The sequence below is a fragment of the Dermochelys coriacea genome, chromosome 8 (genome assembly GCF_009764565.3).
Source record: "Dermochelys coriacea isolate rDerCor1 chromosome 8, rDerCor1.pri.v4, whole genome shotgun sequence".
In the NCBI taxonomy this organism is placed as follows: Eukaryota; Metazoa; Chordata; order Testudines; family Dermochelyidae; genus Dermochelys; species Dermochelys coriacea.
Window position 1 is genome coordinate 73458883 of NC_050075.1, and position 125245 is coordinate 73584127.

General features: G+C 41.5%; 3 protein-coding genes and 1 long non-coding RNA gene across 11 annotated transcripts; 1 reads left to right on the forward strand and 3 right to left on the reverse strand.

The window, feature by feature from the left end:
- Positions 1-17572: 17572 nt before the first annotated feature.
- RWDD3 (RWD domain containing 3) lies at positions 17573-34056 on the reverse strand. Of its 2 annotated transcripts, none has more exons than XM_038413528.2 (4): positions 33874-34056; positions 25349-25836; positions 18128-18243; positions 17573-18030 (listed from the first exon to the last, which is right to left on the reverse strand). In XM_038413528.2, the coding sequence occupies exons 1-4, from the start codon at positions 33956-33958 to the stop codon at positions 17916-17918; spliced, it is 804 nt and encodes a 267-aa protein (XP_038269456.1). In that variant the 5' UTR covers positions 33959-34056; the 3' UTR covers positions 17573-17915. The 2 variants fall into 2 exon arrangements, with proteins under 2 accessions (XP_038269456.1, XP_038269455.1); XM_038413527.2 differs by lacking the exon at positions 33874-34056 and adding an exon at positions 28828-29561.
- LOC119860170 lies at positions 33947-37661 on the forward strand. The gene is made up of 3 exons (XR_005294452.2): positions 33947-34075; positions 35712-35793; positions 35885-37661. It is a non-coding gene; the product is annotated as an uncharacterized LOC119860170 (long non-coding RNA).
- A 4782-nt stretch (positions 37662-42443) lies between these two features.
- On the reverse strand, positions 42444-51125 carry LOC119859833 (holocytochrome c-type synthase). Of its 4 annotated transcripts, none has more exons than XM_038412566.2 (7): positions 51019-51125; positions 49541-49702; positions 47490-47641; positions 46671-46819; positions 45348-45467; positions 43640-43726; positions 42444-43396 (listed from the first exon to the last, which is right to left on the reverse strand). In XM_038412566.2, exons 1-7 carry the CDS (start codon positions 51086-51088, stop codon positions 43198-43200), a joined length of 939 nt encoding a protein of 312 aa, XP_038268494.1. In that variant the 5' UTR covers positions 51089-51125; the 3' UTR covers positions 42444-43197. The 4 variants fall into 4 exon arrangements, with proteins under 4 accessions (XP_038268494.1, XP_038268496.1, XP_038268497.1 ...); XM_038412568.2 differs by having other exon boundaries at positions 50577-51073; XM_038412569.2 differs by lacking the exon at positions 51019-51125 and adding an exon at positions 50294-50531.
- Positions 51126-63574: 12449 nt separating this feature from the next.
- LOC119859834 (TLC domain-containing protein 4-B-like) lies at positions 63575-121387 on the reverse strand. Of its 4 annotated transcripts, XM_043490529.1 has the most exons (8): positions 118167-118551; positions 105914-106079; positions 92971-93060; positions 86980-87038; positions 85663-85757; positions 78134-78207; positions 68787-68871; positions 63575-67517 (listed from the first exon to the last, which is right to left on the reverse strand). In XM_043490529.1, the coding sequence occupies exons 2-8, from the start codon at positions 106066-106068 to the stop codon at positions 67401-67403; spliced, it is 675 nt and encodes a 224-aa protein (XP_043346464.1). In that variant the 5' UTR covers positions 106069-106079; positions 118167-118551; the 3' UTR covers positions 63575-67400. The 4 variants fall into 4 exon arrangements, with proteins under 4 accessions (XP_043346464.1, XP_038268498.1, XP_038268499.1 ...); XM_038412570.2 differs by lacking the exon at positions 118167-118551 and adding an exon at positions 120866-121387 and having other exon boundaries at positions 63575-68871; XM_038412571.2 differs by having other exon boundaries at positions 63575-68871; positions 118167-118488.
- Positions 121388-125245: the final 3858 nt, after the last annotated feature.

The window sequence follows — 125245 nt, forward strand, 5'->3', positions numbered from 1 at the left end:
CAGGCTAGGGCCTGAGCTGAACCTTGTCTTTAAAGAACACAGCGTAGGGCAAGTCTGAAGTCAGGGCCCTGAACTCAGAAACCCTCCTGGCTGAGGTTTTCACCACCAGGAACATGACCTTGTAGGAGCGGTAGAGCAGGGAGCACATTACTAAAGGCTCAAATGGTGGCCCCATGAGCCTAGAGAGGACCAAGTTGAAATCCACACCTCTGGAAGACTGAATTTGCAACATCCAGGTGAAGGGACCACTCATGGCTGCTGAGGTGGTCTGCCAGTTCATTCTGAATCCTGGGGAGGTACAATGCCTGCAGGTGGATTGAATGTTCTACACAGAAGTCCCAGAGAATGAGGGCTTCCTGGCAAAGGGGAGAGGAGTGTGCAACCCTGTTTGTTGATATAGAACATTGCAGCTGTATTGTCTGTCATGACTGATACACATTGTCCGGTTAGAAATGGGTGGAATGACTGACACACTAGGCGCACTGCTCTGAGCTCTGATGTGGAGGCTCAGATCTTCTTGCAACCAGAGGCCTTGAGTCCTGCAGTCCCCTAGGTGAGGTCCCCAGCCCAAGTCTGACGCGTCCATCACCAACGACAGGGATGGCTGTGGGCAGGGCCGGCTCTACCTTTTTGGCCGCCCCAAGTGGCGAAGGAAAACGCTGCCAAAGAGGGAAGTGGAGGAGCTGCCGCAGGCATAGCACCAAAAAGGGAAGCGGAGGAGCTGCTGCCGGCGTGCCACCGAAAGCCGCTGCAGTGCAGCCCTTTCCCGTTTGCCGCCCCAGGCACCTGCTTGCTAGGCTGGTGCCTAGAGCCGGCCCTGGCTGTGGGACAGCAAAGGGGACCCCTGAGAAAAACCTTCTGGGCATCAGTCCACCACCGGAGCAAATCGAAGATAGGGCGAGGCATGGTCACAATCAATAGACTGACGCTAGCCATGACTGGAGTGGCTGAAGCCTGAGCCTGGCATGTCGTACCACGTACGTACAGGACGCCATGTGCCAGAGAAGCTTCAAGCAGTTTCTCACGGTAGTGGTGGGAAACTGCATGACTCTTTGGATCACGTCGTTGAGTGCTTGAAACCTTGCCTGTGGGAGGAATGTCGTGGCTTGGGTCGAGTCCAATACTGCCCCTATGAACTCTATCCTCTGGATAGGGGACAGAGTGGATTTTGCTTCATTTAGGAGCAAACCCAGGTTCTCAAAGGTGGTTCTGATAAATGCGACTTGAGTTTCCACTTGTGTCTTGGAGCAGCCTTTGATCAGCCAGTCGTTGAGGCACGGAAACACCTGCACCTGATGTCTTCGCAGAAAGGCGGCAACGACTGCCATGCACTCGGTGAATACCCAAGGTGCTGCTGACAGGCCGAACAGAAGGACAGTAAATTGGTAGTGGGAACCATTGACCACAAACCTGAGGAACTTCCTGTGGTTCTGAGCGATCGTGATGTGGAAATACGCATCCTTCAAGTCGAGGCAGCATACCAGTCTGCTGGATCTAGTGAAGGGATGACGGAGGCCAGGGAGACCATGCACAACTTGAGTTTCTTCATGAACTTGTTTAGCTCACACAGGTCTGGGATAGGCCTCAGGCTGCCTTTGGCTCTTGGTATTAGGAAATACCGGAAACAGAAGCCCTCATCCCTGGGTTCCGGAGGAACCTCCTCCACGGTCCCTAGGGATAGGAGTGACTATCTCCTAAATGAGAAGTTGCTCGTGAGAAGGGTCCCTGAAGAGGAATGGGGAAGTGGGGTGGAAGGTGGAAGGGCACAGAATTGGATGGAGTATCCCCTCTGTACCGTGCGAAGCACCCAGTGGTCTGAGGTGATACAGGGCCATGCACGGTAGAAAGGGGATAGTCGGGAGAAAAAGGTAAGGCGGGTTACATCCAGTCCGTGATCTGGTGCGCCATCCTCGACCACACATTCAAAAGGCTGGTTTAGGGCCAGAGGGTGATTTGGGCTGGCCAGAGCCCTGACTCGAGGATGGGTGTTGCCTTCTCTTGCCACTCCTATTCCTCCTCCGAGAACCATCCTGTCAGTTCTCCTGCTGGAATTTCTGAGAAGGTTGTGGGCAGAAGTGTCTCTGCTGTGTGGAGGGGGTATGCAGGCCCAAGGAATTGAGGGTGACTCGCGAGTCTTTCAGGCTGTGCAGCCTCTTGTCTGTCTTTTCAGAAAAAAGAGTCTCACCTTCAAATGGGAGGTCCTGAATAGTTTGCTGGACCTTGTAGGGTAACCCCAAAACTTGGAGTTAAGCACCCCATCTCATAGCTACTCCAGTTGCCATAACTCTGGTGGCGGCATCTGCAGCATCTAATGCAGCCTGTAGGGGAGCACAGGGAACTAGCTTCCCTTCCTCCACCAAGGCCGTGAACTCAGTCCAGGAGTCTGAAGGGACAAGCTCCATAAACTCTGCCATCAACGCACAGGTATTGTACGAGTACCTACTCACAATGACCTGTTGGTTCGTGATGCGGAGCTGTAAACCCCCTGTCAAGCAGACCTTTTTCCCCACAAGGTTTAGGCGTTTAGCATTCCTGTTCTTTGGGGAGGGTCCTTGGAGGGTCCCGTCTCTCACGCTGGTTAGCCACATCGACCACCAGCAAGTAAGGGGGTGGGTAGGAGTATAAATGCTCAAACCTTCTGGAGGGCACGAAATACCGCTGCTCATTGAGCCTGCAGTGGGTGGCAAGGAAGCCGACGTCTGCCACAGGGTCTTAGTGGTGTCCACAATGGTCTTTATAAGTGTAAGGGCAACACGTGAAGACCCGGAGAGTGCTAGGATGTCAACCATGGGATCAGCCTCCTCTACCACCTCCTTGGCCTTGATGCCCAAACCCTGGGTGGCCCTATACAGCAACTGCTGAAGTACTCTGTTGTCTTCTAACACATGGGGTGATGGCTGTCCCTGCCAATGCTTCGTCCGGCGACAAAGAGGAGGAAGCGTTTACTGGGAGTGGAAGCTCCCTGCCATCGACCCCTGAGAGGTCACCAGACTCTCAGGGTAGCGTCGGTGGTAGTGGTAACTGCAACGGTGCCGGGGCAGCAGACAGCGAGGTACGCGTTGGTGCCATCATCAGTATGATGGGAGGGAGCTGCATCGGTACACTCACAGTAGCCAAGGGAAGTGGAGGGCCCAATGCTGACATCGAGATTGTTGTCAGCAACGGTGCAAGAATAGGAGACGGGTGTGATGACAGTGCCAAGGATGGTGCTGAGGTCGGAGCCGAGCATGGTGCCGGAGTCAGAGGCGTCAGGATCATAGGTGCCGAAGGCAGGTGCGCAGCGGATGGGGGAATGAAAGTGGCGGATGCCACAGAAGACGTCACTGAGCAAGGACCCTGGGTTCCTCCCTGTCCTTGCTGAAAGGCTCAGGGGGTCCAGGAGGGCCACTGAGGTGGGTTCTGCCAGTGAGGAGGCCATGCCTGGGGTTCTCTCCTGGACCTCAATCTGCGACTTCTGCTCCTTCCAGAGTGATAGGAATCGGACTCTGACTCCGAGATCTCTGACACAGAAGACCACAGAAGAGCCAATCCTTGGTGTCTCGAACGTCGAGAGCTCGGGGAGCAGGTAGGCTCTCTGTCCAAGTGAGTAGGTGCCAAGGGACATGGTGAGGGGGAGCGCCTCAACATCAGAGCCAGCTTCCCCTTCGACTGCACCGGAGGATGAGGCAGGTCTGCTGGCATTGGCGGTTCCTCCCCCCCTCAGCTGGCGAGAACAGCGCCGTAAGATGGAGGAGGTCCCGAGCAGCGTGGTACGCTTCCGGACTCGACTGCCTCACTTGGGCAGGAGTTGACACAGCCCCGGCAGGGGATCCAGAGGAGTGGCCTGCCTGGGGTCTCACTTCTCTTGGCTTAGCCAGAGGTGAACGGCTGTCTGTTTTTTCTTCTATTGAGGCATCAGCGAGTGGGAACGGTGCCTACTATCGGACGGGCCCCACGAAGAGCCATGTCAGTGCCGAGCGTCTCAGGAGGAGTCCTTTCTCAGCACCAAACTCGACAATGGTGCCAGGGCACTCCACATCAAAGATGACGCATTGGGGGTTGTGTCCCCTGAGCCTAAGTCAGAGTGGGGCAGTAGAGCTGCCTCCCTGAGGATCACCGCGGCAGATCTTACAACGATCTTTCTGATGGGTCTCCCCAAGGCATTGTAAACAGGACGAGTGCGGGTCACTCTTCGGCATGCGCTTTGCACAGGCCACACAGTTCTTAAAGCCCGAGGACCATGGCATACTACAGTTCTGGGGAGCCGGAGAGGGGGGGAAACCCCAACAACTGTATACTAAAAACTCTAACAAACTAACTACATACAACTCGATAAAGGCTGAAATTGCTAAGAGCTAGGGAAGTTCCAACCACCATCACTGGCAGTAAGAAGGAACTGAGGAGGTGGAGGGTTAGCAGGGCTCTATATTAGGTGCCATGGAGACGTGACTCCGGAGGGCGCTCAGGCCGACCTGATGGATGCTCGTTGGCCAGGGGAAATCTTCCAGCCAACCTGCATGTACGTGCACACACACCTGACTGGAATGGACATGAACAAGCACTCGAAGAAGAACTTATGCTATAAAATATATCACATATATATATCTTCTCTGCCAACTGCATAAAAATCAATTTAAAAACTTGTTTATAATTCAGTGGAATTGTCTATAAAGTTTCATTCTGAATGCTAAGATGTCCTTAAATACTTAAACCATCATTCAAAGATTTAGGGAAGAAGCTGAGTGAGTGCACATACATTACACCGTTGTAAAAGCTGGACTTTTCTGTTATGTGTAGATGAAAACGAGAATTAGTTTAACAACAAAGCTAATTTCCTAGCACTAAAAAAATTATACAATTTTAATGTTTAATGTGTTCTTAATTATATAAAACTCTGCAAAGAATAACATCCTTTAAATTTACTATGCAAATGCTCTAAAATTTATGACAGATTGCTACTTCAAATACAAGTATTAAATCTCTATTAGATTTGTTGCAGAAATGCACTATTCTGCATCACTAAGATCTTAATTTTCTAAGTAGCAATAGCATTTGTTAGATGCAAATTAGGATTACCTTAATTAAAACTCTATTCCCAGCATCTCAGAAGATTTAGTCCAAGTCTTTATATAGGGCAGGTTCATTATCTGTCTCCTGTTAATAAAAATATGACCTAGTTTGGTTACATTTTAGAATTTAATGTTGATTACTGTTTTGTTAATAGAAATAAAATACTAGAGACTTTAAAGACAAGCTAAAAGCAATTTTGCCAGTCTAATTAAAATACTATTTAATAGCCTCATAAGGAACTTTAGGTTTATACATAATTATATAATTAGTTAATTTTTTAGAAATGTTAAAAATATACTACATAAGGCACCAGACACCTAAATCATTGATACTCATCACGTTTGAGATATGTAAGAACATAAGAATGGCCATAATGGGTCAGACGAAAGGTCCATCTAGCCCAGTGGCCAACATTCAGAGGGAATGATCAGAACTGGTAATCATCAAATGATCCATCCCGTCACCCATTCCCAGCTCTGGAAACAGAGGCTAGGAACACCATCCCTGTCCATCCTGGTTGGACGTATCCTCCATGAATGTATATAGTTCTTTTTTTAACCCTGTTATAGTGTTGGCCTTCACAACATCAGTATTCAGTGATCTAAAAATACAGCTCCAAGAGATTCAAACTAAGGCTCCTACTCCCCCATGTGTTCAACTTTAAGCATGTGAGTATTATTACCACTGAATTCAGTCAGACTACTTACATGTACAAAAGTAAGTACACACATATGAGTCTTTGCAGGAACAGGGGCTAAACAAATCATAAAATTCCAAATGCAATTTAATTAGTTTGCAAAGAAACTATAGGAAGTAGTTGTTTTAAAGGAGAAGTGATACATCTGAATATTCTGATAAGCATTAGAGCCTAGCAAATACAAGATAATATCAGAATAGATTAAACCGTGTGCTTTCAGAAATTGCAACTCAATCACTCTAGATTAAATTCTCCACTGAGTAAAAAGAAGGTGCTTTGGGGAAGTCCAGTGTGTGTGCAATCCTCCCAATGCTTTGCTAAGACCATATTGCAGCACCCAAAGGCGTGGATGGAACTGAAGGGCTTTGGCCAATGGAATGATAAGGTCATAGATCCATTGGCCTCCCAAGATCCACAGAAATGCTGCCTCCAACCTTTCCCCAACCCAGAGTACAGATATCCCCCAAAGAGCTGTGTAGCAAAAGGCAGAGACACAGCATACTATCCTCTTCATCCATACAGCAAAATTGGACCGGGGCCTCTGATCCTCTAGAAATGGAAAGGTCAGGCTTTGCCTTTTAAGGACCTGTGCATAAGAATACAAGAATGGCCATACTGGGTCAGCCAAAGGTCCATCCATCCCAGTATCCTGTCTACCGACAGTGGCCAGTGCCAGGTGCCCCAGAGGGAGTGAACCTAAAAGGTAATGATCAAGTGATCTCTCTCCTGCCAATTAATTAATTGGTATTCTATGAATTATTCTGTCAACACTACATTTTTCTATGCAAATAAGTAATTGAGACAGGACTGAAGAATCCTGCTGTTTTCAAGAGACAAAATGTTTGTGGCACTTCACTAAAAGTTATTTGCCAATTCTATTGCTGAAAAGCTGCAAGTACTATGGATGAATAATGACACATATATATCACCAGAATACTCACAGCAAGTGGAAATTTCCAATTTAATTAAAAACAATGGATATTTTTTTCCAATTGATCTCATGTGATGGAAAAGGCATCTGTCCAGACAGCAAGGGATTCAAACACTTTCAGGGCTGCAGCTAGGATTTACTGTGGCTGGGAGACTATGAGAGGCGATCCAGGAAAAAGCAATGGAGGCTACTGACATTTGAAAAGGAGTAGACAAAAATAACATGTAATGATGTGTGCAGAGTCTATCAGCTGCTGGTAAAGCTCCTTATGGGAAAAAAGAAGGGTCTTATGATTTAAAGCACAAGATTCAATAACATACCAGATATTAGCATTTGGCTCCAGAGCTACCACGTTTTGTGCTGCTGTATGTGTGACATTTTATGCAAATTAATAATAATTTTCATATTTGCATATAAACATGAATTTCAGCTTATGGTCAGTGCACCTTGCCCCAACCAGTGATGATGGTAAGACACAGATGAGGCAGTGAGAGGTGCGTGGGTGCTGGGGCAGACATTGGGGGCTACTAGAAGGTGTTTGGAATTGCTGGAGTGGATAGGTGGGTGCTGGAGTGTCTTGGGCTGCTTGGGTCTGAGAGTGCTGGAGGTGTTGGGTTCCTGAGTTGTATGGAGGACTGGGTGCTGTCAGGGGATGGGTAGGTGGGTGGGTGCTGGAGGAAGCTGGCCCTGCAGTGTGGGCAGTGTGAGATGTAGAGGACTAAAGAACCTGGGGCCTGACTTGGAGAGTCTGGGACTGGTATTGAGCCTCCACACTTTCTGTCCCTACTGCCACTGCTGCTCTTTCTCTGCTCAGACCCAGCTAGTGGAGAAGCCAGAAAGGAGGCAGACAGGATGCCTGAAGTTGAGTTCCACAGTTGCATCTAGTGCCCTCAGGAGAAAATTCAGTTCATGCTCGCAGCTGGATGTGTGACAATCCAGCTGAGCTGGATGTGTGACAATGCAGCTGAGCTGCAGGAATGTGACAGGGTTGCCAAAATCATGACTGCCACATAAAATGCATGATCCTGCAAACTACTCCCAGTGGGCATATCCTGACACCCACACAAAGCCACATTGCAGTCCTTGTTCTCCAAATTTTCTTCCTTCAAACATATTCTTCTCTATTTGGTGATCTCTTTTCCTCAGTCTTTTCAGTATCAGTTTCTCTGCCAATTTACTCTTCTTTTCTATTTTAGTCTTTCCATTCATTCATCTCTCCTTGTGTTTATTCCCCTTTCCCTCCTGATCCATGATTAGGACCCCTAGCTTCTACTGTAAAACAAATAAATAATCCCCTTCTCCTTGCGCTCCTCTCCACTTTATTCTCTGTTGGCTCTCCCATTCTGTCTAACTCACCATCTCCCTAGTAACCAGGTTCCTCTTTTGCTTCCTCTCCTCCTATCCCTCCCTTCAGCACTTCCTTCTTTCCTCTCCCTACTTTCAGGGTTATAATGGGCAACAGAATTTTCCCTCAGCCTCTTCCACCATTGCATGACTGAGGTGAGTTCTACCCATCCCCAATCATCACCTGCAATATCCAACAACTCTTCTCCCTTCTGAATGGCTGCAGATTGTAGCTGCTGCTCAGGCTCAGGATGATTCAGGGGAGGGAAAGATAAAGATCTCTCTGATAACACTGCTCAGAGTCATAATCATAGAGTTTAAGGCCAGAAGAGACCACTAGAACAGGGATACTCAGACTTCAGTTTTCCTCCCCCCCCCCCCCCCGCTGCTGGTGATGGCTTATCTTAAGTGATCACTCTCCTTACAGTATGTATGATAAACCCATTGTTTCATGTTCTCTGTGTGTGTATATAAATCTCTCCTCTGTTTTTTCCACCAAATGCATCCGATGAAGTGAGCTGTAGCTCACGAAAGCTTATGCTCTAATAAATTTGTTAGTCTCTAAGGTGCCACAAGTCCTCCTTTTCTTTTTGCGAATACAGACTAACATGGCTGCTACTCTGAAATCAGACTTCAGTGGTTCAGGAGCCAAATTCTAAGCTCACTAGATGTTCGTTCTTCTACTAACCTGCACTTTCCAGCAATTACTCATTCCTCAGACATTTAAAATAGGCCTTTTCAATTGTGCTTTCACCTCCCTGGGTCTCTGCGAGAATCTAAGCATATGCAGATCACAGCTCCCTTTTTTAGCTCTCATTTTCCAAGCTGAAGAAAATGCACAACCAAGCCAAAAGTTAAAAACAGACTTCCCCAGCAAAAATCAACCTCCCAATAATCTTTAATAATCTAAATCCCAGGTCTTGAGCCTGAGACAAGGGGCTCTAAAATGCCATTAAGATCAGAGAACACATAAGAAGCAAGGATTTTTTCTCCTTTCAGTTATCAACTTTTCCTCCCCTAAGAGAAGGCAGATTGGGCAGAGGAAACGGACACTATTCCAGCAGGTCTTTCTACACCGATTTTCATAAACTGAGAATCTGGAGCTTCATGTTCCTGCCATTTCACTGTGTTGTCCATTTATAGCTTTTTCCAATCACTTTCTTGCATTTTGCAACCATATTTCATAATAAAAGAACAATGTGTTGTGATGCAAAATTCTGTGTACAGCACTATAGTTTTTTAAATCCCTCCACTCCTCATAAGCCTTTACACAACAAACATAATATAAAGGAACCACAGGGGTACACTGCGGTCCAAATAACCACATATAGTGTGCCAGTCCTGGCTTTCGAAACACAGAACACAGTGAGGCCGCTCACAAGCTACAGGAGCCTGGTTCTTTTATAGTGCCTTTGATTAGGATAACTCCCTACATGTTTATATTATGTTTGTTGCGTAAAGAGTAAAAGACACAAAAGTTCCTCAGAATCCCTGACTCTGGGCTATACCTGTTTGAGGCTGAGGGGAAACCCTGCTTGTAGCTATTTGAGAAACTCCTTGCTGTGCTCTTTTGACTACATTTATATATTTATAAACACATAGCCTTGATTGATCAAAACCATTTTGATTTCATTGGAAATGGTGATATCAAGATGCTCTTTTGCTTTCATTCATTATGTTTAGGTTGTAGGAAGGCTGGTGTCTTGCATATATTTGAACTGCAAACCATAGACTGTTTGGCCTCACCTGGCCACATCTGATCAGATTTACTACACAGGCTAAAAAACAATGAATGAATAAGCATGCTTGCCTTTTGCTTCTTACAAACCTGTCTGAAATAGCTAGTGAAGTGGGTTTGGAGCTCTCAGTCTAGTCACTAGTGTATACCTATCCATATTACAAAACTGTTCTTGGCTCAGACAGGCCTAATACTAGATTGCACAGATAGTGCAGGTGAGATGCATCTGCCTAAAATATTGAAAAAGAAGAAAAGAAATAGCCAACCCAATAATTCTGGAGTTAGTTCCCTGCACTGCCATAAAATATCCAGCTTGCTGGCCTCCTACTTCCCAGACTGGTGAGTCTGTGGAGGCAGCGATGACAGGTTTATTTTAAGAAGTTAAAAGGGGCCTGTATGAAATCATCAGTCACTGACTTAGAGAAGCTATTGCTAACCAGGTTTATCTCTGAATATAGCTGCTAAAACATCCTCTGGTTTCATCTTCAACCCAGTCCGAGTTCAGAAGGACAGAACATACACCAGAAGCCAATATAGCCATAGTGTCAGAGGGAACAACTCAATTGAATTACACAGCTCTCAGTTTGACCCCATGTATGTCTTGAATTGAAACAAGCAATTGAGCTACGAAAAGATTTAACGTCACCTGAATCCTAAAATAAAAGGTATTTTAAAAGCGTGCAAAGACTGTCCAGCTGGGCAGACATCTAAAGAAACAGAATGTTTCCGTGACATTCTGTACCTTGCGGGAGCGTCCTGTAACCCCCATATTCCTCATTTTTATATAATCGTGAACTTACATATAAAGCATGACTTGTAAGGTATCGGGGAAAGGTTATGATCGGCTGAAAGTCATTTCTCTATCCATATATGTGTATCATTAATGCATATGAAGTTATGAGAATTGTGTTGTGTGATTGTCACTAAAACATGCTATAAGTTGGGGGATCAGCCAGATATTAGCTCCCCAGAGGCAACAGCAAGGAAAGTAACCAATATCTGCTCAGGGTGTCAAACAACCCATCAACAGCCATTGTCCAGCAAGGGAACTACAATTCAATGACTCACCTGCATGAGGCCACACCATGGGAATTGCTCAACCTTGCCTGGAGACTTGGCAATGGCCCCAGAGATGCCTGGACTTGTGCTCCCCAAGCACATGGGACTCAGGGTATAAAACAAAACACAGTGGCCACATGCTGGGCCTTTCTCCTTCACCCACCTATGCTGCAAGCAACAAGGACACCCTGAAGACTCCTACTGAGGGGACTGGCCCATATTTCAAGGGTGAAATCTGTGCACTATGAACTGCAATGTCCAGTGGGGTGAGAAAAGCTGCTTAATCTAGATGTTGCCCAGTCTAATAGGGTTGAGAGTTTAGACAGTGTGCTTATATTTTATTTTATTTTGGTAACTAACTCTGACTTTTTGCCTATCACTTATAATCACTTAAAATCTATCTTTTGTAGTCCATACATTTGTTTTACTGTTTATCTTTACCAGTGAGTTTGCCTGAAGTGAATAGTAAATGTGCTCAGGTTTTACAAAGGCTGCTATAAGTCCACTTTCCATTAATGAAGTGGTGAACTAACTATTACATTTGCATTGCTCATCTTGAGCACTGCAAGACAGTATATTCCTGGGGTACAGTGCTGGGGGGTATGGCTCTGGTGCCTTTCTCTGTGTGATTCATGAGTGGCTCTGGGAGCATTCATGCAATCTAGCTGAGTGTGGTTCTCCACAAGCAGTTGTACTGAGTGATAACAGCCTGGAGGGGCTTGCTGCTTGTCACTAGCAACGCATTGTGAGAGACAGCCCAGGCTGGAGAGAGTTAAGGGGGCACAGCAGTCCCACAGTCCAAGGAAGCACCCCGGGGATCCTGTCACAGTTTCTTATTGCTCAGTCCCCACAAAGCACATCACTAATGGGCAACTTTATGTGACTGGATCCACCCCTGCTCCACTCAATGTGCAGAACCACACAGACAGCTAAGGAACTTGGAGAGGGGGGATGTGTCCAGATTAAGTGCAAGGTCGGAGATGCATAACTGAGTTCCATTGTATTGTATTTCACTGTTCCTGCTCCAAAAGTTATCTGATCATGTCAATTATGAGGAGAAGGTTTGGGTTTTTTAATATTTTATAACATTTCCTTATAATTATTGTAGCTGGCCAGTGCACCAAAACCGTAGGGTGCCAGTAGTGTGCCTGGTGTGCCGCAACTCAGGCAAGCATTTTAGGTGTCTGAGCAGCTAGGCCTCGTAGGTGCTAACCCTGGTGGGTCCAGTAATCATTCAGACATGGCTGAGTGAGTGTATTTTAGTAGGGCTGGCAGGAAAAGAAGTAAGCCTCTTTACCTAGCATATCTTCAAAAACAGAGTTCAAAGTAAGTAACAGTTCCTGTTTGAGTCCTTGGGCAGTACAATTGAGAGTTAAAGGCCTCTTCATACCAAGTGTCTTAAAAATAAGGGCTTGCAAATTTCCAGCCCAGGCTCAGCTAGCGTCTCGCACTGGGGCCCCTCTGCACCAGCCCCCTGCCCAGCCCCGACTGCTCCACCATCTCCCACACAGACCTGCACCCAACTGTATCACCTGGCAGTTACAACCTGTTCCACATGCAGCTCTATCCACAGTTCCAGGGGCTTCTCTACAGCTCTCTGCTACCATGCAGCTCCCACTCCAAGAGCCAGGCCACTTCCTGGTTGAGTACTTTTCCCTTTATCTGGCCTGGGGAAGGGGGAATGCAAAGGAGGGGAGCTGGTGGGAGTTGTAGTCCCCTGCTTTGCAGTTCCATCACATAGCTCTTTTTTAATTTGGTTCAGGGTTGAAAAACCCACACACAAGAGCTCAAAGAGGAGGAGGGAGGGGACCAACTAAACCTCAATTCTGAATTATTTAACTTGACTAGTAAAATAGCTAACTCTCAGCTTTGTTTCTATAGATATTGCACCAGGAGCCTGAGCTCTTATTTGCTAAACTTGGCCTTTTTTTTTTTTTAATAACGTGAACTGCTTGATTCAGATGGCTATAGATAGTATATGCTTTTTACATACTGCCATGTGCAGTCCCATAATTTTCAGGAGTTTGCACTCTGTTCAGCTACTGACACTACACAAAGATAATAGATGATCAACATAATCATGGAGTATCACAATTCTTCATGCTATAGTGAAGAACACTAGCTGAGAGAGGTCTATACAATTTACATATAAGGCAACACCTTAATATAATAATTAGCAGGTTACGTGTTTATATACTAATTTCCATTACCAGCTATAATTGGAGCTAGCCAAACTACAACCTCCATACCACTCCCAGCCTTATCGAAGGTGGCTCATAGACCAAAGAGTGTGAGAGTAGCTTACCCAATATTTGCACTCCCTGAAGCTTTATAGCAACAGCAGCACATGAAGAAGACAACAGACCAACACAGATAAGGAAAAGCAGAGAAAGAATGAATGTTTAAAAAAAATCAGAGCAAGGAGAAAACACAGAAAAAATAAAAGTTGAAAAAAACAAGAAATGAGAAAAGTAAAATCCCAAACATTTTGCTAAAACATAGGTGTGTATTTGCAGAATTTACTTATTTTTCACAAAGATAAAAGTGTTTCAAGACTCCGTGATATTCCTTCTGCTCCTCCCAATTCCCACTGTCCTCTTCTTTTTTTTGCATTTCTCCTTTCTCTTTGGAAGTCACTGCTATTTGGCACCTCAGTGTGTGCTTCTTGGGCCAAAAGGTTTCCCTACTTTTTCCATAAACAAACATAGAGCACATATAAACAAGTCATCATTAATAGATAACTCCAGCCTTTTCAGAAAATAATAACCTTTAAAAATACTATTTGCCTGAATAAAAGATACCCTCATACTCTTCAAACTAAATGACTGATTGATGGGTAACAAATAGCATTTGCTTTGATAGAATCAGGCTGCCATCTAGTTTGTTGTTCTTGTTCTTCTGTCTAAACAGTAGCATACACACGATCCATTGTCTACAGCCAAGCTCTACGATATAACCGCATTTGCTCCAACCCCTCAGACAGAGACAAACACCTACAAGATCTCTATCATGCATTCTTACAACTACAGTACCTACCTGCTGAAGTGAAGAAACAGATTGACGGAGCCAGAAGAGTACCCAGAAGTCACCTACTACAGGACAGGCCCAACAAAGAAAATAACAGAACGCCAATAGCCCTCACCTTCAGCCCCCAACTAAAACCTCTCCAACACATCATCAAGGATCTACAACCTATCCTGAAGGACGACCCATCACTCTCACAGATCTTGGGAGACAGGCCAGTCCTTGCTTACAGACAGACCTCCAACCTGAAGCAAATACTAACCAGCAACCACACACCACACAACAGAACCACTAACCCAGGAACCTATCCTTGCAACAAAGCCCGTTGCCAACTCTGTCCACATATCTATTCAGGGGACACCATCATAGGGCCTAATCACATCAGCCACACTATCAGAGGCTCGTTCACCTGCGCATCTACCAATGTGATATATGCCATCACGTGCCAGCAATGCCCCTCTGCCATGTACATTGGTCAAACTGGAGAGTCTCTACGTAAAAGAATAAATGGACACCAATCAGACGTCAAGAATTATAACATTCAAAAACCAGTCGGAGAACACTTCAATCTCTCCGGTCACATGATTACAGACCTGAGAGTGGCTATCCTTCAACAAAAAAAACCTTCAAAAACAGACTCCAACGAGAGACTGCTGAATTGGAATTAATTTGCAAACTGGATGCAATTAATTTAGGCTTGAATAGAGACCAGGAGTGGAGGGGTCATTACATAAAGTAAAACTATTTCCCCATGTTATTTCTCCCCCATCCCACCCCCCCACTGTTCCTCAGACATTCCTGTTAACTGCTGGAAATGGCGCACCTTGATTATCACCACAAAAGGTTTTCCTCCTTCCCCCCCTCCTTCCTGCTGGTAATAACTCATCTTAAGTGACCACTCTCCTTACAGTGTGTATGATAAAACCCATTGTTTCATGTTCTCTGTGTGTGTATATAAATCTCCCCACTGTATTTTCCACCGAATGCATCCGATGAAGTGAGCTGTAGCTCATGAAAGCTTAAGCTCAAATAAATTTGTTAGTCTCTAAGGAGCCACAAGTACTCCTTTTCTTTTTTGCGAATACAGACTAACACGGCTGCTACTCTGAAACCTGATCAGATTTGTAATTCTTTAAAGCTTGTCAAACCAAGCAGAAAACCTGTAGTCATTTCTTAGCTGAATGGATTTGTTGATTTGGCCAATTTAAATAAAATGACGATCAAATTAAAGAGAGTACAGAAGGCTAGTGCATAAAATGCCTTTGCTGACTCCTGAAACTAACAGATAATCAAGCTTCTTGGAAAAACTAATCAACCATTTTTGGCAAGAGGATGAAAACAGGTACCAGAAGGGAAGTGCAACTTTCCCGTGTCCCATTTGTGCTACAGCTTTTCATACTGGCTGGGAGTACCCTCTTGGAGGAACAATACAACTTCTTATTGTTATCAGAGTTCAAGGTGCAATCCAAACCAGTGAGGGGTTTAGTCACTGACTGCCCTGTAACCCTGGGTGCCTCAAATGCTTTCTTACTGTAACTCTCTGCCCGGGACATTCTCTGCCCGGGACAGTCAGCAACACTCATGCAGGACACACACTGAGTGCCAGCATATAACTACAGGTTTCAGAGTAGCAGCCGTGTTAGTCTGTATTCGCAAAAAGAAAAGGAGTACTTGTGGCACCTTAGAGACTAACAAATTTATTAGAGCATAAGCTTTCGTGAGCTACAGCTCACTTCATCGGATGCATCCGATTAGATGCTCTAATAAGTTTGTTAGTCTCTAAGGTGCCACAAGTACTCCTTTTCTTTTTACTTAGGGAGTGAATACAACACATTCCCAGTCCCAAATTTTCCCAGAACTGCATGCTCTGTAATGTCCAGCCCTCTCCTGAAACAGTTCAGAAAATAATAAGGTTTATTTGTTCCTTTAAAGACACAAAAGCACATCACAACTTGTTGACTTAACTGGGATAAATACACCCTTCCATTTAAACAGCACTGGATGGGTTTAGCAGGGGTTGCCAACCTATGGCATGCATGCCAAAGACGGCACATGAGCCGATTTTTACTGACATGCTGCTGCCTGCCAAGTCCCAGCCACCAGCCCCCTCAGCCTGCTGCCGAACCCAGGCCAGGACCCTGGCAGGCAGCAGCATGCCATTAAAAATCCTGCCAGCCCCGGCCCGCTCTTCTCCCCCCCCACCCCGTCGTGAAGATCTTGGTCCTGTCAGCTGCTGCTGCAAGGCAGGCAAGCTCCCACCCGCTTCTTCCCCCAGGGTGCTGGGTTCCTGCCCTTCCTCCTCTCCCTCCCTGACGCTGATCAGCTGATGGCGCTTGCCAGCTAGAGGGAGAAGCAGAGTCCAGAGGGAGAAGCAGAGTCCCAACACCCTGGGAGGAGGCAGAGAAGAGGTGGGGAGGAGGTGGGGCCGTGGGGGTGGGGTTGGAATCAGGGCATATTCCCTCCAGCCCCCTGCCATGAGCTGCTCAGGACAGGAGACTAGGAGCACCCTCACAAATCCAGCCCACACCCCCAGCCCTCTGCCCTGACCCCTGCACCTCCCCACACACCCTCCCAGCCCCCGCCCTGACCTCTGAACCTCCATACACACTCCCAGCCCTCTGCCCTCACCCTGCAACCATCCACACACAAACCCCCAGCCCTCTGCCCTGACCCCTGCACCCCCACAAACCTCAGCCTCTGCCCTGACCCCTGTACCCCCCACACCAGCCCTGACTCCAGCACCCCCGCACACATATACCCAGCCCCCCCACAGCTCTTGCCCTAACTCCTGCACCCCCTCACATGCCCCCAGCCCTGACTCCTGCACCCTCCTCCCACACCCCCAGCCCCCTGCCTTGACTACTGTACTCCCTGCACACATACCCAGCCCCCCCCCCACATCCCACGTCCTGACTCTTGCACTCCCTACATTCCCACTCCCATCCCTCCCACCAAATGGGAGCTGCCCAGGTAAGCACTCCACCCCCCAACCTCCTGCCCCAACCCTGAGCCCCCTCCCTCATTCTAGCTCCTAGCCAGACCCTACACCCCAACCCCCAGCCCTGTACTCAGTGAACTCAGTGCAATATTATTGCTGATTTTTTTTAAGTTACTGAATAGCAAAATGACAGGTTTCAGAGTAGCAGCCGTGTTAGTCTGTATTCGCAAAAAGGAAAAGGAGTACTTGTGGCACCTTAGAGACTAACAAATTTATTTGAGCATAAGCTTTCATGAGCTACAGCTCACTTCATCGGATGCATTAGGTGGAAAATACAGTGGGGAGATTTATATACACACACAGAGAAACAATGGGTTCTATATACACACTCTAAGGAAAGCGATCACTTAAGATGAGCACCACTGTTCCTCAGACATTCTTGTTTAACTGCTGGAAATGGCCCACCTTGATTATCCCCATAAAAGATTTTCCTCTTCCCCCCACCCCCGTCCTGCTGGAATAGCTCATCTTAAGTGATCACAACCCATTGTTCATGTTCTCTGTGTGTGTGTATATAAATCTCCCCACTGTATTTTTTCACCGAATGCATCCGATGAAGTGCGCTGTAGCTCACGAAAGCTTATGCCAAATAAATTTTGTTAGTCTCTAAGGTGCCACAAGTACTCCTTTTCTTTTTGTGAATAGCAAAAGTAATAGATTTTTTCTAGCTGTGCAAGTTAAAGAACCAGCTTCATAAGGATATATTTGAAAATAGAAGAATGAAACCAAATATCTTGACAAATATACTTTAATTACAGGACAATTGGAGATGATACAATTCTAACTGAATCTCAGAGAAAAGGAATGCTGACTTTTCTCCACCATCCTTCATATTTCACCTAACAGTTCAGCTGTTAACTCAGCATTTCCTGTCAAAGTCAACGCACAGTCAAAAACATGATCTTTTCATAACATGTAAATTGCCTTGTGTGTCTTGCAAGTAGATGTCTTTTTCTTTGGCATTTTGCTGCGGAAAAGCTTTAAAGATGTTCCCCAAAAAAACATTTCTTTTTATCGTCTCACTTTTTACATCAACTGCTGTTATAGTCAAAGATTCCAATGTTTTCTTACAAATTTACTTTAACAAAGCAGGCACAAATTCAGAGAAAAGCTCAGTAAGTCCTGCAGCTTCAAATTCCTTTTGTAGCTCATCCAAAGTTGAATATTCTTTGACTTCAAATGCCTGAAACCTACATTGTACAAAAAAACACATGAATATGCCTAGATTTGTCACAATGTAATTATCAAGTCGGTTGCTTTTCTATCTGCAATAATACTAAATTATACCTTTTATGCTCTGTCTGTACTTTTGTTTCACACAGTACACTAATCATTTTCTCTTTGCATTTCTTTCCACTTGAGTCCACATCTACCTTAGAGGTTTTCTGAAGAATCAAGTATTCCTAAATGACAAAAAAAAAATCAGAGTATAAAATGTCAGCTATAACATCTTGGTGATATACTTTAAGATCTAAACTGCATGCACAGAGGCTATTTCGGAACATTCCAAACAAACTTGGAAAGTGCTCATCCCAGGTATACAGAGCCTGATCGGATTTGACAGGATTACTCTCAGTGCATAAAATTAAGCACATTCTTAAGTGCTCTGGTGGACTGGCGCTTCACAAGGGAAAACATCGTTCTAGCACAGGGGTTCTCAAACGGGTCAAAAGTTAATTACATGGGGGGTCATTCGCTGTCAGCCTCCAACCCAAACCCCACTTTGCTTCCAGCATTTATAATGGTGTTAAATATGTTTAAAGGTGTTTTTAATTTACAGGGAGGGGTAGCACTCAGAGGCTTGCTATGTGAAAGGGGTCGCCAGTACAAAAATGTGAGAACCACTGTTCTAGTAGGGCCAAAGAGATTAGACCCCAAAAGCATTCAGTATAAATTCACAGAGTTCTGAGTGACAGAAACACTTCTGTTATTAATCTTTCACCACAGGTTTTCTGAGTTGGACTAATATAAAAAAAAACAATTATTAAATGCTTGGAACTGCTTCAGAAATGGCAATATGCCTACGCTCAAGTGAGCTACAGTTCAGTATAGACTTCGTCTCTTTTAGCATATGGATCAAAAAAAGGAGAGTATGCACACTGTAGCGATAACACATACAGAATCTGAAATTATTTGGTTTTGATGGGCGCAGATCAGACAACTTAACTGGGGGAGGGGGAAGAAGGCACCAAGCTGACAGAAGGAGAGGTTACTCATCTTGTAGTAACTTGAATTCTTCTGTTCTCCCTACATGGAGTGCACTTCAATTCCTTCAGGTTGCACATGCACTCAGAACCAGAGATTTTTCTCTAGCGGTGTCTGTGTCATCCACTCACATGCCTTCACTCTCCTCGTGCTCCATATCAAGGCAATAAAGGGGACCGCTGCCATTTTAGTTCCTTCTTTACTGCTTGTTCCCAGTAGGGGGAAGCCAGGTAGCAGGAAAGGAGGGTGGGTAGTGCACTATACATAGGGACAACACATCTCAGAGAACTCAAGTCACCACAAGGTAGGAATCCCCTCCTTTTTTGAATGATTGTCTCTATGTGTAGTGCAATTCAAGTGATTCCCAAACAGGAGCTTTATGAAGACTCCAGGCATTGACCTCCTATGATACAACAGACTGCAGAGGCATCAGAAGCAGCTGCTTGCACCAGTGCATAGTGTTTAGTAAAACCATGAACAGAACTCCAAGCTGCTGCTCTGCAGATGTCAGTAATAGAAACATCTCTAAGGGAAGCTAACAATACTGCATTAGCTCTATTCGGGTGAGTTTTTACACTGCCCCAAGAGAGACGTTCATCTCATAGCAGAAAAGGATGCACCCTGAAATCCATTTTGACAGCCTCAGGGAGGAAATGGCCTCTCCTTTCATACAGTTCATGAATGAGACAAACAGTTTTGAGGACTTTTGGGAAAGTCTTATTCTGTGCAGGCAGAAGGCAAGCGCCCGATGCATGTCCAGTGAGTGCCAACTGCTTCTTCTCCTTTACTAGAGAAGAGTTGAGGGTAAAACTCAGGTAGACTGATACTTTGGTTGATGTGAAAGTCTGACACCACCTTCAGGACAAACTTAGGATGCAGCTCTCAGAAAGCTTGTCCTTATGCAACACTGTACAGGTAGGGTAAGTCATGAGCACTCCGAGCTCCCTGACTTTTCTGGCCAGCATGATATTAACTAAAATCCTACCTTCATAGAAAGATGTAACAGAGAGCAGGATCCCATGTCTCAAATGGAGACTTAGTGAGGGTTGATAAAATAAGGTTCAAGTCCCAGGATGGTACCAATTTTGATACAGGGGGAAGTCTTAACCCTTCAGGACCGGGGCAGTGACTGGGTGGGAAAATACAGAGTAGACCGTCTATTGAAAAATGAAACAAGCTGATGGCAACAGGTGTACTTGGAGGAAGCACCAAATATTGTAAGGACAAGAGGTAGCCCGGTATGTCTGGGGTCTTAGCCTGTAAGGGGAAACTCCTTGTTGTTTACACAACAACATAAACATATTCCACTTCACTTTATAACATCTCCTGGTAGAGTACTTTCTACTGCTACTCAGGATGTCCTGGACTTCAGATGAAAGGGCCCTCTCTAACTCCCAACAGCTTCCAAATACTATGTCCTCAGATGAAGCATGACCGGTTGAGAAGGCTAGTCCATCCTTTGTCCTGATGAGCTGGGGAAGACAGAGAGAAGGTCAGGCCGATAGTTTCAGAAGCACCGGGTACAAGACTTGTCAGGCTCAAGCTGCCACTATAAGGATGACTTACGTTTTATCTGGGCAACAATCGAGGTAAGAGGGGAATCAGGGGGAATGTGTACCACAAGACTCCCAAACATTGTATAAGAAACACGTCACCCAGAGAGCCCAGGCTACAACCACCTCTGGAACAGAACTCCTTGCACTTATGGTTCAGATGGAACACAAACAGGTCCATGGACAGAAGACCCCACACCTGGAACACCACCTACAGAGTTATCATGAAGCTCCCGCTCATGTTCCGTGGAGAAAGGTCTACTCAGAGAATCTGCCAGGTGTTACGGATCACAGGGAGGTGGACAGCCGTTAGGGTAATCTGCATGGGAATACAGTCCCAAAGGGCAATGGCCACTGTGCAGAGCTGTGAGGAGTGTGCTCATTGATATAACAGCCTGCCATAATGTTATCTGCTAGTACTTGGACTGACTATCTGCAGATCCAAGAAAGGAATTATTTGCAGGCCAATCTGACTGCTGTTAGCTCCAACACACTGAAATGAAGAATAGACCCCTGAGGGGACCACGTTCTTTAGGCAACCTGACCCTCTGGAAGTGCACCCCCAACCTAAATGGGATGCAGCTGTGGTGATAGGCCTTGTTGGGAACAGTAGGTTGAATGTTACCCCCATTACGCATATCCTTGCTCTGTCCTCCCATGAAGTAAGGGAAGCTAAGACCCTGTGGGAATCATATCAAGCAAGTCAAGACTGTACTTGTCTGGAGTGTAAAAAAACCACAGCCAGCCTTGTAAACATCTGAGATGAAGCCTCATGAATGGGGTCACATAAATGCTCATGGCCATATGACCCACCAGCGTCATGCAGGATCGGACAGATGTTCTGGAGCTCAAAAGATTTGTACGAGTCTGATGATGGAGAGGAAGTTGTCATCTGGCAAGTATGCTGTAATAGCACCCAACCTTGCCCTGATAAATTCTATCGACTGTAAGGGTTCCAGGTTGGACTTTTCCAGGGTCACTCTGACGTCCAGCATTCTGGTTGCATCCCACGTTTCCTGGTAAGATTGCACTTTAGCTGTCAGTCATCTAGGTAAGAGTAAACAATTTCCTGTTGCCAGTGAAAGTGAACTTCTACCACCAATAATACCTTAGTAAACATGCACACTGCTGTCAAAAGCCCAAAGGGGAGGACCCTGGAGGGACAGTCCTGTTGTCTGGCCAAAAATCTTAGGAATTTCCTGTGTGCCAGCTGAATACCTATATAAAAAGTAGGCATCTTTGAGACTGAGGGCCGTGAATCAATTGTCTAGATCTAGTGATGACAGGGTCACCCTCCTGAACTTTACATAGTGTATAAACTTGTTCAGTTCCCTGAGGTTCAGAATGAGTCTCCATCCCCTGTTTTCTTGTGGACAAGAAAGTATCTTGAGTAGAATCCCTTTCCCCTTGCTGCTGGAGGTGCTAGTTCTATTGCCTCCAGTTCAAAGAGCCATTTTCCCTCATGCAGAAGAATCCTCTTGTGAGAGGGGTTCCTGAAGAGGGTGGGGAGGGGGGATGAGGTTGGGCAGGGAAGAGAACTGGATGATGTACCTTGAGGAGATGACCTCTAGCACTCATTTATCCATTGTGATTTCTGTAGTAGGAAATTCAGCCTCCAGAGGAGGGGAAAAAGCAGAGAGGTTGTGTAGATCTGGAGGGACAGTTGGTGTGCAGCTCTCAAAGGTCCCAAGGATAGCAGAGGCTGGGACATGAACAGTGGTTGACTTTTGGCACCCTATGTGTCTGAAGCTCCTCTGGATTACCGAGGAGAAGAGCCATGACAAGCATCTCATCACCACTGCAGTCGCAATGTATCTTGCCAGTATGTCAGCCACATAGGGCACTCTGAAGTACCAATCTCGTTACCAGCCTACCTTTATCAATTAGGGCATGGAACTGGTTTTTAATATCCTGAGGAATCTCAACAGCGAAGCTGGTAAAGACGGTGAAATCATATCTGGTCATTAGAGTTTGGCAGTTGGAAATTCAGAATTGTAGGCAGGCTGAGGAATACTCCCTTCTCCAAAAGAGGTCAGGCCTCTTAGTTTCTTTCTCATGCAGATTAGACCTAGATTGTTTCTGTCTAGTATTCTTGGTGATCACTAACACTATCAAGAGTTGGGATGGATGAAAGAATAAGTATTCTAACCCAGTGGTTCTCAAAGCCAGTCCGCCGCTTGTTCAGGGAAAGCCCCTGGAGGGCTGAACCGGTTTGTTTACCTGCTGTGTCCGCAGGTTCGGCCGATCATGGCTCCCACTTTCCCTGAACAAGCGGCGGACCGGCTTTGAGAACCACTGTTCTAACCCATTCATTGGTACAAAATACCTTTTTTCAGACTGCTTGGACACTGATGCACTTATGGCAGCTGTATGTCTGAGGGCCTTGGCAGGTTCGAGGATGGCCTTATTTATAGGAAGAGCCACTCTGTATGGACGCAAACTACGTAAAATGTCCAGCAGTTTGTGTGATGCTTCCTGGACCTCTTCAAGAGGAATCTGAAGTGACTGCCGTTCTGTTAATTAAGTCCTGAAAGGCTTTGGAATAGTCACAGTGCAGCGGGGAAGTTAGAATCACCACGTCATCAGAGCGAGAAGAGGACAAAGTCACAGAAAGATTCTCTCCCCTGACTCCTCTTCCTCATGCTGCTGGAGATGTGGCTCTTAAAGAGGTTGATAATGTTCCTATTCTACTCTGGAAGCCCTAGAGTCCCTCAAGTCTTCATTATCACAGGGTTGATATATTCGACAGAGATCTTGCGAGTCTTCCAGGACAATACTGCCATTGTGGGATCTAACTGCTCAGAACCAGCTCCCAGGGTATTGGGTACCAGTGGCTGTAGGGAGGTTATCCTCTAGAATTAGAATAGTAGGATGTGCTGGACACTCCTGATACTGTCTGGGCTGAATCCTCTCAAGGAGCCTCTCTGGGGCAGGGTGTCTATCATAGTCCTCTTCCAACTCCAAAGTTTCTGATCCTGGATCCAGTAGGGGAGCCTTCAGTACCAGAGGAGGCAGAGATGGCCTGCCTCTATTCGCTAACAGTACCAAAGACAGTCTGGCTCAACCCTTGCATGAGGGCAGGGATGGAAAAGTGTACTGAACTGATCATAGGTATACACTGTAGTCCTGGTTCCAGCCATTAAAGCCTAGAGAGGGTGCAATGACACTGGTTCCAGGAGCAGTAGAAGATCTTCTAGATCCAGGAGGCAAACTGGAGTTCATAGAGATGTCTCCACTTCTCAGATTTCCAAAGAGGATGCCCTATCCAACAGTAACAACAAGGGTTTTGGTGCTGAAGAAGCAGCCCTCATACCAGTGAATGCTGCTCTTTTACCCTTAGAAGAAGTCTCACTCTGGAGCACAAAGCACCCAATAACTTGGTATGGGTCAGGGACTTCTGCCTCTTTTTAGAGGACTTGGATGGGGAATCTTCCCTCTTGTCCTTATGAGAGCATTTATGTCTCCCTTCCACACCCCACCATACCCCCGTCTGCCCTAGCCCTGCTCTCCAGAGTTTCTCGGAGCCAGGGAAGTGAGGGTGGGGAAGCAGAGGTCTTGGAATCACTCAGAATTGAAGAAGAAGAGGGGCCACTCCTGCCTTCTTCAGGCAGTAATACAGGTGGTCTCTCCACTAAGAGGTTACTCCCACCTTCATGGCTTGCTCCATCAGGAACTTGCAGCACCAATACTTCCTGGACTGTTTAGTCCTACTCAGGAACCATCTGCAGATACTGCACCTGGAAGGGATATGCTCTTCCCCAGGAAGTACAGACAAGTGTTGGGATAGTCTGTGACTGGTAATGATTTGTAGCACATATCGTAGCTCCTAAAGCTGAGGATCCTTGGCATACTTCCCACAACTGTTGGAAGGTGGGCGCAGGGCAGATATAGAAAATGGCTCCTTACCTCAAAGGTGTATTCCCAAGGGAACCAACCCTTAGAACTATCTCCTAATGAACTAAATTAAGAAAATTAGCTAAGAAGAATTTTAAAAGTATTTTGAACAGGAAAAGGCTGAAGTAGTCAGCACAAACACTGAAGCTCCATCCTAAAGCAAAGTGGTAAAAAGGAACTAAGATGGTGGTGGTCTGGCAACCCCCTTTATTCCTTTGGTGAAGAGCACAACGAGAGCTGTGGTGCATGCACAAACCACATGGACGCTGCTAGAGAAACATCCCCAGCCCTCAGCGCATACACAACCTGAAGGAACAAAAGTGTACTACACATAGGGGCAATCAATCAAAGAAATAATAGTTCCATTCTATTGAGTGTACGTCTATATTTTAAGGGGTTGTTTACTTTTCGCAGATATCATGAACTCATATAGTCATTTTATATCATATTCCTCCACACATCCTTACCAATGGGAAAAAACAACTAAGATTTCATCAAACACAGTATTTTTAGTAATTTTCCAGTCATTTTAAGATATCCCCCACTTCTGCTCCTGCAAGTACAAAACTCTTATTCACCTTAGAGATGCTTTTTGTTTGTTTTTTAAAAAACACAGAATTTATAATCCAAGACTTTTCAGATTAGTGATAATGAAAGATGAGGTAAAGACAGCCACTGAAAGAAAACTGGACTTGCAGGAATAAAGAAATGACTGGGCCTACGTATGCCCCTAATGATCAGTCAACCTGCTTCCAAAATTGGTAATGTTAGAAAAACAAACACAAGGTATTCTATTCAGACACACAGCTCTCAGCAGTAAATCAACAGGACTAGTCAACATTCAATGTTTTTTCACCTTAATGCCGGTTCTGTCTCCTTGCAGAAGAATCAGTATCATCTTGCCCATAAACATCAGTCTTCCAGTCAGCCTTAGATCTGAAGTCCATTTTTCCACAGTTTTGACATATTTTGCCTTAGCTCTCATGTGATCTAAATGCAAAAGGATAGTCCATATACCATCCTCTGTATTTATGCATCTTGACAAAGTACTTTTTTCATTGCAAACTGAAGTTTCTGATTGCCCAATGATGTGCTTAATATTCTGTTGTATCCAGAGGACCAACTCATGTACCATGGGTTCAGAAAGATGTCTCTTGGCTTGCTCAAGTAACCTTTCTTTCACATCCTTACACTGTGCCCTTGTAAGTTGTTCTGAATTAATGGAGATATTCGGCAGGCTTGAGGGATAACTGACCGGCAAGTGAAATGACAGCTTTAACAGTATATCTGAATCCAAAAGTCCTTTCACGCTGGTTTGAATTCTTAATGTGATTCCATCTGTCTCTGGAAGACATCCAAAAATAATCATAAACTGCATATAAATTACAAACTTCAGTAGCACTTAAGTTAATACATTATTTTCTTTCTTAAAAAATGCAATTCAAGTGACTGATACTCTTCATAGAAAATTTCTGAAGCCTCTTACAACTAGCGACTTAAGCTGTAAGTCTCTTGCGTACATGGAATCCTGAATGAAATATTTGCATTCCATTCTAGTAGGAAAGTTATTAACATATTCTAAAAAAAAGAGAGTCACAACTTTTTGCTCCTTTTAAGTCTTGACAAGTCAATAACACAAAGGATTTTCTCACAAGTAAAAATTTGTATGAGGGGAGCAACAATGAGGGCAACTGAAATAAAGATTTTTTTTCAAAAGCAGTCAGCATTGTCTTAACTCTGCTCCTACCAAAGCTGATAAGAGTTTTACCATCAAATTCAGTGGGAGTGAGCATAGGCCAATGGTGAGTACTTTTGAAGATTCCACCCTTAAAGAACAGTTCTACACTAAAAATAACATTCTGGGGTTCCATGTTCTCACTGACTTCCAGACCAAATTTTCTCAATTTACAAGTTAAAAGGTATTTTTTCCAAACTCTTTCTTGGATTCAAGTCAAGCTTGGTTTGTGGCTCATCATGAGTAATAAAGGTTCTGAAGGCCAAATTCTATCCACAATTATACTTATACAGCCTTCAGTGTAGTTGGACAGTTAGGCACCCGAACAACTTTAACTCTGCTCTGTAGTGACACTATAAGAAAACAATATTGAATAGATCTTCAAAAATCAATTTAATCTCAGCTGGACTGACAAACACTAAACACCTCCATCAAATTCATATGGTTGTTGGTTGATGTCACTACAGGGAAGAGTTAAGTTTGTTTGAGTTTCCTAATTGTGTGTTTCCATATCTTAATTCGTTTAGATTTCTTTGAAGTTGAACCTTAGCTCTGAATTTTCAATGTTTACAACACTTGGTTAGGGAGAATGAGAACAACAACATTTCTGTAGTGCATTTTACCCTAAATTACTTGTATGCATTCTCAATCTTAACTCCCTCAAAATAGTTTTTTGTTGGTTTGGTGGGTGGGTTTGGTTTGGTTTGGTGTGGTGCTTTTTTTTGGCCTGGAAATATTTTAGAGTAAAAATCATACTTGAAGTGTTATAAAGGGACATTTTCTAGTAAGTAACGTACAGACCATGCTCCATGCTAGAGTTGGGATAAAATGACTCTAGACAGCATTACAGTTTGATTCCCACATAAGTATAAAACTGACTGTCACATAAATCACATAAACAAAGGCAGTGAAATTGCATATACAATTATTTCTATTAAAACCCTTTTTTGATTAAGATATGGTTCAAGGAAATAAAACAAAACTTCATTACATAAAAGAGGGGACAAGACCTAAACTGGCTACACAGCAATAAGAGAAAAGAGGGTATTAAATAAAAGAAGCTCTTCTTCAGATTGTCTCTGCTTCAACCTTTTGATGTATTCCAAACACTTCACCCCATTTCTTTAAAGAGTTGCTAAAATGTCAAGTTGTTTTTAAAACGAGGGCAAGAGGAGACAGATTTGAAAGGCAGAGTAAAGCTGACTTAAGTTTCAGATGAGTTCTTTTGAAGTGACTTGTCTTCTCAGTGCCCTTGTTTTACTTTCCCTTACATGATAGGCAGTTGAAGAATGTCTAATTGTCATTGCTGACACTGCCAACCAATCTCAGTGCCCTCTATAACATAACAGTTGAGCCCTGTTTAATAAGTGAAACAGCCTGAAAATGATCTGGACACTCTCTTAAGAGATCAGCCAGAGTTTTGTTTCCAAAGCCCTATCCTGGTCCATATGCAGAACCCTCTGTAAGACTGTAGTAGAAAAGAAAAGAAAAGAAAAGAAAAGAAAAGAAAAGAAAAGAAAAGAAAAGAAAAGAAAAGAAAAAAGAAGCAAGCCCTTCATACCGAATGATCAAACACTAACATTACATTCAGAAAGGTCTCCAAACACTCTCAGTCATCCTCACTCTGAATAAAAACACAGGACCAAATCCACCAGTGGCACCAGCAGATGCAAATCCATTGAATTCAGTTGAATTGTACCGTCTTATGCTGATAGTTTGTTTGGCACCTGAGTACTAATACCAGGATTTTCAAAAGTGCCTGTGGGCATTAAGGGTCAGATTTTTAAAGGCATTTAGGCACCTAACTCCCATTTAACAGCCCAATCCTCATTCGCTTTCAAAAGGACTCCTTTGAAAATCCCAGCCTTTACAGTTTTTTAGAAGGCAAATTTAGTGTTCATGCAAAGTGCAGTGTTGAGGACAGATTAAAGTCTCCAGACCTACACCTAAAGACTAGACGACATACCGGCTCCCCTCTTCAGTGGCGCAGCCCGCGGCCAAGCAGTTGTTTGCCCACAACACTTCCAATGGACCTCACCCTGACCTAGAAAAGATGCTTCTCAGGGTAAGAGATGAGTTCATATTCATCCCCATTCAGTCCTTGGCCTCTCTGCTGAAAATTGCCCATTATAATTGTTATATTATTATTATTTGTTTTTATTTGAGAGTTTGTGTATAGTTCACATTTGTTTGTTCTCTCTCTCTGTTATACATATAATTTCATAAAAGTTAATAGGGAAAAATATTATTGTTTTGTAGTAGCGCTAGGCTCTGTACATACATATACACCACAACAAACCGGCACTGAAGAGTTTATAGTCTAAATACTATAATGTGTAATTACAATCTAAGTAACTATGATGGTAGTTTTGTATAACATGGACACCTGGACACTCAGAACTATAATGAGACCATCATTTTGTCTTACACACATCACTAAATAGCAATCAATGGTAATTACTTGGTCATTACCACCTTAGTCAGACTCAAACTGGAAAAGGGTCTATATTCCATTTCCAATCTTTGAGTCACACACCCTCCCCCTCTGCTTTCTGACTGAAACAATTTATATATATTCATAACAAAGCATAAGAATTCACCATTAAGGTCCAAACTCTCTGGGCTGACATGGAGGGGAGGAATCCTCACACACCACAGTTCTGCTATGGAGTCTCTATACAGCCTTCTCATTGGGGAGACAGGAAGATCCATCTAGCAGCAGATTCTCCAGCTTTACCACTGGCCTCCCCGTGCCCCCAACATCTTGTGTACTGCCACACAGGGACCTGGCACATACTTTAGCTTTCTACTGCACATGGGATAACCTGCACATCCTTCTCACTCTAGCCTCTGTCAGCAAAACAGGTGCATTGCCAGCAAAAGTGAAGGCTGTATTTGCCCCTAACAGTACTAAGCATTTTTATATTCCTCTCCTTGCACCATCTTACTTAACAGTGTTGCCAGTGAATTTTAAAATTCAGACACTAAAATCAATTGGAGAAAAATTCATTTCCTGTTTAATTCCTGCAACAGAAAAATGTTGCCTTTCTGGTAATCCTACCATGTTTTTTTCACTAATTTGTGGTCCCAGATCTCACTGACTCAGAAGTAACTGATAGGGAGACAGACAAGCCAATCTTACCCCACTGGGAAGAATCTCATGCTGCAGCGATCACATCCTTAAACCTACAACAATCTCACACCTTTCACTGTGGGAAACACATTGCTGTGATGGTGAACTAATCTGAAAGCAGCAGCATAGCAGCAAATCTAGAGGTGCATCATTCTGAGCCATCATGAAAAAGAGCAATAAAACCAGCCACACTCATTTACTCTGGAGGCACTTACTTTTAAACAGGGGACTGGTGCAAAATCTTTGTGGTCTTCGAATTTAAAAAAAAAATCTAAGTATATTTACAGTTGATTTAAGCATGATATACACTTTTATACACTCAGGTTGTAGACTACTTGCAGCACAAAGACAGCAAATGATCAGCACCCTTCACAAATGGATTCTACAGAAACTGTTCCTATGCTCGCACAAACTACAGCACCTGAGTTGACTTCATATCAAAATGTGATAGCTGAAATAAAGAGCAGCATATTACCATTCTGATGACATTTAATGTGCTAATAAAACTGAGCCCAGTACAATTTTTTTCAAACATGTCCTCCTTCCCCTTCCCACTTACCCCAGCATGCTTATCAGTAAATTGAGCTTGGCATACTTCAAATTTTTTTTTATGTTCCATGTCAGCCAGAGAGATACCCACCTCCTCTGCCAAAACACACTGTATGCAACACATACATTCCATTTTTAACTCAGAAACTACCTACAAAAGTACAAGCTTTGAATATGTACATATATTTTTTGCAAGATTACCAAACAAACTAGAAAGAAGACAGTGGATTAACTAGTAAATTATGGAATTTTATCTGTAATACTAATCCTTCCAAGAGGCATGTAAAGTAAGAGAGACATACTGTAATTAGCTCATTTAAATTAATCAACACATCATTTTTAATAAAAAACATCTTTTGCATCTTGAGCACATCATTGTTAAACCTTGAAAAGCTAAAGGTTTTAGTCTACCAAGAGATGTGCAAGAGCTTCTCCTTACATCCCTCAAAACCATCAGTCCCTAAAGGCCCCTTTTCTGTGAGTCAACCCAGGAATAACCTAAATTTCTCAGAGATCACACCATTTAACACAGAAACCTTAATGTAAAGTATCTCTATGCACTGTTTATTAATGACAAGTTGTATTATCAGAGAAATTAAGCATAAGCAAATAGCATAATATAAATAATACATAAGCTGTAAGACCTTAGTTTGCACAAACTCAGGGATTCTGCATCTCTAATCCAAAAGAGCTGGAAATTCCCTACAAAATCAATCAATTACAAAACAATGTCCACACCCAAAGTGTTTTTCAGATTCCAGTGCAGAATGCTAGAGATCAGTCTGAGAAATGAGAGACCAATGGATCGTAAAGAGAGCTTGGTTAAAAGCCATGCAAAGTCATATAACATTGAGGTAATTTAAATCTAGGAAGGCTTTTGAGCCTTTTACATTGATTCACTTATGAACGTCTGAGACTATTCTCTCTATATATGAAAAAAGGCACAACTCTAACAGAATCCAAGAAATACATGAGTGTGCAATATTTGGGAAAGATTGTATTTTAATATAATAACCCACTAAATTAGTTAACTATAGTCTGGATGCTACAGTTTAAAATCATGCTTGGAATCATTTTTCTGAAAAATCCAATTTTTGTTTAGTAAAAATTAAACTTCAACTGTTTCAGTTAAAATGTTTTAGCCAAGATGTTTTAAAACCATGACTTTTAATTCTAGTCTAGGAAACTTTAATGTGTGTCATGTCAAGGGTACCCAGTCACAATACAATTCTATTTTGTAGTGTAGACAGATCACTAAAAGTGCCCCTGAATCATGTTTATTCCTTTGGCTGTCTAAGAGTTTGTGTACAAAGTACCACTGAAGTAACTCAATCAGTTTAAATTACACCTTTTATTTTGGTGCAAGTTTGTGTGTGGACATACATTTCATAATAAAACTGTCTTACTTTGATTTAGTTTAAGTCAATACCCTACTGATTTAAGTTAACTGAAAGAAAAGTGACATGGTAAGTGAGGTAATATCTTTTAATGGACCAACTTCTGTTGGTGGAAGATACAAGCTTTCAAGCTACATGGAGCTCTTCTTTAAGAGCATCCACACACAAACTTGCACCAAAATAATAAAGACATGAATTAAAACCAATTAAGTTATTTCAGTCCCAGTATGCTTGTAGATAAACTCTAAGGCTTGATCATGGTTTGGGGATAAAGCTACGGTCTTCTTTAAACAGGGTCCTGCAGCTCTGATTGTAACTGTAGGGTAGCCCCTTTATATCACTCCAGCAGCATAAAGGGATCTTCACGTGGGTAAAAATGGCCCCCTCAGAATATCCTATGTGCAGGGGCCACCCCGGCTGCTCTAACAGAACTAGTGTAATGGCTCTACATTTACCATGCTCCCAAGCCTCCAGCATAGGAGGCCTGACCAGAGTGTACCACACTATGGCTATTCTCTGCTTCCCCAGGGCCCATAGGGAGCTCTGGGAGGCAGAGCATAAATTACAGAAGACCTGAGGATGGTCTAACTTACACCAAGCAGACCCCATGCAGTTCAAAAATATGGGGAACACAAACATGCACAAAGCCACCTGTGATCACTGCACCAAGTGTAGGGCAGGAGTGACTGAGATTCAGGCCCCATGTGCTTAGTGATAGCTACCACCTATTAAACATTATACAATGCTATGTGGCCTCCAAGCCTTGTTACTTATCTCAAGTATAACTGCTTATCAGGTTAGTTTGCTACTGGCAGGTAGCAAATTCTGATTGATGTCATTAGCCTATTGTTATTTACTGAATGCAGGTGAAATGCTGGCAACTAGAGAAGATAGCAAATTGTGACAGGAGAGTGACACCCATTAGGATTTGCCCTGTGCCAGATACGCAAACAGTAAATATACATGGTAGGAAATTGACAGGCAAAAAACCTTTCTGAATTTGCTACCACTAATAAAAGGCATGAGATTACATGAGTACTTACAGTAGCATTTTTTGTGATGGGAAAACATGCAAAAATAGGTTAAGATGTCAGAATTTGCTATGAGAAGCAAATTCTGACAGTGATGCATTTTATAATGCTACAGTCCAGAGAAGCTAAATGTTTCTCCAACATATTGAAAGCATATTTTATGGGCATTCATATTGTTTAGTAGCCTAATAGTGAACTTCAGCAAAGCACACAGAGGAGTCTAGGGTTCTTCAGCGGTGGCTGGCAGCAGAAAAGAATGCTTAGCTCAGCTCACAAGCAGATGCTAGGAGACAGGTACGATGCAAGGGGTAGTGCTTGCTGTGAGGGTACATCATGGAAAGGTTTTTAATTTTCATAGATATTAGAAACCTCTTAGATCATCCAGTCTATTGCCTTGACAGCACAAACCTGGAAAGAAAGTCCAATATTAAACTGACAGTACACCTGATAAAAAAGGAACAAGCCTGGGAAAATCATTAAGGGTATGGAACAGCTTCCATTTGAGAAGAAATTAAAAAGATTGAGACTGTTCATCTTATAAAAGAGACAGCTAAGGGGGGATACGAGAGAGGTCTATAAAATCATGAATGGTATGTATGGATAAAGTAAATGAAAGTGGTTTTATGACTTCACATTATACAGGAACCAGGAGTCACTCAATGAAATGAACAGCAGCAGGTTTAAAATGCAGAAGTGCTTCTTCACACACAATACACAGTCAACCTGTGGAACAATTTCCAGGGGATGTTGTGAAGGCCAAAAGTATAAGCGAGTTTAAAAAAGAATTAGAAAAGTTGATGGAGGACAGGTCCATGGCAATTACCAATGGCCAGCAACACCACCCTGCTCTGTGCCCTAACCCTCTGCCTGCCTGAAGCTGGGAACAGATGGATCACTCTGTAACTGTCCTGTTCATTCTCTCTGAAGCATCTGGCACCAGCCACTGGCAGAAGAGAGGATACTGGGGTAGATGGACCACCCCCGACCCTATGATCCACAGAACAGCAGGGAGTTAAAGGAACAAGATACCCGTTTTCCAGGGGAAAAGACAGCCGAGGTATCCCTTAGACTTGGCTGACAATGCTTTCCACAGACCAGCGCAACATCCTGCACAGGATGGGACCCCTGAATTCAGGACAGACTTGGCAAAAGTCTGCCTAGCACTGGGTGGGAAAGGGGAGCTATGCCAATGCTGGCCGGATTAGACACCCCCACCTTTGCCCCATCTCACCTTCACTGACCCGCTCAGCCCCTACAACTGAGAGGAAATCTCCACGGACACTCAAGCCGCTAAGGGGCCACGTCAGTAGGCAGGAAAGGAAAGAGCGGGGAGGGGGGCAGTGGGGGACTTGCTACGAAGCGCTGCCTAGCGGTCCGGGCTCCTGGCTGCTCGGCCTCGGCAAAGTGGCATGTCTGCGGGGAGGGGACCGTGGCTGCGAAACAAGCGCTGCCGTGCGGCCTGACCCAGCCTCGCCCCACGGGACCCGCGCAGGCCGGGGCTCCGAGCTCCCCGAGCAGGTCTGCCCCCGACAGTCCCTGACCCCGCCAGCACCGCGCACTCGTCCCGCTGGCAGTAAATAGCCGTCAGAGCCGACAGCTCCTCCAGGGCCAGCGCCGACATGGCGACCACCGGCCCCTGCCCGAGCGCGCCGCTGCCCCTCCGGGCGGCCTGCGCAGCCTCTTCCCCTTCCGCCGACGCTAGAACCTGCCTCCGCCCCTCCTATCGCAGCCGCCGCAGGTCAGTGAGCCCGCCGGCGGAGCGAGCCGCCTCCCTCGTCTCCTTCCCAGCGCGGCTCTCGGGGCAATGGCCCCGCTCCGCCAGAGGGATTCCAAGGCAACGGCTCGCTGGCCGCAGAGCGCCTTTGAGGGGCCTAGCTTGTGTTCAGCTCTGCCACCTCCTTGCTGGTGGCCTTGGACAAAACTCCTGGCACCTCTGTGGGCCTACTCCTCGATAAATGGGGATAAAACATTTATCAGCCTCACAGGAGCGTTGTGAGGCTCAAGCAGTGAACACGCTGGCAAAGTGCTTTGAGACAGGCCAGGGAAAGCACCATTTGGTACTAAACAGTAATAATAAAAATAAACAGTCAAAGCAGGGATTATAGTGTTTCTCTTGTAGCAAATCCTATGGTTAAATTTCTAGTGAGGGGAAGGAGTCTGCAGGGCACCTAGCACTTTTGCCTCAGAGATCAAGGAGGTTTTTGGAATCCTAACTGTCAGTGATGCTTTCTAATTGCCCCCATCTGAATGGACACTTCCCTATATTTAGTGCTGAATCAGCTTAGCAGAGACAGAGCCAGCTTTCAGACTTATTTCCTTTTTTTAAATTGTTGCCTTTAATCAACATACTGATAGCATTAACAAAATTCTTCTAAGACCATTAATTCCAAATATTATTGTTTGTATTGCATTGGCACTTAGTGAACCAAGCCATCATGCTGTGCTATACATAGTAAGAGACAGTACCTATCCTGTAGAATTTACAATCTAAACAGACAAGGTGGGGAAATTATCTTCTTTTTACAGATGGGAAACTGAGGTACAGAGAGAGGAAATTACTTATTCAGGATCACACAGCAAGTCTGGGCAGAGCCTAGAACTGAACCTAGGTCTTTTAAATCCCAATCAAGTATCTTCATCACAAGACCATCCTTCCTTCCTAATGGTCGGTCTACAGAAGGCCCCTCTAAATTCTCTCTCATAGATATAAACCTGATAATTCCAGCTAACACGAAGATAGTATAATGAACAATAAGATAGTATTAAATATTGTCTGTATTTAAAAGTCCCCACGCTCCGTATGTGGCAGGATGTTATAAAAACTATACAAAACTGACATCAGTGGGGACCATTTTTTTAATTAAAATTTGATTTTAAAAGTAGTTTCTGAAAAATGCAACATAAACCTGCTGCTATTTTTAATTCCTTAAATCCTATTAAAATAATGAAGAAATATTGGGAGGCTGAGCTGCAAATGAGTGAAATAGTGTGAAAAAAACAGAACTGAAGCTGTCAGAAGAGTTGCTAGGTAGTTCCTGAAGCTGTCAGGAAAGCATCTGTGGAAACTAGCCTTAAAATCACCTCATTCTGTTATTAAGAACTTTCTTGCCACTAGTTCCCCCCCCCTTTTCCACTTTGCATATTTCATTTTACATGTTTAAATAAAAAAAAAAGAAGTCAATGTAAATGTCTCTTAAATTGACACTATCACAAGACATTGAGGTCTCCATGAATAAGTTACTGCACTCTGACATTTGGAAGTCATCAGATAAGACAGTATAATATTAGCTTGATATTTCTCATAGTTTGAAATATCAGCTTCATGTCAAAATCTAAATTCCATCTTAATGTAATAAATTTTCTTGTATTCTCAGACTGGTGAAATTGCTACACATTTAAATGTGAACTGCACTTCTGCAGTACAGCCAAGCCTTCATAGTCCATTATTATTAAAATGTAAGTCAAGATCTCTTTTCCTCTTTTTAAAAAAATCTTCAAATGTTATGTTTGATAGAATATCATTAACTGCACTCACTTCTTCCAACAGATGCTTTCCCAGCAACACAAGAGAAATAGTTCAAAATTCCTCAGTTCTTTTGAGTCAGTCTATCTTAAAACAGCTCTGGCATTCTGTCATAAAATGGATTTTATCCTGATGGAGCTAATATTTTCCACACACAGCGTACAGAATTTGGGCCTTAATATATAAACACCAACAACTTTGGCAAGACTGATCTTCCCAGGGCTGTTTAAAAAAAGATATTGTCCTACAGTATGATCACCTGCCCCAACAACTGAGAAACTGCATCATCACTAATTATTGTGTATATATAAAGGGCATTTTAGACCTCTCTATTCCCCCAAATTATTTGACTTGAAGAGGAACCCACAGCAGAGCAGCAGGAACCCAGCTGGAGAGGGAAGAGTAGCATGGAATGTTGCACACCATATATTTACCACCAGCTTCTCCACTTATTCTCCATACAGGCTGCCTGTACAAAATTGAAAGGAGGGTGGCCTTGCTACAGTGGACGGCCAGGGAACAGGTGGTCCATGTGCTCCATTTCTCTTTGTAATGGACACCTGGCACTTTGTAGGCATCCATACAAATGTGTAGAAGAAGGATTTCATTCATTATGCTCAAATTGTCATTATCTTTCCCCTTTTAGGGGTCACAGAACACAGATCTTGACTACGAGCCAATAATAGTATTGTAACTTGAATGGCTGAGATGTGGGGGTGAAAGAAGCATTGAGGGGTAAGATTCTCTGTATAACTAGGGAGGGTTCCACTTAATTTGATCCAGATTTCCGATCCCTGACCTATGTCCCCCACCCTCTACAGCACAGGCACTAATCACACCAGAATATGGGCTGCTGCTTCAGAAATAGATCCTCTAATCTCCCCAACCCTTCGGGAAAATGCTACTCCTTGTCTCCCCCCGCCCCGCAGTATCTTTTTATACTGAGCACAGAAAGTGGGAACCATTAGACTCTGTTCTGACAAACAGACTTTATACGAGTATAAACTATGAGCTCAAAAGGACTAGTCACCTATGTAAAGTTACTCGTGCCTGAGTGCTGAATCAGAATCATAATTAACTTGTGGGACTTTGTCTTTTAATAATAGCATGGTTGCTTTATGACAACATTGTGGAGTGCTATGCAAACATGACTAACAGAATAAAGAGTGCATTTTTAATAAAAGCTTTCCATTACTCTGTGATATAAAAAATGCATAAAGATCTCATATAATTTGTTGTTGGGACAAAGCCAGAGAACATATGGTAAACACATATGGTATCTGTAGCCTTAGCTGAAATGAGAAACCACAAGTTACCTAATCCATCCAGGGTATGGATATATGGCTTACAGTTTCCAAGCAGATGCTTCACCAGTTTGGAAGAGCTTATTTTACAGCTTCAGATTAGATGTCATAACAACAAGCACTTGTAAGTCTCTTTATAACAATAAAGTTACTGATGAAAAACCAACTGCACATTATACATTGTAAAAGAACTTTGATTTAACTTAAAAAGTACTTAATATCTACCTGATAGACACTTTACTTCTCAAAGAACTCAATATGCTACTGTATTATATTGCCATTTACGTTAGGAAAAATAAACCTGTTGTGCACGTCGTTCCCAGACTTTCTAGGCAAACATGAAATTCTACTAACTTGACAAAACATTTCTTCTCTCACTTTCCCAATACACACATTGATATACACTACATTAATTTTGTCTACAATAGCATTTGTTGGGAAATCTCCTCCTGTTGCACCAGGAATAGTGCAGATCCTACAATCTCTGCTGACAGAGCGCAGGCATTTTTACCACTTAGACTTGTTCTGTGTAGGATTAGATAACATGGAGTTTTGAAAAAAGAAAAGGAGTACTTGTGGCACCTTAGAGACTAACAAATTTATTTGAGCATAAGCTTTCGTGAGCTACAGCAATGCATCCGATGAAGTGAGCTGTAGGTCACGAAAGCTTGTGCTCAAATAAATTTGTTAGTCTCTAAGGTGCCACAAGTACTCCTTTTCTTTTTGCGAATACAGACTAACACGGCTGCTACTCTGAAACATGGAGTTTTGAGTTAGCAAGTGGTCTATATTAATCCTTCCACTGTAACAGCCACTTAATGCTAGCTAGTGGTGGGAGATTCCCAAAAAATCTAATACAGACACAGCTATAGAGAGCTAGATGAAAACCTATAAAACTACCCAAAATAAGACTAAAAGCAAGAAAGTAAATAAAATGTTTAAATGGACACATCCATAGCAGATGTGAAAAAGATTTAATAAAGAATGAAGGGAGATTTTTCTTCTAAAAATTATAAATGTGAGTTCTGCATATGCATTGTCTCCAGTAGAGCTAGTCAAAATATTTCCATCAAAAAAATTTTGGACAAAAAAAATTGGTCTTTTCAAAACAAAAATTTTGGCAGAAAAAAAATTATTTAATTTGAAATTAAAAATAATTGATGACAAACTGAAAAACGCTTTTACAACAATTTTTTTTAAATGTGGTGTTTGTTTTTTAAAACTGAATATTTTGTTTTTTGTCAAAAAGGAAACAAAGGGTCAAGATGTCTAAGAATATAGAAAATATCCGATGGTATTTTGCAAGATTTCAAGGATAGGCAAATATACATAAGCTTAATTGATGGTTGGCTGCATTTCACTAGCAGACAAGAGGATCCCTATATATCTCATTGTTACCTCAATTGTATGTATTGTGGTAGTACTGGAGGCTTTCAGAAGGGAGCAAGGCTCAATTAGGCTAGGCACTGTATACACATCTAGCAGAAAGACTGTTCTAGTCTCAAGAAGCTTACAATTTAGTTATATGATGACAGAGAACAAGACGATTAAAACAAATAAAGGGAGCACAAGATAACGGAGACAATTATGATAAGCTTGATAAGCTGCAGTCATGGCACACTAGCTGCCCAGCCAGCACCCACTGTGCTGTTTCAGGCATTATATAATTATTTATAAAGCACATTTAAATCCTGACAATAAATTCATTATGTAAATATCAGGATTTGTATGGAATAGATGTGCTTGTATGTTGTGCTTTGCATGTTCTGTACTTCTGTATTTTACCAGTGTGTGTCAGCAGAAGCTATGATAGCAACACAAAAGTGTATTTCATTCCTGTATATAGTTGGTAAAGTACTTTGGTAGCCATTGTGAAAAGAGCACAATACTAATGTAAGCTTATGCTTCAGGTAATACCATTGTTGCCAACTCTTGCAATTTTATTCAATTTGCTGTTGATCTTAAGGCTAAATGAGAATCTCAACTTTCATTAAATATTAATAAGTTGCTAGCTGTCATGGTTGCAGAGAAAAGCTTGAAATCATGAACCTCATACACACTAAAAGCTAAGAAATTGGAAAACAAATGAACCCCACATTTTAAAAAAACCTCATGATTTTTTGAGGATTGACTGGTTTTTTGAAAATGTGGGATTGGCAATGCTGTAATATATAGAGCTTTTCAACCATAGATTTCAAAGAACTTTGCAGAGCTGGATAAGTATCATTATCCCCATTTTACAGAGGGCTGATAATATAGTAAGTATGTTTTAGCTCACAAAGCAAGCAACTGTCAGAGCCTGAAACAAAACCCAGGTATCTGGACTTTCAGTCTGGTGCATTATCAGTTGGGATAGGTTCCCTCACCATGGAGCCACAAGAAGAAATCTGTCCTCTCTTTTCCCTTCCTTGTCTGGTTTCTCGTTTCTTTCCTTGGGCTGCCCTCATTTTTTCTTGAGCTTCTTGCCCTCAAAACATCCCAGATCCAACTGCCTTCCCCTACTCTAGCATTTAAAGCAATAATTCTCCACTAAGAGTTACCCTATAAGGACTTCAATCCCTTCTAAAGGTGACCCGCAACAAATGCAAATGGACTTGTGACTTCGACATTTAAAGGTGTGAAAGGTTGGGTTTGTTTGTTTTAAACAGGGATGTTCCAGGGCCGGTGCAAGGATGTTTTGCGCCCTAGCTGAAACTTCCACCTTACACCCCCCTCTGCCTTGAGGCACCCCCCCCTCCACTCTAAGCCAGCCCCCCCCGCAGCAGCTCCCCGCCCCAGCTCACCTCTGCTCCGCCTCCTCCCCGAGCACGCCGCCGCCGCCACTTCTCCCACCTCCCAGGCTTGCGGCGCCAATCAGCTGTTTGGCACGCAAGCCTGCGAGAGAGAGAGAAGCAGAGCAGGGCCGCGTGCTCAGAGAAGGAGGCGGAGCAGAGGTGAGCTGGGGCAGGGAGCGGTTCCCCTGTGTGCCACCCCCTCCCATTACTTGCTGCAGGTGGCCCTCTCCGTACCCCTCTGCCCCAGCTCACCTCCGCTCCACCGCCTCCCCAGAGCGCTATCCCCAACCACTTGGCAACCTAGGCGACCACCTAGTTCACGTAGTGGTTGCACCGGCCCTGGGATGTTCTGCTTTTTTACCTTACAAATTCAAATCCTTTTTTAGCCTGGAAGACAAAATAGTAACATCACAAGAGTTAAGAAAATGTAAGCTGAGTAACTCTGGGGGGAAGAGAGTTTTAAATCAGGCTGTTTAAGAGTTTGCGGTTCTGATGTATGAGAACTAACTACTTCATACTCTGAGACACTCAAGTTCTCCAGCAAAACTACAAAAGACCTGTGTTGATGTTTCTGATATTCCTCAAATAAAATCAACACTTACCCTCGCTATTTGGACCTAACATTAGTCCAGTTATCTGAAAAATAAAATTATCTTGAAGTATTTTCAGGTCTAAATTTTATGACCTAAAGGGACTCATTTTATGAGAACACTCCCCTCCCTTAGTGTTTGAAAAAAATAAAGTTCTGGCTACCCTGCTAGCAAATCTGGGTCTGTGGGACCCATGCCTGGAGACTTGGTGTTTCCAAACCTGTGCTTGAGCATCCATGCTGCATTGGAAAGCTGGGCCTCACAACCGTGCTGGCATGTCAATACTGCAATATAAACTCATCAAAACTACTACTTCTGGGGGCTTATCCCAGGGTTCCTAGTGCTCTTGCCAGCTGTAGCCACTCTACAGCTTGGTTCATAATGGTTTATGGGAGAAATCTGTCCAGCGCATTGAACTTGACCAGAAGTGGGTTGAGCCCAACACATCCAGCTAAGACACATCTGTATCCGAACACTCCAAGCAGCTAGGAGTCATCAGTATGAACCCTGACCCAGTGGAAGAATGTCTTCAGCTCACACCATCAGTCCTATTTCAGGAATCAGGCAGAGCATCTGTGAGACACTGGCAGTGATATCTGATCTACCAAAGGTAGATTTCAGAGGATGGTATTGACATGGCAGCCATGACCCAACTGATGCAGTTCGTGCCTGTTGCCGCAACCTCACGTTCCCCAGTGCTTCTGGAGCAGAGCCACAAACACCGACTGGTGGGATCACATCATCATGTGGATCTGAGATGACAAGCAGCAGCTCCAGAACTTTGTCATGAAAAAGCAGATATTCCTGGAGGTTTGTGATCAGCTTGTCATGACCCTCTAACACCAGGACACACATTAGGGAGGCTATGCCAGTCCAGAAATGTGTCAATATAACCATCTGAAAACTGGCTACTTAGGACTGCTATAGGTCAATGGCTAACCAGTTTGGAGTTGGGAAGTCAACTGTGGAGGCTGTTGTGGCAGAGGTTTGTGAGGAAATCAGGAGTGATGTACCCAAAGGTTGTGGGTACTACAAATGTTTCTGAAATAATTGCTGGCTTTGAGAGAATGGGCTTTCCCAACTGCACCAGGACCATTGACAGAATTCAGATGCCCCCAGTTTGCCCTCCACAAGAAGCATGAGTACATAAACTGCACACTCCACTGTTATGCAGGCACTGGACAACCACAGAAGCAGATTCATGGACACTAACATGGAATGCAGCAAGGTGCATGATGCCAAGAGCGTCTGGAGATTGGGACTTTATCTTCATGGACAAATTGGGACATTATTTCCACTGAATGACATTGTTATAAATGGAGTTCTCACTGTTATTTTAGGGGAATTCCACTTAATTCTTTTGCCATGACTTCTGAAACAGTATCCTGAATTTCAGAAGACCTGGCAAAAGAAGATTCAACAGTATGATTTATAGGGTATATCAAGTTTGTAATAGTTTTCTAAGTAATTTCTATACACACGTAAGATTGTTCAAATTGCTACACGATATGCAATAAGTAATTTTAAATATCTACGTTATAATAGCAAGAAACAGCAAGTCAAATCAATAGCTTAACATTTCTGATACTCTACATTTATATCTTTTACATGACAACACATTTCAGCATACAATAATTTACTGTCTACCAAATCCGCAAAACACTACCTAGAAATTTTAATTTAAAAATACACTCTACTAAGTGTGAAAACTGAACACTGTGTCCAATTATTATCTTTTCTTTAAGAGAGGCAGTTACTCACCACAAAAATTAAAATTTCACACACAAGATTTAATTCTGCTTTTCACCATGTCCATGTAACACCTACTGAAGGCAATGGGCTTTTAAGTACCGGTATATATTCAATTAACTCAAACCCTATGGATTTTTCATAACTTCAAAAATGAAACTTAAACTACTCTGAAATGTCCATTTTATTTCCTGCTTTTTGGAATACAATACAGAGGCAGCATTTTAAGAGAAAAAGTAACCACCACACTGTTTCAAATTATTAATTGCATTTCTTTTTTTAAAAAAGTCTGTTGAAAATAGGCACAACTCTTTCTACATTAGTTTCGGTTTAACATACCTTTAAAAATATTCACATGCCTTATTTTTTATTTAAACAGTTAGTCCAACTGAAATCATCTCAGCAGATTTAGATACAGATGAGTAAAATATCAGTATATAACTGTATATAAATTAATTTGCAACAATAAATTATCTACCTAGATTTTTACACCACACCTACCATCATGGTATCCATGTATCACTTCTAATGACCAAGTAAAAACATTTACAAAACTCCAACTTTTTGTTATCTATACTGTAGTAGTGCCTAAAAGCTCAATCAGGATCAAGCCCCATTGTGCCTGGCACTTTGTGAGAGTCACTAATTTTGTGTAGTTTAGTCTTGACAGTAAAGTACAAAAGATTTTCCAGCTAGGAGAGAACTTGAACACTGAAATAAACCTAAATAGAGAAAAGCATGTACCTTACTTTTAAATTAAAGATGGTATGAAGTATCTGTTCATACAAAACTGCATAGTGTTTTTCCCCCAGAGAGAAGGACAATGTTGGTTAATGAAGATAAGCACAGTTAATATAATCTTTATTTAAAGTTCAAATGGCAGCTCATCTTCAATTTGAGAAAGTACAGTTTCAGTGTAGTTATGAAGTCCAACGCCACCAAGCTACTTTCATTCTGTCCCACACAGCAGAGAGAGAATCAAATGCAGGACGGACATCCAAGACGGTGAACTGATAAGAGTTATCTACTTCACCACCATCATAATAATCAATAACATATCTGACTTCCTTCCCACAACGATCAATAATCCAATCATGTCTGTCAAAAGGAAGTTCATATCTGGAAAGAAAATTCAGTAAATTAACACCAGCTTTGAAATCAAGATGTCATTTCATAAAATGGGCACAAGTCATACGTACTATATAGGCTACTTTATGACAATATATGTTCAAAAATCCTGCCTCTGTTCTGGTAAATATAGTTTGAAATTGTTGTTCTAAAACATTTTTTTAAAAACCTACTTCTACATCACATTTCAACATATAAGGAAAAAACCCCACATTTCTGATCCTGTAAACGTACCCCATCCATGAGCGAATTCTGGCTCTGGGTGAATACTCTTTAGCTTTACCTCCAAACCGGATCAACGATGGTCCACATGGGCATTCCCTAAATACATTTTAAACAATTAAAAAGACACTTTCAGTTTTAAGACAGATAACGTACAATTTAAGAACTTGTTTTACTGATACATAAATTGTATATTAGAAAAAGTTGTGGTAAAAAAATCAGTTATTCAAATAATAAAACAGTTACTTTAATAAATCTTTAAAATAGATTTACAAAATAGATTTAAAATAGATTTACAGCAATAAGCTCTCAGTAAATGTGAAAGTAACATTGTGACCTAACATATCTCATCGGTATCTCCATCAGGGAGGGCAGCAATAAGAGTACCCGTGACAGAAGAAAATACTAGAGATCATTTCTGGCCAATGGGATCACACTGGGTCAGATTCTCTTTTCTGAATAGACCACTCAAGTGAAGAAGGAGACTGTGGGCCAAGCATTACCCACAGCAGGGGAGCTCTCAGTTGGTGTAAAAATGGCAGAGTTGGATCCTACACCAAACAGCCGCTCACCCCAGTGTAAAGGGTGTGTCAGAGGGAGATGGTGAGGTGGAGCTCTACTGATTCTCAGACGACATATGGTTCCCTAGAGTGGACACAATAGAGGTTTATAAAATCATGAATGGTGTGGAGAAAGTGAATAAGGAAGTGTTATTTACTCTTCACAGACCACAAAAATCGAGGGTTGCCCAATTAAATTAATAGGCAGCAAATATAAAACAAGCATAAGGAAATACTTCTTCATACAATACACAGCTAGCTTGTGGATATTCTTGCCAAGTATAACTGGGTTCAAAAAAATAAATTAGATAACTTCATGGACAAAAGGTTCATCAATGGCTACTAGACAAGATGGTCAAGGATGCAACCCCATGCTCTGGGTGTCCCTAAGCCTCTGACTGCCAGATGCTGGGACTGGATCACACGATAGTTTCCCTGTTCTATTCATTCCCTCTGAAGCAACAGCACTGGCCACCATCAAAAGACAGGATACTGGGCTAGATGGACCATTGGTCTGACTCCATATGCCCAGTCTTATGACCATATATTGCCAACATAAGTTAAAGAAGCCCCTAGGTTACTCTAACTTACTCAGAAACTGGAGCATTCTGACCCACGTGACAGGATCCGTAACCAGCTTTCAGATAGCCTCCGCCACCAATATCCTGCACAAAGTGCATCTCAGATGTATGATAATCTAATACAATAGTTTTTAAGGCCAGAAAGGCATTTATGATCATCTAGTCTGATCTCCTGTATATCACAGGTCATAGAATTTCACCAATGATTCCTGCATGTAGCCCCCGCATCCTCTGGCTGAATTACAACGTATCTTTTAGAAAGATAGATCATATTGATTTTAGGATTCCAAATAAAGAATTTACCCCATCCTTGATATGTTCCAATTGTTAGTTTGCCCATTAAAAATTTTCATCTTGTTTCCAGTTTAAAAACTTAAACTTCCAGTCACTGGATCTTGTTAAACTTTTGTTCCTAACTAAGGGATTTTGGTACTACAGCCAAAAAACACACAAGTCTCTACGTCTTGGAATTATAAACATCAGGTCATTTTCTGGATAAATTGAAACCATTCTGACTTTTAAGACTTGCATTAGCAAGAACCAAAGAAGTTTTTTGGTTTTCATCTCAAATGTACTTACGCAGCATGAAGAGCTTCCCACTTTAAAATCTCTTTCCAAGCCTGCTCATTGTTCTGATTGTGAATCTGGATAATATTATTCATATCTTTGGGGTTTATGTCATCATCTTTCCACCTCCATCTAAGAAAGGAACACTATTTTGGAAATTTTTACAAATATTGGAGCTTAAATTCCCCACCTCCTCCAAGAGGTAAGAGATCTGCCCCAAGGTTACAGAGCAACTCTGTCAGAGTCAGAAGTCATGCATTGCTAAGCTTCCAGTCCCCTGCTTTAGTCCTCTTAACTTTCTATGTATAACTTGTAGTTATCTAACATTAATCACAGCTTGAACAAACAAATAGCATGAGCTAAGTCATGGTATTGGAGTGTGCTGACAAAGCTATCTAGTTAGTTTACATTTCACAACGCTTAGAAAATTTTGTGTAGGATGCCACCCAAATTCATTTTCGATAGATACATGATTTTTTTCTTTATCTAGTACATTTAAGAGTCATATACAAATAACTCTCTTATTCCCTAATCCGGCACACACGTATACATGCGCTTACATTTACGTTAAGCATCTGCATATGGGTTTGCAGGATCAGGGCCTTAGTGTTAAGATAGTAAAACTTTAGTCCATTTATTATAAACTACTTTGAATACAGTGATATAAATAACTACTGTATTTTATCAATTGGACCGTAAAAAGATAAGTTTAAATAAGACAGTTTCAACAAGAAAACACTTTAAACATGCATTATTTGTATGAAAAAAAAAAAAAGTTGTCTCACTCTCCCATTACTGATCCAAAGCATTTTTTAGGCTAAGAGACTTATGTGCTTCATTCAGGCCTTGTCTACATTTTATATATATAAAAAAAAACCACACAGAAATCGCACTATTGCTAAACCCATTTCTATACTAGTCAACACTAGGCAACCCATATTGCTACCCAAAGCTCCTGCAGCCACCAACGTATTTAACACCACTTTCTCTTAACCTGTTTAGTGAATGTAACCGATACTGACAGACACAGAAGCCTTGTCTACACGAGGGGTTCCATGTTGCTAACACCAGTGGACCTGATCTAATGTTCACAATGGTGGAACTTTTGTAATAAAAAATAAAATAAAAAATTAAAAAGTCCACAGTGACCAAGTTTTTAAGACCAATTTCCTCTTGGGGAAACTTTTTAAAGGGATACTGACTTCTCTGAACAAGCTGACTGATTACTGCCTGCAGCCCACCAACCCCTTAATTAAATGCCTACAATATCAACACGATTTATTTTGCAGTCTTTTGGCTAGCACACATTCTACTGGGTAAAATCAGTTTACTTACCCTTTCCTTAGCATAGCATTCCAAAACATTTGTTCTGACGGATAAACCCATTTTTGTTCTGAATGTGCTCTAGGAATGGAAGACTCTTCTCTGATAGTTGATAATGGAAATGGTTGATTCAGGGATGGCATTTGATTAGGCGGTGGCATCTAAACACAAATGATTGCTTTAACAAAATCTCGAGCCAAAAGTGTTTTGATATATCATAGTATTTTTTAAAAAACAATCACAGTATAACCATACAGTTATTACAGACATCAAAAAGCATGGCCCTCTGAAGAAATAACTATTTCTCTTCTGAAGTTGGTACTCCTCATCCATGCCTAAGACTGCCAGATGTCTTCTTTCTCCTCTTTAACCCAAAGCTCCACATCACACTTTTACTTTAAACAGAGAGAACCTTGCTGAGGCCCTGCAAAAGACCGATCTGAGGAACTCCATCAGGTAGAGCTCATCATTCAACACACCACAGTGCTCACATCCCTGTCAGCCTTGGAAATATTAAATGAACCCTTAACACACATATAGCAGTGGCTCTATGGGCCATCTTGTCTTTGTTGTTAAGTAGACATTTATAATTGTGAGGGCATTCCCTACCCAAGTGGAATGATTTTAAAAGCAGATCAAATTTTGGGCCTTAACTATTCAGCAGTTTATCTTCAAGTGTATTCGCAACACAAATATATGACTGGGAAATTTGGTATTAAAGATAGAACATCGATAGTTCTTTTGTCTGTGCCAGTGCTACTTCTGAGATCTCGTTTTCATAGTAACTTTAGAAGGGAACAGGTCTTAAGACACAGACTACACAAAAGTTACCATATTTCTAGGATCTATGTCATCTTTCATTTGAGATGTACTAGATTTCATTGGACACTCCACATATTCATATGCTCGTTCCTGATGTGCAGGAATATTATTATTTTGGTTCTCAGCACCTTGGTCAGGAGATTTCATGTGCATTGGACAACCTGAAATAAAGAAAACATTAAGCCATGCATTAGTACAAAAATACAATTCATAATCAATTGTAATGGGACTTGGAAAGGGAAGAACATGGTGTGCAAGTAGGTACACAAGTCAATTCTCTTAGAGCTCACCAAACCACAATATAAATACAAACCAGACCACCACCCCCCGCCCAACCATCACCCGTTTGCTCTTTTCAATTTAGAAATGATTCCAACTCCCTCTGAACAAGAGGATATTATTTCTTATTTTTTAAGGGACAGCAACATAACGATATTGAGAGTTCCAACTAGACACAAGTACTCGTCAGTCAAATGGCAGTTTTTTTCATTCCTGTGCTTGTCGTTTCAACACGCCTCTTGAATTTCTATTACCAATAACAAATTTTGAAGCTTTTGCATAAGTAATCTGATGATTCCTAAGAGAATGATATCCACAGATTTCATCTGATAAATAATGCACCAAAGTCTCTTGTTAAATGCTGACACCAAGCAACTTGAAAATAATTCACCTTATTTTTTTTACATCCATATACAACAAAAACCCTGTTCCTGAAATCCCAGACCCTATGTGGAGCCCCACTGACTTAGTTCAGACTCTCTACATGCAGATGAGATTGTAGGATCTGGGCCTAAGGAAGGAATGATGAAAAAACCAGACTTAATAGAGAAGAGTTAAAACACTAATTTGTAATCACTTGATATAACAGTGATCATTAATTTAATGGATCAGAACCTATAACAGTTTCTGTGATGAACTTTCCTTAAAAACAGTACTCCCACAATTATTATTGCAAGCGCCTAGACGTGACCAATACAATTCAAGTTCCAAAAGAGTTTCTATTATAAAACCTTTTCCACATATTCAAATCTTTCAAACCCAGTTTATTTGGAACTGATGTTTCGATGCTTGTTTCTGCTCAAAGATGAATTTATTGGGATTTTTCCCCCAAACTTTGTAGCCATCCAAATTCTCTAAGGGTATCAAATTTGCCCTGGAAGTTATAGGGAAGCAGGCAGAATTTCACAATGCTATATTTACGGTCATTTCGGAGAAGACATACCCTTCAAGAACATACATTTCTACATCCCACATCATTTGAGGCATCTTAAACACCAAGACCACATTAAAGATTTTTAACTTCTTTTAAGAATTCTAAAAACTGTGCAATTTAAGATTCATAGTTAGTTACCAACAGTCAAGAAATACAAACGCTAAGGTTTGGGAGAAAAAGAAAATCAACTCTGCGGCTTTGCACATATATTTTCTACTTCTGTTTTTCTGATTAACTGTGTAGTCTAACAATGTTTGCAACAGTATATACATAAGACTACAGGCATGCAACACAGCTATGCAAATATTGCTGTTTGTTAGAACCTAGTCTTCAGCATGTTAATCATTATAAGTCAGGAGACTTATGTTCTTAGTGTGGAACCCCAAACTTTAAATTAAATTAAAGTAGCTTTTGGCATTTACAGTTTAAAAGATCTCAAGTCACTAAGACTAGCCAGACTTAAAGAGTATATGCCTACACATTTTAAGAATGCGTTTGGGAATCAGCTCCTCTTATCTTCCAAGACCTCAGTTCAGAGTTCTGTAGTTGAGGACACAAATAACTATAGCAATGTAAGAAATGAAACTTTAGACATCAGACATCAGTCACTGTTACAGGAGACAGAATCCTGAACTATCACTTTAGCAGGTAAAACAGCTTGGTAAGAAACTCACACCTCCCTACCTTTAAAAATACAACTACTTGCAAGTTGCACTTTTGTGAAGGAAGACACTTGTCATACTAATACTCCTTTACTGATAAATAGCTTTCCTTTCTTGCCAAATATCTTTCAAAGCACTTTTCTGAGATTTAGATTTTGTTTCACTCTATTTTGGTAGGTAGTTACCTTCCATTTTTTCCTGATGCATGGGACATTCTGAAGGTGGAGATGCTGTTTGAGGGTGTACAGATACATTTTCTGACTGAACAGCAATAGATGGAGATGAAGCAGACAAACCCATCACAACTTCTAATTTTAGATCAGATTTGAAGAGAAAAAGTTGCACATCTAAAAGACAAAACCATAAGCAATTCTTACTAAAACATAACCATGAATACATTTTCCACAGCAAATCACTAAAAAGAAATTTAAGTAAAAAACAGGCATAGGATGGTCAGCATATATAAATAGTTAAACACATTTACAATTAATGATGAATTTATAAACACCAGCAAAATATCTGGCTTTTTAGCAAATGTCCAAGACTATATCTATGACGCTATATCAGAGCAATGTAAAAATGTTATTCCAAGTCCCTCAGTCTTCAATAAAAAAAATCAGAACTATTATTTTTATGACAGTCACAAGCACCTTGAGTTATAGTCCGGTTCAGACCCAATTTACCATGTGACCCCCAGTAAGTGTGGGTCTCCTCTGAAGAGTATCTTTAAAAATAGCACCTTCTTAGGCAAGCCATCTGTTTCCTCTGTGTATATGCCACATATACCAAATCTGGTGACAAATATAATTCCTTTCGTTGTTCTTTTTAGACCCACATGAACTACTTAAGACTGGTAACGGAGCATGAACTGAATTTTATACTATTTCCTATATCAACAAAACTGCTTGTTTAATTCTATTTGTAAGGTTAAATTTTACCTTCACAGTACTATAGCCTAATTTGAAGAGAAGAACAGTCCTGAGGTTAAAACACTGTATGTGGATTTGGGAGATCTGCATTGAACTCCTAATCCTGCCAGACTTTGGGTGACCTTGGACAAATCACTAGATTTCTCTGCACCTGGGATCCCCAGATGTAAAATGGGGAAGATGCTTCTCTACCTCCTTGGGTGGCTAGGAGAACAAGTGTGAGCGGCTCCAGCAGGTGCCTAGATACTACGGTGACGGGGCCGTACACATCCAGCCGTAACCCAAGGCCTACCTTGAACAGGCGGGGGCCCAGATCTAAGTGGGGCCCTAATCTGGCCCGGAGAGGGGCGCCCCTGGCAGTGTCGTGCGGGGGGGCGAGACCCCCGGCCGCCCGGGGCCGCGGACAGCCCCGAGCCCAACGCTCGCGCGGCTCAGGGAGCCCGAGGGGCGGAGGCACGCAGAGGTCACAGGGTGCGGGTCGCCTCCGGGCGGTGGTGCCCTGGCGGAGCGGCAGGAAGGCGGCGGACGGGCGTGGGGGCCCGCGGAGGAAGAGCGCCCAAAGGCCCCAGTCCGCTCGGGTCGGCGCCAGGAACACGGGGGTGCCAGGCCCGCCGAGCCCGGCGGCCTCCGCTCCTCCCAGCGGGACCTTGGCAAGGGCAGGGCCGACTCCTGGCTGGCCCCCGGAGAGCGGCCCACGCGCCCGCCCGGCCACGGTACCGCTGCATCCAACGCACCCGGTCGGTAGCGGCCAGCAGCCCTCACCGCGGCCGGCAGAACCCAGCAGGCGCCGCGCGATCTACGCATGCGCCACCCCGGAAAGGGGGCGGTGGAGCTCACGCGATGAGAGAAGGGGCGGGGCCTACGGAGCGGCGGGGCGGGGCCTACGGAGCGGCGGGGCGGGGCGGGGCGGGGCGCGCCGCGCCGCTGAGTTTTGCCCGTGCGGGTCGGGGACGTGAGCGGCTCTCGGAGACCCAGCCGCCGGCGGGGAGGTATTTTCTTAGACCACTTTTAAGAGGAGTGTCATGTAAACGCCTTCCCTTGTTCCCAAAGCGTGTCAGGCTGCGACCAGCCGGGGGTGGTTAGAATCGGTTACACCTCACGTTAAAGGGCTGCCCAGTTGCTCCCTTTAGCTGCGGATCCCTGAGGCCTGACCTGAATGAGCTCTTCAGTCCCCTCGGCATTTTTGTAAAAGTTGTGTTTACTGTGCAGCTGCATTTCCTGCCCTACTAGCCTTGCCTTTTGTTTGCAATCTGACACAGCGCGTCATATTAATTGAGAAGTGGAGCTCGTTCAGCTTTCGTGGGCGCTGGAAAATGACAGTACGATTCGCGGATTTACAAAGCCCTGACCACTAGCCCAGCCCCCCTATAACCTAAAATAGCGGAAGAAACCTCTCATTTGTGTAACGGCTTCCTCCGCTCTGTTCAGTTCTCGCAGACAAGTGGAAGTGGGCAGCTTATTTAATGCTGCAATGCAGGTCGAAGCAGGAGAGGTTGACGCAGACTTACATAAGGAACCAATTCTTCCCCTTGCACTTAAGCATGTAGCATGAAAATTGTTATGATGAATTCTCTAATTTCTTAAGTTAATAATTAGGTCACTACTATGATAGAGTAACGCGTAAAATGTAACTGAACATAGTTAAATTATCACTAGGAAATCAAAACATATTACATTGCTATTGGTTGTGCGTACAATGCTGTTCTGCTACATTTCAGATGAAGTTTCAGGTGGAGAAGCGGGAGATAGTATTTACCTTATCACAGGTTTCAGAGTAGCAGCCGTGTTAGTCTGTATTCGCAAAAAGAAAAGGAGTACTTGTGGCACCTTAGAGACTAACAAATTTATTAGAGCATAAGCTTTCGTGAGCTACAGCTCACTTCATCGGATGCATTTGGTGGAAAAACCAGAGGAGAGATTTATATACACGCACACAGAGAACATGAAACAATGGGTTTATCATACACACTGTAAGGAGAGTGATCACTTAAGATATCTCTAAGGTGCCACAAGTACTCCTTTTCTATTTACCTTATGTTTCAGAGTAGCAGCCGTGTTTGTCTGTATTCGCAAAAAGAAAAGGAGTACTTGCGGCACCTTAGAGACTAACAAATTTATTAGAGCATAAGCTTTCGTGAGCTACAGCTCACTTCATCGGATGCATCCGATGCTCTAATAAATTTGTTAGTCTCTAAGGTGCCACAAGTACTCCTTTTCTATTTACCTTATGGTTATACGAAAGGGAGATGCCTATTTAACAATGTAGTAGTAGTTATAAAAGCTACAGAAAAAATCCAAGTACAGGAGCCATGAAACCTTGTGCTGAAATCAACACACCTGCCACTTTGGGTAGAGATTTATTTTATTTGATTTTATTTTTTTTAGGGGAAGTTTAAAAAGAAATGAGAGAGGGATACATTGGGAGTGGTGCATTGAGCACTTAGCATTTTGGGTGCCAAAATATTTGTCTATGGAAGAAGGAAACTATCCCAATCACTTTCCTGCTGGTGAAAAAGTTTTAGTTTAAAGCATTAAAGAAAATGTAATTAGATGATGCATTTTGTTAAGTGTGACTAGTAACTGAATACACCAAAAATAGCTATAGAATATTCTGATTCTAGCCTCACCAGTGTTCACAGGAATGACCAGAGTCCTCTCATTTAGGAGGTAACTTTCACCCTCGGTTAAGGCCACCCACTTGAACACATTTGTTTTGAGGAAAAATATGGATCAATCATGACCTACTTCATTGTGTATGGCAAAACAGAAACACAAGTATTACTCATCTAGTAGTACTATAAGGAGGAAGCATGGATGTTGTCTCAGATGCACTCAGGAAAGCCTCTTCCTTAATAACAAATCTGTCTCAGTTCTGGGATATGCTCTCTGACCTAGTGTAGTGGGCGACTTCCTTGTGATTCATATAGGAGTTGATGACCCACGAATTGCTTTGAAATTTGCTAAAACATCCGCTAACATGATTATGTATGTCAGGGCTCAGATTCAGTCAGTATTCAGGCTACTACCTATTTCTCTAGAATCTCAGTATTCACTTTAAAAAAATACATTAAGGCTCTTACTCTTATGACTGCACAGAAAAATTAAAAAATCTGAACTTTGTAACCAGTACAGAGATGTCTACTAGAGCCTACAGAGAGCCTGGAACAATAACTCAGAAAGACATGCACTCCACATTCATCTCAATGAGATGTTCACTCAGGGTACATCTACAGATTTCTTACTCCTGAGAAATTCTGCACCACTGTGCACACACAGAATTCACGTGCCCTGCCATTTTTTTTTCTCTGCAGAAAATGCATTCTGCCAGAGAGACTCTGTGGTTATGCCTTTTGCCCACAAAGGGCTGCTGTGGTGCCAGAACAGAGGCAGCTGGCTTACCACTTATAGGGTGTAGCAGTCAGCAGCTGATAAGAAGAGAGTAGAGCCTGCATTCCTCACAGTGCACTGTCCCGTAGGGCCAAGTGAGGAGGCACAGGATATTGGGGGCAGGAGACAGAGAGAGCAGAGCACAAGGGGCTGCTGGGAGGTCATATAGACAGGGGTTCAGAAGAGCTAGTGCCGGGGGGGGGACCCAGCCTGGAGTGGGGACTGGATGGGAATGGGGGGGCAGAGGCAGACAGGGGATGGCTGAGTGGGGGGCTGCAGGGACCCATGGAGACACGGGGCAGGGAGGAAGGGACACATGGGGGCAGAGGTGCCTGAGTGAATGGGAGAGGCTAAGGGTCAGCCAGGATCTACATGGGGGGGAGCTCCCTAATAATCCTTCCCCCTTCCCCCCCAAAAAAACCCCTGTTCCATACTTCTCCCACTAGCACCCAACAACCCTCCACTTTCTGTCCCAGGCTCCTTCCCAGAAATTACTTCCCTTTCCTTCAGTTCCTCCATTACCGCTGACTCCCCAACATTTGCACTGCTTCTGAGGGGTGCAAGAAAGATGTGTCTATTGTAGTTTAAATGAATTATTACTCAAAGTTCTGTATTAATATACCTAGTAAGGATCTATTTGTGAAAAAAACATTTCCTGAATCTTATGTTGTCTATATTGTTAGAGAGACAGTTGTTGACAGGTATTTTGAAATAAATTACCAAAATAATTGAAACTGGTGTGATTATAGTGTGTTATTTTGACAAAATATGCAGAATTTTAAAATATTGTGCACACAATTTTTATTTTTTTTGGCACAGAATTCCTCCAGAAGAAATTTCTGTTGGCATAATTATATTGGTCAAGGGGTGTGAAGAGGTGTGATCCCTCATTGACATATAGCAATGACAGCAGAAGCCCCTAGTGCAGGTGCAGTTATACCAATAAAATTTGCCCTTAGCAGTATAGTTTGTTTTGTTTGTAGGGAGCAGTTTTACTATTCCAGGACAAACTGCAGCTTTGCCTGTATGTAGACATCATCTCAGGAATCTGAGGCGGTAATTTAAATGTCAGCATTGTTAACTTTTTTATTGCTGATGTAAGAAAGGAGCAGGAGGATTACAGATCTGCACAATTTACTGCAAGAGATCTCAATTTGATGTCACAAGCAGCTGCGTCCCCTCTCCCCACACCCCCCCCACACCCCCCTTGAAAGAGGTAAGCTGAGGAAGCCACCAAATCCTTTAGGCATATTCAAGCCTCAGCAGGGGGTGACCCCCCCAAGCTCAATGAGCACAGTGGAGTTCACAAAGCAAGCATGATCATAAGCAACTGTGAGTAGCACTGCAATTTAGTGTCTTACATAGGTGCTTATTTTGTCGGTAAAGCTTGAAAGACTTCTACCACCTCTTCCCCCCCAACCCCAAATTTTACTCCTGCATATGGTAAAACCTAGATATGCAAGTAAATGGAGCAGGAAGAGAGGGATACAAAACTAATGAGACTATAAGACTGCCCACAAATGACTGACCAAGGAAAATGGTCAATATACTGCTAATGCAACAGGAGAAAGTCAAGAAACATGCTTTACACATTCAAATTACAAATATGTTTCACAATCAACCATTTTTGGTAGGAGTCACTGTCCAATAAACCCATTAAAATTAAAAGTAGTTTGTTTATAAGATCAAGTTCTAATACTAACCTTGCCAAACTAGAATTTATCTCATTAAAAGAACACTGCCACAATTTGAAATGTGGATAGTTTCAAAAATTGAGTTTGAAAGAGGGTCAGGTGTTATACCTACCCAAATCCCCTCACCAATTGTTGCCATTTTAATCACTTTTAAAAATATATAAAAGAAAAAATCTCATCTTTTTTTCTGCAAGAAAGAGCTACCAATACACCAAGATGAAAACAGACTATCATTAAAACAATGAAACTGTCTATACCAGGGGTGGGCAAACTATGGCCTGTGGGCCAGATCCCGGGATTGCCACCGCTGTGACGCTGCGGGCCCCACACTGCTGTGGAAAGCGGCCAGCACTACGGCCCTGTGGCCCTGAGGGGGATGGGAGAAAGAGAGCTGAGCGCACTGCCCTTGCCTGTGGATACCTCCCCCAAAGCTCCCATTGGCCATGGTTCCCCATTCCCGGACAACGGGAGCTTCGGGGGAGGTACCCACAGGCGAGGGCAGCACGCTCAACCCTCTGCCCCACACCACAGAGGCCGCAGGGACGCAGTGCTGGCCGCTTCCCGGAGCGGCGCAGGCAGCCTGCCCTGGACCTGGTGCGCACCACAGCCACCCCAGAGCTGCTCCAGGTAAGCGGCGCCGGGCCGGAGCCCACACCCCTCCTGCCCCCTGCACCTCAACTCCCTGCCCTGAGCCCCCTGCTTGCATCCCCTGCCTGCACCCAAACCCCCTGCCACATCTCGCATCCCTCCTACACCCCCACCCCCTTCCCTGAGCCCCCTCCTGCACTCTGCTGCCCTCCCTGCACCACTGGGCTGAGCCCCCTCCTGCACTCTGCACCCCAACCCTTTCTCTGAGCCTCCTCATACAGCTTGCACCTCTTCTCTGCTCCAGCCCTTTGCTCTGAGCCCCTTCCTGCACACTGCACCTCCTCCCACACCCCAACCCCCTGCCTCAGCCCTACATTCATGGCTCTGCATGCAATTAATTTCCCCACCCAGCTGTGGCCCTCAGGCCAAAAAGTTTGCCCACTCCTAGTCTATACAAGAAGTGCTGTCAAGTAAACAAAGTAAAGAAACTGAAAAATCATCTTCCTCTAGTCTTTGTTATAGAAATCTTGGGTATTACTAATTTCAGACAGAAGTGAGATTTTTAAGTTGGTGGTGTTTTTAAAAACTTGTACTTGATACCTCTTATTTAAGAAAAAAAAAAGCAGCTCTAATCCTGTAGGATGAGCAAGGGGAGCTAACCTAAAATACACCACTCCACAGGCTTTGAAACGAGAATCAGACCTTCATGCTCCTCTCCACTTCCATAAGCATCCTTATTTACCATAAATCTGTCTGTTTCTAAGTCGCTCTTAATACCAGCAGAGAACAGACTGATGAGACTAGAAAGCTATTACTTTTGCCTTTACTATCTGCATCAAGTCATGGAGTGCGCCTTGCTACCTATATGAGAATAGGCTTGACTTAAGTTACCTGTAGCAAACCCATATTTTACCACTGAAGGACAAAATTTTCTGTAACAGCAATAGACTCAATCTCAGGTGGTCTAGTGGTTAAGGGGGAGACTTTTAAAGGCACAAAGGACTGTTAAGTGCCTTTGAAAATCTTGCTCCAAAAGCTATACAAGACAAGCACATGCATAGTCATTTGTTGTGAAGTTCATGGTATTTAAAGTGAAATTTTAGAGTAGGGCACTCTCCTTTTCCTCCTCAATCAATACCTGTATGACATGCGCTGGCAGATTGTCCTAATAGACCATTTTCCCCTCTCATGAGGCCCATGTGGAGTTAAAGCACTGAAAATCATGTGAATGCTTGCTACTGTTGCTTGGTAAATCTGGAATCCATATTTTCAGTGGCAGCTTTATGCATACATATCTGATTTTTCTGCAGCTTTACCTCTAAAGATACAGAAATAGTTACCCTAAAAATTTTCTATTCTTAAGTGTATTTCAGATATAAGGGCCAAGTCTGTCTTTTGCTACTGAATTCCAGTATAGCACTTTCTAGCTTTTGCAAGACCTCAAACAGATCTTCTCTTTAAAAAGTGAGAGGGAGATTTCAGTCATAAAGGCAATTAAGCCCATCTTAAAAACAAACAGCATGCCCACAATTTGCTTGTCTTTATCTCCTTAAGAATTCCTATCATTCAGTCTACCAAAGGTTGAGTTTATTTCTACAAATCTCCGCCTGGGCAACGCCAAATAATAATTTTGATCATTGCCTTCAGTCCTGATAAGCCCAGAGTATAGCAAGAATACCTAGCTCTTAGCTACCTCAGAGGCATCAGCAAGGGCTTGAAGTTGCCAAAAAATTGAAAACATCTTTCAAAATAAACTCAAAATAGATTATCTCTTTTTAAGAAAGAGTTGAGATGCAAATAAGCAAACTCAAGGTTGTGGTTGGTGTAGTGACAAATGTCACCATGAGAAGTGTCTTGTCTGTCTTTGGCTGCATATTAGAACAGCCCATATTTACTGCTGTACCATCTTAAATCAGGCAGACAGGCCAGTTTTGATTTGAGCTTTTCTGCAGTAATCCCAAATCAGTTTTTATTCCTTATGCACTACCATCAGCAGTTTCAAATTCCAAGTATATTATGTCAGTAAAGAGAACATAAGGTTTCCCTTCATGCACAAATTGGACGTACACTACGGACTCTCACCTCAGTTACTGACCTGTCAGTGGATCCACCAGCAAGCCCAATAATAAATTTAACTTTCTACATGATTTCTAAAAAGACACTTCACTGAAAGAATTTACATTTGCCTCTTTCAAGTCTTTTATTCAGAGGGTTATAGTTAGATACAAAATTCTAGGCACATTTGGAGTGCAAGCTGCAGAGTATTGCCAAAATCTTTGACTACGTTCATATTTAGAAGCTCTGTAAGCACGGTTAAACAAGGTGGCAAACATTTGGCTCTTCTCTCCTCCTGTTGCATTTTACAGAGCAATCCTAGTAATAAGAGCTTCTTGTGAGCAAACTGGAACCTTTTCTGCATCTAGGCATTTAACATAACAGGGGTGTTGATAACTGTTTATCTGTGGAGACTAGAGTTAAATAAAACAGCTGTTGACTATCACTTCAACGAGTAGTTTTGTACCATGATTAAATCTGTCCACTTTTAATTAAGTGATCTTAATTATCACACTAGCAGACTCTCTCACCACAGTGAAATGTGGTAAACTAAGGCAGACTCTCACTAAATACAGGATCAGTGACCGTGAACTAGAGGTGGATAGTGGAAGGCACAAAGTAGTCTAATCCCAAAGAAGAGCAACTGTGAACCCAAATGTGATGGAGGAGAGATTGAGATACAAATAAAACTTCTAAAAAGGAGACCAGATTATTTAGTAAACAGGTAGAAGAGGATCCATTTAATAAACAAAGACTATTACCAAAGAACGCCATCTACCAATTCAGGTAATTTTGCATAGTTCAGATTTAAAAAAAAAAAAAGTCCGATGTGCAGGGGAAATAAAACCCTTGAAGCATTGGAGTGCTTTTATATTTTCTCCTAGTAAAAAATTTGTGGTATAATATTAAAGAAAATTTAAAGCACAAAAGAACATTTGTGGGGTCAGAGAGATTAATGAGTAAAATAAAAAGGTAGCTTCCTCTGAGGAAGTCATTTCATGAATTCTTTATAAAAATTCATGTAGCTATCAGGTTAAAGATTACAGATTGAATCACCTTCCATTAAAGTCAATAGTTAAATTCCTATAAACTTCAATGGAAATAGGATTAGAGCCTGCATTTTTTTTAAAAAAAAATCACTTCAACTTGGAAAGATGCCTTTTTATTTGAGCAGTTACACAATTTCATTGTATAGACATATCCATCTATGGATCTTGGTGCATATACATTTGTCAAGAACTTCAGAGATTTGTAAACTCTGGGGGCAAGGACTATCATTGTTTGTACAGCACTATAGGGTCCAACCAGATTGTGCCCATTTGGCACTATCCCGCTGCAAAATGTTAAATAATATCTGGCTGTACAGTACAGGCAAAGAGCCTGATTAAATGTCCTCCGATTCCCATTGGCTTCAATGGACTTTGGACAAAGCCCAAAATAGGCATAGGTCATTCAAAATGTTTGGTAACTGTGGATTAATAGGTACTGATGTTCACCTAAGGCAGCAGAATCCCTGCTCATGGATCTCTTCCTTTTTTCTTCATGCTCACTGGCTTTACATGGTATCCATATGTATGCATCCGTTTGTTCTTGCCCACATTAGGTGGCATTTACATGATCTATACACTCAAGTACAACTTTATTTTGTATTGCAGTTAACCTAAACTGCCAGTGGAAGTACAGCATAATTAAGATGTAGAATCTCAGATGAGCACTGTAAACAATCTCAATAAATTGATTTTTTGGTCTTTTTAATGGCAACCATACGATGTACAATAATGCAATTTCTAAGTTCAGTGTAGTGTAGTTGAATAAGCTGGCACCATTGATTTTTTCACTTTTCCAAAAATTAGTATTTCTGGCACTTTAGCACAACTGCTTGGGCAGCTTCTGCTAGGTTTGGAGTTGTTCTAGGCCTATAATTGCCTGACCATATGGCATTATATTAGATGCCATATTCCTTGGATTCAATTTGATCCTGGGGGTATATGTAGGCAGTCTTTTCCTCCACCAGTAAATATGACTGTGTAAATCTCTATCCAGATGGGTTTTAATCATAAGGAATCCTCAGATGCTCATGTTTTAAAAATGACCACCATCTCACTATCTGAAGCGTCAGTACAGGCTCCTGAAGTTAACTTCATTGCCCCGTCTCTCCCGTCATGTTCTTCCCCAACCTTAAAGTGCTGTATTTGCTTTGAGCTATATAGCTACTCCTTTGGCAGGCTCTCCCCATTCCTGGGCAGTTTGGAAAATGTTCATGCTGCTCTTACACTGTCACTTTACTTTTGCAGCATTTCTAATCAGATCTCTAGTAGATACAGGTTTTGGAGAAGTTGTGGATCTCAAAACCACAATTAAAAACTTAGAAAGATGGAGAGGTGAGGAAAGGTGGGAAGAAGATGGGGATGGAAGAGGCAGCAAGAGACAGTTCTCTGGGTACTTGCGAGACAATACCTGAGGCCTGAGAGCAAGAGTAAGGAGCCTTTAAGTAACCTCAAATCAAGAGGAGAATATAAAATAGTAGGAGCTCTAGGAGACATGAAAAAAAAGAGTGAGGTGCAAGGCCAAATTAAGGGTGGTGTTTGCTGGGAATGGCAAAGGCAGTAGTTAATTGTTTTTTGTCTAACTGAAATGCAGTTATTCAGTTTATTTATACATGTGCAGTTATATGTAGGCTTCTAAAGAAATTAACTCTCCAGGGGATTTAGCTTCCTTCCTATTATATCCATCTACTATAAAAAAATCCTAATACATAGTCACTTTATGATTGTTAGATCTTTGTTATCAAGATAACTAGAAGTGTGCACGTAACTGCATATGAACAGAATGTAAGAACGGATTATAACAGTGTTCTGTCTAGTCCAGTATCCTGCCTCCAAAAGGAAGATGCAACAAATCACCTTTGGAATGATCTGCCTAGTTGCCATTTTTCTTAACCCCTGTGATTTAGTACTTCTGTCCTGAAGCATGGGATATTTTATCTGTGATGTACTTATCCTATCTGATGCAATTGTGGGCATCCTCAATATCCATATAAGAGTGCAAGTTTATTTGAATCCTTCTAAGCTCTTTGCCTCAGTGATATCTTGCATACATATGCAGCCTTAAAATGTAACCCTTAAAATTTAGCCATCACAACAAAATTCTGACTACATTCTTCCATAGTATAGAACTACATTTTATGAATGATATATAACATGCACTGTTTCTAGCTACTGTACAAAACCCAAGCCTTTCTAAAGAAGCACAAAAATCCCAAACCATGGGGCAGTTATTTTACTAACCACACCACACCACCATTTTAAAAAAATCCCACAAGGTAAAACTGCATTCTCTTCCTTTATTATGAAGTACTAGTACCTTGTGTACAACATGCAACTTATTGCTTATTAACATTATTGCCTGTGTCAATTTCAGCCTACAAAAAAATCAGTTTACATCAATTTATACAAACTGCAAGGCTGTTCAACTAAAATGTAGAAATACTTGCAATCCCAGTGAAATACAAATATTGTTCATATGATTATTCTACAAGCAAAACCTGTAACATTTAATCATTCACACATTCATCTTATTACAATGTATGACTTTTGTAATCCACAGTATTACCATTACCTTCATAAATTCTTGAACACTACAATGGTTGCCATACAAACAAGACAGTTTGCAATTAATGTTTCCATGATCTTCTCAGGCAATGCTGCAATATTAATTTTAGGGCAAACAAAACTAATGAGTTAATGGCAATAAACATTTTGAAACAAAATTCTGTACTCTATGTATAGTATACATTATTATGAGTGGGGTATAACAGTACAGTCAAATATGCCACGACATCCAATTGTTTTTGAAAGTGGCCATTCAAAAACGCAAAAAAAAAAAAAGTCAGAAAATAGTACATCAATGCAAGAGAATCTATGTTTCAACATTTACTGTTAACATCCTCCTACATCATATTACGTCTATGCCACATGCTATTCACAGAACAAGAGGGAAAAAAAACACTCCCCCCACCCCAAGTTATTTAGGCACAAAATATTATACATGACTAACTCCATTAATCTACATTAACAAATGGAGATGAGGCTAGGACCATGAAATAATTGCTACTTTTGAGAGACTGGGGTTTCTAAACTACACCAGGGCCACTGATGGGAATTGTGTGTCCATAGTTTGGCCTCAAGGAGCACGAATACATAAACTGCAAAAGGTACTACTCCATAGTTATGTAGTCCCTTGTGGACTACAGAGGCTGTTTTATGGAATGCAATGGGGGCTGTACTGGAAGGTTGATGCCAGGGTTTTTGGTCAATAGTGAGTCTACCTTCATGGACAGGCCAGTACACTATTCCACCAAATGACTGTCATAAATGGAGTAACTGTCCCCACTGTTATTCAAGTTTGGTTACAATTTTCAGGAGACGTCACCTGAAAGTGAGAACAGGTGTTTGTTCACATGGCATTGTTGTAGCCAGCGTTGCAAGATATTTACGTGCCAGATGTGCTAAAGATTCATATGTCCCTTCACCTTCAACCACTATTCCAGAGGACATGCGTCCATGCTGATGGGTTCTGCTTGATAAACTATCCAAAGCAGTGCGCAGTGACGCATGTTCATTTTCATCATCCAAGTCAGATGCCAACAGCAGAAGGTTGATTTTCTTTGATGGTTCAGGTTCTGTAGTCTTCACATTTGAGTGTTGCTCATCTAAGACTTCTGAAAGCATGTTCCACACCTCATCCCTCTCAGATTTTAGATGGCACTTTAGATTCCTAAACTTTGGGTCAAGTGCTGTAGTTACTTTAAAAATCTCACATTGGTACCTTCTTTGCATTTTGTCAAATCTGCAGTGAAAGTGTTCTTAAAACAAATGTGCTGGGTCATCATCTGAGACTGCTATAACATGAAATATGGCAGAATGTGGGTAAAACAGAACAGGAGACATACAATTCTCCCCCAAGGTGATCAGTCACAAATTAAATTAACACTTAAAAAAAACCAAAAAAACCGAGTATCAGCATGGAAGCATGTCCTCTAGAACGGTGGCCAAAGCATGAAGGGACATACAAATGTTCATTATACCTGGCACATAAATACCTTGCAACGCCAACTACACAAGTGCCATGTGAATGCCTGTTCTCATTTTCAGGTGAGATGGTAAATAAGCACTAACCAGGTATCTCCCATAAATGGAAACTAGCTTGTTTGTCTTAGCAATTGGCTGAACAAGAAGTAGGACTTAGTGGACTTGTAGGCTCCAACTTTTTCTATTATTTTGTTTGAGTGCAGTTATGTAACAAAAAATCTACATTTGTAAGTTACGCTTTCATGATAAAGAGGTTGCACTACAGTACTTCTATGTGGTGAATTGAAAAATACTATCTTTTGTTTTATCATTTTTACAGTGCAAATATTTCTAATCAGAAATATAATATGAAGTGGGCACTGTACACTTTGTATTCTGTATTGTAATATAAATCATATTTGAAAATGAACATCCAAAAAAAATTTTAATTAGTATTCTATTGTTTAACAGTGCAATTAATTGAGATTAATTTTGAGTTAATCGTGCGAGTTAACTGTGATGAAATTGACAGCCCTACTTGTAATACATTTTGCATTGGGTCATAAATCTGAAAATTTCTCCCATTCCTATATTAAGAGCAACAAAACATGGATCCAGAAATGTACCAGGCTCTGGGGCTACTTATGTCTCTTCTGTTTCTGCAGTAGGCTCCTCCCTGGGAGAGGGGGGGGAAAAAAAAAAAAAAAAAAAAATCAAACTGCTCCTTTGAGTATGGACCCAATATGTGCCGCAGCTGCTCTGGTGGCAGAACCTCTTTGGAAACCAGTGTGAGCACCAGAGTCACTTCACTAGCTTGATCTGGTGCCTGCTGGTTCCCCTCTAGTATAGGAGTAGTTCAGGGGTCAGAAGGTCACTATCCCAGCTGACCAGGCTATCGTGAACTGCTGTTGGTTCCATGCTTGGTGCAGTAGCCAACAACCAGTCAAACTCCTCATTAAAGAGGCAGGATGTTGGGGAGTTCCCAAAGGTGTGGTTTCAACCTTGGCTTTCCAATATCTTGAGCTGCTTAATCCGGACCCAGCACTGGTCACCAGTCCGGTGAATCCCACACACTGCCAGTTCATCTGCAATTTTGTAGTGAAGAGAAACTTGTTGCTTGCCTTGCACCAGAGATTAACCAATATCTGACTGTGGTCCCGTCACCAGGGAACATGTTCGTCAATGGAATTCTTATCGGTGGCCATAGCTAGCACAGGAGATGGTTCATTCTGTTTGCAGCTCAGCAGTCAGAATACTATATTAACCACTGAGCAGCTGTACTTGAACAAGGGGAGGCTTCCATTTCCTGGGAGTCAGCTGGCTAGTCTTGAGATAGAAAGAACAAGGAACATTGGCCCATGGGACTGTGTGATAGAATTAGCAAACTATCAGGACATGAGCCTGGGGGACCCAGGCTCAAGCTGCATCCACACTACATAATGATGCACTGTGGATTAGTGGGGCTTGGGTTTGGAGGAACCCCTCTCGCTGGATCCTAAAGTCTGGGTCCAGGGGCTTACTGGCCTTAGCTTTGTGTGTAGACAGAAGGGGGGTTAGCGCTCAGGCCTGAGTCTGAGCCCAGGCTTACATTGCACTTTAGACATACCCTCAGTGTTCTCTTACTACATACTTGGTAGTCAGTACTGTAGAAGGGGAAGTGCTGTGGTATCCTCTTAACACATCAGCCAGTAGAGCTCACTGAATGCAAAGATGGCAGGGGAAAAGGCAAACAATAAGCTGTGCTTTGCTATGGGCTGTTCAGGTTACTACCTCAGCTCAAAGAGGGAATCACTGACTTTACTTCCTAGGATGGCAAAATTCTAAGGGGAAAGAAATCTAGTCCCAAATGAGCATCTGTACACACACCTTCAGATCTGCCACCCCAGACACATACACCCATCAAAAAACACCCTGCAACACCTTCTCCTGCCCAGAAAAAAAAAAAACCACAACCATTCCATGCTGCTCACCATGGACCTATAGAATTTTGCAAGACTAAGATGCATATGTGTATTTGATATCAATCATAAGTCCTTTACAAGACAGATGCTTGTGATTAGAAATTCTAGCAACAATTCTATTTTGAATAAAGGAGACAATTTAATCTGTGCAGTTTTGGACTGATACTTCAGATAGAGAAATGTAACTACTAAACTATGAGTCTAGTAGAGGAACAAAACAGCAACTGGTTTCAGTATTGTACAATATGTTGCATCATATATAATCTTAGTGGCCTGTGAAGGAGCCCTAAAAAACAAAGGATGTGTGATGGACTGAATGCACCTATGTGCAATCTGTATATTTCTGTCCATGCCCAATACGTTGGAATTCATGACCATTTAAAAATTATTCTTGCACACAACTGCTGTGTGGTTATAGTATAATCTTGTAACACCAAATAAAATAAATCAGAACTTAATTCAAACCAAATGGACATAGGAAATATGGTTGGATATATTTGCTGATCTTTTACAGTGCAATTGAATCCTAGAGGATAAAAGCTATTCGGACCAAATTGATTAGTAGGTCATCTAGCCCATTCCTCTTCCACTGTAGATTGTTCAATCTAGTTTTAATATCTTTCATACTTATGATAAACCTGAGTCTTAGTCACCATCTAAGATTTATGTAGAATAGAGAATACAAGGGAATACACTTTAAAGTTTATAGTTTTAGTGAAGACTACATTGGAAATTTGGAATTTAATTTACTATATGTAGGATTCAAATGCCATTAAAGATGAGTGCTTTAAAAAGGACAGACTTCCAATGCAATCATGAAGTCCTTGCTTCCTGTAAAATCATTTTCCTTATGAAAAATGTTTTATCCTACTGTATTTTATTTTCAGAATTAGTAAACACCATACTTCTATGTTCAAGGTGTATTTTATCCAAAGTGCTTGAGTCTACTCAATTACTGATTTTGAAACAGAGAAAACCAAAACGTAAACATAAATTACAAATGTGCACACTTAGTTATTAATCAGATTACAAAAAACTTTTCACTAGTTACCATCCTGAACACTAATACTTTAGAACTGCCTTTGTGTGCATACTGAATTTTGTGCAGGATGTGTTTTAATTTAATCACTTTTTAAAAGTATCTGAATCTATGTTTTAATAAAAAATGTAATGGAGGGCATGATATGAATTTATTGGTTCCAAAGAAAAAACCACTGTGCTAATTCAAGAATGATAATAAAAAAACACACTTCAGTTACTATGCTTTCTAGGACTGAACAACTCATCTACATAATAAGGCAACAGGACTGCCAAGAATATAATGTAAGGAACTGAATGCATTAGCAATCTGCCTCCCACCCATTGAAAAATAAAGAGATAATGCTGAAAAAAATTATTGTTAAATAATGTAACTACACTTGTAAAAAAGGTGATATCAACCCATATAATGCTCTATTATACTCTTCAAAGAGGAGAGCTGAACTGCTTTAGCCACAACTGCCTTGGCTATACTGCAAGACAATGCAAAAGGTCTTTGCTAGCAGTTTGTGAAGTCATCTTGGTGACCTAGGGAGACGGAACCCTGATTTACACTACAAACTTACGTCAGTATTACTGCGGCACTCAGGGACATGGAAAATCCACACCCTGAGCAATGTAGTTATACTGACCTAGCCTCCAGTGTCGACAGTGCTATGTCAACAGGAGGGCTTCTCCTACTGATATTGCTACTGCCTCCTGGGAAGGTTGAGTACCTATGCCAACAGGAAAAGCTGTTCGATCGGTATAGGTAGTGTCTTCACTAAGTGCTACAGTGAAGCTGTAAGTGTAGACAAGCCCTCAATAAATCATAAAAGGGACAGCTAGTTCCTGAATTTTGTGTTTTATAGCTCTCCCTTCTAGCCCACACTAATAGCCAGACACCTACATTTGTGTAGAGGAAAGAGAACAGCACAAAAAAACATATCGCAACAGGACAAGAAACAAGAAGTTGCTTGAATAGTTTGCTACAATGTTTTTATGTAATAGCACCACACTAGTGGGTGAAAATGCAGTTTCAGCAGAACATACTAGCAGATGGTATCACAAACTACAAGTGATGACAAATCAAGTGAAGAAAGCATTGTTCCAAATAAAAACAAAAACACCTAGCCCCTCCACAACAGTTATATGGGAGAAAACAAAATTCTCAGGTTGGCATCTCTTCCATATTCCGATCTTCCCACATTCTCAAATTTCCCATGGGCATCACTGGAAGTTCTATGATTGAAGAGAAAGCAGAATATCTGCCAAGGACTATGTGGATCCAAAAACAGAAAGTTGTCCCTATGAAGTTAGCTGCTTCTGTGACCCACTCTATAAATCAGTTTTGAAGAGAACAAACTATTCTCTGTTGTGGCCACTGATAAGTCTTCTTGCTTATAAGATGGCTTTCTTTGGCCAGCACCTCAAATTTCCAGCCATATGAACAACAAGGAAACTATGAAAAAATATACATTTATATGAGCATTTGAACACAATATGAGCATTTTCATACTAAGGTGGTGGCTCTGGAGGGGAGAGAGTTACTGTGCAGCCACATATACAAAACTATTTAGTCTCCTATATTTAAGTTGTTTACACCCTAGAAGTCTCTTGGTTAAAATAATACAAATACATTTAGAAGTAGAGTTGCAATACTTTTCAAAAATAGTAGCAGCAGCTGACGCCGCCACCGCCTTCTTCACAGTGAGAGCACTGTTGTAAAAATGATTTTGTTTCCACACACACTGTTTACCAGGGTAACTTCTGATCAGATTTAACAATACTACTGCTGTGCTAATGTCCTTCTAGTAGCACAGTCATCCCTCCACATACGATAAGATAAAACATTATACCAGTATCTGTAAAACTTTCATAAATCCCCAAAAGATTGTGTCCATGCATAAGGCAACAAAGTCAGTAAAATATTTCCTAGCATCAAAGCTAAATTCTTAGCCTTTGTTGCCAAAAAAAAAAAAAAAAAAAAGTTGTCAAGGAAGAAATCTTGATTGTTAAACACCAAATACTAATAAGAGAAAGCACAGAAACATGGCAGGAAACTTGCCATATCTGCATAATTTACAACAAAAGATCTCAACATTCACAGGCTTTAAAAAAAAAAAAAAAAAACACCACACAACACATTGAGAAACCTGAGTGAAATCATTTTAGGAACATACAGATGGAAGACCACCAACTAATCAGTCTGTTCCTTTTTAAAGTTCATTTGTCAATTAAGTGCTTAGAACACAAGCTAGACGCATTTGTATGAACCTATACATACGGTATGTCATATGCCATTGTTTCCCATTCCATAGAGTGGGATTGTCTTTAAATGAAGTGACCCTGCGCATGCAGGCAGTGTGCCAAGGGAAAGGTTAAGATCAAAGAGGCAAAACCTTGTTTCCTTAGAGGAGCATTTTATGGCAAGAGTGTGCATTGTTTCAATGAACCCAAATTATCTTTATAGAGAAGTTCAGTTTTACATATATGATTTCTAGTCAGTTTTTCCATTCTTACACATTTGGACTTCTTCTTGTCCAATGAGACAAATAACTTTGTAGCACCCCTTTGTAATTTTGACCATCCACATCAAGTTCATCACATCCAAGACAACACTAGAGATAATCCAGGCGCTTTGGGCTGCAACTCCTACTCTGTGGAAAGCCTCTGTTCCAAACACAGAAATGACGTTGGCATAATAAACGGGCATGACTACAATCCTCACCATGAAGAACACGACTGTCATCAGCACCCCATTGATGATGTTGGCTTTTGAAGACCTGGGGTACCCCAGCACTTCAAAGAACCACCTGCAAGAGAGAAGTGTTCACAAAACCAAACAAATTTCAGATTTTTCAAATCCCTTCTTATGACCAGTCACTATTCAATTTATCCCCAAGCCCTCCCAATCCTAAAATGCTGCCTTCATAGATACTAAGGTCAGAAGGGACCATTCTGATCTAGTCCGACCTCCTGCACAATGCAGGCCACAGAATCTCACCCACCCACTCCTATGAAAAACCTCATCTATGTCTGAGCTATTGAAGTCCTCAAATTGTGGTTTAAAGGCTTCAAGGAGCAGAGAATCCTCCCTCAAGTGACCTGTGTCCCATGCTACAGAGGAAGGTGAAAAACCTCCAGGACCTCTCCAATCTGCCCTGGAGGAAAATTCCTTTCTGACCCCAAATATGGCGATCAGCTAAAGCATATGGGCAAGATTCACCAGCCAGATACTACAGAAAATTCTTCCCTGGGTAACTCAGATCCCATCCATCTAATATCCCATCTCAGGGGATTAGGCCTATTTACCCTGAATATTTAAGATCAATTAATTACCAAAATCACATTATCCCATCATACCATCTCCTCCATAAACTTACCGAGTAGAATCTTAAAACCAGATAGATCTTTTGCCCCCACTGCTTCCCTTGGAAGGCTATTCCAAAGCTTCACTCCTCTGATGGTTAGAAATCTTTGTCTAATTTCAAGTCTAAACTTCCTGGTGGCCAATTTATACCCATTTGTTCTTGTGTCCACATTGGTGCTGAGCTTAAATAATTCCTCTCCCTCTCCTGTATTTATCCCTCTGATATATTTATAGAGAGCAATCATATCTCCCCTCAACCTTCTTTTAGTTAGGCTAAACGAGCCAAGCTCCTTAAGTCTCCTTTCATAAGACAAGTTTTCCATTCCTCGGATCATCCTAGTAGCCCTTCTCTGTACCTGCTCCAGTTTGAATTCATCCTTTTTAAACATGGGAGACCAGAACTGCACATGGTATTCTAGGTGAGGTCTCACCAGTGCCTTGTATAACGGTACTAAAACCTCCTTATCCCTACTGGAAATGCCTCTCCTGATGCATCCCAAAACCGCATTAGCTTTTTTCACAGCCATATCACATTGGCAGCTCATAGTCATCCTATGATCAACCAATACTCCAAGGTCCTTCTCCTCTTCCATTTCTAATTGATGCGTCCCCAACTTATAGCTAAAATTCTTGTTATTAATCCCTAAATGCATAACCTTACACTTCTCACTATTAAATTTCATCCTATTACTATTACTCCAGTTTACAAGGTAATCCAGATCCTCCTGTATAATATCCTGATCCTTCTCTGAATTGGCAATACCTCCCATCTTTGTAGCATCTGCAAACTTTATTAGCACACTCCCACTTTTTGTGGGAAGGTCAGTAATAAAAAGATTAAATAAGATTGGTCCCAAAACCGATCCCTGAGGAACTCCACTGGTAACCTCCCTCCAGCCTGACAGTTCGCCTTTCAGTAGGACCCATTGCAGTCTCCTCTTTAACCAATTCCTTATCCACCTTTTGATGTTCATATTGATCCCCATCTTTTCCAATTTAATCAGTAATTCCCCATGTGGCACGGTATCAAACGCCTTACTGAAATCTAGGTAAATTAGATCCACTGCGTTTCCTTTATCTAAAAAATCTGTTACTTTTTCAAAGAAGGAGGAGATCAGGTTGGTTTGGCACAATCTACCTTTTGTAAAACCATGTTGTATTTTGTCCCATTTACCATTGACTTCAATGTCCTTAACTAATTTCTCCTGCCTTGTATTGTGGCTTCATCTAAAAGCTCTTTAGGCCAGTTAATTGTCTTGGTGCAAAGCATCCTGTAGTCTCCATTACTACATTAAAAAGTTTCATAATATTTTAAGGAACAGCATGTACAATAATCTCCTAATTTGAATTGTATACTAATATGTAATAAGTATACGTTAGTTGCTATTACTGTAGTGTAGAAGAGTGGTTTTCAACCTTTTTCATTTGTGTACCCCTAACAAAATTTCAAATAGAGGCTTTGGAAATCTTAGACAATCTGTGGACCCTTAGGGGTCTGCAGACCACAGGCTGAAAACCACTGCTGTAGAGCATGGATCATTTGTTTTGTAAATTAAAACTTTAAAATGACTATTTTGAAATAATTTCATTCTTTGAACAGTTTAATTTGCACTGCCTGATTAGAATTTTTTTTTTAAAAGTGAAACTGAGCTGAGAAATTTAACTCCAAACTTCCTCAGAATTATAGATTAAGGCCCCTACCAAATTCATGGTTCATTTTGGTCAATTTCACAGTCATGGGATTTTAAAAATTGTAAGTTTCATTATTTCAGATATTTAAATCTGAAATTTCAGAATGTTGTAACTGTAGGGGTAACCTGAAAGGGGGCCTCAGGGTTATTGGGGGGGGTCACAGTATTGCCACCCTTACTACTGTGCTGCTGCTGGTGGCTGCGATGCCTTCAGAGCTGGTAAGCCGGAGAGCAGCGACTGCTGGCCAGGAGCCAGTTCTGAAGGCAGCACTGCCACCAGTAGCAGCACAGAAGTAAGGATGGCAATACCATAGCATCTGTGCTGCTGCCTGCAGAGCTGGGTCCTCGGCCAGTAGCCTCTACTCTCCAGCCACCCAGCACCGCAGAAGTAAGGGTGAAGACAGCACTGCAGAAGTAAGGGTGGCAATATTACAGCCCCCTTACAATAAACCTTATGACCACCCTGCACCCCCTTTTGGATCAGGACCCCCCAGTTTGAGAAACGCTGGTCTCCCCTGTGAAATCTGTATAGTATATAGGGTAAAAGTACACACAAAAAAAGACCAGATTGCACAGTCCATGACGCATTTTTCACGGCCATGAATTTGGTAGGGCCCTAATTATAGGGCAAGAAAGAAGTTCGGAATTGGTGTTGTAAGTAGGACCCCACCCCATCTGTTATTTCACATTTGCTGGACTTGGGCTTTTGTGATTGGTGCCTTGTTACTGTCCTAGTAAGATCCTTAGAGATCAGTCTGGTCCCAAGCCAAAACCTCAGCTCTAAACATTAGAAGTTGAATTCCATTATTATGTTAATGCTTAGCTGTATGAAAAATGTCAGTGTGGTGGAGTAATTTTGAATAGGTTTTCTATATTTTGATGCCCTACTAGAGAGGTATAACTATTACATATAGCCTATTGCCTGGCAAGTAGAACGTGTGGGTTGGGTTCTTAAAGTATTATTACATGTTCCTCTCTTTCCCCTTCACCTCACAATAAAATCACTGCATTGAAGATTGGTACAGCTGTGACAAGTCAGAGAAAGGATAGAGAAGACCAAACCATAGAAAACATCTGAACTGCTGAACCTGTGAAGGCATAACCAGCTAAAACTACTGACCATTAAGCAACAGATGTAATGATTGTTAGAACTTCCACTTTGTAAAACTAATCATATAACCTGTTACAAATTTATTACTAGGGGTCACAGCCGTATTGACAGATACTTGTGATATGACTGGACATTATAGATCCCTAGTAAGTATAATCAAAGTCAAATATTTTCTTAGATAGGCATCAAGATGCTGATTGGGTACTGTGCCATGCCAGCATATTAATTTATGAATGCTTTTTAAACAATAAATGAAAAAATGGTAATAGCACAACTGCTCACAACCAAAGTCAGAATGACAATTTATGTTTTGCCTATCACTGACTAAATCTATGCTGAAATTAAACTTGCCTTGTATATGGACATGCCCAAATCAGAAACCAGTAGAACAGAAAGGAGATGCAAGGTAATAATTTAAGAAAAAGTAATACCTCTATTTACTGTTATGACAATTGTGCAATTCCTTTGTAATTTTTTAAAAAGTGAATTTAATGCTTATGAAAGTGCTGGATTATTAGACAGCACTGGAGACTCCTAACTATAGAACAGATAGCACAGACAGCATCAGGGCAGTTCATACTGCCCTCACTATTCTACTTATGTGCTTAATGCTGAGAAGAGTGACTGTCTCTAGGGAAGAGGGAGGTTCAGTCTCTAGGTCCATTTAGATCTTTGTCTTTATGCCAACAAGGAAGCAAATTGTGATAGTGGTTTTTGTGAAGTGAGCAGAGTATTGCTCTGCTAGACTGTGGTTTAAACCTTTAAATTTTAGGCAAAGACAATTCAATTCTACAGCTCACTGTCAGCTGAGTTAAAAAAAATCTTAAACAGAAATCTGCTCTACAAGAGCAAGACTTTAGTGTCCTGTACTATACATTTTTTTGTATTAAGTTAGTCATTAGGAATACTGAACAAACTCATCAGTAGTATTCATATTAACAGATCTCCAGAAACAGTTTCATTTGAGTCATAAAATTACTTTCTCAAAATATAAATTCAAGAGATATATTATACCAATATTTTTCTAATTGCAAGATGGAGATGAGGAGAAGCAAGATAGACACTAAAATCCAGAACAATGGTCTGCTTTTTCTTCTATGGTTTTATTGTTCTAAATTTTATCTTTAGACTTCAATTTTTAGAATAAATTGTAAATAAGAGTGAAAATATTTCACTTGCCAAGTATGTTATTTCATAACATTACATGCTACCATTAATTGGGCTACAAGATTGTTACAGTTTTCCTTTAGGGTTGTATTATCCCTACATTCAACTTTGGCACTTTCCTTATTTTAATTTTTAAAAACATAAGAAATTTGTTTTGTTTAGCTTGTCAGTTAGATATAGTGAGGTACAAATAGTTTGAGATTTTCATATGTAACGAAGAGAATCCTAAATTGACCTGTATTTTATACCCCATCTGGTGAAAATTTAAGCCAAAATCATGAGAGTGATAAGTCCTGGCACAGTCAAAGAATTATAATGTGATTGGAATAGAGACTTGGTGAGAACTCACATGACTGGAGTACTGTCATGGATGGATATAAACTGTTCAGGAAGGACAGGCAGGGCAGAAAAGATAGGGTAGTTGCATTGTATGTAAGGCAGCAGTATGACTGCTCAGAGCTCCAGTATGAAACTGCAGAAAACTTAATCCAGAGACTCTCTCGGGTTTAAGTGTGAGCAACAAGGGGGATGTCGTGGTGGGAATCTGCTATAGACCATCAGACCAGGGGGATGAGGTGGACGAGGCTTTCTTCAGGCAATTAACAGAAGTTACTAGATCGCAGGCCCTGGTTCTCATGGGGGACTTCAATCACCCTGGTATCTGCTGGGAGAGCAATACAGTAGTGCACAGACAATCCAGGAAGTTTTTGGAAATTGTAGGGGACAATTTCCTGGTGCAAGTGCTGGAGGAACCAACTAGGGGCAGAGCTCTTCTTGACCTGCTGCTCACAAACCGAGAAGAATTAGTAGGGGAAGCAAAAGTGGATGGGAACCTGGGAGGCAGTGACCATGAGATGATAGAGTTCAGGATCCTGACACAAGGAAGAAAGGAGAGCAGCAGAATTGGACCCTGGACTTCAGAAAAGCAGACTTTGACTCCCTCAGGGAGCTGATGGGCAGGATCCCCTGGGAGAACATGAGGGGGAAAGGAATCCAGGAGAGCTGGCTGTATTTTAAAGAATCCTTATGGTGGTTGCAGGAACAAACCATCCCACTGTGTAGAAAGAATAGTAAATATGGCAGGCAACCAGCTTGGCTTAACAGTGAAATCCTTGCTGATCTTAAAAACACAAAAAAGAAGCTTACAGGAAGTGGAAGATTGGACAAATGATGAGGGAGGAGTATAAAAATATTGTGCAGGCATGCAGGAGTGAAATCAGGAAGGCCAAACCACACTTGGAATTGCAGTTAGCAATGGATGTTAGAGTAACAAGAAGGGTTTCTTCAGGTATATTAGCAACAAGAAGGTGGTCATGGAAAGTGACCCTTACTGAATGAGGGAGGCAACCTAATGAAAGAGGATGTGGCAAAAGCTAATGTACTCAATGCTTTTTTCGCCTCTGTCTTCACGAACAAGGTCAGTTCCCAGACTATTGCACTGGGTAGCACAGTATGGGGAGGAAGTGTCCAGCCCTCTGTGGAGAAAGAAGTGGTTCAGGACTATTTAGAAAAGCTTGACGAGCACAAGTCCATGGGGCCAGATGCACTGCATCCAAGAGTGCTAAAGGAGGTGGTGGATGTGATTGCAGAGCCATTGGCCATTATCTTTGAACACTTATGGCAATAGGGGGAGGTCCTGGATAACTGGAAACAGGCTAATGTAGTGCCCATCTTTAAAAAAAAGGAAAGGAGGAGGATCTGGGAAACTACAGGCCAGTCAACCTCACCTCAGTCCCTGGTGGGGGGAAATATATCCTGGAGCAGGTCCTCAAGAACTCAATTTTGAAGCATTTTGAGGAGAGGAAAGTGATCAGGAACAGTCAGCATGATTCATCAAGAGCAAGTCATGCCTGACTAACCTCTTTGATGAGGTAACTGGCTCTGTGGATGAGGGGAAAGCAGTGGATGTGTTATTCCTTGACTTTAGCAAAGCTTTGATACGGTCTCCCATGCTATTCTTACAGCAAGTTAGAGAAGTATGGACTGGATGAGTGCACTATACGGTGGCTAGAAAGCTGGCTAGATCGGGCTTAACAGGTAGTGATCAATGGCTCCATGTCTAGTTGGCAGCCAGTATCAACCAAAGTGCTCCAAGGGTCGGTCCTGGGGCCAGTTTTGTTCAATATCTCCATTAATGATCTGGAGGATAGCGTGGATTACACCCTCAGCAAGTTTGCAGAGGACACTAAACTGGGAGGAGTGGTAGATATGCTGGAGGGTAGACAAATTAGAGGAACAGGCCAAAAGAAATCTGACGAGATTCCACAAGGACAAGTGCAGAGTCCTGCACTTATGAAGAATCCCATGCATTGCTACAGACTAGGGACCGAGTAGCTAGGCAGCAGTTCTGTAGAAAAGGACATACGGGTTACCATGGACAAGAAGCTGGATAGGAGTCAACCGCATGCCCTTGTTGCCAAGAAAGCTAATGGCATTTTGGGCTGTATAAGTAGGAGCATTGTCAGAAGATTGAGGGACATGATCATTCCCCTCTATTCAGCATTGGTAAGGCCTAATCTGGAGTACTGTGTCAGTTTTGGGCCCCACACTACAAAAAGGATGTGAAAAAAAAAAAACCACTATAAAAAGTCCAGCGGAGGGCAACAAAAGTGATTAGGGGGCTGGAGCACATGACTTTGAAGAGAGGCTGAGGGATCTGGGATTATTTAGTCTGCAGAAGAAAAGAATGAGGGGGGATTGGATAGCTCCTTTCAACTACCTGAAAGGGGGTTCTAAAGAGGATGGATCTAGACTGTTCAGTGGTACCAGATGATAGAACAAGAAGTAATGGTCTTAAGATGCAGTGGGGGAGGTTTAGGTTGGATATTTGGAAAAATGTTTTCACTAGGAGGGTAGTGAAGCACTGGAATGGGTTACCTAGGGAGGTGGTAGAATCTCCTTCCTTAGAGGTTTAAGGTCAGGCTTGACAGAGCCCTGGCTGAGATGATTTTAGTTGGGAATTAGGTTCTGCTTTGAGCAAGGGGTTGGACTAGATGACCTCCAGAGGTCCCTTCCAACCCTGATATTCTATGATAATTGAGTTGTTATATAAATCAATGGAATTCTGAGATTAAAATGCAATTGTTTATTATAACTGCAGCTCGATGTTATTTGTTAATACTATATCAGAGAACAAACACAAAGATAATATAAACTAATCTTTATGAACATTTACATTAGTTACTGTCTCAGAGGTCTGGTTCTTCTCAAATTTAATTAAAGTTATATATATGAATTTATGGGACAGTAAGTTCCTTAATATAATAGGCTTTATCACCATCTTCTGTAGAGATTCCTGTTTGTCTGCTAAGATAATAATTCTGGGAATTTGAGGACACTTGACCTCAGTCAAGGAACTTTTAAACAAACATTTATTTAAAGTAAATTGTGCATATTTAATGATGTTGTGATGCTTCATATCACAATCTTTAAAAAAAAGATTGGTAGATACCACTGAAAAGTCTGGGTGAAATCCTAGCCCTATTGAAGTTAATGGGAGTTTACCCATTGACTGCAATGGGGGGGTAGGATTTCATCCCAGGGAGGTAATACCACCTTTTTATATAACCTTGATAAGGCCACAACTGGATCTTTTTCCTATGGACTCCTCAATACAGAAGTAATATTGATAGATTAAAGCAGGAACCACCACCTTGCAGTCTTGAACAGATAAAAAGTAGCATTTATAGATTATAATCTCACCCCTTCTCTGTAATTTAAAAGCTGAATTTGCCAACCCCAATGTTTGAGGCAGACCCCAACATGGCACCTTCTCTTAGAGCTACGAGAGACTATGGAGTATACTCTACTGCAGGGGTTCTCAAACTTCATTGCACCATGACCTTCTTCTAACAAAAAATTACTACACAACCCCAGGACAGTGGACTGAAAGCAGAGCAGTATTATAAAATATAGACCACAAGTAATCTAGAACAATGATGAAGGTTTCTAAATATCATAAGAGTGAAGCTCTGGAACAGCCTTCCAAGTGAAGCAGTGGGGGCAAAAAAACCCACAAACCCCCCCGCCCTCCCCCACACACACACCCACCCCTAACTGGCTTCAAGATTGAACTTGCTATGGAAGGGATGGTATGAGACTACTTAAAATGGCATGTAGCTGATGTGCGACTGCTAGAAGCAAATATCTAATAGCCACTGATAGGGACACTAGATGGGGAGGGCTCCGAGTTACTATAGAGAATTCTTTCCCAGGTGTCTGGCTGGTGGGTCTTGCCCTGGGGTCATATTGCCAGAGACTGGGGGGGGTATTTTCCCCCCTTCCTCTGCAGCACAGGGCACGGGTCACTTGCAGGTTTAAACTAGTGTAAATGGTGGATTCTCTGTAACCTGAAGTCTTTAAATCATGATTTGAGGACTTCAGTAACTCAGCCAGAGGTTTGAGTCTATTATAGGACTGGGCAGGTGAGGTTCTTTTTTAATCTAATATACTCTTATGCATAGTCTTTTGTTCAATAGATTTATGCCAACTTCATGTTGCATACAGAATGCTATTTACAATAAGGAGGAACTCCTCTGGAATGCATTGGAACATAGTTCTAGAAGTACAATAGCCCCAAATTTTCATAGCAAGCAAGCTTTTTCCGGCTTATAAATTTGGCTATGTTCAAGTGACTATAGAAAGTCAATCAAATTTCTTTTAGTTATACACAGTTGAATTCAGTTATCCAACATGACAAGACACAAGTTAAAGTAAAATAATTAACAACCACCTACCGCTGATTCACAAAAGGAGTAGAGAACTCTGCAAGCAGACGGAAGTTACCAAAATACGCCAACATTCCTTCATCCTACATAGCAAGATAATTAAAAAGAAGAATCAGGGATGTAAACTCTGGTCAGAAATTTAAATCTGACTACATTGACCATTTCCATTTTGTTAAAGTTTCCCAGCATTTGTAAAATTGTATAGGATATCAAATACTTTACCAAAACTGAAAGTGTCAAGTAAATGTAATAAATTTCATAATCCTCTTTATAAAACTTTAAAGTAAATTGTTTAAACATCTAATACTGCTGCCCTTTGGGTTTTTTTTTTTTTTTTTTAAAGAAATTAAGAAAGCAGGGAAATATACCATGTGTTGTGTGACTCCAAATCACTGACCAAGTATTCAAAATACTTGGTTATTTGTGGAAGGTTAAACAAATGCCAAAAGTTGGCTAACAGATGATGGCACTCCCCAATCAACATAAAAATAGTGATAAGTTATGATAAATTAAAATGGATATATTTTACAGTGATCTAAAATGATTCAAGAACATTTTGAATTTCTCGTGTTTTAAATAAATCCAGCAGAACCATACTTGAAACTCATAGAAAATGGAGTACTCATTTTAGTAACTTAGCCAAAACAGAGCCTGAAGGTCAGATCCTTGGTCCTGTTCCAACTCTTCTGCACTGCTCCATCACTGCAGAAGCTGGAAAGCCTGCATAACTAGCCAGCAGAGATTCTCTCAGCTCAGGGGAAGTCTGTAGATGGTGTAGAACAGACTACACAAGCTCTACTCCAATCTTGTTACAGGCCCCAGCAAAGGGGATGGGTTGGAGGAAGGGCATGTGGCTAGAATCTTGCTGTTCTCTGACAATCTGCAGCTGGCAGAAAGGCACCAAAGCACAGCTGCACAATTAAACTGAGCATTTTGTAAACTGTCAAATTACCCAAAATAACTTTGGATTGAGGTTTCCACTTGTAAACAAATCTTCCACTTTTCTGTCTACAGAGGAGTAAAGATATATTCTTCATCTCTATTACTTTTTGGCAGCACCACACACTCCTAAGAGCAGCAGTTAAATGTTTGTTGGAGAAGCAGTTTGTGAGGTTGAATTCTACACTGGAACCCATTAAAAAGGTAGCATTTACCAACACTTGCCATACAGCAGTTATGTCAGGTGCCACTGTTTCCCCTATACTTGGAAAGAAGTAATAACTGCTGGCAAATATTGACTTCTTAATGACAACCACTGTATTGCTATAGGAGTTTAGTGTGCTCAGCATGTATAAAAAACAAAAATTGTTCATCCCATGCTCTTACATTTTAAGGCCCAAATTCTGCCATAAGATATATGTGCATAACTTCCTCTGAAGTCAATAGTAATTTTATACATATATCTGAGAGCAGAATTTAAGCCTCGATTGTCATCACTGAATGACCTTTTTTTAAAAAAAAAAAAATACCAAGATCAATGTCAGAGATCCTATTTACCTCTTAAATCTCTGGGACTTGTTTTATTGTCATTGCAACTAAAGGAAGACAGTAAATATTTGGCATTCTTTGCATACATGACTGTCCCTGGGAGGGATAATGTTGAATTTCTCTAATCTAGTCTCAGGAGTTCCATGATTCTACTGATACATCTATCATCTTCAGCTAGAAACAGAGTATCATCTTCTCTGATCCAGGTAATAGGAATCCTGAGACTAAATCCAAACCAAAGATTTGGACATGCAGATGAATTAACAGGCACACTGAATGATTTCAAGTGGCAGTAAGCAACTTTATTTAACACAGGGGAAAGCATTGTATGTGAGGGGGGGTGGCATATCAGACATTTAATGGGGTCTAGGACAGGGCTACAGGATTCCTGTCATAAAACCAATAACTAGGATAGTTTGTTTCTGAATCTTCTTTCTTTAACAGCCCCTGCCCACTCCATGTCTATAGAAGGTATAAAAGTTACCGAGAGAGGACTTCAGTGCATCAAGACTTCTTGTCTCCCCCTTTCTCCCCATCGGTAAATGGGCCACCAGTGAAATCCAGGATCTCATTTACCTCTGGGAACTGGTCCCTTGTAGCCTTAACTGTACTGGACACTGGCTGCAAGTTGCAAAAAGCTAAAACATTTAACAAAAATTTAATATTAGGAAAGGAAGACTCTTAATTCTTATAACCAAACTGTGCTTCCATGATGCTGTGGGGGGGGGGGGGAGAAGAACAACCCACACTTTTGCCAATTAGGTCCAAGGGGAACAATTTCTTCCTGATGCAGGCAGTTAAGTCAGACTTGCAGCATCCTAAAAACAAAGCTGTTATGGTACAACTAAGAGGAGTGAGTGCAGGGCAACTAGCTGGAACAAGAGGCTTTTGAAAACCTGGAGGGAGGGGGAAGAGTATAAATAAGTGAGGGTGAAAGAGGCACTATGAGTACCTACTGGCTAGCCCATTCCCCTGTCAATGGGAAGCCTGTGGTCTCACCCCCATTCCCACCATGTATGTGTTCTTGCATCCACCTCTCCTTCCCCACCTCTTGCTAGGACTGTCTACATCAGGGTGGGGCATTAAGTGTATTAGTTTGTCAAACTGTAATTTTACATAGAGACAACCTCAGCTTTTATTTACATATAGCCTCCCCCCCCGATGTTTACAGGAATACAGTAACAAGTGAAAGCGTGCTGATATTTGTATTACTGTATACTAGTTGCTCTCTTCATATTTACTTGCAAGGAGTACCATCAGCTTGGGGCTGGGGTGGGGGAGTCATTTGTCTGAAAAAATTTTACTTATGGGGTGGGATTTTCAAACGTGCCTAAGTCATTTAGGACCACCACAAGACTTCCAGTGGGAATGGTCATTTATGCACTTAGAAAATCCTACCCACTATAGTTAAAATACATAAAATTAACTGAAATCAGTTAGTTTTCCTATTTCCCTTCAGTTTAGTTTGGGTATTCAAACAGCACTTTGTGTATAGTCAATACCACTGTTCACCCAGTAAAGTCTTTTCCCTTGCTAAAGACACCCTTATCAATAGGAAAGAAGAAAAGGGTCTACACTGCATTTTAAAAAAAATTAACTGTCCCTGAAAATATCATTTTAAAGGATTCCGTAGCAAAATCTGCAACATTTAAAGTTAGCTTAGTCAAAAAGTTGACAGTGTCTCTAATAAATACTTAGCACAACAACAATTTACATCTTCAAAGCACTGTACCACCAATGTTAAACAAAGTGAGGGAGTGTCCAGTATTAAAAAGAAAAGGAGTACTTGTGGCACCTTAGACACTAACAAATTTATTTGAGCGTAAGCTTTCATGAGTGAGCTGTAGCTCACGAAAGCTTACGCTCAAATAAATTTGTTAGTCTCTAAGGTGCCACAAGTACTCCTTTTCTTTTTGCGAATAGAGACCAACACAGCTGCTACTCTGAAACCTGTCAGGTATTAAAGAGACACCAACATAAATTAAAGTAGGATTCATTTCAGAAGTCTGCCAAAATAGGGTGGAGTTCCATTAACAATGAAAAGTGCTGTTGGGCTAAAATATGAAAAAAGTAAAGTGGGACAACTAGTTTTAAATTCCTTTTATCATAATTGGATTTTTTACACAGTAAAAAAAAGAAAGATGACACTGGATATACATACACTATACTTAGAGATCACAGACTTGTGGAAATGCATTGCAAATACAATAAAAGTGGAAAACATGCAATAGATTTTGGCTATTTTGTCTTCTTCCTATGTTCAGCAAGCTACAGCTAAAAGTAATCTACTTTTGGACAGAGTGATTTATTTTAAGTAGTTTCCTGCAGCTGTATGTGTCACCTGAATAATTTGCATCAAATATCTGGTTTAACAAAATTAAGAATTTTAAATTCATCTCATTAAACCAATGATTCCCAAATCACCACAATCAAAATAGAGAGACTGCACTTAATCCCTTTTCTGGTTCCTTCTTTTGCACTTTCCAGCTGTTTGTTCCTCTTTTGTTTAGTCTTTCCCCCGCCCCCCCCTTTCAGTCTCTCCTTCTAGTCTCTTTGGAGTGTCAGGGGACAGAGGCTACTCATTTGCAAGTGTAGTTGGAGCACCTTTCCATTCCAAAGTCACACTACTGGGGAAATGCATGCCTGGGAACTAGCAGCCCCCAAACTATCTAGAAAAGCAACAACCACTGAAACTATTCATGCCCCCTCATAGACCTAGACCTGAAATGTCTAGTGCAAAAATCCAGTTTTTCATTCCTTTCACCAAATTCAGAATATTGGGCAAGGACTTCAAAGTAGTATATCTGCAGAAGCCATATACTGGCAATTCTCCATCAAGAATTGCATATCTATATCTATATCCCCTCTTGTATCTTAATTCCTAGGTTTCAAAATAACTTGTTGCACCTGCTCCATAACTTCAAGGTTGACTAGATACAGCAAGTCTGTATCAGGTAAAAAACGTGGCCATCCTTTTGAGACAGAAGCTCCAAAGACATTAGAAGAATGGCTCCGATGCTATTGCTAGGAAATCAGATTTATGCCCCCACCCCCACACACACCCCCAACAAAACAACCCCAAACAGCAATCATTGAAAAGTCAAATATTTTATATTAAAACTGCCATTAACTTAAAAAATATTTAGTACTTCTGAGGATGATTAAAGTCAGATGTCCAGTTACAAATTTACAACTTAAAGTATTAACTGACACCAGTTTTATACCTAGTATTTAGGTATAAGTAAACAAACCTAGAGAGAACAGTACACAGCAATAACAATGAAGTGCAGCTGCAATCTCCCACCCTATCCTCAATATAACTATTGTCTACACTTTTAGGCAGTAATAAGCCTATGATAAAATGAAACTCACTGTTAGTCATGATTTGGAAGATTAAAATGTGCATGCATCCTTGCATGTTATGTGGATTTCTTTCAAAGTGTGCAGAAGTACTTCATTTTAAAACAGATATTTGTTTCAAACTTTGATGGGCAGTGATGCCTAATGGCTAGAGCACTAGACTAACTCTGGAGACTTGGGCTCTACTTCTGGATTTGCTGCTGGCCTGGGGGTGACTGAGTAAGTCACTTTGCTGCTCTGTGCCTCAGTTTCCCCATCTGTAAAATGGGGGAAATTATACTTAACTCTTGTATAGCGCTTCATCTGTAGATCACAAAAGAGGTAAGTATGAAATACAAGAGCACTGATGTTACATTCATTCGTTTAATCAATTACAATATATCCTTGACATAAAATTAGAGTCTTTCATACGAAGGTATACAAAAGGACAATGCTGGTACCACTAGCAAATAGTTTAGAAACTTAAAAATAATCAGTACAATATGAAAAAAGGAGATTGAGGTTATTACAAGTCCTAAATTAAAATTTTAAAAGGTCTTTGAAAAATAATAGTAAGGAAGTTTCAGCGTTCATACTGACATTTCATACAAATCAGCTCATTTTTTTTATGTAATACTTCACCTGGGCACCTGTATAGCATTTTGCCAATTGTATTGGGATAGATTAGATGGCTACATAAAATATTTTTTTTGACACACTACATTCAGTATACTTGAAAGTTGAATTTTTTTTTTAAAGTTTAAATAGCAACTGGGATTTTTTTTTTAAAAAAAAAAGTTATATATCATTTTGATTAGCTCTGGAGAATCTCAGTAAAAGATTTACTGCCATTCTCCAGTAGGAAGTTTGACCAAAAAAAAAAAAAAAAGAAGTGTTAATGAGCAGGCAGATGCTAAAAACACGAACTGCGAGCTTTGTAGTTAAACTTATTTGGTAGAAGAATTGCAAATATGCAAGTATTGTTGTTCATATTAAACAAAACCATTAGAATTTACCTTGACAAAAAGTGTTGTGAGAATTTGTTATTTATAAAAGCACTTTGAAGGTATGTGCTCTGCCAGTGATAATTTCTGGCAGAGTCAAACCTCTCTTGTGCATGCAAGTGCTGAGTAGTACATTCTGCGTGATCAGCTATGGACTTGATCCCAATCCCACTGAAGTCAGGGTCAAAACTCCTACAAAGGGAGGAGGTGTTAGATCAGACAGCAAGCTGATAGTTTCCTGAGATTTAATCATTTTAAAGCTGAAAGATGAAATAAAAATAGTAGGTTGTTTTTACAGGCAATATGTGCTGTAATACCTAGATAAATAGGGCTGTATAAGTGCAGATTTTCAGCATTTACTCTGAATTTTGCAGCTTTTGTTGATGTAAGCAGCCATATACTCTTGCTGCAACTATATCCTTAAAATATATTATATACACTGTATGTTTAAACTAAAGACATTAAAGACTCTTCCCCCACCAAGGAACAGGAAATAAAAACTCTTATTAGATATCAGTTGATAGCTCAAGTTAGCATGTGCTTTTGTGTTTTGCTGACTCACTCAGAGTCATGTTTTAAACTGAAGACATTTGAGTTTTGTGAGTGGGAGGGTGAGACATTGAAATGTTCTTAAGCTACAGCCCTTTAACACGGAGCATATTTTTGTACTGACAAGCAACAAACAGGTAGAGAAAGTATATTAGAAATCAAGTCAGTCTTAACTTTGTAAAACAAGAGTCTTAACAGCATACACAGTAATTTAATCTGTGAAAGAAAATGTTCAGTTCAAAACACATACTGTGTCAATTAACTCAAAGCTTTATCTGGTGGCCAAAAAATAACACTGAAATATTTTGTAGGATGAGTCATTGTAACTCAATTTACTGAAATTGCAAATATGGATAGAAAACCACTACCAAGAACAATGTATGCTACGATTACGTAGCTCAATATAGCTCTAGTATTAGTCTATTGACTTTTAAACAACTTGCATAATAAACCCTATTTCAGAAGCCAAATTGGGATCAACCTCCTTGAGCTATTGAACTCAGTATTAGAGTCCATCAGCTTTGGAGTTTTAGAGGCACTCATTACTTCCCAGTTTAGCTAAATCCATGCTGTTTGACTTACTCTTAGAGATGGAGATGTTAGAGATGTAATAAACTTCTGAACATGAATGCACAAGCCACCAGTGAAAGTCTAATGGATTTTAAGATACAAGATGATTATGCTGTGGGATTTAAGGTCTTAAAGTAAGCGTGCCTGTGCGTGTTTAGGAATGCCTGTGCAGCTGTTGGGAGTGTATTTCCCAGTGTGGATAGACAAACACTAGCTCTGCTCAAGCTAGTGTCCTAAAAATAGCTGTGTGGCCACAGCAGCATGGGCTAGCAAAACAAGTCCATACCCATGAGGAGAGGGGTCAGGCAGGTTTGTACTTGGGTGCCTAGTCTGAGCCACCATTGACATACTGCTATTTTTAATATGCTAGCTTGCGCATGTATATCCAGCCAGGCTGAGAAGCACACTCCCAGCTGCAGTGTAGACATATCTACTCTTGCTTGTATGTAGAAATACAAAAACTGGAGTTTCTTGGGGCAACACTGTTGAGAAACCAAACAACCTAAATTCAGAGCAGTGATATTCACCCTTAGTCACTATTCCCAAATTTTGTCTGGTTATTAGGCTATTGGAAAATATGGCACTCACCAGTACAAAGTAGTAGGCATACAGAGCAGCCAAATGATGAATTACAAAAAATTTGTCGCCAATTGCCTTCCAGTAGTAAGTAATAAGAAACAGATCTGTAAGGGGAAAAAACCCATTACTACAATGTAAGCTACCCAAGGACTATAATAGTTCTCTTTAAAAACTTTCAACATTACAGCAATCTAAAAGAAAAAACCTTTTTGGTTATCTGAGCTATGCATATATTTTGCATGACAAATGGTGTCCAACTCAACCCCCCCAAAAAAAAAAAAATCTGAATTGTCTTTGACTAGAGCATTTTAAGCTCAAGACTTCTGTATCCCTCCCCCCATCACCCTGCACTTCAGATGGACATTAAATGTGAAAGGAAAAATTAGGCCTAATCACTGGTTAAAATACTTTAGCTCTTCAAAAAAAAAGGTTCATAAATCTTTACATTTCCTATGTGAAGGGAGCTGTCTGGCCACAAGAAGAGTAGATCCAGGGACCCCCAATTATAGGTCCTGGTCTGGAAGAGGACTCATTAGCCCACAATAATTGTATCAAGAAACCCAGAGAGAAAGGGGTTTGAGGACACTGCCAAAACGTGACTAGGTCCACTATGGGAATGGTAGAGCAGCAGATATTAGCAGGGCAGGGACCCCTAATGCTAAAAACATTGGGTCTTTGATTTTTTGGCTTCATTTAGTCATAATCCACCAGTGATCACAAAAGATAATGACAACCTACGTCAGATTATTTAAGAACAAATAACTGAGTGAAAGAGCACACTTGTATGCAAGGATGACAGCCACATCAGATAAAATTATTCAAGATATTTTCAACCTCTTTCACATAGGCTTAAAATGTATAGGAAGACAGGGACAATGGGGAGAGGAGTAAGTATGGAGCTGTTTCCCCCAGCTTTGTTGGGATTGCTAAAAACTTGCCACTTGCACTCTATGGGCACAGGGAAGAGTGAGGATGTTAAAACTGCCAGCAGCAGTAGACATCCTAAAATGGGTTGGAGTCACAACTCCCACCCCTTCTGAATTGTCTGGAGGACCAGAGCTGAGGATTGAAGGGTGTTCACTGGACCATCTTAAAGCATGCAGTAGTAGCCATACTAATGTTGGGTGTTCCTTTAGCACCTAATAAGGCGGTATTTCCATCTCTCCCCTCCACTAGCAAGTTACCTCCAGACATTGTACCATAGCCCACGAACACAGCAGTAGCTTTAAAAGCTACACTGGAACCTACATTGTTTATAGAAGCTCATCACATCCTCAGAATAAAATTTAGATGCATCTTTCTAGGTGCTAGACAATGTACAATTACCAGAAATGAGGTAGCCTGTGGTAATAGCAATATTCAGTTTCACAATTGAAGGGTCACCCCTGTAAACATAAAAAATGTACAGTTTCAGCATTTATAATAGAAAAGTTAAGTTTGCATAGGACATACAAACAAACCATTCCCCTCCCCCCAGGCCACTCATGCTTGACCCAGCCATGTAGCATCATGGGAATTTGGGTGAGGGGGAGAGGAGAAGTTGCTAATTAGGAAGACTGATTCCAAAGACAGAACACATCTGCTGCCCCAGGGAGGCCAGCAGCAAGGATCACCTCATGCCTTGGGCAGCTGGCAAGGGAATGGAGCTGAAACTCAGCAAGTCCCCTGGCATACTGAGGAGATGAACAAAGGTCAGCTAATACAGAGTGCTTACACTCAGCTAATACAGGGCTGGCTCAAGGTTTTTTGCTGCCCCAAGCTCCAAGAGCACAACTGCCCAAACAAAAAAAAAAAAAAAAGGGGGGGGGGGAGGTGGCCGGAATGCCGCCTCTGGAATTGTGCTGCCCCAAGCACATGCTGATGCCTAGAGCTGGTCCTGGTCAGCACCTTTGCCGACATTAAACACCCCCTTTTATGCCTCTGATCCTGCCCTAATTTAAAAAAATATTATATATAGATATATATAAAGTTTGGGATAAGTACCAGTTGAATGAGAATGTGATTTTTTTTTAAAAAATCACAATCATGAAATACCATGTTGACAGCTAGAGTGCAGGGAAGCATGACAACTATTCTCCTGTAACCAAGCTATTTAAGAGGACCTCAGCACACACACTCACTTTTGGGATGTGCTGAAATTAAGACTTGGACTGATGGAACCTCCTAACAGGAGTGCCCACTGGTACATTCTGTGCCCCCTGCACCTCTCTTCATAGCTCCTCAAAGGGCAAAGCCATAAGTGTATGTGGTGTTCCAGCCACCTCAGTTTTTACCACCTCAAGTCCAAAGTTGTAATTAGGACTCAAAGTGGGAAAAGGTGGGAAGCAAGTGTCATTATGCAGAATCTATCTCCAGGAGCTCTGGTTACAGGTGAATAACCTTCATTTGTTCTTTGAGTGGTCTCTGCACATTCCCACCTCTTAGGAGTCTGGCAAGCAGTATTCTTCACTCTATACTGTGTCCAATGAGGTCTCATTAAAAAGATTGTAACACTGCTTTACCAAATTGTGAATCTGATCTAGATGCCACACATAAGGAATGTTTTATGAAGTATGAATTGAGACTAAGTAAAAGCTATACATATGCAGCTTTGTTCTCAGAGTGCACTAAGGTCTTTTGGAAAAGGTGTATTTAAACACTCTTCAATACAGAGTCCAACCCATGTAAAAAGGTGCTGGGATATATGACTGCCCAAACTTCACTCTTTCCCCATAAGAGACAAACAGTCTTGGCAATTTTCTGCCAGTCATATAAAAGGCTAATGTTCTGTTAGCATCCAAGGTATGGAGTTTACCTAGAATGTAGCCTTGGAAAAAATACTGGCAAGTTTATGGATTGAGGGGGATGATAGGTGTTCATTAAACCCTTCAGAATCTTTTAATACATGACTAAATACAGTATTTTGTTCAACTAAGCTATAGTGAGTATACCTGGCTGCGAGATGCATTTTTACCAATGATATTGAGTGTCCCAAGTATTTCAGATTAATAAAATACTCATATGAATAGGAACTAAACCTAGGTTTATTGTTAGTTGCCCACAAAGAGAACCTTTTCCACTTATGATTGTAAAAGTCGATGCTTCCTGGAGTTTAAAACAGAATTCCTGTGCTTTTTACTCAGAACAGAACTATTCTATATCTGTCAAAATACTATTCTGCCCCAGGGAGGCCTGGATGGCAAATCTGACCTCTATGCTGGGCCCATAATTCCAGGGAGAGACAGATAAACTGTTTATGATCATTGCAGTAGATCCCACAAACCGCTATTGTCTCACACAGGCCAAAGTAACTTTAGCTTTCTCTTGTTTGAATATTCATGAGAACCTTGAATTAGAAGAATTTGGGGCTGAGGGGACAGAGGAGGAAACCTACTCCCTAGTCTACAAGAAATGAATCAGATGGACTGGTTGTCCATTCCTTCTCTGGAGCAATACCTAGGACATTTGGTGTTAAGTCTTGTTGCAAATAGGTCTATCTCCAGGTACTCCCATGGGAAAGGGATGTCATTCTCTATAGAGTTCCCAAGTGACCACCTGTGCTGATCATGAAAGTCTCTGCTCAACTGATCTGCCAGTATGTTGTCCTTGTCTGCAAAGTGAGGAGCTATATGATAAATTTGGTGTGCCAGGCCCTATTCCCACAGAGCCACCTGCCTGGAGCAGGCTAGACTGAGCTGCAGTTCTTCCTTTTCCTTCACCAAAACACAAAATTGCCCTATCACATCAGACCAGTAGTCTTTCCATTCTAATATCATACTTCAAAGGAAGGTTAAAAAACTTCCATGGTGGACATGCTTGTTGGTGAAGTTTCATATTAATTCCTGTCAGCTAGGGATTTACTTATGACCTGAAGCATACCTTCCTCCTCCAATCAATTTCTCTCTATTCTCACAACTCCCTCATTTTCATAACCTTAAAAACAATACTTTAGTCTATAAAGTCAAATAGTATTAAGGGGGGGAACCTACTAATATGGAACCTTCTATACCATCAAGTAATAGACACAACTCAGTTGAATAAATCACCTGATATTCCATTATAACTTTTTTCCAATCTGCTTATCCCTATTGTTAGAGTTACATTTAGTCATGTGTAATGCCTGAAATTAGATTCTAAACTCTTCAGTGTAGGGACAATGTCTTCCTATGTATCTAAAAAAGAACCTGACACAATGGTATCCTAATCCTAACAGGAGTCTGTGGGTATCACTGTAATTTAAATAAATAATTTACAGTGACTCTAAGTTTAGGATTCACATCCATGCATTAAAACCCTGAAGTTAACCCACCTAGCTGGGCTACACAGATCCAGAAGCATTTCAGACAAAGCTACCCTAAAGGCCCTGGACCTAAGATTTTACACACAACTAACTCTGAAGGACATGGTTGATTGGGACACTATCACATAGCCACCCACAGCTAAACACTGAAAGGGCAGGGAAGTGAAGCTGGGGAGAAGGCATTTTGCCAAGTTATAACAAGCTTTTGAAAACTTGCAGTTTGCATGTACTCAGTAGAGACTTTCTAGAGTTTAACAGCTAAAAGTTCCTGAAGATTTCATCCTCACAGAGCATGCTCAAGCCTCTTGCAACTACTAGTGCTGACCAGACAGTGCATGCACCACCCCCACAAAGCAATGGAGCCCAGGAACACTGGTTTTCAAAGGACCTTCTCTGTAATGACTGCTCAAGGCCAATACCAATAATCAGTTTATGCAAAACCACAAAAAACACACACTTTACATCTTCAAAGTGCAATTCAAATTTTGACTTGTTCCTTGAAGGTGCTGCATGCTCTCAATTTCCATTGAAGCCAATGGAAAAATCAAGGGAGCTTAGAATCTTGCAGGACAGAACCAGTGGTGAGCTGGAGCTGGTTCTCACCGGTTCGCGCGAACTGGTTATTAACTTTTGAACCAGTTTTAGAACTGGTTGTTAACCTGCTTCCCTGCAGGGGGTGCTGAGGCTTTGATGGGCTCTGGCTGGGAAGTGATGCAATACCTCCTCCGACCATCAGGGGTGCTGCACTGCGGGAGCCCTGTTACTGCTGCTGCTCCCCTGGCCCTAGGGCTCCTGATGCTGCCTGGTGGGTCCCTGGCTGCTCTGGTGGGCCTGGGCTGCATCCTGCTGCTCTCCCTGTGAGTAGCCACCACCCTACCCCTGGCATGCCCTGCCCGCAGCCAGCCTGCCCTGCCCGCAGCCACCCCCGGCATACCCTGCCTCCAGCTAGCCCTGCCCCATGCCCGTCTGCAGCTGGCCCCACGTCCCTGGTGCCCTGCAGTTCCCAGGGCAGTAACCCTGCACATCTGCTTCAATGAGGGGGCAGGAAGCAGCTGGGACCCACACATGTGTACACCCTAGGGTGACCAGACAGCAAGTGTGAAAAATCAGGACAGGGGTTTGGGGGGGGGGGGGGGTAATAGGAGCCTATATAAGAAAACTATCCCTATAAAATTGGGACATCTGGTCACCCTAGCACACCCCCAGGGAGTGGCGGGGACCCACACATGTAAAATGGAGCTCATCTCTAGTTCAGGCCCATCTTTTAAAAAAAAGCCACCACCACACTTTAGGTAGGATTAACATACATCTGTATTTTCCCAGACAGGTCAGGCTTTTTGGTTCTTAAAATTGCCGTTTAAAATTTTAACCATTCCTCCTGGGAAAATATGGACATATGGTAACCAAAAAATTCATACTGGGGCACATCCCTTAAATCAGAACTTTTTATAGGGAACTGGTTATTAAGATTTTGGCAGCTCATCACTGGACAGAACCCTAAACAATTATTAATACCCCTGTGAGGAAATAGTCAAAGTATTATCCCATTCTTACCAATAAAAAAACCCCACAAACAGCATTATTAAAGAATATGCCCAAAGCCACACATCAAGTCAGTTGCAAATCTGTGATTAGAACTCCTAACTTCATAGCATCCAGTCCTTTTCAGTAGACTAGGCCCTACTGCATTCTATTACCGATCTGTAAGCTGAACAATGAAATGCAAACATTTGTTCTGTTCTTTTAAAGCCAGATGAATTTTTGCATTTGAGTTTAGTCAGATTCCTATGTTGTGATTCAGTTTAAAATAAAGTTAGTGGAAAGAAGAGTTTAAACTTTTTTTATTTTATTTAATTTTTTTAAAGCTTTATTATACAGGTAAAATCAACAGTATTTCTTACATTTAAAGAAAGGGAGGGGAAGTCAGTCCCAATAAAGGGTAACTGCTTCAACTTTCTGCTAACAACCTCATCAACGCAAACAAAATCCTGTATTATACTGCAAAAAAGTCTGTTGGGGGAGGGGGAGAAAAAAGGACAAACACCAAGGACCAAAACTAGTAAACTTAGTTTTTAAGTTGTAACGCAGGAAGATCTTCTAGTTAGAGGAACTACTGGGAAAAAAAAAAAGTGACAAGAAGAGCAGCAGCATTTATGAGAGAGAGTACTGCTGCTGTACCACTATTGACAAAAACCTTTTCGGAGGGGGTGGAGAGCTGAAGAAAAATTGATACAGTGTCTTGGTTATACTAAGAAAAAAAAATGAAACCAAAAAACCCAATCTCATCTAATTTAACTTTGTCATATTTCCCCCCTCCACCCCGACATTCTGAGGGTGCAACCAACCTAATTCTCAATTACTAAGGGACAATCTCCACTCATTGACATATTTTGCTTTCCACAACCAAATCTCTGTACAGCTTGTCATGAGTGATGTATCAGAGTATTCAGATTCTAATATCTAAACTGTATTGTTAAATCTATTTACCTAAATTTGGGTTACTGCTGATTATGTATGCTATGTATCATATGACATTTAAAAACTTTATATTTGTGGATAATCTAAGCACTATATCCAGATGTACAGACACTTCCCAACCTATTTTTTTTAAACATTAGCTTTAATAAAATTTATAATTTCGCTGTTTCACTTTACAAGCAAAATAGTAAATAGACACAAATATGATGTTAAATCTTCAGTCACCTTTTTGACTGTTTAGGGTTGTATTTTCAGAACTGTGCATTAAAATTGGAGATTGAATTTCAGTCAATAGTCCTGAGAAGTGTGTGTGTGTTTATACTATGTTATAGAAACTGTTAGACAGTAGACTTATAAGGGCATTTTAATTGGCAAAATATTTTGGATTTTATCAGAGATAGTCAGGACAGACATAAATGGCCTTCCACATTTTAAGAGAAACCGAGTGATAATTTGGCTAGTTAATACTCTAACACGATAGCAACACTGTGAGACAGATGTGAGGAAATGGGAACAAAAAAGTCATTCTTAGAAAGTCCGTTTGATATAACTTGTCTTACCAGACATGGTCAGCATTAACAGCTTCATCATACAACAAGATATATACACAAAAAGCACCAACCACCAAGGCATGGAATGTGGATACAGTCCTGAAAAAAAGAATTACATTTGTGATTACCATTCTGAAGGATACCACAAATTTAGAATTTACCATCTTAAGTGCAAGATGGTATATTTCCAAGGAAATTCTGAATGACATACAGAAGTTCTTGAATTATAAAGACATTTCATTTTTGTATTATATCTATCAGCTCATGGAATGACTGGTTTTTAATACAGACAGCAAAAGTATACATGGGAAGGAGGAAAGTTTTTTTATAATGACAAAGTAGTTAATTTTGTATTTTAACATACCTTGATAAGTGTCAATAAATAGAACAGCTATCTGAAAAAGCAAACTCATGACTAAGCTCTTTAAATTCATTTCTCCAGCAGTGATCAACTTATTAAATGGACCAAAAGAGGACTTGTCTTTTATACTGAATTCAAACTGGTCCATATATGCTATGTTAGCAGATTTCTGTTTGTAAGCACTAAATTTAACAGCTGGAATGCTTCCCCCCCCCCCTTGCCCACTGCCTTTTTTTTTTTTTTTTTTTTTTTTTTTTTAAAAAGAGGTGGGTGGAGAAGGCTGGAGATTAAACAAACTCTAGCACTGACAACTTCAGAGAGGGACAGTCTTGTGCATATGATCCAGCTTCTAGGTCTCACAGAATTTAGTAGTACAAGATGGCAATACTGCAATTGCAAGACTGCAATACACAAATAGGAGCATCACAGGTGTGTTGAGGGAGTAGAAGCTATAGTATAAATGATAATGCTTATTTTGACACACAGCTTCATCTTCAGCAAGATTTCTAAACCCAACATATTACCTCCCCTGCATTAAAGATGGCTTTGGAAGGGGGACTGGCAGCATCTATGCTAGGCCAAATGCCTGCGAATTTCAAGTTGGATATATTCCACAGAAGACAGCATAATAAGGGGTGCATAGATCCAAAATTTGTGAAATGTGCAAACTAATCATTGTTCATCCAATTGTGGATTTAAGACACTGCACAGTCAGACACAGGGGACACCATCTTCTCTCAAATTAGCACTCACCCCTACCTTTTTTAATTTTAATGCAAAAGGAAAAGGTGCAGAAATATTTGTTACAGTAAACAATTTTAAACCTGTAGTTTCAAAATTATGTCATACAGTCATTAAGTCTAAAGTGTCAGACAGACAATTAAGGCTATATAATGCAATGCACATGTGTAAGGAGGCAAAGGGAACCCTATAATTTGCCTTGTGCATTTAAACTACTAATTTGGAAAAAAATCAAATTTTCAATATAGATAAACATCAGAGTCCCAAACATGGCTCTGCACGATTTAAATGGAAAACTACTTATTCCTCTCAAGCCTTTCCCCAAAGTTACTTTTCTTACTCCCCCTAGTTACAAAAGCCATTCTTTCCATCTCCAATAAGAGGGGTCTGGATGGTTTCCACTTAATTTGTGTTGCTGTGCTGCTTTCAGCAATTGCTTTTAATGGAATGTTCTACCAAATGGATAGAATATAGTCTTAATTTTCAGAACAGTTAAATATAGCTGTATTGGACAAGCATATTTACTGCAATAGGTTTTTTGGACAAAAATGTACAGAGTTCACTTGTGATTTTATTGAAAATAATGAAAAACTGATGCTTTAATAAAGGTCCACCTCCTGGAGACAAGCGATTACAGAAGGACCTCAGTTTTTATGTTAAAAAAGTTTCTAATCTTCATGTTTAGATAGAAAATGTAATCTGAATACCCTGAAAGCTCATAAACTAGAAGGCAGATAAAGAAACCTTTTGGGTTTAGTTCCCCCCCCCTTAAATGCATTGTGATTTTTAAGCCAATCACATGGGGTTTCTACTCAGGATTTTTGAACATTTGGAGTGGTCAGTACTGAAAGTAGTAAATGTTAGATAATTTGTACAGATCTAAAGTACAGATCTTTACTTTAGAATCAGTTTTTTCTTTTAAGAATGGCCGTTTTATCCAAATTTCAGAGTAGCATCCAAAGTTCACATTTTAGCACTTAACTTTTAAGATACACTACTGGTACAGAAACTGCAGGCTTCCTCCTTATCTATACACAGAGGTCCTCAACAGGGAAGGGGGGGGAGGAAAAGTACAACTCCTTACATTTACTTACAAATCTAGATCAAGTTTAATATATGCTTTGAAACCACTGTCAAATCCCACATTCTGAATCTACACACTTTAAAAATGTAAAGGAATACTTTGCATCAATAATTTGCAGAGTCTTATTTTACTATAGTATTAAAAATTTTGCAACTGAATCACCACCACTACAACCAATAAGAATCAAATTATATGAATGACAGATTAAAATTTTAAACTATAACTGTGATGCAGTACAAATTTGTCTTCATACTTAATTGCAGAAGCAGTTACTGTAATGAAGCATAATTCCAAAAGTGATTGGAATACACAATCCAAATGAAGGCCAAATATCTGATCTGTTAAGTCCTCTGAATTCTAAGGGCTTATCTACACCACATCAGTTAGCTCAAATTAGTACACTCAAGTGACTGCACCCATGCTAACCTATCTTGAGTGAGAGCAACTGCACTAGGAAACACTCAAACCATGCAGAGTAATTGTATTAGCAGTACAGAGTGATGAGATAAGCAACTGATCGAGCATCAGCAGCACTGAAGCTTCAATCCATACTTCAATAGGCCAGCCACCTTGAGTTTAGAGTACCACTTAACTCAAGCTAAACAACTTTCAAAGAATAGCATTCATGGAAACGGCACTGGAGCAGGATAGTTGATAGTGTAAAGCAGTGTTGCAGATGCCTTATGATACTCTGGTCAACTACAAAACCAAGGAGTTTTGGTGACTTTTGGACCTTAGACACTAAATGAAGAATGGAAGAAAAAAAAAAAAGTATGCTGGCTCAGTCGTTGTCCAGACAAACAAGTGCCAGAAACTGAGGCGGGGGTGAAGAGTGTGCAATTGGAATAAGTACAAACATAATATTCAAAACAGGAAATTATGTGATTAACTTAAAGGAAAAATACATTTATTGGAACATACGAACAGTATATCAGGCTGGAGAACTTGATGTACAAGTTGAAAAGATATGAGTGGGAAAACAGTCTATGCAAAGAGATGAGAATGCAAATGAGAATTCTACCATGATAAACATAGGATCTTGACATTGGGAAGAGAAGATGGTCGATACCAGGACAGAGCTGAATTGTGCTAAAGCCAAAAGACAAGGCAGGGGTCTTATGGCATTTAATCCAACATTTTCCTCATATATTGAAGGTGAGATTTGGAATCAAACTTGGTACAGTTTGAATGGTACAAATATGTGCTGACCTCAGTAGTGCCCAAGGAAGAAATTGATGAATTTTATAGTGATCTGCTGAAAACAAAATACAAGATGTTTCAAGACAAGATCTGTTATTGGTGATGGGAGACATTCATGCCAAAGTAAAAGCAGACTGGAATTCCTGAGCTGGAGCAGTAACCATATTTGGAACAGATTAAGAAAAACAAAAAGGAGAAAGACTTCTAAGGCTATGTCTACACTACAGCTGATGTCAGAATAACTAAACCACCTCCTTGAGCAATGCAAGTTAACTGACATAAGCACTGGTGTGGACAGCGCTATGTAGGAGGGGAGAGCTTGTCCTGCTGGCATAGCTACTGCCTCTTTGCGGAGGTGGTTTTTATTATGCAAATGGGGGAGGGCTCTCCTGTTTGCATATAAAATCTTCACCAGATGCACTGGAGCAGCGCTGCTGCAGTGCTGTAAGTGTAGACAAGCCCTATATCTCTGCGTAAGCAACAACCTGGTGATAAACATGCTACTTCAACAAAGAAAGCTGCAGAGGACGTGGACATCACTGACACTGGCAAACCAGGTGCCAGCTCTTGCCAAGGCTTTAGGCCTCAGCCATGCATTGACAAATTAATTGCTGGAAACTAGTCTGTTTCACCTGTGCTTTAGCATGTTTAAAATGGGTATTAAACTAACAATATATTTAGAGTTTATGAAATTGTAAATTGCTGCATGCATTAATCTCGCTTCTAGTATATTTAACACTAGGTAGAAGGTAATTAAGTTTTTTTGCTTTATAAAACTTTATAAAAGTTTGCTCTGAAACTGAATCTGTTAGAGATCATCTCCTCATCATCAAGGCAGCTGTCAAACCTAAATGGGCAATTGTAGAACATCACAATACAAAGACTTTGTTAATTGCCCCTGGAAACCCATGAAAAGGCTAAAAGCAAAAGGGCTCCTCCCATCAAACATGAATTCTGGAAGAAGAGCTGACAAGAAATTCTCTTCTCTTTTGCTGTTTGGACTATGACAGGGCAAGAGCTATGAAACAGAAACAGATCTCCATGGTCAACCTAAAAGGCCTTCCGAGTGGACAGATTACTACAACTCTGTCACCTTTTGGAACCATAGTCTGCAACTCATTTGTGTACAAGTTTACTTGGAAGTGTTATTTACTCCTTCTCATAACACATGTGCTAGGGATCACCAGATAAAATTAAATAGGCAACACGTTTAAAACAAGTATATCACAATGCACAGATAACCTGTGGAACTCTGCCAAGTTGTCAAGGCCAAGACTAGACTAGGGTTCAAAAAGGAACTAGATAAATTAATGGAGGATAGGTCCATTAATGGCTGCTAGCCAGGATGGGTAGGGATGGTGTCCCTAGCCTTTGTTTGCCAGAAGCTGGGAATGGGCGACAGGGGATGGATCACTTGATGATTACCTGTTCTGTTCATTCCCTCTGGGGCACCTGGTATTGGCCACTGTCAGAAGACAGGATACGGGGCTAGATGAACCTTTGGTCTGACCCAGTATGCCCGTTCTTAACTCTTTTAGTTAATAAATCCTTAATTTATTACAGGATTGGCTACAAGTGTTGTCTTTGATGAGATATATCTAAAGTACAAATTGACTTTGGACTGGGAGAAACCTGAATATTGTGATCTTTGATCATCACTAAGGTCTTCTTGCCTGGGCGGCAAGATAGACTGGAAGGCCCAAGGAGACAGTGAGAGTGTAAGGTGGTTATAGTGCTTTAGGAGTTCATGTGTTACTGGGTTGGTGAAATCTAAATTCTAGATTTCCCCCAATTTGGGGCCTTTGCCCTGTTTCTTGACAGTCTGCCCTGAGGTTGGCACTCATGCTGTCTGGAGTAGTTCACAACCATAACAATCTGATAGGTAATTAAAGAACATGATGGACTTTGTACTTGTGAATCACAGGTGGAAAACAATTGTGCAGATCATTTGCAGTTGATCATAAATTAGTGCTGGCATCAATTGGGATGAAAAAAGTGCCAAGAACTATGATGTGGACAAATTGAAAGAGACAGATATGAGGAAAGGATACAGAGAAGCCATGCAGAAAATCATGATACATCTGGTGAAAGAATAAATGAACATTGAAGAGACATGGAACAGTATAAAAAAAGATGGGGATTACAAGAGTAGCTGAACAAATGTTGGGCTACAAGGCCAAAATGAAGAAAGATGGAAAATGGATTAAGTGCAGCAAGTGAGTGACAAGTGTAGGAAGCTGAAGGACAATAAAAAGGAGGGTGGAGAGTTTAAGAGCTCAGTACAATAGGCTGACTAGACATAAAACAGAAAGCAAAGACTGATAGGAACAACTGGATAAGCGAACAGTGTAAAGAAGCAGAAGACTACACAAAAATGCAACACAAGGGTTGTATTGCAAGATAAGAACTGTGTAAGACATGAATTGCAGAGGTCAGCGGTGAAAGACAAGTGTGGATACATAATTGAGGATTGACAAGCAAAGAACAAGCGATGAAAAAAATATTTGAGACATACAATGTCTAGAACACAGAAGATGAAATGGTCTTGAACAAGCTTCCCAGCACAAGTGAGGGAGAGCAGATACTGGAATTCTTAGAAGTAAAGATCCCAATGGAAAGTTTCAAAAAGAAAAAAGGAGCTAGGCAAGTGACAACATAACCAAAAGCTGCTGCAAGCAAGGAACACATGGTAAAGGCAATGCACAAGCTATTCAACAAGATTTACAAACAAGAATCAGGGCCGAGTGAATGGGAGAAAGCGACAGTAGTACCAATCTATTAAAAAAAGTGAATGCAAGAACTACAGAGGACTCAGCTTATCAATTGTGCTGGGAAAAGCATTCACCAAGATATTGCAGAGATCAAAGAGGTGTGTGGAAATGGCACTTGCAGAGGAACAGGCCAGATTTAGACCAGGACAATGTACAGTATATCTGTTATTTCTGATATGATAGATACTGTATCTATGATCTATCATCTATGATAGATGATGTAAGGTTTAGTTGTGTGCCAACAACTGCATAGACTTCAAAACAGGCTTTTGACAGCACTTGGCAGAAACAGTTATGGCAATTTATGAGAATATATGGCATCTCAAAGAAAACTTCTGTAGCAAGTTGATGAGTGCAGTAAGAGTAGACATGAAGCAGAGTGGATCAGGACAACCATAGGAGCGAGGCAAGGATACACACTATAATCAGTTTTGTTCACTTTCTAACTGGAAGCATTAATTAGTGTAGTACTGAGAGATGAAACAGGAGGAGTCATGTTTTAGGATAATGCATAACCTTAGATTCTCATACAATATTGACCAAGGAGGATTACAGATAATTGACAAGGTAGATCAGGAAAGCAGAAAAGTCAGACTGAAGAACAGCATGGTGAAGAGAAAAAATTATAGCAACTGGAAGACAAGATCAAACTGAGGCAAAAAACCAGAACATATGGGAAAAAACTGTACCTTGGAGGACCAGTATTGAAGAACAGGAATTGTGAAGATGATATCAAGAAAAAAAAAGTCAGACTAGTAGTATCTGAAGGGAGTCTGCCAGTTATTTAAATGACATCTTGGCATGTCTAAATTTGTCAGCCATTGATGGAGGAGAGGGCATTACCACTTCATCTGGTGAGTGCTGATTAAAAAAAGATAAGAAACAAAGGGCAGGAATAAATGGTCAGTTTTCAGAATGGAGAGAGGTAAATAGTGGTGTCCCCCAAGGGTCTGTACTGGGACCAGTCCTATTCAACAGATTCATGATCTGGAAAAAGGAGTAAACAGTGAGGTGGCAAAATTTGCCAATGATACAAGACTGCTTTGGATTTAACTATCCTGAGTAGACTGAAGAGTTAAAGAAATCTCACAAAACTGGGTGACTAGGCAACAGAATGGCAGATGAAATTCAGTGTTGAAAAATGCAAAGTAATGCACATTGGAAAACATAATCCCAAGTGTACATATAAAATGGGGTCTAAATTAGCTGTAACCACTCAAGAAAGATATTTGAGTCATTGTGGAGAATTCTCTGAAAACATCTGCTCAATGTGCAGCAGCAGTCAAAAAAGTGACCAGAATGTTGGTAATTAAGAGGAGGATTGATAAAACAGAAAATATCTATCGTCTCTATACAAATCCATGGTATGTCCACATCTTGAATACCACATGCAGATGTGGTTGTGGTCACCCCTTCTCAAAAAAGATGTATTGGAATTGGAAGAGATTGAGAAAAGGACAACAAAAATTAGGGTTATAGGACAGCTTCCACATGAGGAGAGATTAATAAGACTGGGACTTTCTGGCTTGGAAAAGAAACTACTAAGGGGGGATATGATAGAGATCTATAAAATCATGACTGATGTGGAGAAAGTAAACAAGAAAGTGTTATTTACTCTTCTCACTACACAAGAACTAGAGATCACCAAATGAAATTAATAGGCAGCATTTTGAAAACAAACAAAAGGATACATTTCTTCACACAGTGCACAGTCAACCTGTGGATCTCCTGGACAGATAATATTGTGAAGGCCAGTGTTCAAACAAAAAAAAAAAACCACCTAGATAGATTTATGGAGAATAGGTCCATCTATGGCTATTAGCCAGGATGGACTGGGATGATGTCCCTAATCTGTTTGCCAGAAGCTAGGAAAGGGGAATGGATCACTTTATTACCACCTCTTCTGTTCATTCCCTCTGAAGCACCTGGCATTGGCCACTGTTGGAAGACAGGATATTGACCTTTGGTCTGACCCAGTATAGCTGTTCTTATGGTACTTTGAGGGGTGGTCTCCTTATCTGTCCTAGCTTTGTGTTCTGTCTTGTCCTGCTAGGGAATGGTTTGAGGTGGTAAAGATTGTGTCTCCCTATCATCCCAGTGGGCTAGGCTCAGAGCCCCATAAAATTGCTGTTTGCAGGCAGCCCAGGGATCCCAATATGACCATTGTGGGGCTCCATATAGGAGAGGTGGTCGCATCCAGGATTGTCCCCACCATTTGGTGAGACCTTCCCAGGCTTCCTCCTTGTCTCTATGACTAACATGGAATGGGTTCCTATAAAGGTGGGCGGGAGAGCCCTACACTGAAATAGGAGAGACTGAATGGACTCATTGGAGGTTCCCTTCATCTTCCATTGAACTATGAGGAGGAAGAACCCCAGCTGAAAACAGTGCAAGGAGTCAGGCAGTACTGGTGACAGCTGAATGTCCGGTGACCAAGCGGGTCTTGGTGCCAGAAGGCATTTGGTGCCCATGATCAGCAGCAACTCCTGTTCCTCTGCTACAGTCAACTCCTTCAAGTACCTAATTTCTTGAGGTACCAAATAAAGCATCGGTACCAATGTGATGATTGCTCTCTAAGTGGACGGTACCAAGGTTTGAATTGGTATGTGACAAGGACACAGACAGAGGTAGATGTTTTGACTTACACCATACTAAGGGACCTGTCATGGGGCAGTACAGGAGGTAGGGTTGTGTTCAGTAGTACCAGCTGGAGGAATGTCTCTCCTTGCCATCTGACATGCCCAGATGGTACTAAAGCTTGCTTGGAGTAGAGTTTGCTCTTAGAAGAGCTATGGAGTTTCCTGGCTCCACTGGTACTGCCAGGGTAACCTGAATGGTACTGGGCAGAGAGGTTGACAATCCTGAGACCATTGACCCAGTGGGAGATAGAGATTTTAGGAAGAGACTCCCTGCAAGGCGAGTTGGAGTTCCTCTTCCTGGGGCTTCTGGAGGCCTCAGAAGCCTTCCCTTTTCTGGGGGAGTGATGAACTGAGGTTGACAGGGCACTGGATGTGTCTGGAGATTGATGTACTGGAGGGGGAAGTCTCCTGACCTGCCTCTGAAGCAGAGAAAAGAACATGCCATCATAAGCCTCAGCTTGATCTTCCAGTTCTGTTTCACCCTTAAATTCAGGGTGAGGAAGAAGTTATGCTCCAGTGAGATATGCAAGTCTTCCAGGCAGTGAACACACTTGGAGTGGTCATTGCTAGCCGGGGATGGCCTACTGGCAAGTGAGGCACCATTTAAAAAGAGGTGGACATGCCCTCCCCAGGAAAGTAAGCTTCCTGAAACGAAGGAGAAAAAAAATGTAAAAAAAAAAAAAAAAAGCTAAACTAAACAGCTATACTAAGCTAAGACAATAAAATTTTAATAGATGAGGCACACTCAAGGTGGGCATGCTAGAGCTCCATCTCAGGCTAAGGTGGATGAAAAGGAACTAAGGGCGATTCACCTGTCCAGCTTGATGTAGCCTCAACGTGGAGGCTGGGGCTGTATAGGGTGCATGGACAAGTCGAATGGAAGTCTCCAATCAAAGACATACGTGCCTATAAGCAGAGTCAGAATGAGCTCTACTCTGGACATGTGGTAGTGAGCTGTGGAAAAGGACTTCAGGGGCTGATCTCGTTTGCCTGGGCACATCCACTCTGCCTAGCATGATGGGATTGCTTGCCCAAATGGTAGCTTTGGCTGCTGTGTGATCCTCAGTCTTTGTTATAGGGGCAGGAGTATTGTTATCCTGGTTATGTGAATCAAGGATAGAAGAACTGTACTTGGCATTTTATGACGGAGGGACTCACCCTCAACTAAGTAGCACTCACTAGGCAAGGGACATGGGTTCCAAAGCCCAGTAAATTGAGAGAGGCTAGAAATAGGTATTTGTACCTGGTAGCATGTGCCCCAAACACCACTTTGACCCCCTCCTCTCTCCACTGTGTAAGAGCTAATTTTGACTCCATTAGGAGTCTTGTTACCTGGGTCTAAACATTAGACCTACTTTGAACTAGTGGTTGAGTGCACCAGCACTGAGGCTCCCCTACTAACAGCTGAAATCACAGAGCTAAATTTAAGTGTTGGGGAGGGGGCTGAAGACATTGGTGAGCGGCCAGCAGGGCAGCTAGCAGTGAAGACTGCAGACAGAATCCCATGTCCTCACCCATAACTATTTCACATTTGGGGACAACGTAGACCTTCAAATCAGTGGCACTGCGATGGGTACCTGCATGGCCCCACAGTATGCCAACATTTTTATGGCTGACTTAGAACAACGCTTCCTCAGCTCTCGTCTCCTAATGCCCCTACTCTACTTGCGCTACATTGATGACATCTTCATCATCTGGACCCATGGAAAAGAAGCCCTTGAGGAATTCCACCACGATTTCAACAATTTCCATCCCACCATCAACCTCAGCCTGGACCAGTCCATACAAGAGATCCACTTCCTGGACACTACGGTGCTAATATGCAATGGTCACATAAACACCACCCTATATCGGAAACCTACTGACCGCTGTTCCTACCTACATGCCTCTAGCTTTCATCCAGATCATACCACTCGATCCATTGTCTACAGCCAAGCGCTACGATATAACCACATTTGCTCCAACCCCTCAGACAGAGACAAACACCTACAAGATCTCTATCATGCATTCCTACAACTACAATACCCACCTGCTGAAGTGAAGAAACAGATTGACAGAGCCAGAAGAGTACCCAGAAGTCACCTACTACAGGACAGGCCCAACAAAGAAAACAACAGAACGCCACTAGCCATCACCTTCAGCCCCCAACTAAAACCTCTCCAACGCATCATCAAGGATCTACAACCTATCCTGAAGGACGAGCCATCGCTCTCTCAGATCTTGGGAGACAGACCAGTCCTTGCTTACAGACAGCCCCCCAATCTGAAGCAAATACTCACCAGCAACCACACACCACACAACAGAACCACTAACCCAGGAACCTATCCTTGCAACAAAGCCCGTTGCCAATTCTGTCCACATATCTATTCAGGGGACACCATCATAGGGCCTAATCACATCAGCCACACTATCAGAGGCTCGTTCACCTGCACATCTACCAATGTGATATATGCCATCATGTGCCAGCAGTGCTCCTCTGGCATGTACATTGGTCAAACTGGACAGTCTCTACGTAAAAGAATGGACACAAATCAGACGTCAAGAATTATAACCAGTCAATCAAAAACCAGTCGGAGAACACTTCAATCTCTCTGGTCACTCGATCACAGACCTGAGGGTGGCTATCCTTCATCAAAAAAGCTTCAAAAACAGACTCCAACGAGAGATTGCTGAATTGGAATTAATTTGAAAACTGGATACAATTAACTTCAGCTTGAATAGAGACTGAGAATGGATGAGTCATTACACAAAGTAAAGCTATTTCCCCATATTATTTCTCCCCCCACTGTTCCTCATATGTTCTTGTTAACTGCTGGAAATTGCCTGCCTTGCTTGTCACCATGAAAGGTTTTCCTCCTCCCCCCCCCCCCCCCCCGCTGCTGGTGATGGCTCATCTTAAGTGATCACTCTCCTTACAGTGTGTATGCTAAAACCCATTATTTCATGTTCTGTGTGTATATAAATCTCCCCACTGTATTTTCCACCAAATGCATCCGATGAAGTGAGCTGTAGCTCACGAAAGCTTATGCTCAAATAAATTTGTTAGTCTCTAAGGTGCCACAAGTACTCCTTTTCTTTTTGCAAATACAGACCAATACGGCTGTTATTCTGAAACCATGGAGAGGTGTGGCAATTGGTTGTCGACCCAAGGAGTGGAGCATGTAAGGTGCCCCCATACCTCCCCCTACTTCCACATAGGCTGGGAGGTGAACTCGGCAGATGAACTTCTGAACTCTGGGAGCTGCACTAACCAAGGACAGAAACTGTGGGTGGGGTGACTTGGGTCGCTGGACTTGAGATCCTGAGGGGAAAAGGATACTGCCAAATTTACTTGGGGGTGGGTCTTTTGGACATGGTTTGTGTTATGAATCCTGTTTGTGGTGTTTCCCCAACATAATGGGTATTGTTTCTCTCCTTTATTAAAAGGCTTTTGCTACACTCAGACTCTGTGCTTGTGAGAGGGGAAGTATTACCTCTTAGAGGTGCTCAAGGAAGGTGGTATGTAATTGTCCCAGGTCACTGGGTGGGGGGCTCGAGCCTGTTTTGCATTGTGTTATTGAAAAGGAACCCCTAGATACTAAACCCAGCCCTTGTTGCTGCCAACGCTGACAGGCGAAAGGGTTACATGACGTGAAGCAGAGCACCCATAAGATGGACACTATTCAAAGAATGAGATGACCTCTTACATACACATACCTTCTTCGAACTCCTTAAAGCCAGATGTAATCCAGCATTTACAGTAAACTGGAGGAAGTTTTCCTTAGGTCTTCCCATATGTTTTGGGAGATGCGGGGGGGAAGAAAGAGGAAAAAAGACCTTCCAGTCTCGTCCCTTTTCTAAACTGTGTTACAATGAAGAAACATTCTAGAAATTCATTAAAAATATTGCTTAGCCTTTCATTGCTTTTTAAATTTTTCATTCAAACTTCATCCTGTATTCTTTAAAAGGCATTTATGATCTACAGGAGCATTTGTAATGTCATCTGTTCAAACACACCCAAAATCCTGAATTCAAAATCTGTCAGGTGCTATAGAAATTTTTGGTTTAACATGTATTTTCATAATTTTTACATCCTCAGTTATGTATTTGTGAGCTTAACTGCTAAATTTCTGAATCAATTCAATCCATCATTTGTATTTAGTTTTAAACACTTTACCTTGAATTCCATTCAATCTTCCTTTTTTGGTTGAGATTATTAAAAGCAGGAGTTATTCTTGTTGATGCCCAAGAACTTAGAACATGGAACAGAAGCTGAAATATGATAAAACTGGCAACAGCAATGCCAGTAATCAGTGTGTTGAAGGTAGCCATTATTCTTCAGCCTGTTAATTGGAATGGCAGAATTATTGTCTCAGTCCAGACATAGTTTAATCAATTTTGTTTAAGTAGCTGCAAAAAGATAGTGTTTTAAGTAGAAACAAAAATAAAATGTAGTGCTACACAGAACAAACCTTCAGATATAAAACAGTGATATATTAAGCAGCCATTTGAGTGGCCATATTAAATAGTGAAAGGTGCAGACTGAACACACGTGGGAAAGGGGAGGAGAGGTGGGGAAGAAGCGCAAAAATTTTTTGGACATTCTTAGATATTTTTTAGACAGACATTGCAGACAAAGGCTCCAATTATGGAACTATTATTTCCGATTTATGGGAAGAATTACAGAACCAGTCTCAGGGATTTAACCATTTGACTTCAATAGAAGTTACAATGATTTGCAAAACTAAGTTCCCATATGCTACATGGGGGGGCGGGGAGGGAGAAAAAACCACACACCCCCAACTAGATGTTCCATACTGAACTCCACTTACATTCCTGTATCGCAAAAATAATCCAACCCTTTCACAAGAGAAGCTAAACAAGACAGGATAACTCATAGTAATTAAAGGATTTAAATCCTTTAAAAGGCAATATTCTTAAACTGTCTTAAGAGACCAGTATATAGAAATAGCATTTAAGTGTATTTTGAAGACCTTAAATCTAATTAAAGCACAGCTGTTTAATCAAGACTGACTAATATTTCACACATGATAATAATGGTCCAACAGTCAGCATCTTCTTCTAGATTGTTCTAGGAGTGTTTTTTTTAAACTAGAAAGTGGGGGGAGAAAATGCCCACACCACCTTCCCTCTGTTCCCCTGGAGCTGGCAATAGCCAATTGGAATTATTTGCATACACTCCAGCTGCAGTCAGTGCGTTAGGTGTACATACTCTAACTGGTGGAAGCAGTAGTTGGCTTGTTTGCTAAATGTGTGAAATACTTTGAGGTGTGTGACAGAGCCATGATCATGTATCTTGCTCCTTCATGTGAAAACTGGGAAGAGGTGCATACTTCAGGAGGCAGTATGAATAATTTCTATGCAGAATTGTGTAGGTTATGTCAGTAGCAGAGCATAGGGCTTTTATTACAAGAGGTATTGTCAGCAGTGAGGTGGAATATGAAATTATTCTTATGATAGTTAAGTAGAGCATAGGTTGAGATGTTATCATGTGTAAGAGGTATAAAAGGCTGTGAAGTGACTTAAATTGTACGTGTAGTATTCTTTCTGGGGAGTTGACCAAGTGTATGAGCCTATGCCAAGATCTGGAACCTCCTGAATTTTTATAGTGCCACAGGCCAGCATGAGGTATTGCTCAAAGAGAGTAGTGGGAAGGTGGCATAGACAACTTTTAAACCTTTAATAGTGTTGGATGCAATCCTGTGGGTGAGTGAATAGGTTGTAAAAAAAAAAAAAAAAAAAAAAAAAAAAGGGGAAGAGAAACTGTGGGGTTTGCAGAATAAAGTTATTAACGGGGTGTATTGGTACACTGCTAAAAGACCACAGAGTTAAGGTCGCATGGGCACCTTAACTGTATATTTCATGTTTTTCAGAAATTTGAGTTTTGCTCAACTCAGCATTCTGCAAGGGTATGACATACCACCAAGTAATCTTCACTCTGCATTAACGTAGTTTGACAAAGAATTTTAGCTTTTTTGAACAGGCAAAGATAAGTTGTTGTTAGGAATTAGTAGTCATTTAGGCAGTTGTACATATCAAGCCAGCAAGGCCTAACCACCCCAGCCACAAAGGCCCCACCAGCCCTGCTTTGACACATCCACAACCACACCTCTGACCCATTCACAGCATTTCCCCCTCCAACCTTGCCTCCTTCCCACTACTGCACCATGGCCCTCACCAACAAGCAGGGATACTCCCTGATATCCAAACATTTCTATTGCTGTTACTTCCCACCTCTAGCCCCAATAACATGACTCACATGGAGTACTGGAGAGAAGGATGTATGTTATAGTGGATGGGTATTCTGGGTCATGTTTCAGAATGATTGGAAGGTGGAGCGTGTGGCAGTGCCAGCAAGAGAAAGTTGTCTGTATTCTGGAACAAAAACTTTATGTCTGAGAAAAAGATCCTCTGATCCCTGTCCAACGGACGTACCCCATCTCCAAGAAACAGTGAGGCAACAGAGCTTGTAATGTTTCTATGGCAAACAGTAGACATTTTCCAGTCATCCATGAACCCTCCAATTTCCCAATTAATGTTCTTCCAACACTTCTACTCGCTTTCACATTGCCCCTGTAGCCATTAGTCAGATGCTCAGATGGAGAAAACTTTCACAGCTCTCAGACACAAATCTCTGATGTGGTCGAAATCTTTTAATACTTTGACATGTACACCAGGAATATGGTCCAGATCATTTCCATCAAGGTGAATCACCACAATGTCCAACAGATCACCACGTCTTCCATCACCAGTTAGATACTATAGAGTGGGCAAGACTTGATGCCAACACAAGCCACCTCTCTCCACCCAAATCAGCAATCCCATTATGGTGTACTCCTTGCTCTCATTCAAACTTCTGCAACATCATGATCCAGGAATCACCTAGAATCTATACAGTAGCAACCCTGGCAGCACACACATTTGTTCTGCCTCAGCAGTCCAGGTGTCTGTGCTTCAGTTCCAAACTTCCACACTATGTCTTGGGGAGGGGAAACCCCTCCCCCCACCACACACACAAATCTGCCCCAAGATCAGAAAGTAGCCACTTGCTGCCCTTGCCCCTGCGGCTAGTAAAATACAGGTTTTCCCAAACAGCCAATTCAAGACTTGCCTACCACCCATCCTCATTTCCTGCCCTCCTCCACAGCCACAACTCCTCTCCCGGTCCCCATTCTTTTGTCCATCATACCCAGATATTTGTCTCTGGCTTTTCCCCACCTAACAAAACAAAAATTTTGTTTAGACTATTCTGCTGCCTTCACAGAAAATCTCCCCACAAAGTAACACACATTATATCATAGTCAACTTGCAGCAAGCCACATGAGTTGTTAAGTCTTTATTGCACAGCTATACAAAGGCCTGAACTAGAAACATCAGTGGCAGGTTGTTCACCGGGGGAAATTGCATTGGCACATTCCCTTGTACTTCCAAGGCAAGCATGAAATAGCTGTGTAGAAACCCTCTGTTTTTTTCTTTACTGGAGCATTTGCACTGTAATCCTTCCAGACTGCACATCTGTGCAAGTGAAAAAATTCTTTAAAAACCATTCACAGGTGGATCCCCCAGAGACTTAGTGAGTGCCATGCACTGCCCTGGTGTTTTAAAAAAAAAAAAACCACCCACACACACACTAACCAACAGACCATTTTGACCTTGATCACAATAGTTTGATCTCATCCAGTCATTAGTGCCTTTCAGTTTAACAGTACAACACAAGACAGAAGGAGGAAAACTTTGGGGGGGGGGGAATGCCTTTAACTCAGGAACCCAAATGACCCCAAACTTGGATCACTAATACCACCCTGCATCCTGAGGCACACCAAATTTTTTAAAGCAAATCGCTTGGATTTTAGAGTGCTTACAGGAGTCAAGCTTTAAAGCACATAAAATGGTGAGAAGAGAAGCACTCTAGCCTTTTTTCCCTGTATTTGTGCATGTGTGCTATAAAAGTACATTCTTAAATATTGTACTCTATTTGGGTAACCCAAAGATTTAGTGGGTGTCATGCACTACCTTGGGTAAAATTCAACTGACCCCCAGATCTCTAGCTCTGCACAAAAATACTCACCTAGAAGCTTTTTTGAAAAATGGCAAGTGTTTACACATCTCCACAACCCCTAGATCAAGTGACCCCATATTTGGATCACTATTCTTACTCTGCATCCTCCTAAGGCACAGCAAATTCCAAAGGAATCCAACTAAGCATGTTGATTTTGGAAGACTTCAAAAAGTCAAACTTTATACAGAAATCATGACAACCTTTAGTGGTGCTGCTGCACCACTAGAATAAGGCTACATCTACACTTCAAACTGGGGTGCGATTCCCATCTTGAGGGCACATCTGTCCTAACTCCGATCCAGCTAGTGCGCTAAAAATAGAGTAGCCATAGCTGTGCAAGCCACAGGAGGAGTTACTCACCCATCTATCCAAGACAGTAGGCACATATTAAGGGCATCTAGCCCATTGTGGTGCAGAGGCTACAGACCTAGCACAGGTATGTCTCAGAGAGGGGAGACTGATTCCCAGCTTGAAGTGTAGATTTACTCCATGATCTACAAAACAAGTCAAAATGTGAAGGAAATTGGTTTAGTAATTCTGAAGCTATGAGCAGTTAATTTTAAAGTGGAGTGCCCCAGTGATAGAGACTTCCCAATGTTCTAATGTAGTGATCCTCAAACTTTTTCCATTGAGCCCCCCCCCCATACCCATAATGGAACCTGTCTGTGCCTGCCCCTTGGGAGCTGTGATCAGGAGCCAGAGCCAGGAGCGAAGCTGGGAGCATGGCTGTGGCTGGGAGCCTGAGCTGCGGATGGGGCTGGTGCTCCCTCCCCACCCCCTGGGCATTTCTCCAAGCTGCCTAACGGGATGCGCCCTACAGTTAGAACAGTGGTGCCCAAATGCCTGTTCGCTCTCAGATGAGACAAATAATTCTGTTTATTTCTAATTCAAATATGTTAACATATTTCAAAATATGATGAACAAATTTTCCTCAAACTTAATTTAGCCTTTATTAGGAAAGCTCATCTCCGAGTTAAGGTTGTTCTATGTGGTACCCTCTACTGTAACAGTTACTGTACTTGCAGTGTAAGGGAGCATATTTGCATGCAGACAACTCCCCAAAGTATGCAACTTCTCCCAAATGGAAATGGCTCATGAAATAATTTGTGAGCAAGTCAGGTTGTGTGTTTTTGGAGAAAAAACTGCATGCATGCAACAGCAACACTAGTTGCCAGTTTACTCTTTTCCAGTGCTAAAGAGACCCTTTGTTTTGTTTAAATGAACTTGCACTTGCCGTCATTTCTCTGGGGATTGGGCCAGGCCAAAAGGTTGTATAACTAGTACATTAAAAATTGCTCTTAGATAGCACCACTGCTCAAACATTTACAGATATTAATGAAGCAAGCCTCAGTACCTGGCAAGATTAGTGCCATTATCCCCATTTTGCAAATGAAGAAATAGAGGCTCAGAGAAGTTAAGTGCCTGGAATACACTTGATCCTGTGGCATAAATGTGGGTCTAGTTGTGGAGATGCCTGGGGCCAGATCTTCAATTGGTGTACCTGGGCACAGAGCCTTCAAAGTAAAAGGAGCTATAACAGTTTTCACCAGCTGAAAATGTGGCCCTATATTCTAATCCTGCTTCTGCGGTTGACTTGTTGTGGGGTCTGGGGGACATGACATACATCATTTAATCTGTCTCAATTACTCCACCTGGAAAAGGTGATAACATTTACACTAGACTAGAAAAATTCACCTGACACATTCTAGCATGACCCCCACCACCCCATATACTCTGTCCCACCATGTTCCTCCAGAGTGATACACTCAAAGTCATATCCTCTACAATATATAGAAATTAAACAGTTGTGTACTGTATTTTATTGTAACACTGCCAATCAACTTTCCATTCACACATTTTAAAATATGTAACTTACTACTAGGGCTGGTAGAGTAACAGAAAATATATTTTTCTATTATTCAGTGCATTTTCACTGGTGTTCAAGTAATATAGTCACCATCTACACTGTTGGTCAAATACAAAAACCAAAACATTTTTGGAATAAGTTATTTTATGAATACTAATGACAATGTACTTTTCAAATATTAATGGACAGGCACTTACTACTACTTCCTTCCTTTTGTTGTACCTTCACTGTCTTGTATCCTTCATTCTTTCCTTTAAAATTTCTCCTCTCCTACATTTTGTCACTGCTTTCCTATTCCACTTCTCCATGCAGAAATCTCTTACTCCAATTCACATCCATTGCCAGCCTTCAACACAACCTTGCATGCATACCCACCCTAACATATATAAGGTTTGTACAGACACTTAATAGAGCAGAGGTTCTCAAACTGGGGTTTGTGACCCCTCAGAGGGTCACTAGCTGCACCTTTCACTCCCAAACTCTGCTTTGCCTCCAGCATTTATAATAAATTTCAGTATAAAAAAAGTGTTTAATTTATAAAGGGAGGGGTCACACTCAGGCTTCCTGTGTGAAGGGGGTCACCAGTACAAAAGTTTGAGAATCACTGTAATAAAGGACTAAACCTACTAGCCAAAGTCATATATGAAATGCTTGTCTATGCTGTCTAGGGGACAAAATCAAACTGAGGTGCAAAACAGGAGGGTGCTTAACTTTAATTGCCTTCTACCTGAAGAATGTGAACCTTTTCACCACCTTTTGCTGCTGCAAGTCAGAAGTTTGCTCTCTCACTCTCACTGCCCCCTGAAGCTCCCCATGTGCTGTGAAAGTTGGTGGAGAATCACTGCCCTTCTATACTCCAGCATCCTAGCTGCTGCAAAGGGGGTGGGTGTGTGACTCAATCCCCGGCCTCCATTTTGGGTCCTCCCCCATAGTGACTAGTTTCAAGTGGTTACCTAAGCTACTGCTCAGAGCTTTCCTCAAGAAAGCCACAGAGTAAAAATTGATCTCATTGTCAGTTTCACTGTTACCCATGGGATTCTGAAAAGCAGAAATAAAACTCTAAAGATTCTGGTCGAGAGTTTTCAGCTCAGGATAATGGCTCTAGGATTTGACTTTAAAATTAAAGCTTAGATTCTGCAAAAGTTAGATACTCAAGAAAATTTCCTACTCATCCCAGGGGAGTGAATTTTTCAAGCACTAGATATTTGCTTACTTCATAGAGTGGTTATGAGACCTAATTAAGTATTTGCAAGCTGCTATATACCTACAATTATTAAGGTCAGTCTCTCCCAGCCCTATGATAATTTCCCCTAAGAGCAGTGTGGCTTCTGGGAAAGCATCATCTACTCTTTTAGAGGATACTAAACTTCCCAGAGCAGAGGTTCCTAAACTTTTTTTTTTTTAAAATGCGCCTGTATGGAGATTCATGTCCCATGTGAGCTCCCGGTCCAGATGACAAGGCTCCACAGTCTGAAAGTCTGTTCTAGAGTGATCATAAGGGTTGATCAAAGCTTTTAATTAATGTAAAGCACTTCATAACACTGGCAAGTCTTTGAAGCTATTGTGGCAATTTTCTAATACACACTTTAAATTCTATTGAACAGGAAAAAAAATCAGTAGTGTTTATGGCACATTCAACACCCCCCAATCTAAGTCTTGGATAAAGCAGAAACCAAAACAGCAAGTCATACTGTGCACTTTTTTTAAAATTGGTTGAGTACTACAGAACCAATTTTTTCTTTGTCTCTGACAACATCAACAAGCTAAGTCTGAACAAAATCCAGTTAGCCACATGCTCAAGTTTTCCTATTGAAACAAAATGGTCAAAGGTTTTTTTTTTTTTTTTTTTTTAATATAAACAATCAGGGAAAGCGGAGTGGATTTGCTGACAACCACCTCCCTCTCCAAAAAAGGTCTATACCATTTGCTCAGGGGGGTAAAAGGATGAAGTATGGACAATTTCATACTGAAGTATTTGTTTGATGAACTTGTGAGCTTAAGAACATGCAAGTTTGTCTATGCAGAACATCAAGGTTCCAGAGCTCAGTTTTAATAGAATACCCAAGAGAAAGAAAATTTAAATCCTAACATACATGAAGTAAAGCTGAATTACCTGCTGAAGCCAGTTTTCCAGAGAAAAGCAGCAAACGTAAATTTACAATAGCTTCTTCACTCTTTCAACTAGTACATAACAAATAGTTCTGCAGGGCCCATTCCTATTGATCTCATATATGTAATAATATACTCCCAACTATTTATGCTGTGTTTTGTACAAATATTGACATTACAATTATTAATGGAGAAAATCCATTTTTGCTTACTTACTTTCTGTAGCACCAGGGATTTGCTTGATTTTATATGCATGTCTGGTGCTATCTACTTATATGTAATATCTTGAAACAAACATTCATTGCAAGAGAGGATACCCAAGATGTCTACAAAATAAACCCTCTTTCAAAATAGTCTCTAGAAGGAATTCTACCCCTTGCCTCCAACTCCCCCTCTCCCCCCCATTCTGTAGCACGATTCTCACAGGTATTAGCCATCCAGAGCGCCTGCTGATTTTAATAGAAATCATAGGTAAACACCACCACTGGAAAAAAGTCATGCCACATACAGTTGCTAAAACATGCACCTACATGAAAATTTTGTTTCCCTATGGCTACAGTCTGGTTGTTAGAAAGCTACTAAGTATTTAACTGTGCAAGATTCTCCTCAGAATTATTTTTTAAAATGGGCAAGAAATTCCTGTCTCTGTACAACATTATTATAGAAAGGGGCAAGCAAGTAAGTTTTATTCTTGGTCTGGTAAACATTCATGACAATTTTGCCAGACTGAGTTAAAGAGCTAGTTTTACATAGGTACTCTCAAGACTTGTATATACCGAAATGAAAATCTAGTAGCTAACTTGGAATTCCACTTGAGCAATCTGAAAACATGTTGTATTTTAACTCAAAATAGAGTTGAGCATGCACATAATTTCATAGACAAGTATAGATAAAGCAGTTCAACCATAAAAATATTCACGTGAGCAAAAATTTAATCTTTTAAATGAGGGGGTTAAGTTAGCCCTAAATGTGTATCTTATTTAGTAAAAGTTACTAAACGTGGTGTTTTAAACACAGAGGATTATATTTACAAAGAGGATATAGGTGCTTAAATCCAACATTTTTGTGCAACAGGCATCCACCATCTAATCCTGTAGGCACCTAAATTTTCTCCACTAGTAAAGTCCACTCAGTGCCTAAATTTCTGCCCATGCTCATGTGCAAAGCCACCCAAGTTCTGGTGACACCAAGCTACTCAGCACTTAACTCACTCCTAAGCCCTGGCAGGATTTACAAACTAGGGGTTCCCCTGCCTATCTGGTTGGCATGCTCAGAACACAATTGACCTGCACAAAAGGTAAGAAGTTGTAGTTCTCTTATCTAATAGTTCCAAGAGGATGCTGTTTGATTCTGAACAGTATGTCATACTACACTGATTATCTGATGCAATGCTTTCACTTAGGACACAAATCAGTTGCATGCATACAAGATGGGAAATGAGAGCCTAGGAAGGAATATTGCAAAAAGGGATCTGGAGGGTCATAGTGGATCACAAGATATTTGAGACACAACAGTGTAACTCTGTTGCAAAAACAAAAAAAAAAACAAAAAAAAAAAAAAACAAAAAACCCAGCATTCTGGAATGTATTCATAGGAGTGTCATAAGCAAGATATGAGAAGTAATTCTTTCACTCTGCTCCATGCTGATTAGGCCTCAACTGAAGTATTGTGTCCACTTCTGGGTGCCACATTTTAGGAAAGATATGGACAAATTGGAGAAAGTCCAGAGAAGAGCAACAAAAATGATTAAAGGCAGGGCTTTGGAGCTGTGCTTTGGCTCTGCTCCAGCGCCAGGCAAAAACCTGCAGCTCCATTGCTCCGGAGCTACTCCACGCTCCAGCTCTGGGCTCCGCTCCAAAGCCCTGATTAAAGGTCTAGAAAACATGACCTGTAAGGGAAGATTAACCAAACCCAATTTTTTCAGTCTGGAGAACAGGAGACAGAGGGGACATGATAACAGTACATAAAAGGTTGTTAAAAGGAGGAAGGAGAAAAATTGTTCTCTTTAACCTGCGAGTAGAACAAGAAGCAATGGGCTTAAATTGAAGCAAGGGTAGTTTAGGTTGGACATCAGGAACAACTTCCCAACAGTCAGAGTAGTTAAGCGCTGGAAATAAATTGTCTAGGGAGGTTGTGGAATCTCCATCATTGGAGATTTTTAAGAGCAGGTTAGACAAACACCTGTCAGGGATGGTCTAGATAATACTTAGTCCTGCCATGAGTACAGGGGACTGGACTAGATGAGTGGTTCTCAACCAGGGATCTGTGTACCCCAGAGGTACAGAGAGGTCTTCCAGGAGGGTACATCAACTCATCTAGGTATTTGCCTAGTTTTACAACCGGGTACATAGAAAGCACTAGCAAAGCCGGTACAAACTAAAATTTCATAGAGACAATGACTTGTTTATACTTCCCTATATAATATACTATTTATATTCCTATTAATATGGTAAAAATGAGAATGTAAGCAATTTTCTGTAATAGTGTGCTGTGACACCTTTGTCTTTTTATGTCTGATTTTGTAAGCAAGTAGTTTAAGTGAGGAGAAACTTTGGGGTATGAAAGACAAATCAGACTCCTGAAAGAGGTACAGTAGTCTGAAAAGGTTGAGAGCCACTGGACTAGATGACCTCTCAAGGTCCCTTTCAGTCCTATGAACATTTTATTTTATAAACTGTCTTGCTTCAATCATAATAATAGCTGGACAAGTAACAACAGAGTGGATAAAATTTTTCCAAACTCCCCCCCCCCAGTGAAAAATGCATATTTGGCTCAACTGAAACATTTTTCAAATTCATGTTGAATTCACCAAATTGTTTTGAGTAAAAACACTGAAAAAGCTAAATGCTTTGCATCAACTTTTTTGAAACAAAATGTTTCACTTTTCTAATTTGAAATTGCTTTTCCTTTCAAAAGTTTGGTTCAATTAAAAAACACTAAACTAAACATTTCATTTTGAGTCAAAGGAAAGATTTGTAGGACCCTAAACAAAATCTGTTATTTTCTGTTCCACGGCTGAACCAGAAAAAACAAAACAAAAGTAGTTATTTGCATAGCTCTAAATGATAGAGATTGACTGAGTTATAACAGGAAGGAGGCCGCTTGTGCTGTGTGCATTCATTCCTAATGACAACTTGTATTCAAACAAAACAACTAAAATGCTTAAACAAAAGCAATATGTTTTGTACCCTACTCTGAAACTGCAGAGATTAGTCATCTTTCCCTATCAAAAAAAAAGCCTGCAAGGTGAATTACATGTTGCAAATTATATCACTTATCAAAAAAGCTTTTTTCTTCAAAGCTTTCAGATGCATCAAGAGTCTTTAGTAGGAAAGAGATAGCTATTTAAAAAAAAATCCAACTTAAAAGACAAACAAGAAACATGGGTACTGTTAGTTCAGGAAAAGTTTTATTAATCTTTCTGATTTTAGAAACTACATTTCCTGAAATTTCAGTTTCAGAGTATTAGGGGATGGAGGAGAAAGGAGAAGAAAAAAAAAATCAATTAAACCTAATTTTGTAATGTGTTGAGATGCGAACATTTGCAATGTTCGACAATCAAACACTGCGATACTAGATAGCAGAGGAAAGCCAGATAGCAAACAAACTAGAAATAAAATGTAATTACTAGTATTATTTCTTTGTCCAAGAGGACAGATATTCAGACACACCAAAAGTTATTACAGTAGTCTTTACAAAGTGCAGTTTAAAACAACAAACAATCTAAGATCTTGTATGTAGGGAAATAAGGACATCGGATTTTAAAACCAGCATTTTAAATCGGAAAGCGTCCCTTTAAAAGCATTAGTTTCTTCAGCGCAGCATTTCAGAGAGAGGCTGGACCAGTCTCACAGCATTATCGCGGTAGCATATTGTAGAGACAGGACTTGATGCAATTTGACAGCAACCCCGCGGTTCGAGCGGGCAAAACCTGGCGCTGCAGTGCCAGCCGTCTTCCCCCAGCTCCAGCTCCCGCTCCCTTTTCCCCTCTCCCTGCTAGGGCTACGCAGCCGCCCCTCCCCCGCGCCACCGTTCCCACTGACCCGCTCCCTCCCGGGGCTGCTCGGCCGCCCCCCCCTTTCCCCATTAACCCTCTCCCTGCTGGGTTCACACCAGACCCTCCGATACACTGCCCCGAGCCCTTGCTCCCGGGGGGGGGGGGGGGGGGGGGGGAAAGAGGATTAATGGGAAGCTCACACGACGGGCCTGGAGTTGGGACGCGCAGCCCCGGCCCGGAGCGGGGCGCCCGGCCGCTCCCGGCGCGCCGTGCCCCGCCCCCAGGCCAGGCGGGCAGGACGTTTCCCTGCGGCCAGCAGCCGGCGCTCCCTCCGGAAGCTGCGGGCACTGCCCCACCCGAGCCCCGCGCACCCTTACCTGGGGTGGGAGGCCAGGCGGGGGCTAGTGTGGCCGCAGCACCGCCCCCATCCCCGCCGGGAGAGCCCTTCGCCGCTTGCCCCAGGCAGGATGCTCCGGGGGCTCCTCCGACGAGCCACTCGCTGCGGGATCGGGTTACGGCAGCCTCGGCCTTAAAGGGGCCGAGCCTCCGCCACCTGCGAGCGAAGCTGCTGCCCGTTAGGGCCAGGGCTGGGTGCACTGACGTGGAGCTAGCGGCCTCCGCACGCACACGGTGCCCCGTGGGGACGGGGTCTGGGGGAGGTAGGCGGATCGAGCGCCCCGTCTCCACCCCGTGGAGATGGGGATTCAGGATTGGGGGGCGAGTCGGGGTGACTTCCTCCTCGCCCACCCGCAGAGCCCCATGATGCTGGGGGGGGGGGGGGCCTTCCCAGTTGGCTCCCAGCCTTCACCGTTCTGAGATTTCGAGACCCTAGGCGCGAAGTAACGAATGTCTGACGTTTGGTTTTAAGGGCTGCTACGATACGAGATATTAACCGGGGGTGTGGAGTGACTAGGACAGCACAAGAATTAACGTTTGAGATTTTAACTGCAAAGCAGTCAGACACACCTGAAGTTATAGGTTCCGCAGCAAACAATTTAGTATCTTCCGTGCAGGACACAGAGAGAGAGAGAGAGAGAGAGAGTGTATGTATATCACACACACACGGGATATTCTAAAACAACTCAGCCTTGATTTTCTGAAGTCGCAATTGTACCATTGCATTAAAATAAATGCAAGAGCTATCTAAAGAGACAACGATCAAAATAAATGTAATCTACAAGAAATATGTAATAGAGCAAAAAAAAAATAGGCGCAGCTCATATGTGCCTATCCAGATCTCAACTCCTGCACTTGGTTAAATAATTACTGTACCTAGGAATACAGGAAGAGACATAGTGGATCAAACCAGCGCTCTATCTAGTTCAGTATCATGTCTTTGTCACGAATACCAGAGAGAAACACTACAATAGGAATTTATAAAATCATCTGCCCAAAGTTTCTTCCTTAACGCACATCAATGTAGAAATAAATGCACCATGCCAAATTCCACCTATGGCTATGTAAATAATTCTGATTGTAAAAGACCCGGATCTACACAGATTTCTTATCTTTTAGGGGTAGACAGCAACATTAGATCATTTAATCTGACATATGGTGTGTGAGTTACCAACAGAATTTGGCCCACTACACTTTTCCAACGTGCAGTTTATATAGCCGAATATTCTCATTGTCTAGAGGAAATCTTTTGCTGAGTTTTATTGTCTGAGGTCTAGATGTACATTCATGCATGCCCGAATACAATGTGCAAGATACCATAAAACATAAGGCGCCACCTCATCCAAAGGAACAGGTACATTAGTACCCTTGGACTTTCTCCACAAGATTACAGGAATATAAATTGTTTCCTTTTAGGGCCAATCCTGCAGGACTTACTCAGATAGAGTTATAACTGAAGTCAAACAGAATGCTGCACGAGTAAGAAAAGGAGGACTTGTGGCACCTTAGAGACTAACAAATTATTTGAGCATAATTTCGGATGCATCCGATGAAGTGAGCTGTAGCTCACGAAAGCTTATGCTCAAATAAATTTGTTAGTCTCTAAGGTGCCACAAGTCCTCCTTTTCTTTTTGCGAATACAGACTAACACGGCTGCTACTCTGAAACCTGCATGAGTAAGTACTGTATATAGATCCCAACCCTGCAGTTTTACAGTAGAAACTCAGTTAAGCACACCTCACGAATAGAGATCGTTCACGACTCTGAAATGTTCATAACTCTGGAGTAAAATGTTATGGTTCTTTCAAAAGTTCACAGCTGAACATTGACTTAATACAGCTTTGAAACTGTACTATGCAATGGGAAAATGCTGATTCCCCTTTATTTTTTTAATTAATTAGTTTACATTTAACACACTACTGTATTGTTTTGGCTTGGGGGGGAGGGAGGGGAGTCTCTACTGCTGGCTGATTGTGTGCATCTGGTTCCAAATGAGGTGTGGGGTTGACTGGTTGGTTTGTAACTCTGGTGTTAAAATCTGAGTTTCTACAGTAATACTCAAATTATAACAGAGGAAAAACAATGGAAACAATTATAAGCACATAGGTTTGTTGTGTGTGAAGTATGGAAATTTCACTAAGAATGGAGATTTTTTAAAATTTGGCTTCATTTCAAATTGAAACAAAAACCTCAAGTTTTGAAATTCTCCACAAGAGAACATTTTAAAAAAAATTGTTCCATATCAGTTGAAATATTTCATTTTGGACTTTAACTTTTTAAAGTTAATATATAAACTACACAAATTCAAAACAAAAAGTTGGTAAAAAAAACAAAAAACCCAAAATGTTTTTCTAAAGCATTTTCCAACTAGTTTAGAAATCCAAAGGCAGATGTAAATATTCATAAAGAAATATTTTGCAATAAAAAAATGTAAATAATGGAGTGGTATATACTAAACAGAGCTGGTCAGAAAAACTCAATTGAAAATGTAGTTCTGTCAAAATGGAAACACTTTACAAAACCATATTGATTTTGCAGAAATTTCATTTAACAGAAAAAAAAATGGGGAGGAAAGATCCAATAACATCCTGTTTCAACATAGTTGGAATGAAACGTTTTGATTTTTCATTTTGAAATTATTTACATTTTTTTATTTTGTTGTAGCATGGCACGCACTCACCACTGGCACCTCCTGCTGGTCATCCAGGAATTAACTCAGTTTCAGCTTTGGAGCACCTCCTGCTGGCCAGCATCTTCCTACCAGTGCTTGTTTCCTCCTGATATCTACCACTTATAGCACTTCAGGCTCTACGTCCCTCCCTGATTCCAGTGCCCCTTACCTTGGGGTACTCCCCCACAACAGTGCCCCCATACTCTGGGTCTCCCCTCCCCAGGAACCCCAATCTTCTAAGACCACTTTGCCTCAGTGACCCACTGCCAGTCTTCATCTAGCCCCGTCCCTCAGGGGCAAACTGCAGTCTGAAGTGGTCACTCATCATCAGCAAGGGGGTTTGGACCTGCTGCCTTTCCAGCCCCAGCTGCCTCCCTGTAGCCCTAGTACCTCCCCTGGCCTTTAGCAAGGCCTCAGCCTGGGGGGGTCCCCAGCTCTGCCTACCCTTCCCCAGTACTGCTCTGTCTCAGGTACCCTGCTTGTTCTCCCAAACAGCCTGATTCTCTCTACTTCTCAGCTGAACTAAGAGTCTTCTCTCACTCCCTCAACCTGCCCTTTTATCAGGGTCAGCTGGACCCTAGCTGGGTGTGGCCACACCTGTGACTGTTTACACAACCAGCCTCCCCAGGCTGCTTTTAACCCCTTCCTAACCACCCCGCTACATTTCTATTATATTTAAAAAGTCAAAATCCAAACAAAACCATTTTGTCAAAATTAAACATTCTGACCTAAACAACTTTTTTTTTTAAATTTTCTTTCATGGAGAATTATGAAATTTTCAGGTTTTGTTCCTATTCAAAATGAAGCTAAAATTCAAAATTCTTTGCAAAATGGAATTTCCATCGTCTGCTCACTTCTTATACTAGGAATATATTTTGTAATAAAAACAAAATTTAATCCCTCCCTTTAAACACACACACACACACACACACACACCCCGTTCAGGGTATCCCACCCTAAAGAGACATTCAGATAGTGCTAAATTCATCAACAGGGTTTGGAGAATAGCCATTGCCTTTAATAAAGTAATTTGCAGGGTCCTGTAGCCTCATTCTGACCCTTGCTGGTATTCACATTTGTGACGATTTATGGTCCCAAAATACTTATCCTGGAATTGGGTAATGTGTGTCTAAGCTACTGGAAGATGCTATGTTGCTGCTTCCACAGATTTTACTATGTCCGTTTTTGTGCCCTTATCCTATACACTGCATAATTAAGTCTCAAACAACGAATTTTAAGATCACTTTTTAAGTTGTTATTCTTTATTAAGGGTTCTGTATGTAAAATCTTGTTCTTTCCTCCCTCCATGTTCCCTACTCCTATGTTGTTTTGTATGCTCTTCCCTCAAACTGTGTGACATAGGTAAATCAAAAACCTCACACTCCACTTTCCCTATTCTGCCTCTTTATACAGTACCATTAGTCTCAGGACAGAAAACAAGCTATTTTCCTTGTTTACAGGCCCATCTTTACAGGCATTAAGGAGGCAAAACAACCATTGAAGTCTATATGAGTTTTACCTGAATAAGGACTGCATGGTGGAATCATAAAGTACTTCCAGGAAGAAACACACTACAGAAGTGCTAAGATAATTTTTTCTTCACTATTCCAACAGAGAGCAGCCCATCTACATTATTCAGCAGAAGACCACCAAACCCTCAACATTTCCTTCACCGTACTCCTTCCCTTCCTCAAAGCTGTGACGGCTGCCTTCTTTCTAGATAAAGAACTGGTCTTCAGAATTCTGGAAGGCTTTGAAGTGACAGTTAAGACTGTAACTGTCATTGTCAGAGCTGACAGCTATTCAGGTTGTCTGTGGGCCCTACGACTAGGGAGAAGGCTTTCCAGATCAGGATTCTATTTCCTGGAAGTTGTAGACTGTCAGGATAGCCCTAGTCCTGTCATTCAGGAGTTACAGAGCTAGAATACAGCAAGTGCGTCAGAGATTGGATTTACTTCCAGCCCCTAGATCCTTTTCCCAGCTGAAAGTGATTTTCAGTGGGCCACTATACATGTTAAATATTTAGGGCCAAATTCTGCTCTCATATGATCACCTGCAATTCCCATTAAAGACAGTGGGAAAGATTAGATCATTAGTGGAAAACCATTCTATGCATTCGCAGTACACATTTTTCAAAGACTTACAGCTTTGTTATTTCAGAACCAAAATTCTTTACCTCTGAGGCACTGCTCCTCAGGGAGGGTTAAATCCATATCGAGTTTGCTGTGTTAAAAAGTAAGGCATTTGTGAATCATTCAACTGCATTTGAAAATGGTTCCAAATGAGAAACTCTTTTTGCATCCAATGAAGTGAGCTGTAGCTCACGAAAGCTTATGCTCAAATAAATTTGTTAGTCTCTAAGGTGCCACAAGTCCTCCTTTTCTTTTTGCGAATACAGACTAACACGGCTGCTACTCTGAAACCTGTCTTTTTTTAATGTTCATCTTACTGAGAAACAATTTAACAGAATTTTACCCAGCTTTCCACACAATATGCAAAATTACTTTTGGTCCAAGAACAAGAATGAGAAGTTTCATTCTAGAGAGAATTTTTTCAATAAACTATCATACAAATAAAAAACAAGAGCTTATAATGAGTGGGGTGCTGTAGTTCACAGAGTCAGAATTTGTTGTGTGCCTAAGTAGATTTCCTGGGTCTCATTGTCAGTAGCAGGAACCACTTCCCAAAAATCAGTAGGGCATGCAGGCAGAAATTTCATGAGGATGGAAAAGCACATAAAAGGTAGAACCTGAGTCTCCTGTCACAATGGTGCGGATCCGAAGTAACTCCAATGAAGCCAATGGAGTTACACTGGTGTAAGTGAGAAGAGAACCATACTCATAGTTTGGAAGCTGCTTAGGCCCCCAGTGGAGTCCACTTATAAATCTCTGGCAGGTAACTATGGGCAGCTAATATCACAGCAGCAGTTGATCCAGATAAACCAAGGGACAAAGGAAGAAGAGATGGCATGGGAAGGAGCTGAATTTGATATTGGTTGTAAATCCCATGTTGGTGGAGGCAGCAGAGGGAATGAGGAGAAGAAAAAAGGGGGAGGCCTTAAAAAAATACTTCTGTAGAAAAATATCCAACCTTCATGCTTTTTTAATATGGCCCTTATGCTTGGGATAGACTCCCAGTTAATGGTTGCCAAGCTTCTTCTCTTCACCAAAAGTCTAAAAATTCTCCAGTTCCATAGGCCTGAATGCTTCATGACATGATCCCATACTGTGCTCTACCAAGTCAGACTTTAGGTTACAAGGTCTGTAGAATATTAATCTTATGTTTTCAGCACAGTTCACCTAGACCAGTGGCTCTCAACCTTTCCAGACTACTGTCCCCGTTTCAGAAGTCTGATTTGTCTTGCGTACACCCAAATTTCACCTCACTTAAAAACTACTTGCTTACAAAATGAGACATAAAAATATAGAAGTGTCACAGCACACTATTACTGAAAAACAGCTTACTTTCTAATTTTTACCATATAATTATCAAATAAGTAATTTAGAATATAAATATTATACTTACATTTCAGTGTATAGAGCAGTATAAACAAGTCACTGTCTGTATGAAATTTTAGTTTGTACTGACTTTGTAGCCTGGTGTAAAACTAGGCAAATATTCAGATGAGCTGATGTTCCCCGGAAGACCTCTGCATACTCCCAGGGGTCAACATACCCCTGGTTGAGAACCACTCACCTAGGCCATGTATATGTATGCTGCTACATGGTAATACAATAAGCATTTCAGTGTCCAAAGAAGCTACACCATTCATTACTTTGTTCCTTCTTCACTGCATTTTTCCGCCTCCCCTCCCTTGATTTATCATCTTTGATCAGACAAGTGGGGCTCTCCTGTGCTTCTGCCACCTCCCGTTGCATGAAATCATTCTTCTGGTATCAATGCTTCCTGTCAGTAAGTGACCAAAAGTGCTGTTTCTGGCAAGATGTACTCTTGGTCCCTGACCTTTTTCTCTGTCTGAGTGTCACCCCTTCATAGACTCACAGACTCATAGATTTTAAGGCCAGAAGGGACAATCATGGTCATCTAGTCTGAACTCCTGTCGCCCACAGAACTTCACCCATCGACTCCTACAACAGGCCTTTTGGCTGAGTTACTGAAATCCTCAAATCTTGATGTAAATACTTCAAGTTACAGATAATCCACCATTTATTCTAGTTCAAACAGCAAGTGACCCATGCCACATGCTGCAGAGGAAGGCGAAACCCCCCCAGGATCTCTGCCAATCTGCTCTGGGAGGAAATTTATTCCTGACCCCAAATATGGCAACCAGTTAGGCCCTGAACATGCAGGCAAGACACACCAAGCAGACACCTGGGAACTCAGAGCCCTCCCCCTCTAGTGTGCCCTCACCAGACATTGGAAATATTT

What these genes read in the sequence shown, in the direction of transcription:
- LOC119859834 (XM_038412570.2), bottom strand. Translation starts at nt 106,068, where the DNA reads ATGGCTACCTTCAACACACTGATTACTGGCATTGCTGTTGCCAGTTTT. An exon ending in CACAGGCTACCTCATTTCTG is followed by an intron (nt 85,758 to 86,979) that starts GTAATTGTACAT and finishes TTCCCCTTACAG; the next exon opens with ATCTGTTTCTTATTACTTAC. An exon ending in ACTCCTTTTGTGAATCAGCG is followed by an intron (nt 68,872 to 78,133) that starts GTAGGTGGTTGT and finishes TCTCTCTTGCAG; the next exon opens with GTGGTTCTTTGAAGTGCTGG.
- RWDD3 (XM_038413527.2), bottom strand. Translation starts at nt 28,939, where the DNA reads ATGGATCTTCCTGTCTCCCCAATGAGAAGGCTGTATAGAGACTCCATA. An exon ending in AGAGAGTTTGGACCTTAATG is followed by an intron (nt 25,837 to 28,827) that starts GTGAATTCTTAT and finishes GATGTCTTCCAG; the next exon opens with AGACAGATGGAATCACATTA. An exon ending in GTACAGACAGAGCATAAAAG is followed by an intron (nt 18,031 to 18,127) that starts GTATAATTTAGT and finishes TGTACAATGTAG; the next exon opens with GTTTCAGGCATTTGAAGTCA.
- LOC119859833 (XM_038412566.2), bottom strand. Translation starts at nt 51,088, where the DNA reads ATGCGTAGATCGCGCGGCGCCTGCTGGGTTCTGCCGGCCGCGGTGAGG. An exon ending in TGCTGGCCGCTACCGACCGG is followed by an intron (nt 49,703 to 51,018) that starts GTGCGTTGGATG and finishes TTTGTCTTTTAG; the next exon opens with ATGTGCAACTTTTTCTCTTC. An exon ending in GCATCAGGAAAAAATGGAAG is followed by an intron (nt 47,642 to 49,540) that starts GTAACTACCTAC and finishes TCTTTATTTCAG; the next exon opens with GTTGTCCAATGCACATGAAA.